Source organism: Hypanus sabinus, chromosome 25 (genome assembly GCF_030144855.1).
Source record: "Hypanus sabinus isolate sHypSab1 chromosome 25, sHypSab1.hap1, whole genome shotgun sequence".
Taxonomy (NCBI): Eukaryota; Metazoa; Chordata; class Chondrichthyes; order Myliobatiformes; family Dasyatidae; genus Hypanus; species Hypanus sabinus.
The window spans coordinates 46,418,297-46,562,475 of NC_082730.1; positions in this window are offsets into that span (position 1 = coordinate 46,418,297).

The window sequence follows — 144,179 nt, forward strand, 5'->3', positions numbered from 1 at the left end:
TTACCTGATGTTACTAAGACTCCAGCACTATCTCTCACAGTCAGGACCAATCCACCTTATCACTTGCCCAAGTTCGTCATCATCCTATTGTCATTTCCATTGTTCTCAGCCCTCTCACTTCCCTGTAACTCAAACATACCGATACTCAAAACATACTGATACTCAGAGCATAACGCACACAATCTGTTGGAGTATCTCAACAGTATCTAGTGAGAGGAATAAAGAGCCGACGTTTCGAACAAGACCCGTCATCAAGAAAATAAGTGTGTGTTTATTTTCAAAGCATGAAAAGTAGTTGATTAATAAGAAATATCATATTCCCTTCCCAAAGCTGCTGTCGAGGACTAGAGGACACATCGGCAGAGATGAAGAGCGTCCCTTTAGAACAGGGATGAGGAGGGGTGGTCTGTGAAATTGATTGCCACAAACGGCTGTGGAGGCCAAGTCATTTGGGTATATTAACCCGGAGGTTGGTAGCTCATAATCCATATGGATATCAAAGGTTATGAAGAGCATGGGGTTGAGAGGGATAATAACTCAGTTATGAGAGGCACATTAGGGTCGATGGGTCGAAATTCTGTTTCTGTATCATATGGTCGTATGGACGTAAGGTTTCTTTTTTTAATTTAAGACTCAGTCCGACATTTGCAGATCCAGAGTTACCCAGAATGGACACACGGGGATAACTTTAAAAGCTAAAAGTAAATAGAAGCATTGACGTTATTTTGAAAGTCAGGTGGAATGGATTTACTTTCCCTTTTAACTTTCTTCGTATTACTCTCTTTGTGAAGGCCCTTAAAAGGCGAGCGAAGCAACATTCGTGATTATTTCCAAAGGTTTCTAGGATAGGGTTGGTAAGAATCTGTCAAAATTATTGTCGAATTTGCAGTTGGACATACACCTTTGAGTGGGACTGCAAACTGAAAGGGTTGTTAACATATGTTAACGTTTGCTATCGATAAGAAATGATAAGCTTTGATCATCCATGTCATGATCCAAGGTTGTTTTCCTACTCGAAAGTTATTTTGCATTGAAGTGGATGGAAATCGTGCAACAGTTTTTTCACACAGTCCTTTTCACCTGCATCCTTTTCACGTAATTCTTCATCTGCAACGGGAAAACAAGCAATAATTTAAGAAAATATTTCAAATCTAATTAGGCTTGTATAAGAAGGATGTGGTAAAGGGTGCAGAGGAGATTTTCGCCTCGCCACAGCACATGAAACAGGCACATCAAACAGGCACCGACCCTGTCGTCCTTCGCCACCATCTCCCCATAATGCGATGGGTCAAGTCTTCCGATTCTACCCGCAAGGAAGGCCGTGCCCAGAAGTCCTCCATTGTCAAGTGGAAGTGGTAAATTGCGGCCCTGAAGGGGTCAGCCGCTTCCATGAACAAGTCATGGCTTTCCCCCAGTCCCGGGACCCTGCCCCAGACATCCCCGAGGTACAACCCTCCCCAGCATGTTGGGGTCAACCCTTCGATTCCCTCGACTCCGACAGCGAACTGGTTCACAGACGGATCCAGCCGCTGGAAAGGGGGTAAAAAATTTTGGAAAGCGGCAACACTTCATCCCGCCTGGGGTATAATTTTAACCATCGAGGGAGAGGGGGGTTCCAGTCAACTTGCCGAGCTGGCGGCAATAGCCCTCCCCCTCCAAAACACTACCGGACCAGTCCTCATCTATACTGACTCCTGGGCAGTAGCTAAGGGCATTGCAGTGTGGATAGCCCGGTTTCAACACATGGGGTGGGAAATACTCGGACGTCCCCTCTGGGGATAGCACCACTGGCGTTTCATTTGGGACCAGGCTACCCACAGAAAAGTTTCTGTCCACCATGTGGATTCCCATACCCGGAAAGATAATGAAGAGGCAACGTTTAACGCTCGATCAATGGAAAACCTCTGTAGATAACTGCCCCATCTGCCAGCAAGTCAAGCCACGGGACTGGCCGATAGGGCCACTGGGCCACATTTGTCGCGGCACGGGATCGGGTCAGGTATGGCAAACTGACTACATTGGACCGCTCCCGCGACAGAATAAGAAGCAGTATGTCCTCACGATGGTGGATACATACTCGGGTGTCCCGGTGGCGGGGCCCTGTGAGAGGGCCGACCAGAACGGCACCATCAGAGGATTACAGCACCTCTCTTCTCTCTATGGGGTCCCATGGGAGATACAATCCGATCCGGGCTCACACTTTGCTGGGACTAAAGCCCAGACCTGGGCGGCTGAGGTGGGGTTCTGGTGGCTGTTCCATATACCCCACCACCCCCAGGCATCGGGCTTAATTGAAAGAATGAACGGCCTGCTCAAGGAAAAAATCCGCACTCTGACACCCTCTCGCACACTGCAGGGGTGGCTAAGTTTCCTTCAGCAGGCCGTCGACCAGTTAAACACACGACCCACTAGCCAAGGGGGAGCCCCACTGGCCCGCCACCTGGCACATTCCCCAACTCCCAACCGGGAAACCACCGAATCCCCCGAGACCGAGGACTCGGGCAGAGAATGGATCCAACAGCCGCAGAGACTCCCCAGAAAGGGAGAAATTGTCGCGCGCGGTCCAGGGGACTCCCGCTGGGTTGCCATTCCGGGCAAATCTGATTTGTCCTGTATACATACCCGGCATTTAACCGGACGGGAATGAGTTTCCTCCTAAACCTACCCCCACCCCTCCACCCCCGTCTCCCTCTACAGGACAACGGTGCGACTCCAGTCATCCCTCCTGGTCGCTGCGATGCTCGGCTCCGTGACAGCTGCCAAAACCTTCCTCAGGGTCGCTTACGAGTTTGCCAGCAACACCAACAGATCGGACTGCTGGATCTGCTTGCGGGCCCCAGCACACGATGATGATGCGCTGCCACTCACGCCGAACCCGCTGGACGATATTGAGCTGAACTGTTTACACAGACTGTTTGCTCCTGCTGGTTTTGGTATATCTGTTTGGGGAGGGGGGCTGCTGGCAGTCCCCCACCGCTCTCCTCCCCACGATACAACATTCTAGTCCCTTGACCCCCGATGTGATGGGTGTTTCAGGAACTGGTATTTCCCTCCCTACAATTTGACCTCCACCCGAGTCCCCACCCTCAGAGTTATTCCACAGCCACTGAGTAGACCTAACGAATGCTGGTGACCTAACGACTCCGCAATGCGCACACTTCTAACTTTTCCGTTGGTCACAGCAACGGTCAGCGAAACTGGTACCCGGGTGCCCCAGTGACCACTGCCGACGATGCCGCTAAGCTGGCAGCTCCCTGGACTCTAAACGGGACACCCTGGATCTGCGGCCACCGCGCCTACCCGTGGCTCCCACGAGCTGGTACGGCTGCTGCTTTCCAGCATATGTGGTTCCCTAATGACCTTGGGGAGCATCCGGCGTACAGCGGCCACCGGGACAAGAGGGCCATTACAGAGGCAGAGAGGTTCTGGATGATAGCCTTTCCCAGTTAAGGCTGTCCCGGGAGGTGATCCAGATGGCCAGTGTGCTCGAGACTCTGGCCAACGAGACGGCAGTGGCACTGCAACACACGGAGGATGCCCTCACCCGAACGGCGGCAGAACTGACAGCTGTCAGGATGGTCGCTCTGCAGAACCCAGTGGACTGGACTACCTACTCGCTGCTGATGGAGGAACGTGTGCAGTGGTTGGTGAGGAATGCTGTACCTTTATCCCTGATGAGTCCAGCAACATCACTCACTTGGCCGTTCACATTCGGGACTCGGTGGCTAAAATTCAAAAATCAAGGGTCCAGCAACTCCAGCACAACACCTCATGGGGCAACTGGAGGCCGTTTGGCTCCCTAGGGGGGTGGTGGGCAACTGTCATTCACTGGTCCATCGCACTCATTCTTGTAATCATAGCCATTTCTAAACTATGTTGCGCATGCCAGCTGATTAAGAGTGACTCTGCATTTACTTAGCTGCTCAAAATTGGTTATTTCTGGTATGTGATATTGTTTCACCGTCTTATGTGTGTTGGCGATGTGGTGCGTCTTCCGAGGGGTGGAGTGTATCCAGAGATACAGGCCACGTGACAGATGCACCGCCTCCTGGCTGGTCGGAGGACACACAACATGCCAATCAACAGTTGGTCCCTCCCAACTAATCAATGCACACTTAAATTATTGGTCACCTTAATTGGATTAGCTCTCCCAGTCCCATGCTATAAAAGGTGAGACTCGGCGTTGGCTCGCCCTCTCTTACAGACCACCACATTGGAGGTAAGCGCATTGACTTATGCTTGGGAAGGTCTTTCGTTTGCCCTGGTAAGCTATCCAAGGTCAAGGGAGATAGCTGTTGTAGTGCTTTTCCCTTGTTCTTTGTCTGGAGAGAAGGAGGATGAGGTGACTTGATAAAGATATTTAACTGATACAAATAATCTCTGACTGTGTAATCGATCATCAGTACTTTTTCCCAGGGCTCATGTAGCTGACACAAGGGGGGATATTTTAATAGTGATTGGAGGAAATACTGAAGGGTGGATGTCAGAGGCATTGTAAGATCTTTACACAAAGAGGGGTGGGTGCGTGGGACTCCCTGCGAGGGGTGGTGTTAGAGGCAGGAAAATTAGTGGGATTTAAGAAACTCTTAGCCAAGCATGTGGATCATAGAAAAATGGAGGGTTATGTAGGAAGGAATGGTTAGATTGACCTCAGCGCAGGTTAAGAAATCGGCAGACTCGAGGGGCGAAGGACATAAGCTGTGGTGTGATGTTCTACTTTCTATAAATATTCTCAATATTGTCCGAGAATTTTTAACCACTGAGCTTGCGTACAGCATGAATTAATTTAAATATATATAAAATAAATATCTCCTGATATCACATCGGAGCGGATATGTGTATGCTTTTCAGGATCTCATAGCAATAGTATTTTATATCCTAGACACTTCTGTTATTCTAGTGATCGCACCTCAGACGGAAACTTACCAGGAATGGCAGGCGACGACTTCTCCGAACCTACTCAGGCATTTAATGTGCTCTAGGCAAACGTTGTAGATTCATGCCATTTCGTGCCCTTAGCCACAAAGCTTAATGTAGAAAAATCTATCGATCCTCTGAGAATCCTTCAATGTAGTGTCTTTCAGAGCATCTGCAGACGTATGGTGGGATAATGCTGGGGAGGCAGCTTTAAGAAGAGGGACGCCTCACATCTTAATAAGCTGGAAAGGAAGGTGGGCTCTGTTGTGGGCACAGAACTGGAGAGTATGACATCGGTGGCAGAGCGGAGGGCGCTGAGTAGGCTACGGTCAATCATGGAAAACCCTGAACATCCTTTGCACAGCAGCATCCAGAGACAGAGAAGCAGCTTCAGCGGCAGGTTGCTGTCAATGCAATGCTCCTCAGACAGGATGAAGAGACCATTACTCCCCAACGCCATTCGGCTATACAATTCAACCACCAGGGGCAAGACATGTTAAGTGCCGCGGTTAGGACTGAGCTTAAGTTACCACTCAATGCACTTCAGTAAACTATTTAAGAACCTTTAAAAGTTATTTGTTAATGCTTTTTGGGAGGGTGATTTTAGATGCATATCATATTTATACTGAGTTAAATACTGTATGTAATTCGTTTTGCTACAATCAGTGTACGGGTCACTAGAAAAATGTTGAATTTCCCCTTGGGGATGAATAAAGTATCTCTCTATCTATCTATCTATCTATCAAACTATCTAATCATCGCCAGCGAGTCAGTGAGTGGCAGGAGGCTCAAAACCTTATGCTTGCCTCCATTCTGATCATTGTTATTGCACGGACAATACATTGCAGTAGTATTTTAACACCTTCTGTGAAGTACCGGGGGGATTTCACACACATAGGTGCCGAAATCATGACATAATCTGGTCATAATCTTATCTGCAGTAAACACGACTAATTTTTAAGCGGAATACTATGCGATTATGACCTCAGCACGTTTGTGTGTGTGCGCGACGTCACCCTGTGATCATGTACTTTTTCCGAGATACTCTTGTTTCCTCCCTCATTCCAAACACTGTAAGTTGCTGTTAAGAAGACCAGTGGAAATTGTTCGTGTGGAGTAGGTGGTCGAGAAACAGTGTTGGCGTTGTTATGAGGAATGGGTTGATTTTTTTTCATGAGAGAATGGATAGGTTGCAGTGAAATAACGTGGGCATGCGGACGGATGCGGTTATGCTGTGAGGCGGCATAGGCTTGATGGCTTCGATTTATCTGAGAAAAAAAGTTGAGCTGTGAGACTCTACACTTCTATCCACGTAGCTCTCCAAATTTATCTTCAATGTTGAAATCGAACCCAGATCCAGCACTGCCGACGGCAGCCAGTTCCACATTCTCACCATCCGCTGAGTGAAGATGTTCCTCCTCATGATCCCCTTTAAAGATTTCACCTTCCACCGTTCATTTTGGCACTGAGTGACTCAGAAGGCCAGGAGGAAAAGTGATAAGGATTCTACAGGTAGAGGAGCAGACAGGGGATTCGTTAGATGTGAAAGAGATTGCATGTTGTATCTTCCAGGTGTCAGGGTCAAGAATGTCTTCAGCATTCTAAGGGGGTGGGGAAGTGAGCAGCGGTAAGTCGTGGTACATATAGACAACGTAGGTAAGAAAACTGACGAGGTTCTTAAGAGGGAAAATAGGGAGTTAGGTCGAACAGTGGTCACCAATCCTTTTTGCACCGCGGACCGTTTTAATATTGATCCTTGCGGACGGGCCGAAGGCATTAGTAACCCTAACCTTAACCCTAATGCGAGGTGGGGGGCGGGGGAGTGTTAATCAAGACCGGAATATAGGTGATAAGTCAACTATATGCCACTTATAAGTGGCAATTTCGTTTCTAAGAGGGTTTATCTAACGAATTTATTGTTAAATACACTGCGCATATTTTCCTCGCATGAACATATAAAATCATTGTAACATACCAATATCGCTGAATCAGTGGGAGCCCTGGCCTTGCTTTCCTGCAAGAAGGCGGTCCCATCGTGTGCTGATGGGAGACAGCAATACTGAAGAGGGTTCCTTATGTCCAGTCTGTTCTGCAATTTAGTTTTCGTGGCTCTCAGCACTTGCTTCTGTCTTGCTGCCTTACTGTTTCCGTAAGATTATTTATGTCCTCCTTGGTGAAGACAGAACCAAAGTAGTTATTCAATTGGTCTGCCATGTCTTCGTTCCCTATGATCAATTCACCTGTTTCTGACTGTAAAGGACTTACATTTGTCTTGACCAATCTGTTTCTTTTCACGTATCTATAAAAGCTTTTCCAGTCAGTTTTTATGTTCCTTGCCAACTTTCTCTCAATCTTTTTTCCCTTTTCCTCATTAAGCCCTTTGTCCTCCTCTGCTGGTCTCTGAATTGATGCCAGTCCTCAGGTGTGCCGCTTTTTTTTGCTAATTTATATGTTTCTTCTTTGGACTTGATACTATTCCTAATTTCCCTTGTCAGCCACGGGTGCACTACCCTCCCTGGTTTATTCTTTTGCTAAACCGGGATGAACAATTGTTGTCGTTCATCCATGCGATCTTTAAATGCTTGCCATTGAATATCCACCATCAACCCTTTAAATATCATTTGCCAGTCTGTCTTAGCTAATTCACGTCTCATACCTTCAAAGTTACCCTTCTTTAAGTTCAGAACCTTTGTTTCTGAATTAACTATGTCACTCTCCATCTTAATGAAGAATTCCACCATATTATGGTCACTCTTAACCAAGGGGCCTCACAGGACTAACCCTTCCTCATTGCTCAATACCCAATCTAGAATGGCTTGCTCTCTAGTTGGTTCCTCGACATGTTGGTTCAGAAAACCATCCCGCATATATTCCAAGAAATCCTCTTCCTCAGCACCCTTACCAATTTGGTTCACCCAATCTATATGTAGATTGAAGTCACCCATTATAACTACTGTTCCTTTATTGCATGCATTTCTAATTTCCTGTTTAATGCCATCTACAACCTCACTACTACTGTTAGGTGGTCTGTACACAACTCCCACCAGCGTTTTCTGCCCCTTAGTGTTATGCAGCTCTACCCATATTGATTCCACATCCTCCAGGCTAATGTCCTTCCTTTCTATTGCATTAATCTCCTCTCTAACCAGCAATGCTACCGCACCTCCTTTTCTTTCCTGTCTATCCCTCCTGAATATTGAATATTCCTGGATGTTGAGCTCCCATCCTTAGTCACCCTGGAACCATGTCTCTGTGATCCCAACTATACCATATTCATTAATAACTATCTGCACATTCAATTCATCCACCTTGTTACGAATGCTCCTCGCATTGACACACAAAGCCTTCAGGCTTGTTTTTACAACACTCTTAGCCCTTATACAATTATGTTGAAAAGTGGCTCTTTTTGCTTTTTGCCCTGGATTTGCCTGCCTGCCTGCCACTTTTGCTTTTCACCTTACTACTTTTTGCTTCTATCCTCATCTTACACCCCTCTGTCTCTCTGCACTTGTTCCCATCCCCCTGCCACATTAGTTTAAAGCCTCCTGAACAGCAGTAGCAAACATTCCCCCTATGACATTGGTTCCAGTCCAGCCCAGGTGCAGACCGTCCTGTTTATACCGGCCCCACCTCCCCCAGAACTGGTTCCAATGCCCATGAAATTTTGAATCCCTCCACCTTGCACCATTTTTCAAGCCACATATTCAACTGAAATATCCTCCTATTTCTACTCCGACTAGCACGTGGCACTGGTAGTAATCCAGATTATTACTTTTGTGGTCCTACTTTTTAGTTTATATCCTAACTCCCTAAATTCACCTTGTAGGACCTCGTCCCGTTCTTTACCTATATCGTTGGTACCGATGTACTCAGGGGTCTCCGGCACTACCTGCCTACTGCTACGCTATCTAATGGCCACCTCTTCCCTTTATGCCTGTGTAGCCTTTACCTGCGGTGTGGCCAACTCACGGAATGTGCTATTCACGACTTTCGCAGCATCGCGGATGCTTCAGTATGAATCCAATCGCAGCTCCAGACGCTCAATGCGGTCTGCCAGAAGCTGCAGTTGGACACACTTCCTGCACACATAGCCGTCAGGGAAACTGGAATTGTCCCTGATTTCCCACATTCTGCAGGATGAACAAACTGCGGGGCCGATCTCAGCTGCCATGACCTACCCAATACTTGCCTCAACTTTTGAAACTTTCTCCTTTGAAAGGAACTTATCCGGCCTTACCTCACTTGGAGTTCAAACTCGTCCTCAGCCTCCTCGTCGAAGCCTCTGGAGTCAAATCCTCAAATCTCCACTCACTCACTGACCACTTTGCTTGAGGTAACCCGCTATTTATTTGTTTGAGCTTTTCAAACTGCTTGGTCACCTGACCTCGATCGCCCAATCAGGTGCTTTCTGCTGAATCAGAATCAGCTATTCAAATCTTGATTGTCTATCCAACGGCTTACTGCTGAGTTATTCCAATCTTAATTGACTTGATTGCACAGTCCAACTGCCAAAACTGCGAGAGTCTCTCGAGTCAAAGCCTCAAATCTCCACTCCTTCACTGGCCCACTCACTCACTGGCCGATGATTGCAATGCACTTGGTGCTCACAATGTACTTTCTTCTCTTTTGGAGAAATCGATGTCATTCACTCCATCGAACATGTCCACAGACTGCATCTAGAGTCGGTTGGTTTTGCTGTCTGTCACTGTAAATCTCTATCCAAATCCCATACAGCCTTTTTGTTATTGATTTGTTGCATCATTTCAATCAAACCCATGTAAGCCTTTACAACAGCACGCCATCTTGACATCTGGAAACTTCACAACCTCTGGAATTGAACTCATCAGTTTCCTGTAAGTGGTCTTTTGGTTTTATGTCAGAATGAGGGGTCTGATATAACTGATCATTATGTTTGCCAGTCCCTTTGATGTTCCTTCATGGGTACATTTATAATGAAAATGATAGAGACAAGGGTTCAGGAACAGTTATTACCCTACAATATCAGAGTCCTGAACCAGCGTTGATAACATCACACACATTAACCCTGAATTGATTTCACAAGCACGGATGGAGTGGTTAACATAATGCTATCACAGTAATGCCAACGATCCGGTTCAGTTCCTGCCACGGAAGGTAGTTGTATGTTCTCTCTGTGATCGTCTGTGTTTCCTTTGGGTGCTTGGATTTCCTCGCAGATTTTAAAAAGATGTACGGGTTAGCAGGTTAATTGTACACATAGGTGTAAATGGGCACTGTACACTCATTATGCCAGAAATGTCTGTTACCTTCCTGCATAACGTTGCAGGGGGACATGAACTAGAGTGCCAGAACAGTTAGTGGAGAGCTTGTGTAGGCAGACGTTGGTAAGATCTCAAGCAAAGTTAGGATTCAAAAGATAGAGCATGCTGTGACCAGTGTCCTGAGCTGTGCATATTTCAATGCACAAGCTATCGTAATGAAGGCAAATGGAGATCAGGTAGCGGATTTACAATCAGAGGTAGTGTGTAGTGACGGGCGGCTATTAACAGGGCAAAATAGCAGTCAATATGATGAGTTGCAATGTAAAAGGAAGGCAAAATCAAAAAGTGTCAATACAGGACTGAAGTTGTTATACTTGAATGCGTGCAGTATACGTAATAAGGTAGATGAACTTATAGCACAGTTGCAGGTTGGCAGGTGTAATCACGAAATCATAGTGTAAGAGGTGGCTGAAGAGGTGGATGCATTTGCAATGATCTTTCAAGAGTTACTAGATTCTGGAATGGTTGCAGAAGACCAGAAAATTGCAAATATCACTCTACTGTTCAAGAGGAGAGAGGCAGAAGAAAGTAAACTATACATCTGCTGCTCTGACCTCAATGGTTGGGAAGATGTTGGAGTCGGTTGCTCAGGGTAGTTAGAGGCACATATAAAATAAGACATTAGACAATAGACAATAGACAATAGACAAAAGGTGCAGAAGTAGACCATTCAGCACTTCTGAGACACCATTCCTTAAAGATGTCCTGGGTACTTTATAGGCTAGTACCCAAGACGTAGCTGACTAAATTTACGGCATCCAGCAGCTTCTTTTGGTTCTGGGCAGTAGCCCCTCACCCCTCCCGTACCAGTAGTGATGCAGCCTGTCAGAATGCTCTCCACGGTACATCTACAGAAGCTTTTGAGTGTATTTGTTGACATAACAAATCTCTTCCAATTCCTAATGAAGTATAGTCGCTGTCTTGCCTTCTTTACAAATGCATCGATATGTTGGAACCTTAGCGATCTTGACACCCAGGAACTTGAAACTGCTCACTCTCTCCACTTGAGGTAAGTGTTCCTTTGTCTTAACCTTCCTGAAGTCCACAATCAGCTCTTTCGTCTTACTGACATTGAGTGCAAGGTTGTTGCTGCGACACCATTCCACTAGTTGGTATATCTCGCTTATATACGCCCTCTCGTCACCATCTGATTTTCCACCAACACAGCCACACTGTCATGGGTCTTGAGAGAGTAGAGCAGTGGGCTAAGCACACATCCCTGAGGTGCACCAGTGCTGATCATCAGTGAGGAGGAGATGTTTTCACCAATCGACACAGATTGTGGTCATCCAATAAAGAAATTGAGGATCCAATTGCAGAGGGAGTTACATAGGCCCAGGTTCTGTAACTTCTCAATCACAATTGTGTGAATAATGGTATTAAATGCTGAGCTATTGTTGATGAACAGCTTCCTGACAGTTGTTCGTATTGTCTAGGTGGTCTAAAGCCATGTGGAGAACCATTGAGAATGCATCTGCTGTTGTGGCCATGGACAAATTGCAATGGGTCCGGGTCTTTGCTGAGGTAGGAGCTCTGTCTAGTCATGAACAACCTCTCAAAGCATGTCATCAACTGTAGATGTGATACTACTGGCTGATAGTCATTAAGGTTGGTTTGTGGCAAAATTTGCCAAAGAATCGAAGCTAAGTGGAAGGGTAGGTAGTGCTGAGGAAGCAATGTGACTGCAGCAGGACTTAGGCAAATTGAATGGGCAAAAAAGTGTCAGATGGAATACAGTGCTGGGTAAGGTATGATAATGTATTTTGGTAAAAGGCACAATAGTACGGGCTACTATCTAAATGAAAAGGTTCAAATATCACAGGTTCACATGGACTTTGGAGTCCTTGTGCAAGACTCCCAGAAAGTTAATTTACAGGTTGCGTCTGTGGTAAAGAAAGCAGATGCAATGTTGGCTTTTATTTCAAGGGAAATAGAATACAAAAGGATGGTGATAATACTGAGCCATCATAAGAAACTAGTCAGGCTGCACTTGGAGTATTTTCAACAGTTTTGGGCTTCATATCTCAGAAAGGATGTGTTATCATTGAAGAGCGTCCAGAGGAAGTTCATGAGGATGAGTCCAGGAATGAAGGATTAGCATATAAGCTGTGTTTAGCAGTTTTGGGCCTGTACTCACTGGAATTTAGAAGATGCGGAGAGATCTAATTGAAACCTACCGAATGTTGAAAGGACAAATAGGGTGGACGTAAAGACGCTGTTTTGTATGGTGGGGATAACCAGAACTGGAGGGCACAGTCTCAAAATTGAGGGGCGAACTTTTATAACAGAGGTAAGAAAGAAATTATTTTTAGCCAGGAAGTAGTGAATCTATGCAATGCTCTGCCACAGATTGCGGTGGAGGCCACGTCCATAGGCATAATTAAAGTGGAAATTGATCATTTCCTGATTGGTCAGAGCAACAAAGGATATGGTGAGAAGGCAGGTGTATGGGTTTGAGTGGGATCCGGGAACAGCCAAGATGGAATGGCAGATCAGTCTGGATGGCTTGAATGGCCGAATTTGGCTCCTCTGTCTTATGGACACTAACCACTCTTATTAACAAGGCATTAACACTACAGAACTGCCACTCAGTTGATATTTTTGTGTTTTTTTCACCATTCATTGTAAGCTCCACAGACTACTGGGTGTGAAAATCCCAGAAGATGAGCAGTTTCTGAAATGCGCAAACCAGCCAGAATGTCACCAACAATCACCACGGTGAAAGTCACTACGATCAAACTTTTCCACTCACTGTCATTTGGTCTGAACAGCAACCAAATCTCTGCATATGTTTATCCGTTGAATTGCTGCCATAAGATTGGTTAATTGGATATTTGCATCAGTAATCAATTTTACCGGTGTACATAATAAAGTAGTCTGTCCGTATATTCTGATATTGCATTTTTAAAATTAACTCTAGCACTTTCTGAAAGATGGGTATTATGATACACTTTTGCCTCTCATCTGCTTTGGATGAGAGGCAATGTTACTCTTGAAGCTCATCGACATTGATATCAAAATGCTTCCACTATGTCTAGTGCTTCCACTTCAGCTTCGCCTCTGGAAATCTGCTCATTGTATTAAATTTGGACAATGCCTGGAGCACAGAAGTCCTGGAGAAACCAGAACTAGATTGATAGTTTATATTATGTTATCATTTATTGGTTAGTACGTGCTGATTAAAAGTTTGGACAATGATGATGGTTTTCATCACAGATGATTGCAGATACCTTGACTGGGCTATAATTAGCAGAATTAATTTTGTCATGTTTAATGTGAACAGGACATGCAAGGGAACTTTAGACATTGTTGGATGTATAGTATCGAAGCAACAGCAGTGGAACAACCAGTTTTGGAGTGCAGCTCCACAGTATCATTAAACAGTTGTTTTCTGATCCCATTGCATTTATCAGCCCTGTTTTAAACTTACATTAAATGAATTAAATTGAGTGCAATCTAGATTATGTGATGGTGACTCTCACAGGAGTTGACCTGTAATTGAATCTGTTTTGTGCAACTAACATGCACCGCCAATTTAAAAGAAAACAGAGATGAATGGCCACTTTACCTGAAAATAAATATTGGCTATTGTGAAGTGAGGAAATAAAAACGGGTGTTGCACCATTTGATTCATATAAAATACGATAAACAAAAGTGTATTAGAGTTAAATTCCAGCCCTGATGAACAATTTTGTCCTGGAACATCCGTTGTTTATTCCTTTCCATAGATGCTGCATGACCTGCTAGTTTCCCCAATATTATGTGTTAGCTTAACTACGGTGCACCAAAATGGAGTATATGATAAGGCATGTTATTCTCTGCTAAGACGGAAAGAAGAACTGAAAGTGGAAAGCAAAAAAAAAACGTGTGAATGTGACAAAATTATCATTTTCGTCCCAGTGGTTAGGACAAAGAATCATTGTAGTTCTGTTCAGTTCATTCAGTTGGACGTGCCTTGTTTCAAATTGCATAGTGAAGCAGCTATTCTGTTTCAATGAGAATCAGATTTAATTTTGCTGGCATATGTTGTGAAATCTGTTCTTTTGTTACTTTGCAATACATAGTAACAACAATTATAAATTACAATTTGATAAATATGATCCTGTACGTCCTCCTTGAATGTAGCAATGAGATGAGGCTTGTGTGTTTGGCCCTCAATTATGAATGCCACCATTTTGAGGCACCACCTTTTGAAGGTGTCCTCAGTGCTGAGGAGTTAATAGGTTTGCTGGAGCTGGCTGAGTTTCCACCCTTCTGTATCTTTTCCCCATCCTGTGCAGTTGGATCACCAGATGATGATCCAACCAATTAGAATGTTCTGTTGAAACCTGCAAGTGCCTTTGGTGACATACCAATTCTCCTCAAACTTCAAATGAAATATAGTCACTGTCGTGCCTTCTCTTTAATACGTTGGGCCCAGAATATCTCTTCAGAGATATAGACACCCAGAACTTGAAATTGCTCACCCTTTCCTCTTCTGATTCCTTGACGAATTCTGGTATGTGTTCACTTGAATTCTCTTTCCTGAAGTCCACGATCAATTCCTTGGTCTTAACTTTCAATGGATGCTGTGTTAAATCACATTGATTCGGAATTTCTCTCAATTGTCCAACTCAAATTTTTACCATGTCGCCATTCCTCTTATAATCTGTGATTTCAAAGTCTTCTTTATTAATCTAACCTCAGTTGGGCCACAAATGGAATTTCCATTCTCTAACCTCCAGACTATTAATGGTATATTTAGCACTTTACACAACATAAAATCCACCCCCTTTAGATATTGAAAATTATTGTCTCAATCTTTTCTTCATTTGCAGTAGTTCACCTACTTCATCCCTTCGTAAGTTGACTTATAGTCATAGAGCGCTACAGCACAGAGTTAGGACATTTAGCTAATTCAGTCTATGCTCTCTTCGACCCACACCAGGACCATAGCCCTCGATACCCCTCCTGTGGATTTACTTAGCCAAACTTTACTTACATGCTGCAAATGAACCAGCATTTACCACATTCTCTGACAGCTCATTCCATCTTCGCACCACCACATATTCTGAGTGAAGAGTTTCCCCTGCTCCCAGGTTCCTCTGAAATAGGCTATATAGGACCCTGGTGACCCCACTTGGAGTACTGTGCTCAGTTCTGGTCACCTCACTACAGGAAGATGTGGAAACTATAGGAAAGGTGCAGAAGAGATTTACAAGGATGTTGCCCGGATTGGGGACCATGCCTTATGAGAATCAGTTGAGTGAACTTGGCCTTTTCTCATCGGAGTGATGGAGGATGAGAGGTAACCTGATAGAGGTGTATAAGACAATGAGAGGCATTGATCATGTGGATAGTCAGTGGCTTTTTGCGAGGGCTGAAATAGTTAACATGAGAGGGTACAGTTTTAAGGTGCTTGGAAGTAGGTACTGAGATGTCAGTGTCACGAGGTGGGGACAAAGGTGCTGGGAGAGGACCCACACGCAGGACGTAAACACATCTTTCTTAGGTTCAATAAAATAACGTTTATTACTGGCTATACAGAAAACCGGGAAATCAAGGAGGACAAAGAGGAATACGAACCTCGGATCGCCTCAGACCTGGGACTTGGAAACAGGGAAGTGGGATCGCTGCGGCCATGACTTGGACAATGGGAACATGGATCATCGCGGCCATGACTGGGACCCTGTGGCCTGGGACCGCCACGGCCCTTGGAGACTGGGATCCCTGGATCGCCGCAGCCGGGAACGTGGAACCTGGATCTTTGCGGACCCTGGACTAGGAGACTAGGACCTTGATTCACCGCAGTCAGAAACGTGGACACCATGGATCGCCGCAGCCAGAAACGTGGGCACCAAAACAGAGGATAAGGAACCTTGAGCTAGTACTCCTCCTTCAGATCAGGCATCGAGCCGGGACTCTTCTTCGGGGGTAGACACAGACACTGGGCTTGAACATGGAGTCAGGACTCCACCTTCCACTCACCCCTAGCAGATTGACCTTGACTTTGCCCAGACCCACTCTGGCGAAGGAAGACTAATTGCCGGCACTCCGATGCGGGCTAGATAACTCTAGCTTGTCTTGGCGATTTGCTTAACACTCTCGCCCCGAACGGCTAAAGCCAAGGGCTTATAAGCCGCCGGTTCGGGTTGAGAGTAGATCACCTTAATTGCTAAGCTCAAGGGACACATGAAACGGATTTAGAATGGAACAAAGAGTCAATGGTCCTGATCATAACGCAACCTAACTAAATTTAAAGGGAAACCGATCCGGACCATGACAGACAGGGTTAAGATTTTTACGCAAAGAGTGGTGAGTGTGTGGAATGGGATGCCGGCGGCAGAAGTGATAGAATCTTTTATGAGACTCTGGAATAGGTATATGGGGCTTAGAAGAAAAGAGGGCTATGGGTAACCTCGGTCATTTCTAAAGTAAGTACTTGCTCTGCGCAGTTTTGTGGGCCAAAGGGCCTGTATTGTGCTGTAGGTTTTCTAGGTTTCTATGTTTCTGAATATTTCGTATTTCATGCTTTAACCTACTGTATGATTCCTAGTTCTAATTTCACCCATCTGCAGGGAAAATCACCTGTTTGCATTAGCCATATCCATATTCCTCATTATCTTGTATACATGTATTAAATCTCCTTTCATTCTCCTGTGATCCAGAGTATAAAGTCCTAGCCTATTAGATCATTATGTCATTTAAAAAATCTACGTATGTCTTCCAATCCATTTGCAGATTCACTTTTCTGGGTCTATCGAATATTTAAAAACTGAATATCTGCAACCGAGTACCACAGTACCACAGTGCTACAATACCACTTGTATCACATATTCTAAGCAACCCATCATAAATCACAACCTTTCCTCCGTCTCAGTAATGATTATGCTGACAACTCTCTCCTGTCACTGGGACAATGGATTATATCACCCTCCAATTGCTACTCACAGTTGTTTCATGTGATATGAGCATAACATTTTATTAGTCATATTCAAAGTGAGATCTGATGCAATCGACTTTGGAGAATTATGTCAATGAGAACCTTTAGAACTAATATATATCTTACCTAACTCCTTCAGATTTTTCAAACTGTCCTTTATTTCTAAATCAAAAGACAGATTATTCAGGATATAACTGAGACGTTTTGCATGAGAAACAGAGCATTTGACTTTTAAGAATGTGATATTAGTCTAAGACCGAAATGTGGAAGGTATATGGGTTTAATATTCCCCGTTCCCAATTACTGAGGAATGAATACTGGATATATCACTCATTGCGTTGACGAAAATATTACCACACCAGATATATGAAGCCACTGAGGGGTCAAACAAAGTCAACTTGAGATAAAAGTAAAGCAAATATTAAAACAAAGCTTTGGAGCCAGTATGTTGTGTAATTTATTTTATTGTTTGCCAATCAAATGAGCAGATATTGGAGAAAAGATTTGTAAAAAAAATACTGTGTATTTGTAAAACATACATTGATAATAGGAGGCATTATCTTACCAAAACTTTAATATTATCGAAGGCGAGAAGGGAGGTAAGACAAGTTATTTTATTGAGCAATTTTGCATCAATGGGGACCCATATTCGTGCTTTCCCCTCTTTGTAGTCGTGCAAATATTCTAGACATGAAAATCCTCGAAAAAATAAAAACACATTTTCAAGAGGCAAATTACAAGAGACTATTCTGTTTTTATTTACCTATCTCCTTTTGATATAATTTGTTTTCTGTTGACAAAGCATGATGTATTTTCTGTTAGTCCATTCTGACCTTCTTAACCAAAATGATAACAAGAAGGTGTTGAATATGTAATTGTCGTATAGGGAGGGCGGATATTAGGCAGAAGAACACAAGGCCAGAGAATTGCTATTCAACATAGGACCTAGAAATCTATTCAATATAGAGCAAACGGATTTATCAATGAGGAAGAGGAGACCAATCTGATTTTTAACAACTCAGAGCCGAGTAGTCTCCAAGCTGATGGCATGTACATCGATTTCTCTAACTGCCAGTAATTTCTCCCGCTCCCACTTCTCTCCCATTCTCCTTTCTGACTCCTCGCTTACCTATTCTCTTCTCCTTACCTGCCCATTAACTCCTTCCTGTATCCTTTTTTCCCTTGGTCCACTCTCCTCTACTATCAAGATGCCATCTTCATAATCTTTTTCACCCATCACCTTACAGCTTCTCATTTCATCTTTCCTTCCCCCAACCACCTATCATCCCCCTCACCTGACCTCACCTACCAACTACTACCTTGTACTCCTTTCCATCCTTCATTTTCTATTCTGCTTTCTTTTCCGTTCCTTTCCAGTCCTGAAACGTCTGGGCCCGAAACTTTGACACTTTATTCCTCACCACAGATGCCGCCTGACCTGCTGAATACTGTGTGTGTGCTTACTTCGTTTTTCCAGCAACTGCAGAACATTTTGCGTTTTTAACAATGTCTGATCTGATTGCAACTGAACTCTGGCTTTCAAAATACCTACGTCACAGCCACGGACTCTTCTGTGGGGTCTGCGCGCCCCCGCGGGCGGGCTGGTGGGTCTGCGCACTCCCGCGGGCGGGCTGGTGGGTCTGCGCACTCCCGCGGGCGGGCTGGTGGGTCTGCGCGCTCCCGCGGGCGGGCTGCTCACCGGGTACGGCAATCCTCAGCATGCACGTTACAGCAAAATACTGTTGCTGTGGGCGATCTGGAGATGATGGGTTTAGTTGTTCTTGATATCAAACGAGTTGTTTAGAATGTTGCAGGTTGCACTTTGTGCCTGAACAGCATACCATCTGATCAGGCTCATTTCTCTCAAGAAGAAATATTTACTTCCTCTGTGCCCCTCCTAATTTTGCATGCTCTGTCAGTTTCACTTTGTCCATTCCAAGAAACAGCATGATCTATCCAATATTTATCAGAACTAATATCTATCCCGGCAATATCTGAGTGAATTTCATTTGCACCCTTTCTTGCACATATCCTTTCTATAGTGCGGTGGCCAGAACATAGAACATAGAAGTTTACAGTATATTACAGGCCCTTTGGCCCACAGTGTTGTGCCGACCATGTAACCTACTCTAGAAACTGCCTAGAATTCCCCTAGTGCATAGCCCTCTATTTCCTAAGCTCCATGTATCTAAGAGACTCTTAAAAGACCCAGTTGTATCTGCTTCCATGTTTTTATGTTCCTATCACCGCCGCCGGCAGTGCATTCCACCGCTCTCTGTGTGATAAACAGACCCCTGACATCCCCTCGGTACCTATTTCCAAGCACCATAAAACTATGCCCCCTCGTGTTAGCCATTTCAGCCTTGGGAAAAAGCCTCTGGCTACCCACACGATGAAGGCCCCTCATGTGTTGCACGGAGCGACTGAGGAGAACCCAAGTGCAGGACACAGGTACGGAGACTGAGTTGGGATGCTGGCGCAGACGTGAACGTTGAACAGCAAACCGGAGGAATCTTGACACGGAGCTCTGATATGGAGTCTCGGCACGGAGACGGGGTTTTCATTGAATATCTTGAAACAGGAGCTGAAGTTAGAACTAACGATTCTAATTGGTCGAGAACCGAAGTTATCACACGGGAATAGACAACCAAACTGGCGACCAGTGGCCGTGACGTCAGAGTTCTTACACCGCAGTTATTGAAGAAGACCAGGTGTGCTGTCCTCAAGCGAATTAGCAGTAAATGGGAAATCAACGATTGGAATCAAGGCAGAATCAAACGAGATGAGGGGCAAGATAGGGAATTAACAATTCCCACGACATCATGATCTTATATACCACTATCACTTCTCATCCTCCGTCGTTCCAAGGAGATAAGGCCAAGTACACTCAACCTATTTTCAGAAGGTACACCTTTCAATCTAGGCGACATCCTCTCTCGATAGTATCTCTATACTCTCTCTATAGTATCCACATCCTTCCTGTATTGAGGTGACCAGAACGGAACACAGTACTCCAAGTGGGGTCTGAACAAGATCTTACATAGCTGTAACATGACCTCACATCTCTTGAAATCAGTTCCATGGTTGATGAATGCCAACACACCATACAACTTCTTAACAACACTGTCAACCTGCGCAGCAGCTTTGAGTGTCCTATCGACATGGACTGCAAGATTTTTCACACTGCCTAGAGTCTGACCATTTATATTATATTTTGTCTTCAAATGTGACCTACCAAAATGAAGCACTTTACACTTTACTTTAATTTATTATCACCAAACAATTGATACTAGAGCGTACAGTCATCACAACGATATTTGATTCTGTGCTTCGCGCTCCCTGAAGTACAAATCCAAGTAAATATAACAAAATAATTTAAATTATAAATCATAATTAGAAAATAGAAAAGGGAAAGTAAGGTAGTGCAAGTCAAGTCCGGATATTTTGAAGGTACGGCCCAGATCCGGGTCAGGATCTGTTCAGCAGCGTTATCACAGTTGGAAAGAAGCTGTTCCCAAACCTGGCCGTACGAATCTTCAAGCTCCTGAACCTTCTCCCGGAGGGAAGTGGGACAAAAAGTGTCTTAATGGCTTTCCGGAGTTCACCCCTGGATTCCAGGTAGCGACTGATATCTCCGGACCTAAAAGCCGCAGCTCTGGCCTTCAAAAGGGACTGGATCTCATAATTCATCCATGGTTTCTGTTTCGAGAATACCCGGATCGTCTTGCGAGACACACAGTCCTCTGTGCATTTCCAGATAAAGTCCATGACAGCTGAGGCACACTCATTGAGGTTAGCTGCCCAGTCCGTGAATACTAACCAGTCCACCGATTCAAAGCAGTAACGGAGGACCTGATCCGTTTCCTCTGTCCAACGCGACACCACTTTTTACTCCGTGACCTCCTGCTTCAGTTTCTGTTTGTAAGCCGGGAGGAGGAGTACGGCCTGATGGTCCGATTTTCCGAAGTGAGGTCGTTGGACGGAAGGGTAGGCATCCTTGACTGCTGTGTAGCAGTGGTCAAGTATATTCGGACCTCTACTGGAGCAGAAGACATGTTGGTATAACGTTGGCAGCGTTTTGCTGAGTTTGGCCTGGTTAAAGTCCCCATCCGTAATGAGAAAATCCTTGGGATACCTGGTCTCAAGTTCACTGATGTTGGCATTCAGTGTATCTGGGTTAAACTCCATCTGCCACTTCTCAGCCCAGTTCTGCATCCTATCGACGTCCTGCTGTAACTTCGGACAACCCTCCACACTATCCACAACACCCTGAACTTTGTGTCATCAGCAAACTTACTAACCCACGCTTCTACTTCTTCACCCAGGTCATTTACAAAAAATCACGAAGAGGAGGGGCCCCAGAACAGATCCCTGTGGAACATCACTGGTCACCGACCTCCATGCAGAATGCGAACTATAGCAGAATAGAACTATCCACAATATTACAATTGTGCATATTTAATATTGCTGGATAACAACCTCCTTGTTTTAATGTATTTCCTGTCTAATACAAATACCTCACATGCGACTTCAACCACTTTACTTGCCAGTGTTGCTACCTCCAGCGATTCTTGGTTTTGCTAATCAAGGCAGCCTGTCAGAAAATGCTTGATCCAAAAGCAAAGCAGTGGGGAAGATGCTGCGGTGGACGGTAACTTCATTTAACAGACCAGAAAGCGACAGGCCACGAGAGGCCATAAACTAGAGCGAACAGAAGCGAAGCACAACAAGCAGCTGGGTAAACTTCAGGCTGGGGGAGGAAAGCTAGGGGCAATAGGCCAAGGTCGGCTGGTTCGATTGGTGAACAAAGACTGTGGACGAGAGCTGGGGAGGTTACGCAGGCAGCAGGTGAATCATACTAGATGGGTGGAGACCGGGATGTGCCTGCATGTGCAGACTGAGGGGTGCCAGCGGGATCAGGCCTGATGCACTCCTATTTCCTAATAGTCTATGAACTCAAAAGTGATTGAAGGTAAAACATAAATATAAACCAACGCTGCTAGGTCAGTATTTACACGAACTTGTTTGTAGCGAAAGCGGCAGAGGACATTTTGTTTTGCTGACTTGTTTGTTCTCATAGATAGTTATTAGCTTGTGGTTTCCAACATTTTAATGCCATGTTCCTCACCTGCTATTTCCAGGGCTGTTTTAAATTTATTCACTTCTGAAAGAGTAACAAGGAAGTTGGAATAAGTACCAATTTGCTCTTTAGGCTACCGGGTATGGGGATACGGCTGTGTAACTGTTAGTGTAACGTAATTACAGCGCCAATCGTGGTTCGATTCTTGCCGCTGTCTGCAAGGATAGTTTTCCCTGCGACCTCGTGGGTTTCCTCCGGGTAGCAGCGGACATGAATGTACTGAATTCATACAGCACTGGTCTAAACTAAGAGATTACCTCATCGGTTACTGCTCTATTGACCAGCTCCTGTATTCTCATATCGGGAGAATTAATTAAAAAAGACGAAATGCTTTACTTTTACCTGGATATTCACTGGAGAATTTTTTGTCTGAAGAAAATAAAATGTTTGCAAATAAATGTAGAATTGATCCAAAACAAAACCCTCAGAAACACAGAAGGCATATTCGAAATGTACATTGTAGCAACATTTTCAGGTAAGCGTGCAACCTAGTCAGACTTTTATTGGCGAGTCAACGGTGTTTGAAGATAAAGATAGAGAAGACCAGTTCTGTTGCTTGGCGCGCTAAGCAGCTGATATTAAACCAATGATGCTATTTTCATTTCTGAGCTCTTTCCTCTTTTTGAAGACATTAGTCCAATGAGCATCTTTTCCACTACTCATTCCACCCATCCCCAGCCACCCATCTTCACCCTCACCTGGTTGTTTCGCCCATTACTTTCTAGCTTATGCTCCTTTCCCTCGTCCACCTGTTTTAATTTGGGTTCTTTTCCCTTTCCTTCCAGTCCCGAGGAAGCTTCTCGGTCCGAAGCGCCGACTCTTTCTTCCTTTCCATAGGCGCTGCCTTTGAGTTCCTTTAGCTTTCTGTGTCCGTTACTCCGGATTTGCATCGTCTGCAGAATCTCTTGTGATTATGGCTTTGCTGTTTATTGGTTACTATTTCTAAATCAGCATAATACATCCACATACCGATTCAGTTTGAATAGTTAAACTGGGAAAGCAAATGACAAGACACTTGGGAATGTTGCAAAACAGAGAGGCTTATGGGTACAAGCACATGGTTTTGAGCACGCGGAAACAAATGTAGAGAAGGTAGTGAACAAGTCGTGTGGCATTGTCGCCTTCACCAGATGGTGCACTGACTACAAGATCTGAGATATCGTGTTACAGCTGTATAGGACCTGCAGCAGACCGCACCCTAAATGCAGTCCTCTTGTGATGAAAGGATGTGATGAATCTAGAGAGAATCGGAAAATATTCGCCAAATATCGCTGGTGTTGGAGGAATTTATTTATGAGGATTGACTGCATAGCTTGAGACTGTTTTTTCAGCAGTGATGGCGACCTTATATGCACAGGAGAAGCGGAATTGTTCTACTTCACGGAACACGTTGTTCATAGGTTTTGTCACCACTACCGTGCCACAAGATGCAGAGGGCTGCGAGTGCTGTCTTCATGCACAACCCTGGTGTAGTTCAGGAAGTTTACTGCGTCAGACGGGCCTTATAATTCCAAGTCTTTGACTTTCAGAGATATATAAAACAGTTCAAAAAGTAATTACAATCATTAAAGAGATTTCTAATCAAGTATATTTACAGTTTATCAACTCATTTAACACGGCACGAAATTTCAGTTTTATGTTTCAATACACAGGTACAAAATTTCTTGTGGAAGAAATTTTATCAAATTTTATCATGAAATCGTATCAGTTGCTCTGAGAGCTCCCGTCTGCGCGTAGCAAAGTAGAATAATGCTCAATATCTGTCGGCCCTCCGTCTGTCCGGGTCAACCGAGGACGTTGCGACCCAGCTGCTCACATTGTTGGTGCAGCGACGCCAAGGAGGTATGAGAAAGTAAGCAAGCTCGGGCAGTGGGCTCCTCTTTTCCCCGCAACTGAAAAATCTAAAGGAACGGCAGAGACCACCAGGAATTGCCAGTCAGCGCTGAACTCAACGCAGGAATGCCAGCTCCAGATTTTTCCCCGGGGTTTACTCCCCAAGCTTTTCCCATGAGTGCATACAGCAGCAAGGCAGTTGAGGTTTGATATCAGAGTTTTCCTCCCCCTGGATGAGCTGTAACCACGGCCGAGGAGCCCGTTCCGGCCGAAGTGACCCGCTTCTGCTGTTTCGCTTGTCGTTAGCCGGGCGCACTAGCTCAGCCAGGAGCTGAACTTGATTCTCGGAATCTAGTTGAGACGCGAGCTTTTGGGCGCATTTAATAGGTAGTGGGAGCTTTTCCCCGCTACCCCTCCCGGCTATGTCAAATTTGAGGAACCACTCCCAAGCCACACCAGAAGCCTCCGTGCTGCACTCAAACTTATCGTTTGACCGTCAATTCAATAAGGCGAGGCTCCGTTCCGGACAATGAGCTGAAGTGGGACGATGGTAAAATGCGCTGAGTTTCTGCAGATTCCCATTGTTTCTCCGGAGGATCTCTCCTGACCCTATTTTTATCTCTTTATTCTATTTTGCTCTGGATTTCCAGCATCCAGCCGACAAGAAAATGGCGGCGCGACGGCAGCGCGCGCGGCCACTCCAGGAATGAATATCTGTTATCTGTAAGTAGGGGCCGTGCACAATCCTGATTTGATGGAGACGGACGTGAGAAGCACGGAGGAACATCTGGTGAAATTTCTGACATGCCTGTTTCGCTGCCGCTGCTACTGTGCGATCGGAAAATCTCCGGAGAGGAAGGCCCCCAATCCTTGGCTTTGCCTGTTGTTTGGCGGCCGGGGCCGGGGTCGAAGCGCTCGGCAGAGATGGTGCTCGGTGCTCGGTGTCGGAGGGCTGGTCGGAGGCTCGAAATTTTTTCGGACGGACTCAGAGTTGGCTCTGGTCGGTTGCTTCCGGAGGCTGGATAGAGAAACTTTGCGGCGCTGGAGGTTCATGGCAGGAAGAGTTTTTGTTCCTTCTACCGTGCACGTGAGATCATGGGTTATCGAGGACTTTGAGACTTTTTACCGTGTCATGGTCTGCTCTTATCAAATTACAGCATTGCTTTGCACTGTTGTAACTATAAGTTATAATTATGTGGTTTTTGTAATGTAGTCTTGGTCTGTCTTGCGTTTTTGTGATATCATACTGGAGGATCATTGTATCATTTCTTAATGCATGCATTACTAAATGACGATAAACGAGGACTGAGTGTCCTCACAATCTAATCTACCGCGGAGTGCGATCCAACTCAAAATGATCCAGCTGAATAACCCAATACTGTTGAGAACGATCACCTTTGAAGAACCGGCAAACCAATGCATTTTTAAAATATCGCTTCGAATACACTCCAATGACTGAAAATATGAACATTTCGTTTTCTCGACCTGTTTCCTGCAGCTTTCTTTTCAATGCCGTGATTTCTGAAATGGAAGAAAATACGTCATTAGGCACAAATTAGAAACAGATCAGAGTCACTTCGGTTATTAGATTATCTCCGTGTCTAATTAAACTGTACAAATTACTTGTATTCCAATTATCTGCGTTAGTTCATCAATCAACAAATGCCACCAGTGTTATTCTGGAGATATCCAATTAAACTTGCTATAGAAAACTAATGTTGAGGCACTTTTGGACTTTTATGCGAATCTTCTCCTTTTCCCCACTTACTCTATCTCCGGGATTGACGACTAGGCTCTATTTGTCCCTGTTTCTGCCTGCTAGGTGCTATCTGCTGAGATAATAATTTCGAAAGCTTTTAGGTTTTACTGTTCGGATTTGTAGCGTCCAAATGTCTTTATCTTTTAGTTTTGGGTTCAATATTGAAGTAAGTTTATTACCCCTGGCATTAACTCGGCTTCTCTGCAAGTTTCCTCAATTATCAATGTTTTCCAGGTCTTTCCTTTATTTGAGAGTTCCAGCAGGTGTTTTGTTTGTTTTTTAAAATTGCAGCACTGTTCTGTTCGTTCTTTTGCTTTATTCCCGCGTTCTCAGAAAACTCTTTTTGCTTACACCCCCTACACACAGGTTACCTGATGTTACTAAGACTCCAGCACTATCTCTCACAGTCAGAACCAATCCACCTTATCACTTGCCCAAGTTCGCCAACATCCCATTTTCATTTCCATTGTTCTCAGCCCTCTCACTTCCCTGTAACTCAAACATACCGATACTCAAAACATACTGATACTCAAAACATAACGCACACAATCTGTTGGAGTATCTCAACAGTATCTAGTGAGAGGAATAAAGAGCCGACGTTTCGAACAAGACCCTTCATCAAGAAAATAAGTGTGTGTTTATTTTCAAAGTATGAAAAGTAGTTGATTTGAAAGGAATATCATATTCCCTTCCCAAAGATGCTGTCGAGGACTAGAGGGCACATCGGCAGAGATGAAGAGCGTCCCTTTAGAACAGGGATGAGGAGGGGTGGTCTGTGAAATTCATTGCCACAGACGGCTGTGGAGGCCAAGTCATTTGGGTATATTAACCCGGAGGTTGGTAGCTCATAATCAATATGGATATCAAAGGTTATGAAGAGCATGGGGTTGAGAGGGATAATAACTCAGTTATGAGAGGCACAGTAGGGTCGATGGGTCGAAATTCTGTTTCTGTATCATATGGTCGTATGGACGTAAGGTTTCTTTTTTTAATTTAAGACTCAGTCCGACATTTGCAGATCCAGAGTTACCCAGAATGGACACACGGGGATAACTTTAAAAGCTAAAAGTAAATAGAAGCAATGACGTTATTTTGAAAGTCAGGTGGAATGGATTTACTTTCCCTTTTAACTTTCTTCGCACTACTCTCTTTGTGAAGGCCCTTAAAAGGCGAGCGAAGCAACTTTCGTGATTATTTCCAAAGGTTTCTAGGATAGGGCTGGTAAGAATCTGTCAAAATTATTGTCGAATTTGCAGTTGGACATACACCTTTGAGTGGGACTGCAAACTGAAAGGGTTGTTAACATATGTTAACGTTTGCTATCGATAAGAAATGATAAGCTTTGATCATCCATGTCATGATCCAAGGTTGTTTTCCTACTCGAAAGTTATTTTGCATTGAAGTGGATGTAAATAGTGCAAGTGTTTTTTCATACAGTCCTTTTCACCTGCATCCTTTTCACGTAATTCTTCATCTGCAACGGGAAAACAAGCAATAATTTAAGAAAATATTTCAAATCTAATTAGGCTTGTATAAGAAGGATGTGGTTAAGGGTGCAGAGGAGATTTTCGCCTCGCCACAGCACATGAAACAGGCACATCAAACAGGCACCGACCCTGTCGTCCTTCGCCACCATCTCCCCATAATGCGATGGGTCAAGTCTTCCGATTCTACCCGCAAGGAAGGCCGTGCCCAGGAGTCCTCCATTGTCAAGTGGAAGTGGTACATTGCGGCCCTGAAGTGGTCAGCCGCTTCCATGAACAAGTCATGGCTTTCCCCCAGTCCCGGGACCCTGCCCCGGACATCCCCGAGGTACAACCCTCCCCAGCATGTTGGGGTCAACCCTTCGATTCCCTCGACCCCGACAGCAAACTGGTTCACAGACGGATCCAGCCGCTGGAAAGGGGGTAAACAATTTTGGAAAGCGGCAACACTTCATCCCGCCTGGGGTGGAATTTTAACCACCGAGGGAGAGGGGGTTTCCAGTCAACTTGCCGAGCTGGCGGCAGTAGCCCTCCCCCTCCAAAACACTACCGGACCAGTCCTCATCTATACTGACTCCTGGGCAGTAGCTAAGGGCATTGCAGTGTGGATGGCCCGGTTTCAACACATGGGGTGGGAAATACTCGGACGTCCCCTGGCGTTTCATTTGGGACCAGGCTACCCACAGAAAAGTTTCTGTCCACCATGTGGATGCCCATACCCGGAAAGATAATGAAGAGGCAACGTTTAACGCGGTTGTGGACCAGGCTGCCCAAATATCATCTGCCACCACTTCCACCCCTGACACAGACCCCAGTGCTCTAGCTGCGTGGGCAAACCGCAAAGGTGGCCACTTAGGGGCCGATGTCACGCGGCGCTGCTCTGAACAATTCTTTGTCGCCTTGACACTCGATCAATGGAAAACCTCTGTAGATAACTGCCCCATCTGCCAGCAAGTCAAGCCACGGGACTGGCCGATAGGGCCACCGGGCCACATTCGTCGCGACACGGGAGCGGGTCAGGTATGGCAAATCGACTATATTGGACCGCTCCCGCGACAGAATAAGAAGCAGTATGTCCTCACGATGGTGGACACATACTCGGGTGTCCTGGTGGCGGGGCCCTGTGAGAGGGCCGACCAGAACGGCACCATCAGAGGATTACAGCACCTCTCCTCTCTCTATGGGGTCCCATGGGAGATACAATTGGATCCGGGCTCACACTTTGCTGGGACTAAAGCCCAGACCTGGGCGGCTGAGGCGGGGATCTCGTGGCTGTTCCATATACCCCACCACCCCAGGCATCGGGCTTAATTGAAAGAATGAACGGCCTGCTCAAGGAAAAAATCCGCACTCTGACACCCTCTCGCACACTGCAGGGGTGGCTAAGTGTCCTTCAGCAGGCCGTCGACCAGTTAAACACACGACCCACTAGCCAAGGGGGAGCCCCACTGGCCCGCCACCTGGCACATTCCCCATCTCCCAACCGGGAAACCACCGAACCCCCCGAGACCGAGGACTCGGGCAGAGAATGGATCCGACAGCCGCAGAGCCTCCCCAGAAAGGGAGAAATTGTCGCGCGTGGTCCAGGGGACTCCCGCTGGGTTGCCATTCCGGGCAAATCTGATTTGTCCTGTATACATACCCGGCATTTAACCGGACGGGAATGAGTTTCCTCCTAAACCTACCCCCACACCTCCACCCCCGTCTCCCTCTACAGGACAATGGTGCGACTCCAGTCATCCCTCCTGGTCGCTGCGATGCTCGGCTCCGTGACAGCTGCCAAAACCTTCCTCAGGGTCGCATACGAGTTTGCCAGCAACACCAACAGATCGGACTGCTGGATCTGCTTGCGGGCCCCAGCACACGCTGATGATGCGCTGCCACTCACGCCGATCCCGCTGGACGATATTGAGCTGAACTGTTTACACAGACTGTTTGCTTCTGCTGGTTTTGGTATATCTGTTTGGGGAGGGGGGCTGCTGGCAGACCCCCACCTCCCCACTATACAACATTCTATTCCCTTGACCCCGATGGGGTGGGTGTTTCAGGAACTGGTATTTCCCTCCCTACAATTTGACCTCCACCCGAGTCCCCACCCTCAGAGTTATTCCACAGCCACTGAGTAGACCTAACGAATGCTGGTGACCTAACGACTCCGCAATGCGCACACTTCTAACTTTTCCGTTGGTCACAGCAACTGTCAGCGAAACTGGTACCCGGGAAAAATTAGTGGCATTTAAGAAACTCTTAGCCAAGCATGTGGATCATAGAAAAATGGAGGGTTATGTAGGAAGGAATGGTTAGATTGACCTCAGCGCAGGTTAAGAAATCGGCAGACTCGAGGGGTGAAGGACATAAACTGTGGTGTGATGTTCTACGTTCTATAAATATTCTCAATATTGTCCGAGAATTTTTAACCACTGAGCTTGCGTACAGCATGAATTAATTTAAATATATATAAAATAAATATCTTCTGATATCACATCGGAGCGGATATGTGTATGCTTTTCAGGATCTCATAGCAATAGTATTTTATATCCTAGACACTTCTGTTATTCTAGTGATCGCACCTCAGACGGAAACTTACCAGGAATGGCAGGCGACGACTTCTCCGAACCGACTCAGGCATTTAATGTGCTCTAGGCAAACGTTGTAGATTCATGCCATTTCGTGCCCTTAGCCACAAAGCTTAATGTAGAAAAATCTATCGATCCTCTGAGAATCCTTCAATGTAGTGTCTTTCAGAGCATCTGCAGACGTATGGTGGGATAATGCTGGGGAGGCAGCTTTAAGAAGAGGGACGCCTTACGTCTTAATAAGCTGGTAAGGAAGGTGGGCTCTGTTGTGGGCACAGAACTGGAGAGTATGACATCGGTGGCAGAGCGGAGGGCGCTGAGTAGGCTACGGTCAATCATGGAAAACCCTGAACATCCTTTGCACAGCAGCATCCAGAGACAGAGAAGCAGCTTCAGCGGCAGGTTGCTGTCAATGCAATGCTCCTCAGACAGGATGAAGAGACCATTACTCCCCAACGCCATTCGGCTATACAATTCAACCACAGGGGCAAGACATGTTAAGTGCCGCGGTTAGGACTGAGCTTAAGTTACCACTCAATGCACTTTAGTAACTATTTAAGAACCTTTAAAAGTTATTTGTTAATGCTTTTTGGGAGGGTGATTTTAGATGCATATCATATTTATACTGAGTTAAATACTGTATGTAATTAGTTTTGCTACAATCAGTGTATGGGTCACTAGAAAAATGTTGAAATTCCCCTTGGGGATGAATAAAGTATCTATCTATCTATCTATCTATCTATCTATCTATCTATCTATCTATCTATCTATCTATCTATCTATCTATCTATCTATCTATCTATCTATCTATCTATCTATCTATCTATCTATCTATCTATCTATCTATCTATCTAATCATCGCCAGCGAGTCAGTGAGTGACAGGAGGCTCAAAACCTTATGCTTGCCTCCATTCTGATCATTGTTATTGCACGGACAATACATTGCAGTAGTATTTTAACACCTTCTGTGAAGTACCGGGGGGATTTCACACACATAGGTGCCGAAATCATGACATAATCTGGTCATAATCTTATCTGCAGTAAACACGGCTAATTTTTAAGCGGAATACTATGCTATTATGACCTCAGCACGTTTGTGTGTGTGCGCGACGTCACCCTGTGATCATGTACTGTTTCCGAGATACTCTTGTTTCCTCCCTCATTCCAAACACTGTTAGTTGCTGTTAAGAAGACCAGTGGAAATTGTTCGTGTGTAGTAGGTGGTCGAGAAACAGTGTTGGCGTTGTTATGAGGAATGGGTTGATTTTTTTTCATGAGAGAATGGATAGGTTGCAGTGAAATAACGTGAGCATGTGGACGGATGCGGTTCTGCTGAGAGGCGGCATAGGCTTGATGGCTTCGATTTATGTGATAAAAAAAGGTGAGCTGTGAGACTCTACACTTCTATCCACGGAGCTCTCCAAATTTCTCTTCAATGTTGAAATCGTACCCAGATCCAGCACTGTCGACGGCAGCCAGTTCCACATTCTCACCATCCGCTGAGTGAAGATGTTCCTCCTCATGATCCCCTTTAAAGATTTCACCTTCCACCGTTCATTTTGGCACTGAGTGACTCAGAAGGCCAGGAGGAAAAGTGATAAGGATTCTACAGGTAGAGGAGCAGACAGGGGATTCGTTAGATGTGAAAGAGATTGCATGTTGTATCTTCCAGGTGTCAGGGTCAAGAATGTCTACAGCATTCTCAGGGGGTGGGGAAGTGAGCAGCGGTAAGTCGTGGTACATATAGACAACGTAGGTAAGAAAACTGACGAGGTTCTTAAGAGGGAAAATATGGAGTTAGGTAGAACAGGGGACACCAACCCTTTTTGCACCGCGGACCGGTTTAATATTGATCCTTGCGGACGGGCAGAAGGCATTAGTAACCCTAACCTTAACCCTAATGCGAGGTGGGGGGCGGGGGAGTGTTATCAAGACCGGAATATAGGTGCTAAGTCAACTATATGTCACTTATAAGTGGCAATTTCGTTTCTTAGAGGGTTTATCTAACGAATTTAATGTTAAATACACTGCGCATATTTTCCTGGCATGAACATATAAAATAATTGTAACATACCAATATCACTGAATCAGTGGGAGCCCTGGCCTTGCTTTCCTGCAAGAAGGCGGACACATCGTGTGCTGATGGGAGACAGCAATACTCGAAGAGGGTTCCTTATGTCCAGTCTGTTCTGCAATTTAGTTTTCGTGGCTCTCAGCACTTGCTTCTGTCTTGCTGCCTCACTATTTCCGTAAGATTATTTATGTCCTCCTTGGTGAAGACAGAACCAAAGTAGTTATACAATTGGTCTGCCATGTCTTCGTTCCCTATGATCAATTCACATGTTTCTGACTGTAAAGGACTTACATTTGTCTTGACCAATCTGTTTCTTTTCACGTATCTATAAAAGCTTTTCCAGTCAGTTTTTATGTTCCTTGCCAGCTTTCTCTCAATCTTTTTTCCCTTTCCTAATTAAGCCCTTCGTCCTCCTCTGCTGGTCTCTGAATTTCTGCCAGTCCTCAGGTGTGCCGCTTTTTTTCCCTAATTTATATGTTTCTTCTTTGGACTTGATACTATTCCTAATTTCCCTTGTCAGCCACGGGTGCACTACCTTCCCTGGTTTATTCTTTAGCCAAACTGGGATGAACAATTGTTGTCGTTCATCCATGTCATCTTTAAATGCTTGCCATTGAATATCCACCATCAACCCTTTAAATATCATTTGCCAGTCTGTCTTAGCTAATTCACGTCTCATACCTTCAAAGTTACCCTTCTTTAAGTTCAGAACCTTTGTTTCTGAATTAACTATGTCACTCTCAATCTTAATGAAGAATTCCACCACATTATGGTCACTCTTTCCCAAGGGGCCTCACATGACTAACCCTTCCTCATTGCTCATTACCCAATCTAGAATGGCTTGCTCTCTGGTTGGTTCCTCGACATGTTGGTTCAGAAAACCATCCCGCATACATTCCAAGAAATCCTCTTTCTCAGCACCCTTACCAATTTGGTTCACCCAATCTATATGTAGATTGAAGTCACCCATTATAACTACTGTTCCTTTATTGCACGCATTTCTAATTTCCTGTTTAATGCCATCCACAACCTCACTACTACTGTTAGGTGGTCTGTACACAACTCCCACCAGCGTTTTCTGCCCCTTAGTGTTATGCAGCTCTACCCATATTGATTCCACATCCTCCCGGCTAATGTCCTTCCTTTCTATTGCGTTAATCTCCTCTCTTTACCAGCAATGCTACCGCACCTCCTTTTCTTTCCTGTCTATCCCTCCTGAATAATGAATATCCCTGGATGTTGAGCTCCCATCCTTAGTCACCCTGGAACCATGTCTCTGTGATCCCAACTATATCATATTCATTAATAACTATCTGCACATTCAATTCATCCACCTTGTTACGAATGCTCCTCGCATTGACACACAAAGCCTTCAGGCTTGTTTTTACAACACTCTTAGCCCTTATACAATTATGTTGAAAAGTGGCTCTTTTTGCTTTTTGCCCTGGATTTGCCTGCCTGCCTGCCACTTTTACTTTTCACCTTACTACTTTTTGCTTCTATCCCCTCTGTCTCTCTGCACTTGTTCCCATCCCCCTACCACATTCGTTTAAAGCCTCCTGAACAGCAGTAGCAAACACTCCCCCTATGACATTGGTTCCAGTCCAGCCCAGGTGCAGACCGTCCTGTTTATACCGGTCCCACCTGCCCCAGAACTGGTTCCAATGCCCATGAAATTTGAATCCTTCCCCCTTGCACCATTTTTCAAGCCACATATTCAACTGAAATATCCTCCTATTTCTACTCCGACTAGCACGTGGCACTGGTAGTAATCCAGATTATTACCTTTGTGGTCCTACTTTTTAGTTTATCTCCTAACTCCCTAAATTCACCTTGTAGGACCTCGTCCCGTTCTTTACCTATATCGTTGGTACCGATGTACTCAGGGGTCTCCAGCACTACCTGCCTACTGCTACGCTGTCTAGTGGCCACCCCTTCACTTTCTGCCTGTGTAGCCTTTACCTGCGGTGTGGCCAACTCACTGAATGTGCTATTCACGACTTTCTCAGCATCGCGAATGCTTCAGTATGAATCCAATCGCAGCTCCAGACGCTCAATGCGGTCTGCCAGAAGCTGCAGTTGGACACACTTCCTGCACACATAGCCGTCAGGGAAAATGGAAGTATCCCTGATTTCCCACATTCTGCAGGATGAACAAACTGCGGGGCCGATCTCAGCTGCCATGACCTACCCAATACTTGCCTCAACTTTTGAAACTTTCTCCTTTGAAAGGAACTTATCCGGCCTTACCTCACTTGGAGTTCAAACTCGTCCTCAGCCTCCTCGTCGAAGCCTCTGGAGTCAAATCCTCAAATCTCCACTCACTCACTGACCACTTTGCTTGAGGTAACCCGCTAATTATTTGTTTGAGCTTTTCAAACTGCTTGGTCACCTGACCTCGATTACCCAATCAGGTGCTTTCTGCTGAATCAGAATCAGCTATTCAAATCTTGATTGTCTATTCAACGGCTTACTGCTGAGTTATTCCAATCTTAATTGACTTGATTGCACAGTCCAACTGCCAAAACTGCGAGAATCTCTCGACTCAAAGCCTCAAATCTCCACTCCTTCACTGGCCCACTCACTCACTGGCCGATGATTGCAATGCACTTGGTGCTCACAATGTACTTTCTTCTCTTTTGGAGAAATCGATGTCAATCACTCCATCGAACATGTCCACAGACTGCATCTAGAGTCGGTTGGTTTTGCTGTCTGTCACTGTAATTCTCTATCCAAATCCCATACGTCCTTTTTGTTATTGATTTCTTGCATCATTTCAATCAAACCCATGTAAGCCTTTACAACAGCACGCCATCTTGACATCTGGAAACTTCACAACCTCTGGAATTGAACTCATCAGTTTCCTGTAAGTGGTCTTTTGGTTTTATGTCAGAATGAGGAGTCTGATATAACTGATCATTATGTTTGCCAGTCCCTTTGATGTTCCTTCATGGGTACATTTATAATGAAAATGATAGAGACAAGGGTTCAGGAACAGTTATTACCGAACAACATCAGAGTCCTGAAACAGTGTTGAAATCACACATTAACCCTGAAGTGATTCCACAAGCACGGATGGAGTGGTTAACATAATGCTATCACAGTAATGCCAACGATCCGGTTCAGTTCCTGCCACGGAAGGTAGTTGTATGTTCTCTCTGTGACCGTCTGTGTTTCCTTTGGGTGCTTGGATTTCCTCGCACATTTTAAAAAGATGTACGGGTTAGCAGGTTAATTGTACACATGGGTGTAAATGGGCACTGTACACTCATTATGCCAGAAATGTCTGTTACCTTCCTGCATAACGTTGCAGGGGGACATGAACTAGAGTGCCAGAACAGTTAGTGGAGAGCTTGTGTAGGCAGAGGTTGTTAAGATCTCAAGCAAAGTTAGGATTCAAAAGATAGAGCATGCTGTGACCAGTGTCCTGAGCTGTGCATATTTCAATGCACAAGCTATCGTAATGAAGGCAAATGGAGATCAGGTAGCGGATTTACAAACAGAGGTAGTGTGTAGTGACGGGCGGCTATTAAGAGGGCAAAATAGCAGTCAATATGATGAGTTGCAATGTAAAAGGAAGGCAAAATCAAAAAGTGTCAATACAGGACTGAAGTTGTTATACTTGAATGCGTGCAGTATACGTAATAAGGTAGATGAACTTATAGCACAGTTGCAGGTTGGCAGGTGTAATCACGAAATCATAATGTAAGAGGTGGCTGAAGAGGTGGATGCATTAGCAATGATCTTTCAAGAGTTACTAGATTCTGGAATGGTTGCAGAAGACCAGAAAATTGCAAATATCACTCTACTGTTCAAGAGGAGAGAGGCAGAAGAAAGTAAATTATACATCTGCTGCTCTGACCTCAATGGTTGGGAAGATGTTGGAGTCGATTGCTCAGGGTAGTTAGAGGCACATATAAAATAAGACATTAGACAATAGACAATAGACAATAGACAAAAGATGCAGAAGGAGACCATTCAGCACTTCTGAGACACCATTCCTTAAAGATGTCCTGGGTACTTTATAGGCTAGTACCCAAGACGTAGCTGACTAAATTTACGGCATCCAGCAGCTTCATTTGGTTCTGGGCAGTAGCCCCTCACCCCTCCCGTACCAGTAGTGATGCAGCCTGTCAGAATGCTCTCCACGGTACATCTACAGAAGCTTTTGAGTGTATTTGTTGACATGACAAATCTCTTCCAATTCCTAATGAAGTATAGTCGCTGTCTTGCCTTCTTTACAAATGCATCGATATGTTGGAACCTTAGCGATCTTGACACCCAGGAACTTGAAACTGCTCACTCTCTCCACTTGAGGTATGTGTTCCTTTGTCTTAACCTTCCTGAAGTCCACAATCAGCTCTTTCGTCTTACTGACATTGAGTGCAAGGTTGTTGCTGCGACACCATTCCACTAGTTGGTATATCTCGCTTATATACGCCCTCTCGTCACCATCTGATTTTCCACCAACACAGCCACACTGTCATGGGTCTTGAGAGAGTAGAGCAGTGGGCTAAGCACACATCCCTGAGGTGCACCAGTGCTGATCATCAGTGTGGAGGAGATGTTTTCACCAATCAACACAGATTGTGGTCATCCAATAAAGAAATTGAGGATCCAATTGCAGAGGGAGTTACATAGGCCCAGGTTCTGTAACTTCTCAATCACAATTGTGTGAATAATGGTATTAAATACTGAGCTATAGTTGATGAACAGCTTCCTGACAGGTGTTCGTATTGTCTAGGTGGTCTAAAGCCATGTGGAGAACCATTGAGAATGCATCTGCTGTTGTGGCCATGGACAAATTGCAATGGGTCCGGGTCTTTGCTGAGGTAGGAGCTCTGTCTAGTCATGAACAACCTCTCAAAGCATGTCATCACTGTAGATGTGACACTACCGGCTGATAGTCATTAAGGTTGGTTTGTGGCAAAATTTGCCAAAGAATCGAAGCTAAGTGGAAGGGTAGGTAGTGCTGAGGAAGCAATGTGACTGCAGCAGGACTTAGGCAAATTGAATGGGCAAAAAAGTGTCAGATGGAATACAGTGCTGGGAAAGGTATGATAATGTATTTTGCTAAAAGGCACAAAGTACGGGCTACTATCTAAATGGGAAGGTTCAAATATCACAGTTTCAGAGGGACTTTGGAGTCCTTGTGCAAGACTCCCAGAAAGTTAATTTACAGGTTGCGTCTGTGGTAAAGAAAGCAGATGCAATGTTGGCTTTTATTTCAAGGGAAATAGAATACAAAAGAAAGGTGATAATACTGAGCCATTATAAGAAACTAGTCAGGCTGCACTTGGAGTATTTTCAACAGTTTTGGGCTTCATATCTCAGAAAGGATGTGTTATCATTGGAGAGCGTCCAGAGGAAGTTCATGAGGATGAGTCCAGGAATGAAGGATTAGCATATAAGTTGTGTTTGGCAGTTTTGGGCCTGTACTCACTGGAATTTAGAAGATGCGGAGAGATCTAATTGAAACCTACCGAATGTTGAAAGGACTAATAGGGTGGATGTGAAGAGGCTGTTTTGTATGGTGGGGATATCCAGAACTGGAGGGCACAGTCTCAAAATTGAGGGGCGAACTTTTAGAACAGAGGTAAGAAAGAATTTATTTTTAGCCAGGAAGTAGTGAATCTATGCAATGCTCTGACACAGATTGCGGTGGAGGCCACGTCCATAGGCATAATTAAAGTGGAAATTGATCATTTCCTGATTGGTCAGGGCAACAAAGAATATGGTGAGAAGGCAGGTTTATGGGTTTGAGTGGGATCCGGGAACAGCCAAGATGGAATGGCAGATCAGTCTGGATGGCTTGAATGGCCTAATTTGGCTCCTCTGTCTTATGCTCATATGGTCTTATGGACACTAACCTCTCTTATTAACAAGGCATTAACACTACAGAACTGCCACTCAGTTGATATTTTTGTGTTTTTTGCACCATTCTTTGTAAGCTCCACAGACTACTGGGTGTGAAAATCCCAGAAGATGAGCAGTGTCTGAAATGCGCAAACCAGCCAGACTGTCACCAACAATCACCACGGTGAAAGTCACTTCGATCAAACTTTTCCACTCACTGTCATTTGGTCTGAACAGCAACCAAACCTCTGCATATGTTTACCCATTGAATTGCTGCCATAAGATTGGTTGATTGGATATTTGCATCAATAATCAATTTTACCGGTGTACATAATAAAGTAGTCTGTCCATATATTCTGATATTGCATTTTTAGAATTAACTCTAGCACTTTCTGAAAGATGGGTATTATGATACACTTTTGCCTCTCATCTGCGTTGGATGAGAGGCAATGTTACTCTTGAAGCTCATCGACATTGATATCAAAATGCTTCCTCTATGTCTAGTGCTTCCACTTCAGCTTCGCCTCTAGAAATCTGCTCATTGTATTAAATTTGGACAATGCTTGGAGCACAGAAGTCCTGGAGAAACCAGAACAAGATTTATAGTTTATATTAAGTTATCATTTATTGGTTAGTACGTGCTGATTAAAAGTTCGGACAATGATGATGGTTTTCATCACAGATGATTGCAGATACCTTGACTGGGCTATAATTAGAAGAATTAATTTTGTCATGTTCAATGTGAACCGGACATGCAAGGGAACTTCAGACATTGTTGGATGTATAGTATCGAAGCAACAGCAGTGGAACAACCAGTTTTGGAGTGCAGCTCCACAGTATCATTAAACCGTTGTTTTCTGATCCCATTGTATTTATCAGCCCTGTTTTAAACTTACATTAAATGAATTAAATTGAGTGCAATCTAGATTATGTGATGGTGACTCTCATAGGAGTTGACCTGCAATTGAATCTATTTTGTGCAACTAACATGCACCGCCAATGTAAAAGAAAACAGAGATGAATGGCCACTTTACCTGAAAATAAATATTGGCTGTTGTGAAGTGAGGAAATAAAAACGGGTGTTGCACCAATTTGATTCATATAAAATACGATAAATAAAAGTGTATTAGAGTTAAATTCCAGCCCTGATGAACAATTTTGTCCTGGAACATCCATTGTTTATTCCTTTCCATAGATGCTGCATGACCTGCTAGTTCCGCCAATATTTTGTGTTAGCTTAACTACGGTGCACCAGAATGGAGTATATGATAAGGCATGTTATTCTCTGCAAAGACGGAAAGAAGAACTGAAAGTAGAAAGCAAAAAAAAAACGGGTGAATATGACAAAATTATCATATTCGGCCCAGTGGTTAGGACAAAGAATCATTGTAGTTCTGTTCAGTTCATTCAGTTGGACGTGCCTTGTTTCAAATTGCATAGTGAAGCAGCTATTCTGTTTCAACGAGAATCAGATTTAATTTTGCTGGCATATGTTGTGAAATCTGTTCTTTTGTTACATTGCAATACATAGTAAAACAATTATAAATTACAATTTGATAAATATGATCCTGTACGTCCTCCTTGAATGTAGCAATGAGATGAGGGCATGGCTTGTGTGTTTGGCCCTCAATTATGAATGCCACCATTTTGAGGCACCACCTTTTGAAGGTGTCCTTAGTGCTGAGGAGTTTAATAGGTTTGATGGAGCTGGCTGAGTTTCCACCCTTCTGCATCTTTTCCCCATCCTGTGCAGTTGGATCACCAGATGATGATCCAACCAATTAGAATGTTTTGTTGAAACCTGCAAGTGCCTTTGGTGACATACCAATTCTCCTCAAACTTCAAATGAAATATAGTCACTGTCGTGTCTTCTCTGTAATTGCATCAATACGTTGGGCCCAGAATATCTCTTCAGAGATATAGACACCCAGAACTTGAAACTGCTCACCCTTTCCTCTTCTGATTCCTTGACGAATTCTGGTATGTGTTCACTTGAATTCTCTTTCCTGAAGTCTACAATCAATTCCTTGGTCTTAACTTTCAATGTATGCTGTGTTAAATCACATTGATTCGGAAGTTCTCTAAACTGTCCAATTCAAATTTTTACCATGTCGCCATTCCTCTTATAATCTGCGATGTCAAGGTTTTCTTCTTTATTAATCTGACCTCAGTTGTGCCACAAATGGAACTTCCATTCTCTAACCTCCAGACTATTAATGATATATTTAGCACTTTACACAACATAAAATCCACCCCCTTTAGATTTTGAAAATTATTGTCTCAATCGTTTCTTCATTTGCAGTAGTTCAACTACTTCATCCCTTCGTAAGTTGACTTATAGTCATGGAGCGCTACAGCACAGAGTTAGGACATTTAGCTAATTCAGTCTATGCTCTCTTCGACTCACACCTGGACCATAGCCCTCGATACCCCTCCTGTGGATTTACTTAGCCAAACTTTACTTAAATGCTGCAAATGAACCAGCATTTACCACAATCTCTGACAGCTCATTCCATCTTCGCACCACCACATATTCTGAGTGAAGAGTTTCCCCTGCTCCCAGGTTCCTCTGAAATAGGCTATATAGGACCCTGGTGACCCCACTTGGAGTACTGTGCTCAGTTCTGGTCACCTCACTACAGGAAGATGTGGAAACTATAGGAAAGGTGCAGAGGAGATTTACAAGGATGTTGCCTGGATTGGGGAGCATGCCTTATGAGAATCAGTTGAGTGAACTTGGCCTTTTCTCATTGGAGTGATGGAGGATGAGAGGCAACCTGATAGAGGTGTATAAGACAATGAGAGGCATTGATCATGTGGATAGTCAGTGGCTTTTTGCGAGGGCTGAAATAGTTAACATGAGAGGGTACAGTTCTAAGGTGCTTGGAAGTAGGTACTGAGATGTCAGTGTCACGAGGTGGGGACAAAGGTGCTTGGAGAGGACCCACACGCAGGACGTAAACACATCTTTCTTAGGTTCAATAAAATAACGTTTATTACTCGCTGCACAGAAAATCGGGAAATCAAGGAGGACAAAGAGGAATACGAACCTCGGATCGCCACAGACCTGGGGCTTGGAAACAGGGAAGTGGGATCGCTGCGGCCATGACTTGGACAATGGGAACATGGATCATCGCGGCCATGACTGGGACCCTGTGGCCTGGGACCGCCACGGCCCTTGGAGACTGGGATCCCTGGATCGCCGCAGCAGGGAACGTGGAACCTGGATCTTTGCGGACCCTGGACTAGGAGACTTAGACCTTGATTCACCGCAGCCAGAAACGTGGACACCATGGATCGCCGCAGCCAGAAACGTGGGCACCAAAACAGAGGACAAGGAACCTTGAGCTAGTACTCCTCCTTCAGATCAGGCATCGAGCCGGGACTCTTCTTCGGGGGTAGACACAGACACTGGGCTTGAACATCGAGTCAGGACTCCACCTTCCACTCACCGCTAGCAGATTGACCTTGCCCAGACCCACTCTGGCGAAGGAAGACTAATTGCCGGCACTCCGATGCGGGCTAGATAACTCTGGCTTGTCTTGGCGATTTGCTTAATACTCTCGCCCCGAACGGCTAAAGCCAGGGGCTTATGAGCCGCCGGTTCGGGTTGAGAGTAGATCACCTTAATTGCTAAGCTCAAGGGACACATGAAACGGAATTAGAATGGAACTAAGAGTCAATGGTCCGGATCATAACGCAACCTAACTAAATTTAAAGGGGAACCGATCCGGACCATTACAGACAGGGGTAAGATTTTTACGCAAAGAGTGATGAGTGTGTGGAATGGGATGCCGGCGGCAGAAGTGATAGAATCTTTTATAAGACTCTGGAATAGGTACATGGAGCTTAGAAGAAAAGAGGGCTATGGGTAACCTCGGTCATTTCTAAAGTAAGTACTTGCTCTGCGCAGTTTTGTGGGCCAAAGGGCCTGTATTGTGCTGTAGGTTTTCTAGGTTCCTATGTTTCTGAATATTTCCTATTTCATGCTTTAACCTACTGCATGATGCCTATTTCTAATTTCACCCATCTGCAGCGAAAATCACCTGTTTGCATTAGCCATATCCATATTCCTCATTATCTTGTATACATGTATTAAATCTCCTTTTCATTCTCCTGTGATCCAGAGTATAAAGTCCTAGCCTATTAGATCATTATGTCATTTAAAAAATCTACGTATGCCTTCCAATCCATTTACAGTTTCACTTCTCTGGGTCTATCGAATATTTAAAAACTGAACATCTGCAACCCAATATCACAGTACTACAATACCACTTGTATCACATATTCTAAGCAACCCATCATAAATCACAACCTTTCCTCCGTCTCAGTAATGATTATGCTGACAACTCTCTCCTGTCACTAGGACAATGGATTATATCACCCTCCAATTGCTACACACAGTTGTTTCATGTGATATGAGCATAACATTTTATTAGTCATATTCAAAGTGAGATCTGATGCAATCGACTTTGGAGAATTATGTTAATGAGAACCTTTACAACTAATATATATCTTACCTAACTCCTTCAGCTTTTTCAAACTATCCTTTATTTCTAAATCAAAAGACAGATTATTCAGGATATAACTGAGACGTTTTGTGTGAGAAACAGAGCATTTGACTTTTAAGAATGTGATATTAGTCTATGACCGAAATGTGGAAGGTATATGGGTTTAATATTCTCCGTTCCCAATTACTGAGGATTGAATACTGGGTATATAGCACATTGCGTTGACGAAAATATTACCACACCAGATATATGAAGCCACTGTGGGGTCAAACAAAATCAACTTGAGATAAAAGTAAAGCAAATATTAAAACAAAGCTTTGGAGCCAGTATGTTGTGTAATTTATTTTATTATTTGCCAATCAAATGAGCAGATATTGGAGGAAAGATTTGTAAAAAATATACTGTGTATTTGTAAAACATACATTGATAATAGGAGGCATTATCTTACCAAAACTTTAATAGTATCGAAAGCGAGAAGGGAGGTAAGACAAGTTATTTTATTGAGCAATTTTGCATCAATGGGGACCCATATTCGTGCTTTCCCCTCTTTGTAGTCGTGCAAATATTCTAGACATGAAAATCCTCGAAAAAATAAAAACACATTTTCAAGAGGCAAATTACAAGAGACTATTCTGTTTTTATTTACCTATCTCCTTTTGATATAATTTGTTTTCTGTTGACAAAGCATGATGTATTTTCTGTTAGTCCATTCTGACCTTCTTAACCAAAATGATAACAAGAAGGTGTTGAATATGTAATTGTCGTATAGGGAGGGCGGATATTGGGCAGAAGAACACAAGGCCAGAGAATTGCTATTCAACATAGGACCTAGAAATCTATTCAATATTGAGCAAACGGATTTATCAATGAGGAAGAGGAGACCAATCTGATTTTTAACAACTCAGAGCCGAGTAGTCTCCAAGCTGATGGCATGTACATCGATTTCTCTAACTGCCAGTAATTTCTCCCGCTACCACTTCTCTCCCATTCTCCGTTCTGACTCCTCGCTTACCTATTCTCTTCTCCTTACCTGCCCATTAACTCCTTCCTGTGTCCTTTTCTCCCTTGGTCCACTCTCCTCTACTATCAAGATGCCATCTTCATAATCTTTTTCACCCATCACCTTACAGCTTCTCATTTCATCTTTCCTTCCCCCAACCACCTATCAGCCCCCAACCACCTATCATCCCCCTCACCTGACCTCACCTACCAACTACTACCTTGTACTCCTTTCCATCCTTCATTTTCTATTCTGGTTTCTTTTCCGTTCCTTTCCAGTCCTGAAACGTCTGGGCCCGAAACTTTGACACTTTATTCCTCACCACAGATGCCGCCTGACCTGCTGAATACTGTGTGTGTGCTTACTTCGGTTTTCCAGCAACTGCAGAACCTTTTGCGTTTTTAACATACAATGTCTGATCTGATTGCAACTGAACTCTGGCTTTCAAAATACCTACGTCACAGCCACGGACTCTTCTGTGGGGTCTGCGCGCTCCCGCGGGCGGGCTGGTGGGTCTGCGCACTCCCGCGGGCGGGCTGGTGGGTCTGCGCGCTCCCGCGGGCGGGCTGGTGGGTCTGCGCGCTCCCGCGGGCGGGCTGCGCACCGGGTACGGCAATCCTCAGCATGCACGTTACAGCGAAATACTGTTGCTGTGGGCGATCTGGAGATGATGAGTTTAGTTGTTCTTGATACCAAACGAGTTGTTTAGAATGTTGCAGATTGCACTTTGTGCCTGAACAGCATACCATCTGATCAGGCTCACTTCTCTCAAGAAGAAATATATACTTCCTCTGTGCCCCTCCTAATTTTGCTCGCTCTATCAGTTTCACTTTGTCCATTCCAAGAAACAGCATGATCTATCCAATATTTATCTGAACTGATATCCATCCCGGCAATATCTGAGTGAATTTCATTTGCACCCTTTCTTGCACATATCCTTTCTATAGTGCGGTGGCCAGAACATAGAACATAGAAGTTTACAGTATATTACAGGCCCTTTGGCCCACAATGTTGTGCCGACCATGTAACCTACTCTAGAAACTGCCTAGAATTCCCCTAGTGCATAGCCCTCTATTTCCTAAGCTCCATGTATCTAAGAGACTCTTAAAAGACCCTGTTGTATCTGCTTCGATGTTTTTATGTTCCTATCACCGCCGCCGGCAGTGCATTCCACGCACCCACCGCTCTCTGTGTGATAAACAGACCCCTGACATCCCCTCGGTACCTATTTCCAAGCACCATAAAACTATGCCCCCTCGTGTTAGCCATTTCAGCCTTGGGAAAAAGCCTCTGGCTACCCACACGATCAAGGGCCCTCATGTGTTGCACGGAGCGACTGAGGAGAACCCAAGTGCAGGACACAGGTACGGAGACTGAGTTGGGATGCTGGCGCAGACGTGAACGTTGAACAGCAAACCGGAGGAATCTTGACACGGAACTCTGATGTGGAGTCTCGGCACGGAGACGGGGTTTTCATTGAATATCTTGAAACAGGAGCTGAAGTTAGAACTAACGGTTCTAATTGGTCGAGAACCGAAATTAGCACACGGGAATAGACCACCAAACTGGCGACCAGTGGCCGTGACGTCAGAGTTCTTATACCGCAGTTATTGAAGAAGACCAGGTGTGCTGTCATCAAGCGAATTAGCAGTAAATGGGAAATCAACGATTGGAATCAAGGCAGAATCAAAGGAGATGAGGGGCAAGATAGGGAATTAACAATCGGGGCCACGACATCATGATCTTATATACCACTATCACTTCTCATCCTCCGTCGTTCCAAGGAGATAAGGCCAAGTACACTCAACCTATTTTCATAAGGTACACCTTTCAAACTAGGCGACATCCTCTCTCTATAGTATCTCTATACTCTCTCTATAGTATGTCTATACTCTCTCTATACTCTCTCTATAGTATGTCTATACTCTCTCTATACTCTCTCTATAGTATGTCTATACTCTCTCTATAGTATGTCTATACTCTCTCTATAGTATGTCTGTACTCTCTCTATAGTATGTCTATACTCTGTCTATAGTATCTCTATACTCTCTCTATAGTATCCACATCCTTCCTGTATTGAGGTGACCAGAACGGAACACAGTACTCCAAGTGGGGTCTGAACAAGATCTTACATAGCTGTAACTATACCTCACATCTCTTGAAATCAGTTCCATGGTTGATGAATGCCATCACACCATACAACTTCTTAACAACACTGTCAACCTGCGCAGCAGCTTTGAGTGTCCTATCGACATGGACTGCAAGATTTTTCACACTGCCAAGAGTCTGACCATTTATATTATATTTTGTCTTCAAATGTGACCTACCAAAATGAAGCACTTTACACTTTACTTTATTATCACCAAACAATTGATACTAGAGCGTACAGTCATCACAACGATATTTGATTCTGTGCTTCGCGCTCCCTGAAGTACAAATCCAAGTAAATATAACAAAATAATTTAAATTATAAATCATAATTAGAAAATAGAAAAGGGAAAGTAAGGTAGTGCAAGTCAAGTCCGGATATTTTGAAGGTACGGCCCAGATCCGGGTCAGGATCTGTTCAGCAGCGTTATCACAGTTGGAAAGAAGCTGTTCCCAAACCTGGCCGTACGAATCTTCAAGCTCCTGAACCTTCTCCCGGAGGGAAGTGGGACAAAAAGTGTCTTAATGGCTTTCCGGAGTTCACCCCTGGATTCCAGGTAGCGACTGATATCTCCGGACCTAAAAGCCGCAGCTCTGGCCTTCAAAAGGGACTGGATCTCATAATTCATCCATGGTTTCCGTTTAGAGAATACCCGGATCGTCTTGCGAGACACACAGTCCTCTGTGCATTTCCAGATAAAGTCCATGACAGCTGAGGCATACTCGTTGAGGTTAGCTGCCCAGTCCGTGAATACTAACCAGTCCACCGATTCAAAGCAGTAACGGAGGACCTGATCCGTTTCCTCTGTCCAACGCGACACCACTTTTGACTCCGTGACCTCCTGCTTCAGTTTCTGTTTGGAAGCCGGGAGGAGGAGTACGGCCTGATGGTCCGATTTTCCGAAGTGAGGTCGTTGGACGGAACGGTAGGCATCCTTGACTGCTGTGTAGCAGTGGTCAAGTATATTCGGACCTCTACTGGAGCAGAAGACATGTTGGTATAACGTTGGCAGCGTTTTGCTGAGGTTGGCCTGGTTAAAGTCCCCATCTGTAATGAGCAAATCCTTGGGATACCTGGTCTCAAGTTCACTGATGTTGGCATACGGTGTATCTGGGTTGAACTCCATCTGCCACTTCTCAGCCCCGTTCTTCATCCTACCGACGTCCTGCTGTAACCTCGGACAACCCTCCACACTATCCACAACACCCTGAACTTTGTGTCATCAGCAAACTTACTAACCCACGCTTCTACTTCTTCACCCAGGTCATTTACAAAAAATCACGAAGAGGAGGGGTCCCAGAACAGATCCCTGTGGAACATCACTGGTCACCGACCTCCATGCAGAATGCGAACTATAGCAGAATAGAACTATCCACAATATTACAATTGTGCATATTTAATATTGCTGGATAACAACCTCCTTGTTTTAATATATTTCCTGTCTAATACAAATACCTCACCTGCGACTTCAACCACTTTACTTGCCAGTGTTGCTGCCTCCAGCGATTCTTGGTTTTGCTAATCAAGGCAGCCTGTCAGAAAATGCTTGATCCAAAAGCAAAGCAGTGGGGAAGATGCAGCGGTGGACGGTAACATAATTTAACAGACCAGAAAGCAACAGGCCACGAGAGGCCATAAACTAGAGCGAACAGAAGCTAAGCACAACAAGCAGCTGGGTAAACTTTAAGCTGGGGGAGGAAAGCTAGGGGCAATAGGCCAAGGTCGGCTGGTTCGATTGGTGAACAAAGACTGTGGACGAGAGCTGGGGAGGTTACGCAGGCAGCAGGTGAATCATACTAGATGGGTGGAGACCGGGATGTGCCTGCATGTGCAGACTGAGGGGTGCCAGCGGGATCAGGCCTGATGCACTCCTATTTCCTAATAGTCTATGAACTCAAAAATGATTGAAGGTAAAACATAAATATAAACCAACGCTGCTAGGTCAGTATGTACACGAACTTGTTTGTAGCGAAAGCGGCAGAGGATATTTTGTTTTGCTGACTTGTTTGTTCTCATAGATAGTTATTAGCTTGTGGTTTCCAACATTTTAATGCCATGTTCCTCACTTGCTATTTCCAGGGCTGTTTTAAATTTATTCACTTCTGAAAGAGTAACAAGGAAGTTGGAATAAGTACCAATTTGCTCTTTAGACTACCGGGTATGGGGATACGGCTGCGTAACTGTTAGTGTAACGTAATTACAGCGCCAATCGTGGTTCGATTCTTGCCGCTGTCTGCAAGGATAGTTTTCCCTGCGACCTCGTGGGTTTCCTCCGGGTACTCGGTTTCTGCCAGCATTCCAAAGACGAACATAAGCTATGTTGGTGTCGGAAGCGTGGCGACATTTACGGGCAATCCTTACTAATCCGATTTGGCGCAAATACCGTATTTCACTGCGTTTTAATGTTCACGCGCAAACAAACTCAATCCGAATTTGAAGGTTTCCGTTAGCTAAAATTTTGGAAGCCCAAGTCTTACGTTAAATAATACAAAATGACATTCAGGGTACAAGCTTAATTTTCCATTGCTTTGCCACTAATCACGGTTGTTTCAAAGCCTCGGCACGTTAAAAGGAGAAAAAACTAATTTTATGTTGGGTGTAAAGGATAGCAGCGGACATGAATGTACTGAATTCATACAGCACTGGTCTAAACTAAGAGATTACCTCATCGGTTACTGCTCTATTGACCAGCTCCTGTATTCTCATATCGGGAGAATTAATTAAAAAAGACGAAATGCTTTACTTTTACCTGGATATTCACTGGAGAATTTTTTGTCTGCAGAAAATAAAATGTTTGCAGATAAATGTAGAATTGATCCAAAACAAAACCCTCAGAAACACAGAACGCATATTCGAAATGTACATTGTAGCAACATTTTCAGGTAAGCGTGCAACCTAGTCAGACTTTTATTGGCGAGACAACGCTGTTTTAAGATAAAGATAGAGAAGACCAGTTCTGTTGCTTGGCGCGCTAAGCAGCTGATATTAAACCAGTAATGCTATTTTCATTTCTGAGCGCTTTCCTCTTTTTGAAGACATTAGTCCAATGAGCATCTTTTCCACTACTCATTCCACCCATCCCCAGCCACCTAGCCTCACCCTCACCTGGTTGTTTCGCCCATCACTTTCTAGCTTATGCTCCTTTCCCTCGTCCACCTGTTTTATTTTGGGTTCTTTTCCCTTTCCTTCCAGTCCCGAGGAAGCTTCTCGGTCCGAAGCGCCGACTCTTTCTTCCTTTCCATAGGCGCTGCCTTTGAGTTCCTTTAGCTTTCTGTGCCCGTTACTCCGGATTTGCAACGTCTGCAGAATCTCTTGTGATTATGGCTTTGCTGTTTATTGGTTACTATTTCTAAATCAGCATAATACATCCACATACCGATTCAGTTTGAATAGTTAAACTGGGAAAGCAAACGACAAGACACTGGGGAATGTTGCAAAACAGAGAGGCTTATGGGTACAAGCACATGGTTATGAGCACGCGGAAACAAATGTAGAGAAGGTAGTGAACAAGTCGTATGGCATTGTCGCCTTCACCAGATGGTGCACTGACTACAAGATCTGAGATATCGTGTTACAGCTGTATAGGACCTGCAGCAGACCGCACCCTAAATGCAGTCCTCTTGTGATGAAAGGATGTGATGAATCTAGAGAGAATCGGAAAATATTCGCCAAATATCGCTGGTGTTGGAGGAATTTATTTATGAGGATTGACTGCATAGCTTGAGACTGTTTTTTCAGCAGTGATGGCGACCTTATATGCACAGGAGAAGCGGAATTGTTCTACTTCACGGAACACGTTGTTCATAGGTCTTGTCACCACTACCGTGCCACAAGATGCAGAGGGCTGCGAGTGCTGTCTTCATGCACAACCCTGGTGTAGTTCAGGAAGTTTATTGCGTCAGACGGGCCTTATAATTCCAAGTCTTTGACTTTCAGAGATATATAAAACAGTTCAAAAAGTAATTACAATCATTAAAGAGATTTCTAATCAAGTATATTTACAGTTTATCAACTCATTTAACACGGCACGAAATTTCAGTTTTATGTTTCAATACACAGGTACAAAATTTCTTGTGGAAGAAATTTTATCAAATTTTATCAAGAAATCGTATCAGTTGCTCTGAGAGCTCCCGTCTGCGCGTAGCAAAGTAGAATAATGCTCAATAACTGTCAGCCCTCCGTCTGTCCGGGTCAACCGAGGACGTTGCGACCCAGCTGCTCACATTGTTGGTGCAGCGACGCCAAGAAGGTATGAGAAAGTAAGCTAGCTCGGGCAGTGGGCTCCTCTTTTCCCAGCAACTGAAAAATCTAAAGCAACGGCAGAGACCACCAGGAATTGCCAGTCAGCAACGCAGGAATGCCAGCTCCAGATTTTTCCCCGGGGTTTACTCCCCAAGCTTTTCCCATGAGTGCGTACAGCAGCAAGGCAGTTGAGGTTTGATATCAGAGTTTTCCTCCCCCTGGATGAGCTGTAACCACGGACGAGGAGCCCGTTCCGGCCGAAGTGACCCGCTTCTGCTGTTTCGCTTGTCGTTAGCCGGGCGCACTAGCTCAGCCAGGAGCTGAACTTGATTCTCGGAATCTAGTTGAGACGCGAGCTTTTGGGGGCATTTAATAGGTAGTAGGAGCTTTCCCCCGCTACCCCTCCCGGCTATGTCAAATTTGAGGAACCACTCCCAAGCCACACCAGAAGCCTCCGTGCTGCACTCAAACTTATCGTTTGACCGTCAATTCAATAAGGCGAGGCTCCGTTCCGGACAATGAGCGGAAGTGGGACGATGGTAAAATGCGCTGAGTTTCTGCAGATTCCCATTGTTTCTCCGGAGGATCTCTCCTGACCCTATTTTTATCTCTTTATTCTATTTTGCTCTGGATTTCCAGCATCCAGCCGACAAGAAAATGGCGGCGCGACGGCAGCGCGCGCGGCCACTCCAGGAATGAATATCTGTTTTCTGTAAGTAGGGGCCGTGCACAATCCTGATTTGATGGAGACGGACGTGAGAAGCACGGAGGAACATCTGGTGAAACTTCTGACATGCCTGTTTCGCTGCCGCTGCTACTGCGCGATCGGAAAATCTCCGGAGAGGAAGGCCCCCAATCCTCGGCTTTGCCTGTTGTTTGGCGGCCGGGGCCGGGGTCGAAGCGCTCCTCAGAGATGGTGCTCGGTTCTCGGTGTCAGAGGGCTGGTCGGAGGCTCGAAGGTTTTTCGGACGGACTCAGAGTTGGCTCTGGTCGGTTGCTTCCGAGGCTGGATAGAGAAACTTTGCGGCGCTGGAGGTTCATGGCAGGAAGAGTTTTTCTTCCTTCTACCGTGCACGTGAGATGATGGGTTATCGAGGACTTTGAGACTTTTTACCGTGTCATGGTCTGTCCTTATCAAATTACGGCATTGCTTTGCACTGTTGTAACTATAAGTTATAATTATGTGGTTTTTGTAATGTAGTCTTGGTCTTTCTTGCGTTTTTGTGATATCATACTGGGGGATCGTTGTATCATTTCTTAATGCATGCATTACTAAATGACAATAAACGAGGACTGAGTGTCCTCACAATTTAATCTACCCCGGAGTGCGATCCAACTCAAAATGATCCAGCTGAATAACGCAATACTGTTGAGAACGATCACCTTTGAAGAACCGGCAAACCAATGCATTTTTAAAATATCGCTGCGAATACACTCCAATGACTGAAAATATGAACATTTCGTTTTCTCGACCTGTTTCCTGCAGCTTTCTTTTCAATGCCGTGATTTCTGAAATGGAAGAAAATACGTCATTAGGCACAAATTAGAAACAGATCAGAGTCACTTCGGTTATTAGATTATCTCCGTGTCTAATTAAACTGTACAAATTACTTGTATTCCAATTATCTGCGTTAGTTCATCAATCAACAAATGCCACCAGTGTTATTCTGGAGATATCCAATTAAACTTGCTATAGAAAACTAATGTTGAGGCACTTTTGGACTTTTATGCGAATCTTCTCCTTTTCCCCACTTACTCTATCTCCGGGATTGACGACTTGGCTCTATTTGTCCCTGTTTCTGCCTGCTAGGTGCTATCTGCTGAGATGATAATTTCGAAAGCTTTTAGGTTTTACTGTCGGATTTGTAGCGTCCAAATGTCTTTACCTTTTAGTTTTGGGTTCAATATTGAAGTAAGTTTATTACCCCTGGCATTAACTCGGCTTCTCTGCAAGTTTCCTCAATTATCAATGTTTTACAGGTCTTTCCTTTATTTGAGAGTTCCAGCAGGTGTTTTGTTTGTATTTTAAAATTGCAGCACTGTTCTGGTCGTTCTTTTGCTTTATTCCCGAGTTCTCAGAAATCTCTTTTTGCTTACACCCCCCTTCACACAGGTTACCTGATGTTACTAAGACTCCAGCACTATCTCTCACAGTCAGGACCAATCCACCTTATCACTTGCCCAAGTTCGTCAACATCCCATTGTCATATCCATTGTTCTCAGCCCTCTCACTTCCCTGTAACTCAAACATACCGATACTCAAAACATACTGATACTCAGAGCATAACGCACACAATCTGTTGGAGTATCTCAACAGTATCTAGTGAGAGGAATAAAGAGCCGACGTTTCGAACAAAACCCTTCATCAAGAAAACAAGTGTGTGTTTATTTTCAAAGCATGAAAAGTAGTTGATTTGAAAGAAATATCATATTCCCTTCCCAAAGCTGCTGTCGAGGACTAGAGGACACATCGGCAGAGATGAAGAGCGTCCCTTTAGAACAGGGATGAGGAGGGGTGGTCTGTGAAATTGATTGCCACAAACGGCTGTGGAGGCCAAGTCATTTGGGTATATTAACCCGGAGGTTGGTAGCTCATAATCAATATGGATATCAAAGGTTATGAAGAGCATGGGGTTGAGAGGGATAATAACTCAGTTATGAGAGGCACAGTAGGGTCGATGGGTCGAAATTCTGTTTCTGTATCATATGGTCGTATGGACGTAAGGTTTCTTTTTTTAATTTAAGACTCAGTCCGACATTTGCAGATCCAGAGTTACCCAGAATGGACACACGGGGATAACTTTAAAAGCTAAAAGTAAATAGAAGCAATGACGTTATTTTGAAAGTCAGGTGGAATGGATTTACTTTCCCTTTTAACTTTCTTCGCACTACTCTCTTTGTGAAAGCCCTTAAAAGGCGAGCGAAGCAACTTTCGTGATTATTTCCAAAGGTTTCTAGGATAGGGCTGGTAAGAATCTGTCAAAATTATTGTCGAATTTGCAGTTGGACATACACCTTTGAGTGGGACTGCAAACTGAAAGGGTTGTTAACATATGTTAACGTTTGCTATCGATAAGAAATGATAAGCTTTGATCATCCATGTCATGATCCAAGGTTGTTTTCCTACTCGAAAGTTATTTTGCATTGAAGTGGATGGAAATAGTGCAACTGTTTTTTCACACAGTCCTTTTCACCTGCATCCTTTTCACGTAATTCTTCATCTGCAACGGGAAAACAAGCAATAATTTAAGAAAATATTTCAAATCTAATTAGGCTTGTATAAGAAGGATGTGGTAAAGGGTGCAGAGGAGATTTCCGCCTCGCCACAGCACATGAAACAGGCACATCAAACAGGCACCGACCCTGTCGTCCTTCACCACCATCTCCCTTAATGCGATGGGTCAAGTCTTCCGATTCTACCCGCAAGGAAGGCCGTGCCCAGAAGTCCTCCAGTGTAAAGTGGAAGTGGTAAATTGCGGCCCTGAAGGGGTCAGCCGCTTCCATGAACCAGTCATGGATTTCCCCCAGTCCCGGGACCCTGCCCCAGACATCCCCGAGGTACAACCCTCCCCAGCATGTTGGGGTCAACCCTTCGATTCCCTCGACCCCGACAGCAAACTGGTTCACAGACGGATACAGCCGCTGGAAAGGGGGTAAACAATTTTGGAAAGCGGCAACACTTCATCCCGCCTGGGGTGGAATTTTAACCACCGAGGGAGAGGGGGTTTCCAGTCAACTTGCCGAGCTGGCGGCAGTAGCCATCCCCCTCCAAAACACTACCGGACCAGTCCTCATCTATACTGACTCCTGGGCAGTAGCTAAGGGCATTGCAGTGTGGATAGCCCGGTTTCACATGGGGTGGGAAATACTCGGACGTCCCCTCTGGGGACAGCACCACTGGCGTTTCATTTGGGACCAGGCTACCCACAGAAAAGTTTCTGTCCACCATGTGGATTCCCATACCCGGAAAGATAATGAAGAGGCAACGTTTAACGCTCGATCAATGGAAAACCTCTGTAGATAACTGCCCCATCTGCCAGCAAGTCAAGCCACGGGACTGGCCGATAGGGCCACTGGGCCACATTTGTCGCGGCACGGGAGCGGGTCAGGTATGGCAAATTGACTATATTGGACCGCTCCCGCGACAGAATAAGAAGCAGTATGTCCTCAGGATGGTGGACACATACTCGGGTGTCCCGGTGGCGGGGCCCTGTGAGAGGCCCGACTAGAACGGCACCATCAGAGGATTACAACACCTCTCCTCTCTCTATGGGGTCCCATGGGAGATACAATCCGATCCGGGCTCACACTTTGCTGGGACTAAAGCCCAGACCTGGGCGGCTGAGGTGGGGTTCTGGTGGCTGTTCCATATACCCCACCACCCCCAGGCATCGGGCTTAATTGAAAGAATGAACGGCCTGCTCAAGGAAAAAATCCGCACTCTGACACCCTCTCGCACACTGCAGGGGTGGCTAAGTTTCCTTCAGCAGGCCGTCGACCAGTTAAACACACGACCCACTAGCCAAGGGGGAGCCCCACTGGCCCGCCACCTGGCACATTCCCCAACTCCCAACCGAGAAACCACCGAATCCCCCGAGACCGAGGACTCGGGCAGAGAATGGATCGGACGGCCGCAGAGCCTCCCCAGAAAGGGAGAAATTGTCGCGCGTGGTCCAGGGGACTCCCGCTGGGTTGCCATTCCGGGCAAATCTGATTTGTCCTGTATACATACCCGGTATTTAACCGGACGGGAATGAGTTTCCTCCTAAACCTACCCCCACCCCTCCACCCCCGTCCCCCTCTACAGGACAACGGTGCGACTGCAGTCATCCATCCTGGTCGCTGCGATGCTCGGCTCCGTGACAGCTGCCAACACCTTCCTCAGGGTCGCTTACGAGTTTGCCAGCAACACCAACAGATCGGACTGCTGGATCTGCTTGCGGACCCCAGCACACGCTGATGATGCGCTGCCACTCACGCCGAACCCGCTGGACGATATTGAGCTGAACTGTTTACACAGACTGTTTGCTCCTGCTGGTTTTGGTATATCTGTTTGGGGAGGGGGGCTGCTGGCAGTCCCCCACCACTCTCCTCCCCACGATACAACATTCTAGTCCCTTGACCCCCGATGTGGTGGGTGTTTCAGGAACTGGTATTTCCCTCCCTAAAATTTGACCTCCACCCGAGTCCCCACCCTCAGAGTTATTCCACAGCCACTGAGTAGACCTAACGAATGCTGGTGACCTAACGACTCCGCAATGCGCACACTTCTAACTTTTCCGTTGGTCACAGCAACTGTCAGCGAAACTGGTACCCGTGTGCCCCAGTGACCACTGCCGACGATGCCGCTAAGCTGGGAGCTCCCTGGACTCTAAACGGGACACCCTGGATCTGCGGCCACCGCGCCTACCCGTGGCTCCCCACGAGCTGGTACGGCTGCTGCTTTCCAGCATATGTGGTTCCCTAATGACCTTGGGGAGCATCCGGCGTACAGCGGCCACCGGGACAAGAGGGCCATTACAGAGGCAGAGAGGTTCTGGATGATAGCCTTTCCCAGTTAAGGCTGTCCCGGGAGGTGATCCAGATGGCCAGTGTGCTCGAGACTCTGGCCAACGAGACGGCAGTGGCACTGCAACACACGGAGGATGCCCTCACCCGAACGGCGGCAGAACTGACAGCTGTCAGGATGGTCGCTCTGCAGAACCCAGTGGACTGGACTACCTACTCGCTGCTGATGGAGGAACGTGTGCAGTGGTTGGTGAGGAATGCTGTACCTTTATCCCTGATGAGTCCAGCAACATCACTCACTTGGCCGTTCACATTCGGGACTCGGTGGCTAAAATTCAAAAATCAAGGGTCCAGCAACTCCAGCACAACACCTCATGGGGCAACTGGTGGCCGTTTGGCTCCCAAGGGGGGTGGTGGGCAACTGTCATTCACTGGTCCATCGCACTCATTCTTGTAATCATAGCCATTTCTATACTATGTTGCGCATGCCAGCTGATTAAGAGTGACTCTGCATTTACTTAGCTGCTCAAAATTGGTTATTTCTGGTATGTGATATTGTTTCACCGTCTTATGTGTGTTGGCGATGTGGTGCGTCTTCCGAGGGGTGGAGTGTATCCAGAGATACAGGCCACGTGACAGATGCACCGCCTCCTGGCTGGTCGGAGGACACACAACATGCCAATCAACAGTTGGTCCCTCCCAACTAATCAATGCACACTTAAATTATTGGTCACCTTAATTGGATTATCTCGCCCAGTCCCATGCTTTAAAAGGTGAGACTCGGCGTTGGCTCGCCCTCTCTTACAGACCACCACATTGAAGGTAAGTGCATTGACTTATGCTTGGGAAGGTCTTTCGTTTGCCCTGGTAAGGGAGCCGCAGCTATCCAAGGTCAAGGGAGATAGCTGTTGTAGTGCTTTTCCCTTGTTCTTTGTCTTTGGAGAGAAGGAGGATGAAGTGACTTGATAAAGGTATTTAACTGATAGAAATAATCTCTGACTGTGTAATCGATCATCAGTACTTTTTCCCAGGGCTCATGTAGCTGACACAAGGGGGGATATTTTAATAGTGATTGGAGGAAATACTGAAGGGTGGATGTCAGAGGCATTGTAAGATCTTTACACAAAGAGGGGTGGGTGCGTGGGACTCCCTGCGAGGGGTTGTGTTAGAGGCAGGAAAATTAGTGGCATTTAAGAAACTCTTAGCCAAGCATGTGGATCATAGAAAAATGGAGGGTTATGTAGGAAGGAATGGTTAGATTGACCTCAGCGCAGGTTAAGAAATCGGCAGACTCGAGGGGCGAAGGACATAAGCTGTGGTGTGATGTCCTACGTTCTATAAATATTCTCAATATTGTCCGAGAATTTTTAACCACTGAGCTTGCGTACAGCATGAATTAATTTAAATATATATAAAATAAATATCTCCTGATATCACATCGGAGCGGATATGTGTATGCTTTTCAGGATCTCATAGCAATAGTATTTTATATCCTAGACACTTCTGTTATTCTAGTGATCGCACCTCAGACGGAAACTTACCAGGAATGGCAGGCGACGACTTCTCCGAACCTGCTCAGGCATTTAATGTGCTCTAGGCAAACGTTGTAGATTCATGCCATTTCGTGCCCTTAGCCACAAAGCTTAATGTAGAAAAATCTATCGATCCTCTGAGAATCCTTCAATGTAGTGTCTTTCAGAGCATCCGCAGACGTATGGTGGGATAATGCTGGTGAGGCAGCTTTAAGAAGAGGGACGCCTCATGTCTTAATAAGCTGGAAAGGAAGGTGGGCTCTGTTGTGGGCACAGAACTGGAGAGTATGACATCGGTGGCAGAGCGGAGGGCGCTGAGTAGGCTACGGTCAATCATGGAAAACCCTGAACATCCTTTGCACAGCAGCATCCAGAGACAGAGAAGCAGCTTCAGCGGCAGGTTGCTGTCAATGCAATGCTCCTCAGACAGGATGAAGAGACCATTACTCCCCAACGCCATTCGTCTATACAATTCAACCACCAGGGGCAAGACATGTTAAGTGCCGCGGTTAGGACTGAGCTTAAGTTACCACTCAATGCACTTTAGTAAACTATTTAAGAACCTTTAAAAGTTATTTGTTAATGCTTTTTGGGAGGGTGATTTTAGATGCATATCATATTTATACTGAGTTAAATACTGTATGTAATTAGTTTTGCTACAATCAGTGTATGGGTCACTAGAAAAATGTTGAATTTCCCCTTGGGGATGAATGAAGTATCTATCTATCTCTCTATCTATCTAATCATCGCCAGCGAGTCAGTGAGTGACAGGAGGCTCAAAACCTTATGCTTGCCTCCATTCTGATCATTGTTATTGCACGGACAATACATTGCAGTAGTATTTTAACACCTTCTATGAAGTAACGGGGTGGATTTCACACACATAGGTGCCGAAATCATGACATAATCTGGTCATAATCTTATCTGCAGTAAACACGGCTAATTTTTAAGCGGAATACTATGCGATTATGACCTCAGCACGTTTGTGTGTGTGCGCGACGTCACCCTGTGATCATGTACTGTTTCCGAGATACTCTTGTGTCCTCCCTCATTCCAAACACTGTTAGTTGCTGTTAAGAAGACCAGTGGAAATTGTTCGTGTGGAGTAGGTGGTCGAGAAACAGTGTTGGCGTTGTTATGAGGAATGGGTTGATTTTTTTTTTCATGAGAGAATGGATAGGTTGCAGTGAAATAACGTGGGCATGCGGACGGATGCGGTTATGCTGAGAGGCGGCATAGGCTTGATGGCTTCGATTTATCTTGAGAAAAAAAGGTGAACTGTGAGACTCTACACTTCTATCCACGTAGCTCTTCAAATTTCTCTTCAATGTTGAAATCGAACCCAGATCCAGCACTGCCGACGGCAGCCAGTTCCACATTCTCACCATCCGCTGAGTGAAGATGTTCCTCCTCATGATCCCCTTTAAAGATTTCACCTTCCACCGTTCATTTTGGCACTGAGTGACTCAGAAGGCCAGGAGGAAAAGTGATAAGGATTCTACAGGTAGAGGAGCAGGCAGGGGATTCGTTAGATGTGAAAGAGATTGCATGTTGTATCTTCCAGGTGTCAGGGTCAAGAATGTCTTCAGCATTCTAAAGTGGTGGGGAAGTGAGCAGCGGTAAGTCGTGGTACATATAGACAACGGAGGTAAGAAAACTGACGAGGTTCTTAAGAGGGAAAATAGGGAGTTAGGTAGAACAGGGGTCACCAACCCTTTTTGCACCGCGGACCGGTTTAATATTGATCCTTGCGGACGGGCCGAAGGCATTAGTAACCCTAACCTTAACCCTAATGCGAGGTGGGGGGCGGGGGAGTGTTAATCAAGACCGGAATATAGGTGATAAGTCAACTATATGTCACTTATAAGTGGCAATTTCTTTTCTAAGAGGGTTTATCTAACGAATTTAGTGTTAAATACACTGCGCATATTTTCCTCGCATGAACATATAAAATCATTGTAACATACCAATATCACTGAATCAGTGGGAGCCCTGGCCTTGCTTTCCTGCAAGAAGGCGGTCCCATCGTGTGCTGATGGGAGACAGCAATACTGAAGAGGGTTCCTTATGTCCAGTCTGTTCTGCAATTTAGTTTTCGTGGCTCTCAGCACTAGCTTCTGTCTTGCTGCCTTACTGTTTCCGTAAGATTATTTATGTCCTCCTTGGTGAAGACAGAACCAAAGTAGTTATTCAATTGGTCTGCCATGTCTTCGTTCCCTATGATCAATTCACCTGTTTCTGACTGTAAAGGACTTACATTTGTCTTGACCAATCTGTTTCTTTTCACGTAGCTATAAAAGCTTTTCCAGTCAGTTTTTATGTTCCTTGCCAGCTTTCTCTCAATCTTTTTTCCCTTTTCCTCATTAAGCCCTTTGTGCTCCTCTGCTGGTCTCTGAATTGATGCCAGTCCTCAGGTGTGCCGCTTTTTTTTTTTGGTAATTTATATGTTTCTTCTTTGGACTTGATACTATTCCTAATTTCCCTTGTCAGCCACGGGTGCACTACCCTCCCTGGTTTATTCTTTTGCCAAACCGGGATGAACAATTGTTGTCGTTCATCCATGCGATCTTTAAATGCTTGCCATTGAATATCCACCATCAACCCTTTAAATATCATTTGCCAGTCTGTCTTAGCTAATTCACGTCTCATACCTTCAAAGTTACCCTTCTTTAAGTTCAGAACCTTTGTTTCTGAATTAACTATGTCACTCTCCATCTTAATGAAGAATTCCACCATATTATGGTCACTCTTAACCAAGGGGCCTCACATGACTAACCCTTCCTCATTGCTCAATACCCAATCTAGAATGGCTTGCTCTCTAGTTGGTTCCTCGACATGTTGGTTCAGAAAACCATCCCGCATACATTCCAAGAAATCCTCTTCCTCAGCACCCTTACCAATTTGGTTCACCCAATCTATATGTAGATTGAAGTCACCCATTATAACTACTGTTCCTTTATTGCACGCATTTCTAATTTCCTGTTTAATGCCATCCACAACCTCACTACTACTGTTAGGTGGTCTGTACACAACTCCCACCAGCGTTTTCTGCCCCTTAGTGTTATGCAGCTCTACCCATATTGATTCCACATCCTCCAGGCTAATGTCCTTCCTTTCTATTGCATTAATCTCCTCTCTAACCAGCAATGCTACCGCACCTCCTTTTCTTTCCTGTCTATCCCTCCTGAATATTGAATATCCCTGGATGTTGAGCTCCCATCCTTAGTCAACTTGGAACCATGTCTCTGTGATCCCAACTATACCATATTCATTAATAACTATCTGCACATTCAATTCATCCACCTTGTTACGAATGCTCCTCGCATTGACACACAAAGCCTTCAGGCTTGTTTTTACAACACTCTTAGCCCTTATACAATTATGTTGAAAAGTGGCTCTTTTTGCTTTTTGCCCTGGATTTGCCTGCCTGCCTGCCACTTTTGCTTTTCACCTTACTACTTTTTGCTTCTATCCTCATCTTACACCCCTCTGTCTCTCTGCACTTGTTCCCATCCCCCTGCCACATTAGTTTAAAGCCTCCTGAACAGCAGTAGCAAACACTCCCCCTATGACATTGGTTCCAGTCCAGCCCAGGTGCAGACCGTCTTGTTTATACGGGCGCCACCTCTCCCAGAACTGGTTCCAATGCCCATGAAATTTGAATCCCTCCACCTTGCACCATTTTTCAAGCCACATATTCAACTGAAATATCCTCCTATTTCTACTCCGACTAGCACGTGGCACTGGTAGTAATCCAGATTATTACTTTTGTGGTCCTACTTTTTAGTTTATATCCTAACTCCCTAAATTCACCTTGTAGGACCTCGTCCCGTTCTTTACCTATATCGTTGGTACCGATGTACTCAGGGGTCTCCGGCACTACCTGCCTACAGCTACGCTATCTAATGGCCACCTCTTCCCTTTATGCCTGTGTAGCCTTTACCTGCGGTGTGGCCAACTCACTGAATGTGCTATTCACGACTTTCGCAGCATCGCGGATGCTTCAGTATGAATCCAATCGCAGCTCCAGACGCTCAATGCGGTCTGCCAGAAGCTGCAGTTGGACACACTTCCTGCACACATAGCCGTCAGGGAAACTGGAATTGTCCCTGATTTCCCACATTCTGCAGGATGAACAAACTGCGGGGCCGATCTCAGCTGCCATGACCTACCCAATACTTGCCTCAACTTTTGAAACTTTCTCCTTTGAAAGGAACTTATCCGGCCTTACCTCACTTGGAGTTCAAACTCGTCCTCAGCCTCCTCGTCGAAGCCTCTGGAGTCAAATCCTCAAATCTCCACTCACTCACTGACCACTTTGCTTGAGGTAACCCGCTATTTATTTGTTTGAGCTTTTCAAACTGCTTGGTCACCTGACCTCGATCGCCCAATCAGGTGCTTTCTGCTGAATCAGAATCAGCTATTCAAATCTTGATTGTCTTTCCAACGGCTTACTGCTGAGTTATTCCAATCTTAATTGACTTGATTGCACAGTCCAACTGCCAAAACTGCGAGAGTCTCTCGAGTCAAAGCCTCAAATCTCCACTCCTTCACTGGCCCACTCACTCACTGGCCGATGATTGCAATGCACTTGGTGCTCAAAATGTACTTTCTTCTCTTTTGGAGAAATCGATGTCAATCACTCCATCGAACATGTCCACAGACTGCTTCTAGAGTCGGTTGGTTTTGCTGTCTGTCACTGTAAATCTCTATCCAAATCCCATACAGCCTTTTTGTTATTGATTTCTTGCATCATTTCAATCAAACCCATGTAAGCCTTTACAACAGCACGCCATCTTGACATCTGGAAACTTCACAACCTCTGGAATTGAACTCATCAGTTTCCTGTAAGTGGTCTTTTGGTTTTATGTCAGAATGAGGGGTCTGATCATTCTGTTTGCCAGTCCCTTTGATGTTCCTTCATGGGTACATTTATAATGAAAATGATAGAGACAAGGGTTCAGGAACAGTTATTACCGAACAACATCAGAGTCCTGAAACAGTGTTGACATCACACATTAACCCTGAATTGATTTCACAAGCACGGATGGAGTGGTTAACATAATGCTATCACAGTAATGCCAACGATCCGGTTCAGTTCCTGCCACGGAAGGTAGTTGTATGTTCTCTCTGTGATCGTCTGTGTTTCCTTTGGGTGCTTGGATTTCCTCGCACATTTTAAAAAGATGTACGGGTTAGCAGGTTAATTGTACACATGGGTGTAAATGGGCACTGTACACTCATTATGCCAGAAATGTCTATTACCTTCCTGCATAACGTTGCAGGGGGACATGAACTAGAGTGCCAGAACAGTTAGTGGAGAGCTTGTGTAGGCAGACGTTGGTAAGATCTCAAGCAAAGTTAGGATTCAAAAGATAGAGCATGCTGTGACCAGTGTCCTGAGCTGTGCATATTTCAATGCACAAGCTATCGTAATGAAGGCAAATGGAGATCAGGTAGCGGATTTACAAACAGTGGTAGTGTTTAGTGACGGGCGGCTATTAATAGGGCAAAATAGCAGTCAATATGATGAGTTGCAATGTAAAAGGAAGGCAAAATCAAAAAGTGTCAATACAGGACTGAAGTTGTTATACTTGAATGCGTGCAGTATACGTAATAAGGTAGATGAACATAGCACAGTTGCAGGTTGGCAGGTGTAATCACGAAATCATAGTGTAAGAGGTGGCTGAAGAAGTGGATGCATTTGCAATGATCTTTCAAGAGTTACTAGATTCTGGAATGGTTGCAGAAGACCAGAAAATTGCAAATATCACTCTACTGTTCAAGAGGAGAGAGGCAGAAGAAAGTAAACTATACATCTGCTGCTCTGACCTCAATGGTTGGGAAGATGTTGGAGTCGGTTGCTCAGGGTAGTTAGAGGCACATATAAAATAAGACATTAGACAATAGACAAAAGGTGCAGAAGTAGACCATTCAGCACTTCTGAGACACCATTCCTTAAAGATGTCCTGGGTACTTTATAGGCTGGTACCCAAGACGTAGCTGACTAAATTTACGGCATCCAGCAGCTTCTTTTGGTTCTGGGCAGTAGCCCCTCACCCCTCCCGTACCAGCAGTGATGCAGCCTGTCAGAATGCTCTCCACGGTAGATCTACAGAAGCTTTTGAGTGTATTTGTGACATAACAAATCTCTTCCAATTCCTAATGAAGTATAGTCGCTGTCTTGCCTTCTTTACAAATGCATCGATATGTTGGAACCTTAGCGATCTTGACACCCAGGAACTTGAAACTGCTCACTCTCTCCACTTGAGGTATGTGTTCCTTTGTCTTAACCTTCCTGAAGTCCACAATCAGCTCTTTCGTCTTACTGACATTGAGTGCAAGGTTGTTGCTGCGACACCATTCCACTAGTTGGTATATCTCGCTTATATACGCCCTCTCGTCACCATCTGATTTTCCACCAACACAGCCACACTGTCATGGGTCTTGAGAGAGTAGAGCAGTGGGCTAAGCACACATCCCTGAGGTGCACCAGTGCTGATCATCAGTGAGGAGGAGATGTTTTCACCAATCGACACAGATTGTGGTCATCCAATAAAGAAATTGAGGATCCAATTGCAGAGGGAGTTACATAGGCCCAGGTTCTGTAACTTCTCAATCACAACTGTGTGAATAATGGTATTGAATGCTGAGCTATAGTTGATGAACAGCTTCCTGACAGGTGTTCGTATTGTCTAGGTGGTCTAAAGCCATGTGGAGAACCATTGAGAATGCATCTGCTGTTGTGGCCATGGACAAATTGCAATGGGTCCGGGTCTTTGCTGAGGTAGGAGCTCTGTCTAGTCATGAACAACCTCTCAAAGCATGTCATCAACTGTAGATGTGATACTACTGGCTGATAGTCATTAAGGTTGGTTTGTGGCAAAATTTGCCAAAGAATCGAAGCTAAGTGGAAGGGTAGGTAGTGCTGAGGAAGCAATGTGACTGCAGCAGGACTTAGGCAAATTGAATGGGCAAAAAAGTGTCAGATGAAATACAGTGCTGGGAAAGGTATGATAATGTATTTTGGTAAAAGGCACAATAGTACGGGCTACTATCTAAATGGGAAGGTTCAAATATCACAGGTTCACATGGACTTTGGAGTCCTTGTGCAAGACTTCCAGAAAGTTAATTTACAGGTTGCGTCTGTGGTAAAGAAAGCAGATGCAATGTTGGCTTTTATTTCAAGGGAAATAGAATACAAAAGGATGGTGATAATACTGAGCCATTATAAGAAACTAGTCAGGCTGCACTTGGAGTATTTTCAACAGTTCTGGGCTTCATATCTCAGTAAGGATGTGTTATCATTGGAGAGCGTCCAGAAGAAGTTCATGAGGATGAGTCCAGGAATGAAGGATTAGCATATAAGGTGTGTTTAGCAGTTTTGGGCCTGTACTCACTGGAATTTAGAAGATGCGGAGAGATCTAATTGAAACCTACCGAACGTTGTAAGGACTAATAGGGTAGATGTGAAGAGGCTTTTTTGTATGGTGGGGATAACCAGAACTGGAGGGCACAGTCTCAAAATTGAGGGGCGAACTTTTAGAACAGAGGTAAGAAAGAAATTATTTTTAGCCAGGAAGTAGTGAATCTATGCAATGCTCTGCCACAGATTGCGGTGGAGGCCACGTCCATAGGCATAATTAAAGTGGAAATTGATCATTTCCTGATTGGTCAGGGCAACAAAGGATATGGTGAGAAGGCAGGTGTATGGGTTTGAGTGGGATCCGGGAACAGCCAAGATGGAATGGCAGATCAGTCTGGATGGCTTGAATGGCCTAATTTGGCTCCTCTGTCTTATGGTCATAGTGTCTTATGGACACTAACCACTCTTATTAACAAGGCATTAACACTACAGAACTGCCACTCAGTTGATATTTTTGTGTTTTTTGCACCATTCTTTGTAAGCTCCACAGACTACTGGGTGTGAAAATCCCAGAAGATGAGCAGTTTCTGAAATGCGCAAACCAGCCAGAATGTCACCAACAATCACCACGGTGAAAGTCACTTCGATCAAACTTTTCCACTCACTGTCATTTGGTCTGAACAGCAACCAAACCTCTGCATATGTTTATCCATTGAATTGCTGCCATAAGATTGGTTGATTGGATATTTGCATGAATAATCAATTTTACCGGTGTACTTAATAAAGTAGTCTGTCCGTATATTCTGATATTGCATTTTTAGAATTAACTCTAGCACTTTCTGAAAGATGGGTATTATGATACACTTTTGCCTCTCATCTGCTTTGGATGAGAGGCAATGTTACTCTTGAAGCTCATCGACATTGATATCAAAATGCTTCCTCTATGTCTAGTGCTTCCACTTCAGCTTCGCCTCTAGAAATCTGCTCATTGTATTAAATTTGGACAATGCCTGGAGCACAGAAGTCCTGGAGAAACCAGAACTAGATTTATAGTTTATATTACGTTATCATTTATTGGTTAGTACGTGCTGATTAAAAGTTTGGACAATGATGATGGTTTTCATCACAGATGATTGCAGATACCTTGACTGGGCTATAATTAGCAGAATTAATTTTGTCATGTTTAATTTGAACAGGACATGCAAGGGAACTTTAGACATTGTTGGATGTATAGTATCGAAGCAACAGCAGTGGAACAACCAATTTTGGAGTGCAGCTCCACAGTATCATTAAACAGTTGTTTTCTGATCCCATTGTATTTATCAGCCCTGTTTTAAACTTACATTAAATGAATTAAATTGAGTGCAATCTAGATTATGTGATGGTGACTCTCACAGGAGTTGACCTGTAATTGAATCTGTTTTGTGCAACTAACATGCACCGCCAATTTAAAAGAAAACAGAGATGAATGGCCACTTTACCTGAAAATAAATATTGGCTGTTGTGAAGTGAGGAAATAAAAACGGGTGTTGCACCATTTGATTCATATAAAATACGATAAACAAAAGTGTATTAGAGTTAAATTTAAAAAAAACGGGTGAATGTGACAAAATTATCATTTTCGGCCCAGTGGTTAGGACAAAGAATCATTGTAGTTCTGTTCAGTTCATTCAGTTGGACGTGCCTTGTTTCAAATTGCATAGTGAAGCAGCTATTCTGTTTCAATGAGAATCAGATTTAATTTTGCTGGCATATGTTGTGAAATCTGTTCTTTTGTTACTTTGCAATACATAGTAACAACAATTATAAATTACAATTTGATAAATATGATCATGTACGTCCTTCTTGAATGTAGCAATGAGATGAGGCTTGTATGTTTGGCCCTCAATTATGAATGCCACCATTTTGAGGCACCACCTTTTGAAGGTGTCCTCAGTGCTGAGGAGTTTAATAGGTTTGATGGAGCTGGCTGAGTTTCCACCCTTCTGCATCTTTTCCCCATCCTGTGCAGTTGGATCACCAGATGATGATCCAACCAATTAGAATGTTCTGTTGAAACCTGCAAGTGCCTTTGGTGACATACCAATTCTCCTCAAACTTCAAATGAAATATAGTCACTGTCGTGCCTTCTCTGTAATTGCATCAATACGTTGGGCCCAGAATATCTCTTCAGAGATATAGACAACCAGAACTTGAAATTGCTCACCCTCTCCTCTTCTGATTCCTTGACGAATTCTGGTATGTGTTCACTTGAATTCTCTTTCCTGAAGTCCACAATCAATTCCTTGGTCTTAACTTTCAATGTATGCTGTGTTAAATCACATTGATTCGGAAGTTCTCTCAATTGTCCAACTCAAATTTTTACCATGTCGACATTCCTCTTATAATCTGTGATGTCAAAGTCTTCTTTATTAATCTAACCTCAGTTGGGCCACAAATGGAATTTCCATTCTCTAACCTCCAGACTATTAATGGTATATTTAGCACTTTACACAACATAAAATCCACCCCCTTTAGATATTGAAAATTATTGTCTCAATCTTTTCTTCATTTGCAGTAGTTCACCTACTTCATCCCTTCGTAAGTTGACTTATAGTCATAGAGCGCTACAGCACAGAGTTAGGACATTTAGCTAATTCAGTCTATGCTCTCTTCGACCCACACCTGGACCATAGCCCTCGATACCCCTCCTGTGGATTTACTTAGCCAAACTTTACTTAAATGCTGCAAATGAACCAGCATTTACCACATTCTCTGACAGCTCATTCTATCTTCGCAACACCACATATTCTGAGTGAAGAGTTTCCCCTGCTCCCAGGTTCCTCTGAAATAGGCTATATAGGACCCTGGTGACCCCACTTGGAGTACTGTGCTCAGTTCTGGTCACCTCACTACAGGAAGATGTGGAAATTATAGGAAAGGTGCAGAAGAGATTTACAAGGATGTTGCCCGGATTGGGGACCATGCCTTATGAGAATCAGTTGAGTGAACTTGGCCTTTTCTCATTGGAGTGATGGAGGATGAGAAGTAACCTGATAGAGGTGTATAAGACAATGAGAGGCATTGATCATGTGGATAGTCAGTGGCTTTTTGCGAGGGCTGAAATAGTTAACATGAGAGGGTACAGTTTTAAGGTGCTTGGAAGTAGGTACTGAGATGTCAGTGTCACGAGGTGGGGACAAAGGTGCTGGGAGAGGACCCACACGCAGGACGTAAACACATCTTTCTTAGGTTCAATAAAATAACGTTTATTACTCGCTATTCAGAAAATCGGGAAATCAAGGAGGACAAAGAGGAATACGAACCTCGGATCGCCTCAGACCTGGGACTTGGAAACAGGGAAGTGGGATCGCTGTGGCCATGACTTGGACAATGGGAACATGGATCATCGCGGCCATGACTGGGACCCTGTGGCCTGGGACCGCCACGGCCCTTGGAGACTGGGATCCATGGATCGCCACAGCCGGGAACGTGGAACCTGGATCGTTGCGGACCCTGGACTAGGAGACTTAGACCTTGATTCACCGCAGCCAGAAACGTGGACACCATGGATCGCCGCAGCCAGAAACGTGGGCACCAAAACAGAGGATAAGGAACCTTGAGCTAGTACTCCTCCTTCAGATCAGGCATCGAGCCGGGACTCTTCTTCGGGGGTAGACACAGACACTGGGCTTGAACATCGAGTCAGGACTCCGCCTTCCACTCACCCCTAGCAGATTGACCTTGCCCAGACCCACTCTGGCGAAGGAAGACTAATTGCCGGCACTCCGATGCGGGCTAGATAACTCTGGCTTGTCTTGGCGACTTGCTTAACACTCTCGCCCCGAACGGCTAAAGCCAGGGGCTTATAAGCCGCCGGTTCGGGTTGAGAGTAGATCACCTTAATTGCTAAGCTCAAGGGATACATGAAACGGAATTAGAATGGAACAAAGAGTCAATGGTCCGGATCATAACGCAACCTAACTAAATTTAAAGGGGAACCGATCCGGACCATGACAGACAGGGGTAAGATTTTTACGCAAAGAGTGATGAGTGTGTGGAATGGGATGCCGGCGGCAGAAGTGATAGAATCTTTTATGAGACTCTGGAATAGGTACATGGAGCTTAGAAGAAAAGAGGGCTATGGGTAACCTCGGTCATTTCTAAAGTAAGTACTTGCTCTGCGCAGTTTTGTGGGCCAAAGGGCCTGTATTGTGCTGTAGGTTTTCTAGGTTTCTATGTTTCTGAATACTTCCTATTTCATGCTTTAACCTACTGCATGATTCCTAGTTCTAATTTCACCCATCTGCAGGGAAAATCACCTGTTTGCATTAGCCACATCCATATTCCTCATTATCTTGTATACATGTATTAAATCTCCTTTCATTCTCCTGTGATCCAGAGTATAAAGTCCTAGCCTATTAGATCATTATGTCATTTAAAAAATCTACGTATGTCTTCCAATCCATTTGCAGTTTCACTTTTCTGGGTCTATCGAATATATAAAAACTGAATATCTGCAACCGAGTACCACAGTACCACAGTGCTACAATACCACTTGTATCACATATTCTAAGCAACCCATCTTAAATCACAACCTTTCCTCCGTTTCAGTAATGATTATGCTGACAACTCTCTCCTGTCACTGGGACAATGGATTATATCACCCTCCAATTGCTACTCACAGTTGTTTCATGTGATATGAGCATAACATTTTATTAGTCATATTCAAAGTGAGATCTGATGCAATCGACTTTGGAGAATTATGTCAATGAGAACCTTTACAACTAATATATATCTTACCTAACTCCTTCAGATTTTTCAAACTGTCCTTTATTTCTAAATCAAAAGACAGATTATTCAGGATATAACTGAGACGTTTTGCATGAGAAACAGAGCATTTGACTTTTAAGAATGTGATATTAGTCTAAGACCGAAATGTGGAAGGTATATGGGTTTAATATTCTCCGTTCCCAATTACTGAGGAATGAATACTGGATATATCACTCATTGCGTTGACGAAAATATTACCACACCAGATATATGAAGCCACTGTGGGGTCAAACAAAGTCAACTTGAGATAAAAGTAAAGCAAATATTAAAACAAAGCTTTGGAGCCAGTATGTTGTGTAATTTATTTTATTGTTTGCCAATCAAATGAGCAGATATTGGAGAAAAGATTTGTAAAAAAAAAATACTGTATATTTGTAAAACATACATTGATAATAGAAGGCATTATCTTACCAAAACTTTAATAGTATCGAAGGCGAGAAGGGAGGTAAGACAAGTTATTTTATTGAGCAATTTTGCATCAATGGGGACCCATATTCGTGCTTTCCCCTCTTTGTAGTCGTGCAAATATTCTAGACATGAAAATCCTCGAAAAAATAAAAACACGTTTTCAAGAGGCAAATTACAAGAGACTATTCTGTTTTTACTTACCTATCTCCTTTTGATATAATTTGTTTTCTGTTGACAAAGCATGATGTATTTTCTGTTAGTCCATTCTGACCTTCTTAACCAAAATGATAACAAGAAGGTGTTGAATATGTAATTGTCGTATAGGGAGGGCGGATATTAGGCAGAAGAACACAAGGCCAGAGAATTGCTATTCAACATAGGACCTAGAAATCTATTCAATATTGAGCAAACGGATTTATCAATGAGGAAGAGGAGACCAATCTGATTTTTAACAACTCAGAGCCGTGTAGTCTCCAAGCTGATGGCATGTACATCGATTTCTCTAACTGCCAGTAATTTCTCCCGCTCCCACTTCTCTCCCATTCTCCTTTCTGACTCCTCGCTTACCTATTCTCTTCTCCTTACCTGCCCATTAACTCCTTCCTGTATCCTTTTTTCCCTTGGTCCACTCTCCTCTACTATCAAGATGCCATCTTCATAATCTTTTTCACCCATCACCTTACAGCTTCTCATTTCATCTTTCCTTCCCCCAACCACCTATCAACCCCCTCACCTGACCTCACCTACCAACTACTACCTTGTACTCCTTTCCATCCTTCATTTTCTATTCTGGTTTCTTTTCCGTTCCTTTCCAGTCCTGAAACGTCTGGGCCCGAAACTTTGACACTTTATTCCTCACCACAGATGCCGCCTGACCTGCTGAATACTGTGTGTGTGCTTACTTCGGTTTTCCAGCAACTGCAGAACCTTTTGCGTTTTTAACATACAATGTCTGATCTGATTGCAACTGAACTCTGGCTTTCAAAATACCTACGTCACAGCCACGGACTCTTCTGTGGGGTCTGCGCGCTCCCGCGGGCGGGCTGGTGGGTCTGCGCGCTGCCGCGGGCGGGCTGCGCACCGGGTACGGCAATCCTCAGCATGCACGATACAGCGAAATACTGTTGCTGTGGGCGATCTGGAGATGATGGGTTTAGTTGTTCTTGATATCAAACGAGTTGTTTAGAATGTTGCAGGTTGCACTTTGTGCCTGAACAGCATACCATCTGATCAGGCTCACTTCTCTCAAGAAGAAATATTTACTTCCTCTGTGCCCCTCCTAATTTTGCTCGCTCTATCAGTTTCACTTTGTCCATTCCAAGAAACAGCATGATCTATCCAATATTTATCAGAACTAATATCTATCCCGGCAATATCTGAGTGAATTTCATTTGCACCCTTTCTTGCACACATCCTTTCTATAGAGCGGTGGCCAGAACATAGAACATAGAAGTTTACAGTATATTACAGGCCCTTTGGCCCACAATGTTGTGCCGACCATGTAACCTACTCTAGAAACTGCCTAGAATTCCCCTAGTGCATAGCCCTCTATTTCCTAAGCTCCATGTATCTAAGAGACTCCTAAAAGACCCAGTTGTATCTGCTTCCATGTTTATATGTTCCTATCACCGCCGCCGGCAGTGCATTCCACGCACCCACCGCTCTCTGTGTGATAAACAGACCCCTGACATCCCCTCGGTACCTATTTCCAAGCACCATAAAACTATGCCCCCTCGTGTTAGCCATTTCAGCCTTGGGAAAAAGCCTCTGGCTACCCACACGATCAAGGGCCCTCATGTGTTGCACGGAGCGACTGAGGAGAACCCAAGTGCAGGACACAGGTACGGAGACTGAGTTGGGATGCTGGCGCAGACGTGAACGTTGAACAGCAAACCGGAGGAATCTTGACACGGAGCTCTGATATGGAGTCTCGGCACGGAGACGGGGTTTTCATTGAATATCTTGAAACAGGAGCTGAAGTTAGAACTAACGGTTCTAATTGGTCGAGAACCGAAGTTATCACACGGGAATAGACCACCAAACTGGCGACCAGTGGCCGTGACGTCAGAGTTCTTATACCGCAGTTATTGAAGAAGACCAGGTGTGCTGTCATGAAGCGAATTAGCAGTAAATGGGAAATCAACGATTGGAATCAAGGCAGAATCAAAGGAGATGAGGGGCAAGATAGGGAATTAACAATTCCCACGACATCATGATCTTATATACCACTATCACTTCTCATCCTCCGTCGTTCCAAGGAGATAAGGCCAAGTACACTCAACCTATTTTCATAAGGTACACCTTTCAAACTAGGCGACATCCTCTCTCTATAGTATCTCTATACTCTCTCTATAGTATGTCTATACTCTCTCTAAACTCTCTCTATACTCTCTCTATACTCTCTCTATACTCTCTCTATACTCTCTCTATACTCTCTCTATAGTATGTCTATACTCTCTCTATAGTATGTCTATACTCTCTCTATAGTATGTCTATACTCTCTCTATAGTATCCACATCCTTCCTGTATTGAGGTGACCAGAACGGAACACAGTACTCCAAGTGGGGTCTGAACAAGATCTTACATAGCTGTAACTATACCTCACATCTCTTGAAATCAGTTCCATGGTTGATGAATGCCATCACACCATACAACTTCTTAACAACACTGTCAACCTGCGCAGCAGCTTTGAGTGTCCTATCGACATGGACTGCAAGATCTTTCACACTGCCAAGAGTCTGACCATTTATATTATATTTTGTCTTCAAATGTGACCTACCAAAATGAAGCACTTTACACTTTACTTTATTATCACCAAACAATTGATACTAGAGCGTACAGTCATCACAACGATATTTGATTCTGTGCTTCGCGCTCCCTGAAGTACAAATCCAAGTAAATATAACAAAATAATTTAAATTATAAATCATAATTAGAAAATAGAAAAGGGAAAGTAAGGTAGTGCAAGTCAAGTCCGGATATTTTGAAGGTACGGCCCAGATCCGGGTCAGGATCTGTTCAGCAGCGTTATCACAGTTGGAAAGAAGCTGTTCCCAAACCTGGCCGTACGAATCTTCAAGCTCCTGAATCTTCTCCCGGAGGGAAGTGGGACAAAAAGTGTCTTAATGGCTTTCCGGAGTTCACCCCTGGATTCCAGGTAGCGACTGATATCTCCGGACCTAAAAGCCGCAGCTCTGGCCTTCAAAAGGGACTGGATCTCATAATTCATCCATGGTTTCCGGTTAGGGAATACCCGGATCGTCTTGCGAGACACACAGTCCTCTGTGCATTTCCAGATAAAGTCCGTGACAGCTGAGGCATACTCATTGAGGTTAGCTGCCCAGTCCGTGAATACTAACCAGTCCACCGATTCAAAGCAGTAACGGAGGACCTGATCCGTTTCCTCTGTCCAACGCGACACCACTTTTGACTCCGTGACCTCCTGCTTCAGTTCCTGTTTGGAAGCCGGGAGGAGGAGTACGGCCTGATGGTCCGATTTTCCGAAGTGAGGTCGTTGGACGGAACGGTAGGCATCCTTGTGTAGCAGTGGTCAAGTATATTCGGACCTCTACTGGAGCAGAAGACATGTTGGTATAACTTTGGCAGCGTTTTGCTGAGGTTGGCCTGGTTAAAGTCCCCATCTGTAATGAGCAAATCCTTGGGATACCTGGTCTCAAGTTCACTGATGTTGGCATACGGTGTATCTGGGTTGAACTCCATCTGCCACTTCTCAGCCCCGTTCTGCATCTATCGACGTCCAGCTGTAACCTCGGACAACCCTCCACACTATCCACAACACCCTGAACTTTGTGTCATCAGCAAACTTACTAACCCACGCTTCTACTTCTTCACCCAGGTCATTTACAAAAAATCACGAAGAGGAGGGGTCCCAGAACAGATCCCTGTGGAACATCACTGGTCACCGACCTCCATGCAGAATGCGAACTATAGCAGAATAGAACTATCCACAATATTACAATTGTGCATATTTAATATTGCTGGATAACAACCTCCTTGTTTTAATGTAATTCCTGTCTAATACAAATACCTCACATGCGACTTCAACCACTTTACTTGCCAGTGTTGCTACCTCCAGCGATTCTTGGTTTTGCTAATCAAGGCAGCCTGTCAGAAAATGCTTGATCCAAAAGCAAAGCAGTGGGGAAGATGCAGCGGTGGACGGTAACATAATTTAACAGACCAGAAAGCAACAGGCCACGAGAGGCCATAAACTAGAGCGAACAGAAGCTAAGCACAACAAGCAGCTGGGTAAACTTTAAGCTGGGGGAGGAAAGCTAGGGGCAATAGGCCAAGGTCGGCTGGTTCGATTGGTGAACAAAGACTGTGGACGAGAGCTGGGGAGGTTACGCAGGCAGCAGGTGAATCATAGTAGATGGGTGGAGACCGGGATGTGCCTGCACATGCAGACTGAGGGGTGCCAGCGGGATCAGGCCTGATGCACTCCTATTTCCTAATAGTCTATGAACTCAAAAGTGATTGAAGGTAAAACATAAATATAAACCAACGCTGCTAGGTCAGTATGTACACGAACTTGTTTGTAGCGAAAGCGGCAGAGGACATTTTGTTTTGCTGACTTGTTTGCTCTCATAGACAGTTATTAGCTTGTGGTTTCCAACATTTTAATGCCATGTTCCTCACCTGCTATTTCCAGGGCTGTTTTAAATTTATTCACTTCTGAAAGAGTAACAAGGAAGTTGGGATAAGTACCAATTTGCTCTTTAGGCTACCGGGTATGGGGATACGGCTGCGTAACTGTTAGTGTAACGTAATTACAGCGCCAATCGTGGTTCGATTCTTGCCGCTGTCTGCAAGGATAGTTTTCCCTGCGACCTCGTGGGTTTCCTCCGGGTACTCGGTTTCTGCCAGCATTCCAAAGACGAACATAAGCTATGTTGGTGTCGGAAGCGTGGCGACATTTACGGGCAATCCTTACTGATCCGATTTGGCGAAAACACCGTATTTGACTGTGTTTTAATGTTCACGCGCAAACAAACTCAATCCGAATTTGAAGGTTTCCGTTGGCTAAAATTTTGGAAGCCCAAGTCTTACGTTAAATAATACAAAATGACATTCAGGGTACAAGCTTAATTTTCCATTGCTTTGCCATTAATCACGGTTGATTCAAAGCCTCGGCACGTTAAAAGGAGAAAAAAACTAATTTTATGTTAGGTTAAAGGATAGCAGCGGACATGAATGTATTGAATTCATACAACACTGGTCTAAACTAAGAGATTACCTCATCGGTTACTGCTCTATTGACCAGCTCCTGTATTCTCATATCGGCAGAATTAATTAAAAAAGACGAAATGCGTTACTTTTACCTGGATATTCACTGGAGAATTTTCTGTCTGCAGAAAATAAAATGTTTCCAAATAAATGTAGAATTGATCCAGAACGAAACCCTCAGAAACACAGAACGCATATTCGAAATGTACATTGTAGCAACATTTTCAGGTAAGCGTGCAACCTAGTCAGACTTTTATTGGCGAGACAACGCTGTTTTAAGATAAAGATAGAGAAGACCAGTTCTGTTGCTTGGCGCGCTAAGCAGCTGATATTAAACCAGTAATGCTATTTTCATTTCTGAGCGCTTTCCTCTTTTTGAAGACATTAGTCCAATGAGCATCTTTTCCACTACTCATTCCACCCATCCCCAGCCACCTAGCCTCACCCTCACCTGGTTGTTTCGCCCATCACTTTCTAGCTTATGCTCCTTTCCCTCGTCCACCTGTTTTATTTTGGGTTCTTTTCCCTTTCCTTCCAGTCCCGAGGAAGCTTCTCGGTCCGAAGCGCCGACTCTTTCTTCCTTTCCATAGGCGCTGCCTTTGAGTTCCTTTAGTTTTCTGTGCCCGTTACTCCGGATTTGCAGCGTCCGCATAATCTCTTGTGAATATGGCTTTGCTGTTTATTGGTTACTATTTCTAAATCAGCATAATACATCCACATACCGATTCAGTTTGAATAGTTAAACTGGGAAAGCAAATGACAAGACACTGGGGAATGTTGCAAAACAGAGAGGCTTATGGGTACAAGCACATGGTTATGAGCACGCGGAAACAAATGTAGAGAAGGTAGTGAACAAGTCGTGTGGCATTGTCGCCTTCACCAGATGGTGCACTGACTACAAGATCTGAGATATGGTGTTACAGCTGTATAGGACCTGCAGCAGACCGCACCCTAAATGCAGTCCTCTTGTGATGAAAGGATGTGATGAATCTAGAGAGAATCGGAAAATATTCACCAAATATCGCTGGTGTTGGAGGAATTTATTTATAAGGATTGACTGCATAGCTTGAGACTGTTTTTTCAGCAGTGATGGCGACCTTATATGCACAGGAGTAGCGGAATTGTTCTACTTCACGGAACACGTTGTTCATAGGTTTTGTCACCACTACCGTGCCACAAGATGCAGAGGGCTGCGAGTGCTGTCTTCATGCACAGCCCTGGTGTAGTTCAGGAAGTTTACTGCGTCAGACGGGCCTTATAATTCCAAGTCTTTGACTTTCAGAGATATATAAAACAGTTCAAAAAGTAATTACAATCATTAAAGAGATTTCTAATCAAGTATATTTACAGTTTATCAACTCATTTAACACGGCACGAAATTTCAGTTTTATGTTTCAATACACAGGTACAAAATTTCTTGTGGAAGAAATTTTATCAAATTTTATCAAGAAATCGTATCAGTTGCTCTGAGAGCTCCCGTCTGCGCGTAGCAAAGTAGAATAATGCTCAATAACTGTCGGCCGTCCGTCTGTCCGGGTCAACCGAGGACGTTGCGACCCAGCTGCTCACATTGTTGGTGCAGCGACGCCAAGAAGGTATGAGAAAGTAAGCTAGCTCGGGCAGTGGGCTCCTCTTTTCCCCGCAGCTGAAAAATCGAAAGCAACGGCAGAGACCACCAGGAATTGCCAGTCAGCGCTGAACTCAACGCAGGAATGCCAGCTGCAGATTTTTCCCCGGGGTTTACTCCCCAAGCTTTTCCCATGAGTGCGTACAGCAGCAAGGCAGTTGAGGTTTGATATCAGAGTTTTCCTTCCCCTGGATGAGCTGTAACCACGGCCGAGGAGCCCGTTCCGGCCGAAGTGACCCGCTTCTGCTGTTTCGCTTGTCGTTAGCCGGGCGCAGTAGCTATGCCAGGAGCTGAACTTGATTCTCAGAATCTAGTTGAGACGCGAGCTTTTGGGCGCATTTAATAGGTAGTGGGAGCTTTTCCCCGCTACCCCTCCCGGCTATGTCAAATTTGAGGAACCACTCCCAAGCCACACCAGAAGCTTCCGTGCTGCACTCAAACTTATCGTTTGACCGTCAATTCAATAAGGGGAGGCTCTGTTCCGGACAATGAGCGGAAGTGGGACGATGGTAAAATGCGCTGAATTTCTGCAGATTCCCATTGTTTCCCCGGAGGATCTCTCCTGACCCTATTTTTATCTCTTTATTCTATTTTGCTCTGGATTTCCATCATCCAGCCGACAATAAAATGGCGGCGCGACGGCAGCGCGTGCGGCCACTCCAGGAATGAATATCTGTTTTCTGTAAGTAGGGGCCGTGCACAATCCTGATTTGATGGAGACGGACGTGAGAAGCACGGAGGAACATCTGGTGAAATTTCTGACATGCCTGTTTCGCTGCCGCTGCTACTGTGTGATCGGAAAATCTCCGAAGAGGAAGGCCCCCAATCCTCGGCTTTGCCTGTTGTTTGGCGGCCGGTGCCGGGGTCGAAGCGGTCGCAGAGATGGTGCTCGGTGCTCGGTGTCGGAGGGCTGGTTGGAGGCTCGAGGTTTTTTCGGACGGACTCAGAGTTGGCTCTGGTCGGTTGCTTCCGAGGCTGGATAGAGAAACTTTGCGGCGCTGGAGGTTCATGGCAGGAAGAGTTTTTCTTCCTTCTACCGTGCACGTGAGATGATGGGTTATCGAGGACTTTGAGACTTTTTACCGTGTCATGGTCTGCTCTTATCAAATTACAGCATTGCTTTGCACTGTTGTAACTATAAGTTATAATTATGTGGTTTTTGTAATGTAGTCTTGGTCTTTCTTACGTTTTTGTGATATCATACTGGAGGATCATTGTATCATTTCTTAATGCATGCATTACTAAATGACGATAAACGAGGACTGAGTGTCCTCACAATCTAATCTACCGCGGAGTGCGATCCAACTCAAAATGATCCAGCTGAATAACGCAATACTGTTGAGAACGATCACCTTTGAAGAACCGGCAAACCAATGCATTTTTAAAATATCGCTGCGAATACACTCCAATGACTGAAAATATGAACGTTTCGTTTTCTCGACCTGTTTCCTGCAGCTTTCTTTTCAATGCCGTGATTTCTGAAATGGAAGAAAATACGTCATTAGGCACAAATTAGAAACAGATCAGAGTCACTTTGGTCATTAGATTATCTCCGTGTCTAATTAAACTGTACAAATTACTTGTATTCCAATTATCTGCGTTAGTTCATCAATCAACAAATGCCACCAGTGTTATTCTGGAGATATCCAATTAAACTTGCTATAGAAAACTAATGTTGAGGCACTTTTGGACTGTTATGCGAATCTTCTCCTTTTCCCCACTTACTCTATCTCCGGGATTGACGACTTGGCTCTATTTGTCCCTGTTTCTGCCTGCTAGGTGCTATCTGCTGAGATAATAATTTCGAAAGCTTTTAGGTTTTACTGTCGGATTTGTAGCGTCCAAATGTCTTTATCTTTTAGTTTTGGGTTCAATATTGAAGTAAGTTTATTACCCCTGGCATTAACTCGGCTTCTCTGCAAGTTTCCTCAATTATCAATGTTTTCCAGGTCTTTCCTTTATTTGAGAGTTCCAGCAGGTGTTTTGTTTGTATTTTAAAATTGCAGCACTGTTCTGTTCGTTCTTTTGCTTTATTCCCGTGTTCTCAGAAATCTCTTTTTGCTTACACCCCCTTCACACAGGTTACCTGATGTTACTAAGACTCCAGCACTATCTCTCACAGTCAGAACCAATCCACCTTATCACTTGCCCAAGTTCGCCAACATCCCATTTTCATTTCCATTGTTCTCAGCCCTCTCACTTCCCTGTAACTCAAACATACCGATACTCAAAACATACTGATACTCAAAACATAACGCACACAATCTGTTGGAGTATCTCAACAGTATCTAGTGAGAGGAATAAAGAGCCGACGTTTCGAACAAGACCCTTCATCAAGAAAATAAGTGTGTGTTTATTTTCAAAGTATGAAAAGTAGTTGATCTGAAAGGAATATCATATTCCCTTCCCAAAGATGCTATCGAGGACTAGAGGGCACATCGGCAGAGATGAAGAGCGTCCCTTTAGAACAGGGATGAGGAGGGGTGGTCTGTGAAATTCATTGGCACAAACGGCTGTGGAGGCCAAGTCATTTGGGTATATTAACACGGTGGTTGGTAGCTCATAATCAATATGGATATCAAAGGTTATGAAGAGCATGGGGTTGAGAGGGATAATAACTCAGTTATGAGAGGCACAGTAGGGTCGATGGGTCGAAATTCTGTTTCTGTATCATATGGTCGTATGGACGTAAGGTTTCTTTTTTTAATTTAAGACTCAGTCCGACATTTGCAGATCCAGAGTTACCCAGAATGGACACACGGGGATAACTTTAAAAGCTAAAAGTAAATAGAAGCAATGACGTTATTTTGAAAGTCAGGTGGAATGGATTTACTTTCCCTTTTAACTTTCTTCGCACTACTCTCTTTGTGAAGGCCCTTAAAAGGCGAGCGAAGCAACTTTCGTGATTATTTCCAAAGGTTTCTAGGATAGGGCTGGTAAGAATCTGTCAAAATTATTGTCGAATTTGCAGTTGGACATACACCTTTGAGTGGGACTGCAAACTGAAAGGGTTGTTAACATATGTTAACGTTTGCTATCGATAAGAAATGATAAGCTTTGATCATCCATGTCATGATCCAAGGTTGTTTTCCTACTCGAAAGTTATTTTGCATTGAAGTGGATGGAAATAGTGCAACTGTTTTTTCACACAGTCCTTTTCACCTGCATCCTTTTCACGTAATTCTTCATCTGCAACGGGAAAACAAGCAATAATTTAAGAAAATATTTCAAATCTAATTAGGCTTTTATAAGAAGGATGTGGTAAAGGGTGCAGAGGAGATTTTCGCCTCGCCACAGCACATGAAACAGGCACATCAAACAGGCACCGACCCTGTCGTCCTTCGCCACCATCTCCCCATAATGCGATGGGTCAAGTCTTCCGATTCTACCCGCAAGGAAGGCCGTGCCCAGGAGTCCTCCATTGTCAAGTGGAAGTGGTACATTGCGGCCCTGAAGTGGTCAGCCGCTTCCATGAACAAGTCATGGCTTTCCCCCAGTCCCGGGACCCTGCCCCGGACATCCCCGAGGTACAACCCTCCCCAGCATGTTGGGGTCAACCCTTCGATTCCCTCGACCCCGACAGCAAACTGGTTCACAGACGGATCCAGCCGCTGGAAAGGGGGTAAACAATTTTGGAAAGCGGCAACACTTCATCCCGCCTGGGGTAGAATTTTAACCACCGAGGGAGAGGGTGGTTCCAGCCAACTTGCCGAGCTGGCGGCAGTAGCCCTCCCCCTCCAAAACACTACCTGACCAGTCCTCATCCATACTGACTCATGGGCAGTAGCTAAGGGCATTGCAGTGTGGATAGCCCGGTTTCAACACATGGGGTGGAAAATACTCGGACGTCCCCTCTGGGGACAGCACCACTGGTGTTTCATTTGGGACCAGGCTACCCACAGAAAAGTTTCTGTCCACCATGTGGATGCCCATACCCGGAAAGATAATGAAGACGCAACGTTTAACGCGGTTGTGGACCAGGCTGCCCAAATATCATCTGCCACCACTTCCACCCCGACACACACGGCAGTGCTCTAGCTGCGTGGGCACACCGCAAAGGTGGCCACTTAGGGGCCGATGTCACGCGGCGCTGCTCTGAACAATTCGGTGTCGCCTTGACACTCGATCAATGGAAAACCTCTGTAGATAACTGCCCCATCTGCCAGCAAGTCAAGCCACGGGACTGGCCGATAGGGCCACCGGGCCACATTCGTCGCGACACGGGAGCGGGTCAGGTATTTCAAATTGACTATATTGGACCGCTCCCGCGACAGAATAAGAAGCAGTATGTCCTCACGATGGTGGACACATACTCGGGTGTCCTGGTGGCGGGGCCCTGTGAGAGGGCCGACCAGAACGGCACCATCAGAGGATTACAGCACCTCTCCTCTCTCTATGGGGTCCCATGGGAGATACAATTCGATCAGGGCTCACACTTTGCTGGGACCAAAGCCCAGACATGGGCGGCTGAGGCGGGGATCTCGTGGCTGTTCCATATACCCCACCACCCCAGGCATCGGGCTTAATTGAAAGAATGAACGGCCTGCTCAAGGAAAAAATCCGCACTCTGACACCCTCTCGCACACTGCCGGGGTGGCTAAGTGTCCTTCAGCAGGCCGTCGACCAGTTAAACACACGACCCACTAGCCAAGGGGGAGCCCCACTGGCCCGCCACCTGGCACATTCCCCAACTCCCAACCGGGAAACCACCGAACCCCCCGAGACCGAGGACTCGGGCAGAGAATGGATCCGACAGCCGCAGAGCCTCCCCAGAAAGGGAGAAATTGTCGCGCGTGGTCCAGGGGACTCCCGCTGGGTTGCCATTCCGGGCAAATCTGATTTGTCCTGTATACATACCCGGCATTTAACCGGACGGGAATGAGTTTCCTCCTAAACCTACCCCCACCCCTCCACCCCCGTCTCCCTCTACAGGACAATGGTGCGACTCCAGTCATCCCTCCTGGTCGCTGCGATGCTCGGCTCCGTGACAGCTGCCAACACCTTCCTCAGGGTCGCATACGAGTTTGCCAGCAACACCAACAGATCGGACTGCTGGATCTGCTTGCGGACCCCAGCACACGCTGATGATGCGCTGCCACTCACGCCGATCCCGCTGGACGATATTGAGCTGAACTGTTTACACAGACTGTTTGCTCCTGCTGGTTTTGGTATATCTGTTTGGGGAGGGGGGCTGCTGGCAGTCCCTCACCACTCTCCTCCCCACTATACAACATTCTATTCCCTTGACCCCGATGGGGTGGGTGTTTCAGGAACTGGTATTTCCCTCCCTACAATTTGACCTCCACCCGAGTCCCCACCCTCAGAGTTATTCCACAGCCACTGAGTAGACCTAACGAATGCTGGTGACCGAACGACTCCGCAATGCGCACACTTCTAACTTTTCCGTTGGTCACAGCAACTGTCAGCGAAACTGGTACCCGGGAAAAATTAGTGGCATTTAAGAAACTCTTAGCCAAGCATGTGGATCATAGAAAAATGGAGGGTTATGTAGGAAGGAATGGTTAGATTGACCTCAGCGCAGGTTAAGAGATCGGCAGACTCGAGGGGCGAAGGACATAAACTGTGGTGTGATGTTCTACGTTCTATAAATATTCTCAATATTGTCCGAGAATTTTTAACCACTGAGCTTGCGTACAGCATGAATTATTTAAATATATATAAAATAAATATCTTCTGATATCACATCGGAGCGGATATGTGTATGCTTTTCAGGATCTCATAGCAATAGTATTTTATATCCTAGACACTTCTGTTATTCTAGTGATCGCACCTCAGACGGAAACTTACCAGGAATGGCAGGCGACGACTTCTCCGAACCTACTCAGGAATTTAATGTGCTCTAGGCAAACGTTGTAGATTCATGCCATTTCGTGCCCTTAGCCACAAAGCTTAATGTAGAAAAATCTATCGATCCTCTGAGAATCCTTCAATGTAGTGTCTTTCAGAGCATCTGCAGACGTATGGTGGGATAATGCTGGGGAGGCAGCTTTAAGAAGAGGGACGCCTCATGTCTTAATAAGCTGGTAAGGAAGGTGGGCTCTGTTGTGGGCACAGAACTGGAGAGTATGACATCGGTGGCAGAGCGGAGGGCGCTGAGTAGGCTACGGTCAATCATGGAAAACCCTGAACATCCTTTGCACAGCAGCATCCAGAGACAGAGAAGCAGCTTCAGCGGCAGGTTGCTGTCAATGCAATGCTCCTCAGACAGGATGAAGAGACCATTACTCCCCAACGCCATTCGGCTCTACAATTCAACCACCAGGGGCAAGACATGTTAAGTGCCGCGGTTAGGACTGAGCTTAAGTTACCACTCAATGCACTTCAGTAAAGTATTTAAGAACCTTTAAAAGTTATTTGTTAATGCTTTTTGGGAGGGTGATTTTAGATGCATATCATATTTATACTGAGTTAAATACTGTATGTAATTCGTTTTGCTACAATCAGTGTATGGGTCACTAGAAAAATGTTGAATTTCCCCTTGGGGATGAATAAAGTATCTATCTATCTATCTATCTATCTATCTATCTATCTATCTATCTATCTATCTATCTATCTATCTATCTATCTATCTATCTATCTATCTATCTATCTAATCATCGCCAGCGAGTCAGTGAGTGACAGGAGGCTCAAAACCTTATGCTTGCCTCCATTCTGATCATTGTTATTGCACGGACAATACTTTGCAGTAGTATTTTAACACCTTCTGTGAAGTACCGGGGGGATTTCACACACATAGGTGCCGAAATCATGACATAATCTGGTCATAATCTTATCTGCAGTAAACACGGCTAATTTTTAAGCGGAATACTATGCTATTATGACCTCAGCACGTTTGTGTGCGTGCGCGACGTCACCCTGTGATCATGTACTGTTTCCGAGATACTCTTGTTTCCTCCCTCATTCCAAACACTGTTAGTTGCTGTTAAGAAGACCAGTGGAAATTGTTCGTGTGTAGTAGGTGGTCGAGGAACAGTGTTGGCGTTGTTATGAGGAATGGGTTGATTTTTTTTCATGAGAGAATGGATAGGTTGCAGTGAAATAACGTGAGCATGCGGACGGATGCGGTTCTGCTGAGAGGCGGCATAGGCTTGATGGCTTCGATTTATGTGATAAAAAAAGGTGAGCTGTGAGACTCTACACTTCTATCCACGGAGCTCTCCAAATTTCTCTTCAATGTTGAAATCGTACCCAGATCCAGCACTGCCGACGGCAGCCAGTTCCACATTCTCACCATCCGCTGAGTGAAGATGTTCCTCCTCATGATCCCCTTTAAAGATTTCACCTTCCACCGTTCATTTTGGCACTGAGTGACTCAGAAGGCCAGGAGGAAAAGTGATAAGGATTCTACAGGTAGAGGAGCAGACAGGGGATTCGTTAGATGTGAAAGAGATTGCATGTTGTATCTTCCAGGTGTCAGGGTCAAGAATGTCTACAGCATTCTCAGGGGGTGGGGAAGTGAGCAGCGGTAAGTCGTGGTACATATAGACAACGTAGGTAAGAAAACTGACGAGGTTCTTAAGAGGGAAAATATGGAGTTAGGTAGAACAACCCTTTTTGCACCGCGGACCGGTTTAATATTGATCCTTGCGGACGGGCAGAAGGCATTAGTAACCCTAACCTTAACCCTAATGCGAGGTGGGGGGCGGGGGAGTGTTAATCAAGACCGGAATATAGGTGCTAAGTCAACTATATGTCCCTTATAAGTGGCAATTTCGTTTCTAAGAGGGTTTATCTAACGAATTTAATGTTAAATACACTGCGCATATTTTCCTGGCATGAACATATAAAATAATTGTAACATACCAATATCACTGAATCAGTGGGAGCCCTGGCCTTGCTTTCCTGCAAGAAGGCGGACCCATCGTGTGCTGATGGGAGACAGCAATACTGAAGAGGGTTCCTTATGTCCAGTCTGTTCTGCAATTTAGTTTTCGTGGCTCTCAGCACTTGCTTCTGTCTTGCTGCCTCACTATTTCCGTAAGATTATTTATGTCCTCCTTGGTGAAGACAGAACCAAAGTAGTTATTCAATTGGTCTGCCATGTCTTCGTTCCCTATGATCAATTCACCTGTTTCTGACTGTAAAGGACTTACATTTGTCTTGACCAATCTGTTTCTTTTCACGTATCTATAAAAGCTTTTCCAGTCAGTTTTTATGTTCCTTGCCAGCTTTCTCTCAATCTTTTTTCCCTTTCCTAATTAAGCCCTTTGTCCTCCTCTGCTGGTCTCTGAATTTCTGCCAGTCCTCAGGTGTGCCGCTTTTTTTTGCTAATTTATATGTTTCTTCTTTGGACCTGATACTATTCCTAATTTCCCTTGTCAGCCACGGGTGCACTACCTTCCCTGGTTTATTCTTTTGCCAAACTGGGATGAACAATTGTTGTCGTTCATCCATGTCATCTTTAAATGCTTGCCATTGAATATCCACCATCAACCCTTTAAATATCATTTGCCAGTCTGTCTTAGCTAATTCACGTCTCATACCTTCAAAGTTACCCTTCTTTAAGTTCAGAACCTTTGTTTCTGAATTAACTATGTCACTCTCCATCTTAATGAAGAATTCCACCACATTATGGTCACTCTTTCCCAAGGGGCCTCACATGACTAACCCTTCCTCATTGCTCAATACCCAATCTAGAATGGCCTGCTCTCTAGTTGGTTCCTCGACATGTTGGTTCAGAAAACCATCCCGCATACATTCCAAGAAATCCTCTTTCTCAGCACCCTTACCAATTTGGTTCACCCAATCTATATGTAGATTGAAGTCACCCATTATAACAACTGTTCCTTTATTGCACGCATTTCTAATTTCCTGTTTAATGCCATCCACAACCTCACTACTACTGTTAGGTGGTCTGTACACAACTCCCACCAGCGTTTTCTGCCCCTTAGTGTTATGCAGCTCTACCCATATTGATTCCACATCCTCCAGGCTAATGTCCTTCCTTTCTATTGCGTTAATCTCCTCTCTAACCAGCAATGCTACCGCACCTCCTTTTCTTTCCTGTCTATCCCTCCTGAATAATGAATATCCCTGGATGTTGAGCTCCCATCCTTAGTCACCCTGGAACCATGTCTCTGTGATCCCAACTATATCATATTCATTAATAACTATCTGCACATTCAATTCATCCACCTTGTTACGAATGCTCCTCGCATTGACACACAAAGCCTTCAGGCTTGTTTTTACAACACTCTTAGCCCTTATACAATTATGTTGAAAAGTGGCTCTTTTTGCTTTTTGCCCTGGATTTGCCTGCCTGCCTGCCACTTTTACTTTTCACCTTACTACTTTTTGCTTCTATCCTCATCTTACACCCCTCTGTCTCTCTGTACTTGTTCCCATCCCCCTACCACATTCGTTTAAAGCCTCCTGAACAGCAGTAGCAAACACTCCCCCTATGACATTGGTTCCAGTCCAGCCCAGGTGCAGACCGTCCTGTTTATACCGGTCCCACCTGCCCCAGAACTGGTTCCAATGCCCATGAAATTTGAATCCTTCCCCCTTGCACCATTTTTCAAGCCACATATTCAACTGAAATATCCACCTATTTCTACTCCGACTAGCACGTGGCACTGGAAGTAATCCAGATTATTACCTTTGTGGTCCTACTTTTTAGTTTATCTCCTAACTCCCTAAATTCACCTTGTAGGACCTCGTCCCGTTCTTTACCTATATCGTTGGTACCGATGTACTCAGGGGTCTCCGGCACTACCTGCCTACTGCTACGCTGTCTAGTGGCCACCCCTTCCCTTTCTGCCTGTGTAGCCTTTACCTGCGGTGTGGCCAACTCACTGAATGTGCTATTCACGACTTTCTCAGCATCGCGGATGCTTCAGTATGAATCCAATCGCAGCTCCAGACGCTCAATGCGTTCTGCCAGAAGCTGCAGTTGGACACACTTCCTGCACACATAGCCGTCAGGGAAACTGGAAGTATCCGTGATTTCCCACATTCTGCAGGATGAACAAACTGCGGGGCCGATCTCAGCTGCCATGACCTACCCAATACTTGCCTCAACTTTTGAAACTTTCTGCTTTGAAAGGAACTTATCCGGCCTTACCTCACTTGGAGTTCAAACTCGTCCTCAGCCTCCTCGTCGAAGCCTCTGGAGTCAAATCTCCACTCACTCACTGACCACTTTGCTTGAGGTAACCCGCTATTTATTTGTTTGAGCTTTTCAAACTGCTTGGTCACCTGACCTCGATCGCCCAATCAGGTGCTTTCTGCTGAATCAGAATCAGCTATTCAAATCTTGATTGTCTGTCCAACGGCTTACTGCTGAGTTATTCCAATCTTAATTGACTTGATTAAACAGTCCAACTGCCAAAACTGCGAGAGTCTCTCGAATCAAAGCCTCAAATCTCCACTCCTTCACTGGCCCACTCACTCACTGGCCGATGATTGCAATGCACTTGGTGCTCACAATGTACTTTCTTCTCTTTTGGAGAAATCGATGTCAATCACTCCATCGAACATGTCCACAGACTGCATCTAGAGTCGGTTGGTTTTGCTGTCTGTCACTGTAAATCTCTATCCAAATCCCATACATCCTTTTTGTTATTGATTTCTTGCATCATTTCAATCAAACCCATGTGAGCCTTTACAACAGCACGCCATCTTGACATCTGGAAACTTCACAACCTCTGGAATTGAACTCATCAGTTTCCTGTAAGTGGTCTTTTGGTTTTATGTCAGAATGAGGAGTCTGATATAACTGATCATTATGTTTGCCAGTCCCTTTGATGTTCCTTCATGGGTACATTTATAATGAAATGATAGAGACAAGGGTTCAGGAACAGTTATTACCGAACAACATCAGAGACCTGAAACAGTGTTGACATCACACATTAACCCTGAAGAGATTTCACAAGCACGGATGGAGTGGTTAACATAATGCTATCACAGTAATGCCAACGATCCGGTTCAGTTCCTGCCACGGAAGGTAGTTGTATGTTCTCTCTGTGATCGTCTGTGTTTCCTTTGGGTGCTTGGATTTCCTCGCAGATTTTAAAAAGATGTACGGGTTAGCAGGTTAATTGTACACATGGGTGTAAATGGGCACTGTACACTCATTATGCCAGAAATGTCTGTTACCTTCCTGCATAACGTTGCAGGGGGACATGAACTAGAGTGCCAGAACAGTTAGTGGAGAGCTTGTGTAGGCAGACGTTGGTAAGATCTCAAGCAAAGTTAGGATTCAAAAGATAGAGCATGCTGTGACCAGTGTCCTGAGCTGTGCATATTTCAATGCACAAGCTATCGTAATGAAGGCAAATGGAGATCAGGTAGCGGATTTACAAACAGTGGTAGTGTGTAGTGACGGGCGGCTATTAATAGGGCAAAATAGCAGTCAATATGATGAGTTGCAATGTAAAAGGAAGGCAAAATCAAAAAGTGTCAATACAGGACTGAAGTTGTTATACTTGAATGCGTGCAGTATACGTAATAAGGTAGATGAACTTATAGCACAGTTGCAGGTTGGCAGGTGTAATCACGAAATCATAATGTAAGAGGTGGCTGAAGAGGTGGATGCATTAGCAATGATCTTTCAAGAGTTACTAGATTCTGGAATGGTTGCAGAAGACCAGAAAATTGCAAATATCACTCTACTGTTCAAGAGGAGAGAGGCAGAAGAAAGTAAACTATACATCTGCTGCTCTGACCTCAATGGTTGGGAAGATGTTGGAGTCGATTGCTCAGGGTAGTTAGAGGCACATATAAAATAAGACATTAGACAATAGACAATAGACAAAAGATGCAGAAGTAGACCATTCAGCACTTCTGAGACACCATTCCTTAAAGATGTCCTGGGTACTTTATAGGCTAGTACCCAAGACGTAGCTGACTAAATTTACGGCATCCAGCAGCTTCATTTGGTTCTGGGCAGTAGCCCCTCACCCCTCCCGTACCAGTAGTGATGCAGCCTGTCAGAATGCTCTCCACGGTACATCTACAGAAGCTTTTGAGTGTATTTGTTGACATGACAAATCTCTTCCAATTCCTAATGAAGTATAGTCGCTGTCTTGCCTTCTTTACAAATGCATCGATATGTTGGAACCTTAGCGATCTTGACACCCAGGAACTTGAAACTGCTCACTCTCTCCACTTGAGGTATGTGTTCCTTTGTCTTAACCTTCCTGAAGTCCACAATCAGCTCTTTCGTCTTACTGACATTGAGTGCAAGGTTGTTGCTGCGACACCATTCCACTAGTTGGTATATCTCGCTTATATACGCCCTCTCGTCACCATCTGATTTTCCACCAACACAGCCACACTGTCATGGGTCTTGAGAGAGTAGAGCAGTGGGCTAAGCACACATCCCTGAGGTGCACCAGTGCTGATCATCAGTGAGGAGGAGATGTTTTCACCAATCGACACAGATTGTGGTCATCCAATAAAGAAATTGAGGATCCAATTGCAGAGGGAGTTACATAGGCCCAGGTTCTGTAACTTCTCAATTACAATTACAATTGTGTGAATAATGCTGAGCTATAGTTGATGAACAGCTTCCTGACAGGTGTTCGTATTGTCTAGGTGGTCTAAAGCCATGTGGAGAACCATTGAGAATGCATCTGCTGTTGTGGCCATGGACAAATTGCAATGGGTCCGGGTCTTTGCTGAGGTAGGAGCTCTGTCTAGTCATGAACAACCTCTCAAAGCATGTCATCAACTGTAGATGTGATACTACTGGCTGATAGTCATTAAGGTTGGTTTGTGGCAAAATTTGCCAAAGAATCGAAGCTAAGTGGAAGGGTAGGTAGTGCTGAGGAAGCAATGTGACTGCAGCAGGACTTAGGCAAATTGAATGGGCAAAAAAGTGTCAGATGGAATACAGTGCTGGGAAAGGTATGATAATGTATTTTGGTAAAAGGCACAATAGTACGGGCTACTATCTAAATGGGAAGGATCAAATATCACAGGTTCACATGGACTTTGGAGTCCTTGTGCAAGACTCCCAGAAAGTTAATTTACAGGTTGCGTCTGTGGTAAAGAAAGCAGATGCAATGTTGGCTTTTATTTCAAGGGAAATAGAATACAAAAGGATGGTGATAATACTGAGCCATTATAAGAAACTAGTCAGGCTGCACTTGGAGTATTTTCAACAGTTTTGGGCTTCATATCTCAGTAAGGATGTGTTATCATTGGAGAGCGTCCAGAAGAAGTTCATGAGGATGAGTCCAGGAATGAAGGATTAGCATATAAGGTGTGTTTAGCAGTTTTGGGCCTGTACTCACTGGAATTTAGAAGATGCGGAGAGATCTAATTGAAACCTACCGAACGTTGTAAGGACTAATAGGGTAGATGTGAAGAGGCTTTTTTGTATGGTGGGGATAACCAGAACTGGAGGGCACAGTCTCAAAATTGAGGGGCGAACTTTTAGAACAGAGGTAAGAAAGAAATTATTTTTAGCCAGGAAGTAGTGAATCTATGCAATGCTCTGCCACAGATTGCGGTGGAGGCCACGTCCATAGGCATAATTAAAGTGGAAATTGATCATTTCCTGATTGGTCAGGGCAACAAAGGATATGGTGAGAAGGCAGGTGTATGGGTTTGAGTGGGATCCGGGAACAGCCAAGATGGAATGGCAGATCAGTCTGGATGGCTTGAATGGCCTAATTTGGCTCCTCTGTCTTATGGTCATAGTGTCTTATGGACACTAACCACTCTTATTAACAAGGCATTAACACTACAGAACTGCCACTCAGTTGATATTTTTGTGTTTTTTGCACCATTCTTTGTAAGCTCCACAGACTACTGGGTGTGAAAATCCCAGAAGATGAGCAGTTTCTGAAATGTGCAAACCAGCCAGAATGTCACCAACAATCACCACGGTGAAAGTCACTTCGATCAAACTTTTCCACTCACTGTCATTTGGTCTGAACAGCAACCAAACCTCTGCATTTGTTTATCCATTGAATTGCTGCCATAAGATTGGTTGATTGGATATTTGCATGAATAATCAATTTTACCGGTGTACTTAATAAAGTAGTCTGTCCGTATATTCTGATATTGCATTTTTAGAATTAACTCTAGCACTTTCTGAAAGATGGGTATTATGATACACTTTTGCCTCTCATCTGCGTTGGATGAGAGGCAATGTTACTCTTGAAGCTCATCGACATTGATATCAAAATGCTTCCTCTATGTCTAGTGCTTCCACTTCAGCTTCGCCTCTAGAAATCTGCTCATTGTATTAAATTTGGACAATGCCTGGAGCACAGAAGTCCTGGAGAAACCAGAACTAGATTTATAGTTTATATTACGTTATCATTTATTGGTTAGTACGTGCTGATTAAAAGTTTGGACAATGATGATGGTTTTCATCACAGATGATTGCAGATACCTTGACTGGGCTATAATTAGCAGAATTAATTTTGTCATGTTTAATGTGAACAGGACATGCAAGGGAACTTTAGACATTGTTGGATGTATAGTATCGAAGCAACAGCAGTGGAACAACCAGTTTTGGAGTGCAGCTCCACAGTATCATTAAACCGTCGTTTTCTGATCCCATTGTATTTATCAGCCCTGTTTTAAACTTACATTAAATGAATTAAATTGAGTGCAATCCAGATTATGTGATGGTGAACCGATCCGGACCATTACAGACAGGGGTAAGATTTTTACGCAAAGAGTGATGTGTGTGTGGAATGGGTTGCCGGCGGCAGAAGTGATAGAATCTTTTATGAGACTCTGGAATAGGTACATGGAGCTTAGAAGAAAAGAGGGCTATGGGTAACCTCGGTCATTTCTAAAGTAAGTACTTGCTCTGCGCAGTTTTGTGGGCCAAAGGGCCTGTATTGTGCTATAGGTTTTCTAGGTTCCTATGTTTCTGAATATTTCGTATTTCATGCTTTGACCTACTGCATGATTCCTATTTCTAGGTTCACCCATCTGCAGCGAAAATCACCTGTTTGCATTAGCCATATCCATTTTCCTCATTATCTTGTATACATGTATTAAATCTCCTTTCATTCTCCTGTGATCCAGAGTATAAAGTCCTAGCCTATTAGATCATTATGTCATTTAAAAAATCTACGTATGTCTTCCAATCCATTTGCAGTTTCACTTTTCTGGGTCTATCGAATATATAAAAACTGAATATCTGCAACCGAGTACCACAGTACCACAGTACTACAATACCACTTGTATCACATATTCTAAGCAACCCATCATAAATCACAACCTTTCCTCCGTTTCAGTAATGATTATGCTGACAACTCTCTCCTGTCACTAGGACAATGGATTATATCACCCTCCAATTGCTACCCACAGTTGTTTCATGTGATATGAGCATAACATTTTATTAGTCATATTCAAAGTGAGATCTGATGCAATCGACTTTGGAGAATTATGTCAATGAGAACCTTTACAACTGATATATATCTTACCTAACTCCTTCAGATTTTTCAAACTGTCCTTTATTTCTAAATCAAAAGACAGATTATTCAGGATATAACTGAGACGTTTTGCATGAGAAACAGAGCATTTGACTTTTAAGAATGTGATATTAGTCTAAGACCGAAATGTGGAAGGTATATGGGTTTAATATTCTCCGTTCCCAATTACTGAGGAATGAATACTGGGTATATCACTCATTGCGTTGACGAAAATATTACCACACCAGATATATGAAGCCACTGTGGGGTCAAACAAAGTCAACTTGAGATAAAAGTAAAGCAAATATTAAAACAAATCTTTGGAGCCAGTATGTTGTGTAATTTATTTTATTGTTTGCCAATCAAATGAGCAGATATTGGAGAAAAGATTTGTAAAAAATATACTGTGTATTTGTAAAACATACATTGATAATAGGAGGCATTATCTTACCAAAACTTTAATAGTATCGAAGGCGAGAAGGGAGGTAAGACAGGTTATTTTATTGAGCAATTTTGCATCAATGGGGACCCATATTCGTGCTTTCCCCTCTTTGTAGTCGTGCAAATATTCTAGACATGAAAATCCTCGAAAAAATAAAAACACATTTTCAAGAGGCAAATTACAAGAGACTATTCTGTTTTTACTTACCTATCTCCTTTTGATATAATTTGTTTTCTGTTGACAAAGCATGATGTATTTTCTATTAGTCCATTCTGACCTTCTTAACCAAAATGATAACAAGAAGGTGTTGAATATGTAATTGTCGTATAGGGAGGGCGGATATTAGGCAGAAGAACACAAGGCCAGAGAATTGCTATTCAACATAGGACCTAGAAATCTGTTCAATATTGAGCAAACGGATTTATCAATGAGGAAGAGGAGACCAATCTGATTTTTAACAACTCAGAGCCGAGTAGTCTCCAAGCTGATGGCATGTACATCGATTTCTCTAACTGCCAGTAATTTCTCCTGCTCCCACTTCTCTCCCATTCTCCTTTCTGACCCCTCGCTTACCTATTCTCTTCTCCTTACCTGCCCATTAACTCCTTCCTGTATCCTTTTCTCCCTTGGTCCACCCTCCTCTACTATCAAGATGCCATCTTCATAATCTTTTTCACCCATCACCTTACAGCTTCTCATTTCATCTTTCCTTCCCCCAACCACCTATCATCCCCCTCACCTGACCTCACCTACCAACTACTACCTTGTACTCCTTTCCATCCTTCATTTTCTATTCTGGTTTCTTTTCCGTTCCTTTCCAGTCCTGAAACGTCTGGGCCCGAAACTTTGACACTTTATTCCTCACCACAGATGCCGCCTGACCTGCTGAATACTGTGTGTGTGCTTACTTCGGTTTTCCAGCAACTGCAGAACCTTTTGCGTTTTTAACATACAATGTCTGATCTGATTGCAACTGAACTCTGGCTTTCAAAATACCTACGTCACAGCCACGGACTCTTCTGTGGTGTCTGCGCGCTCCCGCGGGCGGGCTGGTGGGTCTGCGCGCTCCCGCGGGCGGGCTGCGCACCGGGTACGGCAATCCTCAGCATGCACGTTACAGCGAAATACTGTTGCTGTGGGCGATCTGGAGATGATGGGTTTAGTTGTTCTTGATATCAAACGAGTTGTTTAGAATGTTGCAGGTTGCACTTTGTGCCTGAACAGCATACCATCTGATCAGGCTCACTTCTCTCAAGAAGAAATATTTACTTCCTCTGTGCACCTCCTAATTTTGCTCGCTCTATCAGTTTCACTTTGTCCATTCCAAGAAACAGCATGATCTATCCAATATTTATCTGAACTGATATCCATCCCGGCAATATCTGAGTGAATTTCATTTGCACCCTTTCTTGCACATATCCTTTCTATAGTGCGGTGGCCAGAACATAGAACATAGAAGTTTACAGTATATTACAGGCCCTTTGGCCGACCATGTAACCTACTCTAGAAACTGCCTAGAATTCCCCTAGTGCATAGCCCTCTATTTCCTAAGCTCCATGTATCTAAGAGACTCTTAAAAGACCCAGTTGTATCTGCTTCCATGATTTTATGTTCCTATCACCGCCGCCGGCAGTGCATTCCACGCACCCACCGCTCTCTGTGTGATAAACAGACCCCTGACATCCCCTCGGTACCTATTTCCAAGCACCATAAAACTATGCCCCCTCGTGTTAGCCATTTCAGCCTTGGGTAAAAGCCTCTGGCTACCCACACGATCAAGGGCCCTCATGTGTTGCACGGAGCGACTGAGGAGAAGCCAAGTGCAGGACACAGGTACGGAGACTGAGTTGGGATGCTGGCGCAGACGTGAACGTTGAACAGCAAACCGGAGGAATCTTGACACGGAGCTCTGATATGGAGTCTCGGCACGGAGACGGGGTTTTCATTGAATATCTTGAAACAGGAGCTGAAGTTAGAACTAACGGTTCTAATTGGTCGAGAACCGAAGTTATCACACGGGAATAGACCACCAAACTGGCGACCAGTGGCCGTGACGTCAGAGTTCTTATACCGCAGTTATTGAAGAAGACCAGGTGTGCTGTCTTCAAGCGAATTAGCAGTAAATGGGAAATCAACGATTGGAATCAAGGCAGAATCAAAGGAGATGAGGGGCAAGATAGGGAATTAACAATCGGGGCCACGACATCATGATCTTATATACCACTATCACTTCTCATCCTCCGTCGTTCCAAGGAGATAAGGCCAAGTACACTCAACCTATTTTCATAAGGTACACCTTTCAAACTAGGCGACATCCTCTCTCTATACTCTCTCTATAGTATGTCTATACTCTCTCTATACTCTCTCTATAGTATGTCTATACTCTCTCTATAGTATGTCTATACTCTCTCTATAGTATGTCTATACTCTCTCTATAGTATGTCTATACTCTCTCTATAGTATGTCTATACTCTCTCTATACTCTCTCTATAGTATGTCTATACTCTCTCTATAGTATCCACATCCTTCCTGTATTGAGGTGACCAGAACGGAACACAGTACTCCAAGTGGGGTCTGAACAAGATCTTACATAGCTGTAACTATACCTCACATCTCTTGAAATCAGTTCCATGGTTGATGAATGCCATCACACCATACAACTTCTTAACAACACTGTCAACCTGCGCAGCAGCTTTGAGTGTCCTATCGACATGGACTGCAAGATCTTTCACACTGCCAAGAGTCTGACCATTTATATTATATTTTGTCTTCAAATGTGACCTACCAAAATGAAGCACTTTACACTTTACTTTATTATCACCAAACAATTGATACTAGAGCGTACAGTCATCACAACGATATTTGATTCTGTGCTTCGCGCTCCCTGAAGTACAAATCCAAGTAAATATAACAAAATAATTTAAATTATAAATCATAATTAGAAAATAGAAAAGGGAAAGTAAGGTAGTGCAAGTCAAGTCCGGATATTTTGAAGGTACGGCCCAGATCCGTGTCAGGATCTGTTCAGCAGCGTTATCACAGTTGGAAAGAAGCTGTTCCCAAACCTGGCCGTACGAATCTTCAAGCTCCTGAATCTTCTCCCGGAGGGAAGTGGGACAAAAAGTGTCTTAATGGCTTTCCGGAGTTCACCCCTGGATTCCAGGTAGCGACTGATATCTCCGGACCTAAAAGCCGCAGCTCTGGCCTTCAAAAGGGACTGGATCTCATAATTCATCCATGGTTTCCGGTTAGGGAATACCCGGATCGTCTTGCGAGACACACAGTCCTCTGTGCATTTCCAGATAAAGTCCGTGACAGCTGAGGCATACTCATTGAGGTTAGCTGCCCAGTCCGTGAATACTAACCAGTCCACCGATTCAAAGCAGTAACGGAGGACCTGATCCGTTTCCTCTGTCCAACGCGACACCACTTTTGACTCCGTGACCTCCTGCTTCAGTTCCTGTTTGGAAGCCGGGAGGAGGAGTACGGCCTGATGGTCCGATTTTCCGAAGTGAGGTCGTTGGACGGAACGGTAGGCATCCTTGTGTAGCAGTGGTCAAGTATATTCGGACCTCTACTGGAGCAGAAGACATGTTGGTATAACTTTGGCAGCGTTTTGCTGAGGTTGGCCTGGTTAAAGTCCCCATCTGTAATGAGCAAATCCTTGGGATACCTGGTCTCAAGTTCACTGATGTTGGCATACGGTGTATCTGGGTTGAACTCCATCTGCCACTTCTCAGCCCCGTTCTGCATCTATCGACGTCCAGCTGTAACCTCGGACAACCCTCCACACTATCCACAACACCCTGAACTTTGTGTCATCAGCAAACTTACTAACCCACGCTTCTACTTCTTCACCCAGGTCATTTACAAAAAATCACGAAGAGGAGGGGTCCCAGAACAGATCCCTGTGGAACATCACTGGTCACCGACCTCCATGCAGAATGCGAACTATAGCAGAATAGAACTATCCACAATATTACAATTGTGCATATTTAATATTGCTGGATAACAACCTCCTTGTTTTAATGTAATTCCTGTCTAATACAAATACCTCACATGCGACTTCAACCACTTTACTTGCCAGTGTTGCTACCTCCAGCGATTCTTGGTTTGCTAATCAAGGCAGCCTGTCAGAAAATGCTTGATCCAAAAGCAAAGCAGTGGGGAAGATGCGGCGGTGGACGGTAACTTTATTTAACAGACCACAAAGTAACAGGCCACGAGAGGCCATAAACTAGAGCGAACAGAAGCGAAGCACAACAAGCAGCTGGGTAAACTTCAGGCTGGGGGAGGAAAGCTAGGGGTAATAGGCGAAGGTCGGCTGGTTCGATTGGTGAACAAAGACTGTGGACGAGAGCTGGGGAGGTTACGCAGGCAGCAGGTGAATCATACTAGATGGGTGGAGACCGGGATGTGCCTGCATGTGCAGACTGAGGGGTGCCAGCGGGATCAGGCCTGATGCACTCCTATTTCCTAATAGTCTATGAACTCAAAAGTGATTGAAGGTAAAAGATAAATATAAACCAACGCTGCTAGGTCAGTATGTACACGAATTTGTTTGTAGCGAAAGCGGCAGAGGACATTTTGTTTTGCTGACTTGTTTGCTCTCATAGACAGTTATTAGCTTGTGGTTTCCAACATTTTAATGTCATGTTCCTCACCTGCTATTTCCAGGGCTGTTTTAAATTTATTCACTTCTGAAAGAGTAACAAGGAAGTTGGAATAAGTACCAATTTGCTCTTTAGACTACCGGGTATGGGGATACGGCTGCGTAACTGTTAGCGTAACGTAATTACAGCGCCAATCGTGGTTCGATTTTTGCCGCTGTCTGCAAGGATAGTTTTCCCTGCGACCTCGTGGGTTTCCTCCGGGTACTCGGTTTCTGCCAGCATTCCAAAGACGAACATAAGCTATGTTGGTGTCGGAAGCGTGGCGACGTTTACGGGCAATCCTTACTGATCCGATTTGGCGCAAACACCGTATTTCACTGTGTTTTAATGTTCACGCGCAAACAACCTCAATCCGAATTTGAAGGTTTACGTTGGCTAAAATTTTGGAAGCCCAAGTCTTACGTTAAATAATACAAAATGACATTCAGGGTACAAGCTTAATTTTCCATTGCTTTGCCATTAATCACGGTTGATTCAAAGACTCGGCACGTTAAGAGGAGGAAAAACTAATTTTATGTTAGGTGTAAAGGATAGCAGCGGACATGAATGTATTGAATTCATACAGCACTGGTCTAAACTAAGAGATTACCTCATCGGTTACTGCTCTATTGACCAGCTCCTGTATTCTCATATCGGGAGAATTAATTAAAAAAGACGAAATGCTTTACTTTTACCTGGATATTCACTGGAGAATTTTTTGTCTGCAGAAAATAAAATGTTTGCAAATAAATGTAGAATTGATCCAAAACAAAACCCTCAGAAACACAGAACGCATATTCGAAATGTACATTGTAGCAACATTTTCAGGTAAGCGTGCAACCTAGTCAGACTTTTATTGGCGAGTCAACGCTGTTTTAAGATAAAGATAGAGAAGACCAGTTCTGTTGCTTGGCGCGCTAAGCAGCTGATATTAAACCAGTAATGCTATTTTCATTTCTGAGCTCTTTCCTCTTTTTGAAGACATTAGTCCAATGAGCATCTTTTCCACTACTCATTCCACCCATCCCCAGCCACCAATCTTCACCCTCACCTGGTTGTTTCGCCCATTACTTTCTAGCTTATGCTCCTTTCCCTCGTCCACCTGTTTTATTTTGGGTTCTTTTCCCTTTCCTTCCAGTCCCGAGGAAGCTTCTCGGTCCGAAGCGCCGACTCTTTCTTCCTTTCCATAGGCGCTGCCTTTGAGTTCCTTTAGCTTTCTGTGCCCGTTACTCCGGATTTGCATCGTCTGCAGAATCTCTTGTGATTATGGCTTTGCTGTTTATTGGTTACTATTTCTAAATCAGCATAATACATCCACATACCGATTCAGTTTGAATAGTTAAACTGGGAAAGCAAATGACAAGACACTGGGGAATGTTGCAAAACAGAGAGGCTTATGGGTACAAGCACATGGTTATGAGCACGCGGAAACAAATGTAGAGAAGGTAGTGAACAAGTCGTATGGCATTGTCGCCTTCACCAGATGGTGCACTGACTACAAGATCTGAGATATCGTGTTACAGCTGTATAGGACCTGCAGCAGACCGCACCCTAAATGCAGTCCTCTTGTGATGAAAGGATGTGATGAATCTAGAGAGAATCGGAAAATATTCACCAAATATCGCTGGTGTTGGAGGAATTTATTTATAAGGATTGACTGCATAGCTTGAGACTGTTTTTTCAGCAGTGATGGCGACCTTATATGCACAGGAGAAGCAGAATTGTTCTACTTCACGGAACACGTTGTTCATCGGTCTTGTCACCACTACCGTGCCACAAGATGCAGAGGGCTGCGAGTGCTGTCTTCATGCACAGCCCTGGTGCAGTTTAGGAAGTTTATTGCGTCAGACGGGCCTTATAATTCCAAGTCTTTGACTTTCAGAGATATATAAAACAGTTCAAAAAGTAATTACAATCATTAAAGAGATTTCTAATCAAGTATATTTACAGTTTATCAACTCATTTAACACGGCACGAAATTTCAGTTTTATGTTTCAATACACAGGTACAAAATTTCTTGTGGAAGAAATTTTATCAAATTTTATCAAGAAATCGTATCAGTTGCTCTGAGAGCTCCCGTCTGCGCGTAGCAAAGTATAATAATGCTCAATAACTGTCGGCCCTCCGTCTGTCCGGGTCAACCGAGGACGTTGCGACCCAGCTGCTCACATTGTTGGTGCAGCGACGCCAAGAAGGTATGAGAAAGTAAGCTAGCTCGGGCAGTGGGCTCCTCTTTTCCCCGCAGCTGAAAAATCTAAAGCAACGGCAGAGACCACCAGGAATTGCCAGTCAGCGCTGAACTCAACGCAGGAATGCCAGCTGCAGATTTTTCCCCGGGGTTTACTCCCCAAGCTTTTCCCATGAGTGCGTACAGCAGCAAGGCAGTTGAGGTTTGATATCAGAGTTTTCCTTCCCCTGGATGAGCTGTAACCACGGCCGAGGAGCCCGTTCCGGCCGAAGTGACCCGCTTCTGTTGTTTCGCTTGTCGTTAGCCGGGCGCACTTGCTCAGCCAGGAGCTGAACTTGATTCTCGGAATCTAGTTGAGACGCGAGCTTTTGGGGGCATTTAATAGGTAGTGGGAGCTTTTCCCCGCTACCCCTCCCGGCTATGTCAAATTTGAGGAACCACTCCCAAGCCACACCAGAAGCCTCCGTGCTGCACTCAAACTTATCGTTTGACCGTCAATTCAATAAGGGGAGGCTCTGTTCCGGACAATGAGCGGAAGTGGGACGATGGTAAAATGCGCTGAGTTTCTGCAGATTCCCATTGTTTCTCCGGAGGATCTCTCCTGACCCTATTTTTATCTCTTTATTCTATTTAGCTCTCGATTTCCATCTTCCAGCCGACAATAAAATGGCGGCGCGACGGCAGCGCGCGCGGCCACTCCAGGAATGAATATCTGTTATCTGTAAGTAGGGGCCGTGCACAATCCTGATTTGATGGAGACGGACGTGAGAAGCACGGAGGAACATCTGGTGATACTTCTGACATGCCTGTTTCGCTGTCGCTGCTACTGTGCGATCGGAAAATCTCCGGAGAGGAAGGCCCCCAATCCTCGGCTTTGCCTGTTGTTTGGCGGCCGGGGCCGGGGTCGAAGCGCTCGCAGAGATGGTGCTCGGTGCTCGGTGTCGGAGGGCTGGTCGGAGGCTCGAGGGTTTTTCGGACGGACTCAGAGTTGGCTCTGGTCGGTTGCTTCCGAGGCTGGATCGAGAAACTTTGCGGCGCTGGAGGTTCATGGTAGGAAGAGTTTTTCTTCCTTCTACCGTGCACGTGAGATGATGGGTTATCGAGGACTTTGAGACTTTTTACCGTGTCATGGTCTGCTCTTATCAAATTACAGCATTGCTTTGCACTGTTGTAACTATAAGTTATAATTATGTGGTTTTTGTAATGTAGTCTTGGTCTGTCTTGCGTTTTTGTGATATCATACTGGAGGATCATTGTATAATTTCTTAATGCATGCATTACTAAATGACGATAAACGAGGACTGAGTGTCCTCACAATCTAATCTACCGCGGAGTGCGATCCAACTCAAAATAATCCAGCTGAATAACGCAATACTGTTGAGAACGATCACCTTTGAAGAACCGGCAAACCAATGCATTTTTAAAATATCGCTGCGAATACACTCCAATGACTGAAAATATGAACATTTCGTTTTCTCGACCTGTTTCCTGCAGCTTTCTTTTCAATGCCGTGATTTCTGAAATGGAAGAAAATACGTCATTAGGCACAAATTAGAAACAGATCAGAGTCACTTCGGTTATTAGATTATCTCCGTGTCTAATTAAACTGTACAAATTACTTGTATTCCAATTATCTGCGTTAGTTCATCAATCAACAAATGCCACCAGTGTTATTCTGGAGATATCCAATTAAACTTGCTATAGAAAACTAATGTTGAGGCACTTTTGGACTTTTATGCGAATCTTCTCCTTTTCCCCACTTACTCTATCTCCGGGATTGACGACTTGGCTCTATTTGTCCCTGTTTCTGCCTGCTAGGTGCTATCTGCTGAGATAATAATTTCGAAAGCTTTTAGGTTTTACTGTCGGATTTGTAGCGTCCAAATGTCTTTATCTTTTAGTTTTGGGTTCAATATTGAAGTAAGTTTATTACCCCTGGCATTAACTCGGCTTCTCTGCAAGTTTCCTCAATTATCAATGTTTTCCAGGTCTTTCCTTTATTTGAGAGTTCCAGCAGGTGTTTTGTTTGTATTTTAAAATTGCAGCACTGTTCTGTTCGTTCTTTTGCTTTATTCCCGTGTTCTCAGAAATCTCTTTTTGCTTACACCCCCTTCACACAGGTTACCTGATGTTACTAAGACTCCAGCACTATCTCTCACAGTCAGAACCAATCCACCTTATCACTTGCCCAAGTTCGCCAACATCCCATTTTCATTTCCATTGTTCTCAGCCCTCTCACTTCCCTGTAACTCAAACATACCGATACTCAAAACATACTGATACTCAAAACATAACGCACACAATCTGTTGGAGAATCTCAGCAGTATCTAGTGAGAGGAATAAAGAGCCGACGTTTCGAACAAGACCCTTCATCAAGAAAATAAGTGTGTGTTTATTTTCAAAGTATGAAAAGTAGTTGATTTGAAAGGAATATCATATTCCCTTCCCAAAGATGCTGTCGAGGACTAGAGGGCACATCGGCAGAGATGAAGAGCGTCCCTTTAGAACAGGGATGAGGAGGGGTGGTCTGTGAAATTGATTGCCACAGACGGCTGTGGAGGCCAAGTCATTTGGGTATATTAACCCGGAGGTTGGTAGCTCATAATCAATATGGATATCAAAGGTTATGAAGAGCATGGGGTTGAGAGGGATAATAACTCAGTTATGAGAGGCACAGTAGGGTCGATGGGTCGAAATTCTGTTTCTGTATCATATGGTCGTATGGACGTAAGGTTTCTTTTTTTAATTTAAGACTCAGTCCGACATTTGCAGATCCAGAGTTACCCAGAATGGACACACGGGGATAACTTTAAAAGGTAAAAGTAAATAGAAGCAATGACGTTATTTTGAAAGTCAGGTGGAATGGATTTACTTTCCCTTTTAACTTTCTTCTTACTACTCTCTTTGTGAAGGCCCTTAAAAGGCGAGCGAAGCAACTTTCGTGATTATTTCCAAATGTTTCTAGGATAGGGTTGGTAAGAATCTGTCAAAATTATTGTCGAATTTGCAGTTGGACATACACCTTTGAGTGGGACTGCAAACTGAAAGGGTTGTTAAAATATGTTAACGTTTGCTATCGATAAGAAATGATAAGCTTTGATCATACATGTCATGATCCAAGGTTGTTTTCCTACTCGAAAGTTATTTTGCATTGAAGTGGATGGAAATAGTGCAACTGTTTTTTCACACAGTCCTTTTCACCTGCATCCTTTTCACGTAATTCTTTATCTGCAACGGGAAAACAAGCAATAATTTAAGAAAATATTTCAAATCTAATTAGGCTTTTATAAGAAGGATGTGGTAAAGGGTGCAGAGGAGATATTCGCCTCGCCACAGCACATCAAACAGGCACCGACCCTGTTGTCCTTCGCCACCATCTCCCTATAATGCGATGGGTCAAGTCTTCCGATTCTACCCGCAAGGAAGGCGGTGCCCAGAAGTTCTCCACTGTCAAGTGGAAGTGGTACGTTGCGGCCCTGAAGGGGTCAGCCGCTTCCATGAACAAGTCATGGCTTTCCCCCTGTCCCGGGACCCTGCCGCGGACATCCCCGAGGTACAACCCTCCCCAGCAAGTTGGGGTCAACCCTTCGATTCCCTCGACCCCGACAGCAAACTGGTTCACAGACGGATCCAGCCGCTGGAAAGGGGGTAAACAATTTTGGAAAGCGGCAACACTTCATCCAACCTGGGGTAGAATTTTAACCACCGAGGGAGAGGGTGGTTCCAGCCAACTTGCCGAGCTGGCGGCAATAGCCCTCCCCCTCCAAAACACTACCGGACCAGTCCTCATCTATACTGACTCCTGGGCAGTAGCTAAGGGCATTGCAGTGTGGATAGCCCGGTTTCAACACATGGGGTGGGAAATACTCGGACGTCCCCTCTGGGGACAGCACCACTGGCGTTTCATTTGGGACCAGGCTACCCACAGAAAAGTTTCTGTCCACCATGTGGATTCCCATACCCGGAAAGATAATGAAGAGGCAACGTTTAACGCGGTTGTGGACCAGGCTGCCCAAATATCATCTGCCACCACTTCCACCCCTGACACAGACCCCAGTGCTCTAGTTGCGTGGGCACACCGCAAAGGTGGCCACTTAGGGGCCGATGTCACGCGGCGCTGCTCTGAACAATTCTTTGTCGCCTTGACACTCGATCAATGGAAAACCTCTGTAGATAACTGCCCCATCTGCCTGCAAGTCAAGCCACGGGACTGGCCGATAGGGCCACCGGGCCACATTTGTCGCGGCACGGGAGCGGGTCAGGTATTTCAAATTGACTATATTGGACCGTTCCCGCGACAGAATAAGAAGCAGTATGTCCTCACGATGGTGGACACATACTCGGGTGTCCTGGTGGCGGGGCCCTGTGAGAGGGCCGACCAGAACGGCATCATCAGAGGATTACAGCACCTCTCCTCTCTCTATGGGGTCCCATGGGAGATACAATCCGATCCGGGCTCACACTTTGCTGGGACTAAAGCCCAGACCTGGGCGGCTGAGGTGGGGTTCTGGTGGCTGTTCCATATACCCCACCACCCCCAGGCATCGGGCTTAATTGAAAGAATGAACGGCCTGCTCAAGGAAAAAACCGCACTCTGACACCCTCTGGCACACTGCAGGGGTGGCTAAGTGTCCTTCAGCAGGCCGTCGACCAGTTAAACACACGACCCACTAGCCAAGGGGGAGCCCCACTGGCCCGCCACCTGGCACATTCCCCATCTCCCAACCGGGAAACCACCGAACCCCCCGAGACCGAGGACTCGGGCAGAGAATGGATCCGACAGCCGCAGAGCCTCCCCAGAAAGGGAGAAATTGTCGCGCGTGGTCCAGGGGACTCCCGCTGGGTTGCCATTCCGGGCAAATCTGATTTGTCCTGTATACATACCCGGCATTTAACCGGACGGGAATGAGTTTCCTCCTAAACCTACCCCCACCCCTCCACCCCCGTCTCCCTCTACAGGACAACGGTGCGACTCCAGTCATCCCTCCTGGTCGCTGCGATGCTCGTCTCCGTGACAGCTGCCAACACCTTCCTCAGGGTCGCTTACGAGTTTGCCAGCAACACCAACAGATCGGACTGCTGGATCTGCTTGCGGGCCCCAGCACACGCTGATGATGCGCTGCCACTCACGCCGATCCCGCTGGACGATATTGAGCTGAACTGTTTACACAGACCTGTTTGCTCCTGCTGGTTTTGGTATATCTGTTTGGGGAGGGGGGCTGCTGGCAGACCCCCACCACTCTCCTCCCCACTATACAACATTCTAGTCCCTTGACCCCCGATGTGGTGGGTGTTTCAGGAACTGGTATTTTCCTCCCTACAATTTGACCTCCACCCCAGTCCCCACCCTCAGAGTTATTCCACAGCCACTGAGTAGACCTAACGAATGCTGGTGACCTAACGACTCCGCAATGCGCACGCTTCTAACTTTTCCGTTGGTCACAGCAACTGTCAGCGAAACTGGTACCCGGGTGCCCCAGTGACCACTGCCGACGATGCCGCTAAGCTGGGAGCTCCCTGGACTCTAAACGGGACCCGCTGGATCTGCGGCCACCGCGCCTACCCGTGGCTCCCCACGAGCTGGTACGGCTGCTGCTTTCCAGCATATGTGGTTCCCTAATGACCTTGGGGAGCATCCGGCGTACAGCGGCCACCGGGACAAGAGGGCCATTACAGAGGCAGAGAGGTTCTGGATGATAGCCTTTCCCAGTTAAGGCTGTCCCGGGAGGTGATCCAGATGGCCAGTGTGCTCGAGACTCTGGCCAACGAGACGGCAGTGGCACTGCAACACACGGAGGATGCCCTCACCCGAACGGCGGCAGAACTGACAGCTGTCAGGATGGTCGCTCTGCAGAACCCAGTGGACTGGACTACCTGCTCGCTGCTGATGGAGGAACGTGTGCAGTGGTTGGTGAGGAATGCTGTACCTTTATCCCTGATGAGTCCAGCAACATCACTCACTTGGCCGTTCACATTCGGGACTCGGTGGCTAAAATACAAAAATCAAGGGTCCAGCAACTCCAGCACAACACCTCATGGGGCAATTGGTGGCCGTTTGGCTCCCTAGGGGGGTGGTGGGCAACTGTCATTCACTGGTCCATCGCACTCATTCTTGTAATCATAGCCATTTCTATACTATGTTGCGCATGCCAGCTGATTAAGAATGTCTCTGCATTTACTTAGCTGCTCAAAATTGGTTATTTCTGGTATGTGATATTGTTTCACCGTCTTATGTGTGTTGGCGATGTGGTGCGTCTTCCGAGGGGTGGAGTGTATCCAGAGATACCGGCCACGTGACAGATGCACCGCCTCCTGGCTGGTCGGAGGACACACAACATGCCAATCAACAGTTGGTCCCTCCCAACTAATCAATGCACACTTAAATTATTGGTCACCTTAATTGGATTAGCTCTCCCAGTCCCATGCTATAAAAGGTGAGACTCGGCGTTGGCTCGCCCTCTCTTACAGACCACCACATTGGAGGTAAGCGCATTGACTTATGCTTGGGAAGGTCTTTCGTTTGCCCTGGTAAGCTATCCAAGGTCAAGGGAGATAGCTGTTGTAGTGCTTTTCCCTTGTTCTTTGTCTGGAGAGAAGGAGGATGAGGTGACTTGATAAAGATATTTAACTGATACAAATAATCTCTGACTGTGTAATCGATCATCAGTACTTTTTCCCAGGGCTCATGTAGCTGACACAAGGGGGGATATTTTAATAGTGATTGGAGGAAATACTGAAGGGTGGATGTCAGAGGCATTGTAAGATCTTTACACAAAGAGGGGTGGGTGCGTGGGACTCCCTGCGAGGGGTGGTGTTAGAGGCAGGAAAATTAGTGGGATTTAAGAAACTCTTAGCCAAGCATGTGGATCATAGAAAAATGGAGGGTTATGTAGGAAGGAATGGTTAGATTGACCTCAGCGCAGGTTAAGAAATCGGCAGACTCGAGGGGCGAAGGACATAAGCTGTGGTGTGATGTTCTACTTTCTATAAATATTCTCAATATTGTCCGAGAATTTTTAACCACTGAGCTTGCGTACAGCATGAATTAATTTAAATATATATAAAATAAATATCTCCTGATATCACATCGGAGCGGATATGTGTATGCTTTTCAGGATCTCATAGCAATAGTATTTTATATCCTAGACACTTCTGTTATTCTAGTGATCGCACCTCAGACGGAAACTTACCAGGAATGGCAGGCGACGACTTCTCCGAACCTACTCAGGCATTTAATGTGCTCTAGGCAAACGTTGTAGATTCATGCCATTTCACTGCGCATATTTTCCTCGCATGAACATATAAAATCATTGTAACACATCAATATCGCTGAATCAGTGGGAGCCCTGGCCTTGTTTTCCTGCACCAAGGCGGTCCCATCGTGTGCTGATTGGTCTGCCATGTCCTTGTTCCCTATGATCAAATCACCTGTTTCTGACTGTAAAGGACTTACATTTGTCTTGACCAATCTGTTTCTTTTCACGTATCTATAAAAGCTTTTCCAGTCAGTTTTCATGTTCCTTGCCAGCTTTCTCTCAATCTTTTTTCCCTTTCCTAATTAAGCCCTTTGTCCTCCTCTGCTGGTCTCTGAATTGATGCCAGTCCTCAGGTGTACCTCTTTTTTTTCTAATTTATCTGTTTCTTCTTTGGACTTGATACTATTCCTAATTTCCCTTGTCAGCCACGGGTAAACTACCTTCCCTGGTTTATTCTTCTGCCAAACTGGGATGAACAATTGTTGTCGTTCATCCATGCGATCTTTAAATGCTTGCCATTGAATATCCACCGTCAACACTTTAAATATGATTTGCCAGCTAATTCACGTTTCATACCTTGAAAATTACCCTTCTATAAGTTCAGAACCTTTGTTTCTGAATTAACTATGTCACTCTCCATCTTAATGAAGAATTCCACCATGTTATGGTCACTCTTACCCAAGGGGCCTCACATGACTAACCCTTCCTCATTGCTCAATACCCAATCTAGAATGGCCTGCTCTCTAGTTGGTTCCTCGACATGTTGGTTCAGAAAACCATCCCGCATACATTCCAATAAATCCTCTTCCTCAGCACCCTTACCAATTTGGTTCACCCAATCTATATGTAGATTGAAGTCACCCATTATAACTACTGTTCCTTTATTGCACGCATTTCTAATTTCCTGTTTAATGCCATCCCCAACCTCACTACTACTGTTAGGTGGTCTGTACACAGCTCCCACCAGCGTTTTCTGCCCCTTAGTGTTATACAGCTCTGCCCATATCGATTTCACATCCTCCAGGCTAATGTCCTTCCTTTCTATTGCGATAATCTCCTCTCTAACCAGCAATGCTACCCCACCTCCTTTTCTTTCCTGTCTATCTCTCCTGAATATTGAATATCCCTGGATGTTGAGCTCCCATCCTTGATCACCCTGGAGACATGTCTCTGTGATCCCAACTATATCATATTCATTAATAACTATCTGCACATTCAATTCATCCACCTTGTTACGAATGCTCCTCGCATTGTCACATAAAGCCCTCAGGCCTGTTTTTACAACATTCTTATCCCTTATACAATTATGTTGAAAAGTGGCCATTTTTGCTTGTTGCCCTGGATTGGGCTGCCCGCCACTTTTACTTTTCAGCTTACTACTTTTTGCTTCTACCCTTATTTTACACCCCTCTGTCTCTCTGCACTTGCTCCCAGCCCCCTGCCACATTAGTTTAAAGCCTCCTGATCAGCAGTAGCAAACACTCCCCCAGGACATTGGTTCCAGTCCAGCCCAGGTGCAGACCGTCCTGTTTATACCGGTCCCACATCCCCCAGAACTGTTTCCAATGCCCCAGAAATTTGAATCCCTCCCCCTTGCCCCATTTTTCAAGCCACATATTCATTTGAAATATCCTCCAATTTCTACTCCGACTAGCACGTGGCGCTGGAAGTAATCCAGAGATTATTACCTATGTGGTCCTACTTTTTAGTTTATCTCCTAACTCCCTAAATTCACCTTGTAGGTCCTCGTCCCGTTCTTTACCTATATCGTTGGTACCTATGTGCACGACGACCACTGGCTGTTCACCCTCACATTCCAGAATGTCCTGCAGCCGCTCAGAGACATCCTTGACCCTTGCACCAGGGAGGCTACATACCATCCCGCAGTCCCGTTTCCGGCCGCAGAAACGCCTATCCATTCCCCTTACAATCGAATCCCCATCACTATACCTTTCCCAAACCTTTTCCTTCCCTCCTGTGCCGTAGACCCACCGATGGTGCAATGAACTTGGCTGGTGCTTCCTTCCCCTGATGAGACAACTCCCCCAACAGTATCCAAAAGAGTATATCTGTTTAGGAGGGCGATGGCCTCAAGGGTACTCCTGCACTACCTGCCTATTGCTTCGCTATCTAATGGCCACCTCTTCCCTTTCTGCCTGTGTACCTGCGGTGTGGCCAACTCACTGAATGTGCTATTCACGACTTTCGCAGCATCGCGGATGCTTCAGTATGAATCCAATCGCAGCTCCAGACGCTCAATGCAGTCTGCCAGAAGCTGCAGTTGGACACACTTCCTGCACACATAGCCGTCAGGGAAACTGGAATTATCCCTGATTTCCCACATTCTGCAGGATGAACAAACCACGAGGCCGATCTCAGCTGCCATGACCTACCCAATACTTGCCTCAACTTTTGAAACTTTCTCCTTTGAAAGGAACTTACCCGGCCTTACCTCACTTGGAGTGAAGCTCGTCCTCAGCCTCCTCGTCGAAGCCTCTCGAGTCAAAGCCTCAAACCTCCACTCCTTCACTGACCACTTTGCTTGAGGTAACCCTATGTTTATTTGTTTGAGCTTTTGAAACTGCTTGGTCACCTGACCTTGATTACCCAATCAGCTGCTTTCTGCTAAGTCAGAATCAGCTATTCAAATCTTGATTGTCTAATCAACGGCTTTCTGCTGAGTTAGTCAAATCTTAATTGACTTGATTGCACAGTCCAACTGCCAAAACTGCGAGAATCTCTCGACTCAAAGCCTCAAATCTCCACTCCTACACTGGCCCACTCACTCACTGGCCGATGATTGCAATGCACTTGGTGCTCACAATGTACTTTCTTCTCTTTTGGAGAAATCGATGTCAATCACTCCATCGAACATGTCCACAGACTGCATCTAGAGTTGGTTGGTTTTGCTGTCTGTCACTGTAAATCTCTATCCAAATTCCATACATCCTTTTTGTTATTGATTTCTTGCATCATTACAATCAAACCCATGTAAGCCTTTACAACAGCATGCCATCTTGACATCTGGAAACTTCACAACCTCTGGAATTGAACTCATCAGTTTCCTGTAAGTGGTCTTTTGGTTTTATGTCAGAATGAGGAGTCTGATATAACTGATCATTATGTTTGCCAGTCCCTTTGATGTTCCTTCATGGGTACATTTATAATGAAAATGTTAGAGACAAGGGTTCAGGAACAGTTATTACCGAACAACATCAGAGTCCTGAAACAGTGTTGTTAACATCACACATTAACCCTAAAGTGATTTCACAAGCACGGATGGAGTGGTTAACATAATGCTATCACAGTAATGCCAACGATCCGGTTCAGTTCCTGCCACGGAAGGTAGTTGTATGTTCTCTCTGTGACCGTCTGTGTTTCCTTTGGGTGCTTGGATTTCCTCGCACATTTTAAAAAGATGTACGGGTTAACAGGTTAATTGTACACATGGGTGTAAATGGGCACTGTACACTCATTATGCCAGAAAGGTCTGTTATCTTCCTGCATAATGTTGCAGGGGGACATGAACTGGAGTGCCAGAACAGTTAGTGGAGAGCTTGTGTAGGCAGATGTTGGTAAGACGTCAAGCAAAGTTAGGATTCAAAAGATAGAGCATGCTGTGACCAGTGTCCTGAGCTGTGCATATTTCAATGCACGAGCTGTCGCAATGAAGGCGGATGGAGATCAGGTAGCAGATTTACAAACAGAGGTAATGTGTAGTGATGGGGGCTATTAATAGGGCAAAATAGCAGTCAATATGATGAGTTGCAATGTAAACGGCAGGCAAAATCAGAAAGTGTGAATACAGGACTGAAGTTGTTATACTTGAATGCGTGCAACATACGTAATAAGGGAGATGAACTTATAGCACAGTTGCAGGTTGGCAGCTAGATGTTGTAGGCATCACCAAATCATAGTGTAAGAGGTGGCTGAAGAGGTGGATGCATTTGCAATGATCTTTCAAGAGTTACTAGATTCTGGAATGGTTGCAGAAGACCAGAAAATTGCAAATATCACTGTACTCTTCAAGAAGAGAGAGCGGCAGAAGAAAGTAAACTATACATCAGCTCGTCTGACCTGAATGGTTGGGAAGATGTTGGAGTCGATTATTAAGGATGTGGTCTCAGTGTAGTTGGAGGCATGTATAAAATAAGACAATATACAATAGGTGCAGAAGTAGACCATTCGGCCCTTCAAGCCTGCACCACCATACTGAGATCATGGCTGATCATCTACTATCAATACCCAGTTCCTGCCTTGTCCCCATATCCCTTGATTTTCCTATCCATAAGATACCTATCTAGCACCTTCTTGAAAGCATCCAGAGAATTGGTCTGCACAGCCTTCCGAGGCAGTGCATTCCAGACCCCCACAACTCTCTGGGAGAAGAAGTTTTTCTTTAACTCTGCCCTAAATGACCTACCCCTTATTCGCAAACCATGCCCTCTGGTACTGGACTCTCCCAGCTTCTGGAACACATTTCCTGTGTCTATCTTGTCCAATCGCTTAATAATCTTATAAGTTGAAATCAGATCCCCTCTCAATCTCCTTAATTCCATCATGTACAAGCCCAGTCTCTCTATCCTCTCTGCGGAAGGCAGTCCGGACATCCCAAGAATTAACCTTGTGAATCTACGCTGCACTTCCTCTATAGCCAGGATGTCCTTCCTTAACCTTGGAGACCGAAACTGTACACAATAATCCAGGTGTGGTCTCAGCAGGGCCCTGTACAATTGCAAAAGGATTTCTTTGCTCTTGCACTCAATTCCCTTTGTAATAAAGACCAACATTCCATTAGCCTTCTTCACTGCCTGCTGAACTTGCTCATTCACCTTCAGTGACTGATGAACAAGGACTCTTAGATCTCTTTGTATTTCTCCCTTACCTAACTCTGCACCGTAGTGGTAGTCAGCATGGTTTCCTCAAGGGAAAATCTTGCCTGACAAATCTGTTGGAATTCTTTGAATAAATAACAAGCAGGAGAGTCAGTTGATGTTGTATATGTGGATTTTAGGAAGGCTTTTGACAAGGTGCCAAACATGAGGCTGCTTAGAAAGATAAAATCCCATGGTATTACAGGAAAGATTCTTTCATGGGTAAAGCAGTGGCTGATTGACAGGTGGCAAAGAGGGAATAGGAATAAAGGGAACCTGTACTGGTTGGCTGCTCGTGATGAGTGGTATTCCACAAGGGTCTGTGTTGACACTGCTTCTTTTTATGTTATATACCAATGATTTAGATGAAGGAATTGATGGCTTTCTTACCGAGGTTGCAGATGATATGAAGGTAGGTGGAGAGGCATGTAGTACTGAGGAAGTATAAAGACTACAGGAGGATGTAGACAGATTAAGAGAATGGGCAAGAACTAGCAGATGGAATAGAGTGTTGAGAAATGTATGGTCATCCACTTTGATAGAAAAAAAAAATAAAGCATTGACTATTTTCTAAATAGAGAGAAAGTTCAAAAACAACTGAGTTTCAAAGGGACTGGGGAGTCCTTGTGTAGGATTCCTTAAAAGTTAATTTCAGGTTGAATCTGCAGTTAGGAAGGCAAATGTGATGGTGTCACTTATTTCAAGAGAACTGGAATATAAAAGCAAGGATGTTATGTTGGGCCTCTATGAAGCACTGGTGAGCACTTGAGTATTGTAAGCATTTTTAGGCCACTTATCTTCGAAAGGATGTGCTAAAACTGGAGAGGATTCAAAGGATTCACAAAAATGATTCCAGGATTGAATGGCTTGTCATATGAAGAGTGCTTAATGGCTCTGGGCCTGTATTCACCAGAATTCAGAAGAATGAGGGGTGACCTAATTGAATATTATCGAATGGTGAAAGGCCTTGATATGGTGGATGTGGAGAGGATATCTCCTCTGCTGGGAGAGTCACAGACTCTCTGGAAGGCCAGAGGACACAGCCTCAGAAAAGAATGGTGTCCTTTTGGAATGGAGATGTGGTTGAATTTCTTTAGCCAGTGTGTGGTGTATCTGTCAAATCTGTTGCTGCAGGCAATTGTGGAGGCCAGGTCATTATGTATGTTTAAGGCAAAGGTTGATAGATTCTTGATTGGTCAGGGCATGAAGTGATACATGGAGAAGGCATGAAACTCGGGCAGAGAGGAAAATTGGATCAGCCATGATGAAATGGTGGAGCATACTCAATGGGCGAAATGGCCTAAATCTCATGGTTTTATGCTCCTATTTATCTCTAAAAATACACACTGAACTTCAGGGATTCTACAACTGAAGCTCAGTATTATTTATTTACTTATTTTTTTATTTGCACAGTTTGCCTTTTGCATGTTGGTTGTTGGCCTTTGTGTAATCTTTTATTGATTATAAGGTTATAAGATCAGAGCAACTGCGTGTGGAGAAGGGCATGCCATTTTCTCTTCTGCTCTATGTTTTATATTCTATAATCTTAATGTCCTGGACCTGGGGCAACCCATCATCAACCGGCATAAGACATCCCATGCCTGGCTGATTAGATATTTGCAATAATGAGCTGGTGGACAGGTGTACCTAAAAGTGGACACTGGGTGTATTTTTTATAATGTCATCTCTCAGCTTTCTAAACTCTAGCAAAAACGATCCAAAATTTCTGAGCCTCCCTAATAGCAAGTACTTCCCAATTCAGGCATTGTCAAAATAATTTTTCCCTGCACCCTCTGCCAAACCTCTGCATCCTTTATGTAATGTTGCATCCAGAACTTCACGAAAAACTCCAAGCAACACACATAAAAGGCTAGAGGAACTCAGCAGCCAAGTAACATCTATGGAGAAGAGTATAGTTGCTGTTTCAAGCTGCGATCCTTCAGCAGGACTGGAAAAAAATGCTGAGTAGAGCTAAAAGGTGGGGGGAGGGGGGAGAACACAAAGTGATGGGTAAAACTGGGAGAGGGGGAGTGTGTGAAATAAAGAGCTGGGAAGTTGATTGGTGAAAGAGCTACAGGGCTGGAGAAGGGTGAGTCTAATAGGAGAGGACAGAAGGCAATGGAAGAAAGAAAAGGGAGGCGGATCACCAGAGGGAGGCAATGGGCAGGCAAGGAGATATGATGGGAGAGGGAATAGGGGATGGGGATTGGTGAAGGATTCTTTACTTCATCCCACCCCCTCCCGATTTCACCCTCCCCTCCCCCACCTTTTAACTCTACTCCTCATCATCTTTTTCCCTCCTGTACTGCCGAAAGGTCTTGGCACAAAACGTTGCCTGTACATTTTTTCCATAGGTGGCGAGTTCCTCGAGTATTTTGTATGTGTTGCTTGGATTTCCAGCATCTGCAGATATTCTGTTGTTTGTGAAAAATCTCCAAGTGTCGCTTACTCAAAACTGCAGATAACTGTAAGACACTTTCCTAATTTTCATATCTTTGCTCAATGCCAATGTCACAGATGAGGCCACCGCCTAATGGTTCCAAAGTAACCCACAGACTTAGTGGACAGGTAGCGACTGAGCTCTTCTTGATAGCATTGTGAATAACAGAGGAACATAAAAAACCTACAGCACAATACAGGCCCTTTGGCCCTAAAAGTTGTGCCGAACATGTCCCTACCTTAGAAATTACTAGGCTTACCCAGAGCCCTCTATTTTTCTAAGCTCCATGTACCTATCCAAAAGTCTTTTAGAAGACCCTATTGTATCTGCCTCCATCACCGTTGCCAACAGCCCATTCCACGTACTTGCCACTTTCTGAGTAAAAAAACTTACCCCTGATATGTCCTCTGTACCTACTCCCCAATACCTTAAACCTGTGTCCTCTTGTGGCAGCCATTTCAGCCCTGGGGAGAAAGCCTCTTATCTTATACACCCTATAATAATTTTGATAATGATTGAGGATAGGCTGACCTCCCAGCTTTTTACTTCAATCACCCTCCGCCACCCACCCACCTGTTCTCACCTGCCAGCTTGTACTCCTCTTCCTCCTCCACCTTTTTATTCTAGCTTCCCAGTTCCTTTATAGCACTTGGCCCAAACTGCTGACATTTTACTGCTCCTCATAGACGCTGCCTAGTCTGCTGAGTCATTTCAATATTTTGTGTGTGTTGTTCTGTATTTCCAGCATCTGCAGAATCTCCCATGTTCATGATGCATAAAGGAAATATCTGCAGTGTCAGGGCAGTCTATTATCATATTATTATTTCTCTTTTTACCATAGCTCCTATCTGCAAATTATTGTTTATTTGCCACGTACAAGCCATTAATACTGTATAACAGAAAGAACAATTTTTGCTGGGGTCACTGTCATCCTACGTTTCTCTGCCCTGATAAAAGTTACCATGATCATCAGCTTTCTGTAATTAAACTATTTTCCAAAATTCATTATGGAAGTGTATTTTGTTCCATCATTTTAAATATTGAAAACCAATATATAATACAGAACAATGTACAATTCCTTCATAAACAGTATCTCATACATTCTCCCACAAACCTTGGAAAATGCATCGTATTCTACCAAATCAATCAAGAACGGTTAATATTAAATCTGTAATTTGGAATGGTTACCCTTATCAATCCAGGAGGCTATGAGTTTTTCAGAAATGATTGTTTGCTTGCCAACAGCCAAAGTTAAACAGACAATCCAGTAGTTGTTTTTCCACACCTTCTGAACAAGTGTATCAAAATTGCCCTTTTTAGTTCCACACCGAACAGTAAACTTTATCTATGGATGAAATAAGGGAAACACATTTTCTACCCGCAGTCCAAATGTCTCAGTAAATACTGTACCGCCCATCTGAAGCTTATTTAACTGTAACACATGCCAACTTCTCAAACATATTCACCTGAACAATATTTCGTCCTGCTCTGATCTTTACCATGATCCTCTTAATGGTATTTTGGCAACAGCCGTTGTCAAGGATAGGTCTACGGGTATAGTTAAATGATATACCTGCACCCTTTGCTTCTGCTAATCAATTGTCACTCTTAAAACATAGGTGGTAAGCGTGATGATTAGACACACAGAAGATTCTATATTTTGATCAGATCTTTCAGCCCACTAAGGAACCAGATATCAACTTTCTTATCTCTACAGGGCTGTCTCTGATTCCTTAGTGCTCTGCCAACATCTCTAAAGTGGCATCAGACTTCCACCACACCCGGATCCTGAACCCACAAATGTTAACCAGCGGAGGATTGTGGCAATTAAGGAGCAGTTCCACAGAAAAGGTGACTGAGGACGTTACGTGGATTTAGAAAACGCAAATCTGCAAATACTTCCATCTGGCTCATATAAACAATTAGGGCAGGCTGATCAAGTCATCCACCCATTAATCCAGTTCTCCAACCCCACCATCGCTATATCCACATCACCTGTGTCAATTTATGTATATCAATCAGTCTGTGTATTGTGTTTTGTAGGATCGATTTTATATTAGCATTTATTGTGTTTATTTTTGTGTTTTATTGTGTTGTTTATACTTCCTGAGTTTTTTAATGTCACATCAGATCCAGAGTACAAATCATTTCATCCACCTTTGCACTTGTGTACTGAAGTATGAGAATAACCAATCTTGAATCTTATATCACTTTCCACCTGCTTTGGTTCACAGTTCTGGAGAAATAGTGAACTGTGATTAACTGATACTGGATAAGGAACTATATCGAAGCAAACACCAGGCCTATGAACAAAGGCTGAACTTTCATTGGTGAATTATTTTCTTTGTGTTGCTGTATTTGTCAGCTGGACAACATCACACTTGCTACTGTGGGATTAGAGGACACGGTGAATTAGCTGTGTGTGACAAGTCATCAATTGAAAGAGTTATCTGCGGTTCTCCCTTTAGGCCCTTTGTGTTGCATTTTTACACTAGCACTGAAACTAAGTAACTTTGAGCAAACAGCAATTAAGATATGTAATATTTCATATTTCAGAAATGCTGTTTTACACTGAGTGTGGCTTTTGATAAGAGTTTCCTTCATATACATAAACCAGAGCCTTTGCTGAGCTCAATGTACTGTACATTTAACAAATCAGGCCACTTCCCACATGTGTGCTAGTGATGCCTTGCTCCTTGTATCTCTTCACCTGTTCTTACCATTGGTGCAGAACACGAGTCTATTTAAGAAAGGAAGGACAGTAGTAAAATAATACAGCCAACCTGCGGGCATAATGCCAGTATCAGGGAAAATGATAGGACCATAATGAAAGATGGACTAACAGGTCACATTGGTTCATGACAAGAAAATTGAGTTGCAATAATCTACTGAAGTGGCTAGGAAAATAGAAAAGGAGATATCAGTGGATATGATATATTTAGATTCTAGTTAGGTTTCCAAAGTGACACAGATAGGAGGTTGGTTAACAATGTTGGAACACAACAGATTGAAGTAAGGATTATCAGACTGACAGAGATCTAGAATGGTTTATTGAGCATGAAGCAGGAAGCAGATTGGCCTACCCACTTCTGCATGCTGAAATTCGTGCTGCACTGAGACAGAACTCAGTGATGCATGTATTCTCCCTGTACCCCTCATGTTTAATGGTAACCTAAACACTACCAGCAGACGCACTGCTTCTACATGAAGCCATTAAATGAAATACCCTACAACATCAGCAGTAAAATCTTAACCAGAGCATTACGTATGTAATTATGTTATTCTGACATTTCATTATTCCACATGCAGTTGGATAGACAGGTGATCTACTTTCAGGTGTTGTACAGATAGAAACATTGAAAACCTACAGCACAATACAGGCCCTTTAGCCCACAGAACTGTACCGACATGTCCTTACCTTAGAAATTACCTAAAAGTATCTACTTCCAAGCACCTTAAAACTGTTCCCTCTTGTGATAGCCATTTCAGCCTTGGGAAACAGCCTCTGATTATCCACATGACCAATGCCTCTCAGCATCTTATACACCTCTATCGTCACCTTTGATCCTCTGTCACTCCAAGGAGTAAAGGCCAAGTTCACTCAACCTATTCTCCTAAGGCATGCTTCCCAATCCAGGCCAAGTCCTTGTAAATCTCCCTTTCTATGGTTTCCACGTCCTTCCTGTTGTGAGGCGACCAGAACTGAGCACTGTACCCCAAGTGGGGTCTGACCAGGGTTCTAGAATACGTACACAATGCTGGAAGAACTCAGCAGGTCAGGAGGCATCCGTGAGAAAAGAATAGCCAACGTTTCGGGCCGAGACCCTTCATCAGGAATTGGGGGTGGGGGGATGGGTGGAGAGAGGGCCGAAGCCCAGTAATAGAGATAGGGGAGGGGGTAGGGCCTAGAGGTGCCAGGTGGAAATCCAATCAGAGGAAAGATAAAGGGGGGAGGGGATAAGCATGAAAGAACTGCAGAGATAAAGAAGCAGAAAGTTGAAAGGGGAGAGAGGCAGAGAGGGACCTGGGATAGGGGAAGAGGGAGGGGGAGGGACTGACCGGAAATTGGAGAATTCAATGTTCATACCACCAGTCTTGAGGCTACCCAGACGGTAGATGAGGTGTTGCTCCTCCAACCTGAGTTTGGCCTCATCATGTCAGTAGAGGAGGCCATGTATGGACATATCTAGATGGGAATGAGAGGCAGAGTTGAAGAGAGTGGCAACCGGGAGGTCCTGTCTATTGTGATGGTGCTCGAAGAAGCGGTCCCCCAATCTGTGTCAGGTCTCGCTGATGTAGAGGAGGCCGTACCAGGATCACCGGATGCAGTAGACAACTCCAGCAGACTCGCAGGTGAAGTGTTGCCTTACCTGGAAGGACTGTCTGGGGCCCAGAATGATGGTAAGGGGGGAGGTGTGGGGACAGGTGTAGCATTTGCACTTGCAGGGATAAGTGCCACATGGGAGTTCTGTGGGGAGGGACGTGTGGACCAGGTAGTCGTGGAGGGAACGATCCCTGCGAGAAGCTGAGAGGGGTACGGAGGGAAAGATGTGCTGGGTGGTGGGGTCCTGTTGAAGGTGGCGGATGTTACGGAGGATAATATGCTGGATCCGGAGGCTGGTGGGATGGTAGGTGAGGACAAGGGGAACCCTGTCCCTGTTGTGGTGATGGGAGGATGGGTTAAGGGCTGAAGTGCGGGAAGTGGAGGAGATGCGTGTGAGGGCATCTTTGATGATGACAGAAGGGAAACCACGATCCTGAAAGAAAGAGGATATTTGGGAAGTCCTGGAATGGAAAGCCTCATCCTGGCAGCAGATGCAGCGGAGACGGAGGAACTGGGAATAGGGAATGGCATTTTTGCATTGGGCAGGGTGGGAAGAGGTATAGTCAAGATAGTTATGGGAGTCAGTGTGTTTGTAGAAGATGTCAGTGGATAGTCTGTCTCCAGCAATGGAGACCGAGAGATCAAGAAAGGGGAGAGAAGTGTCCAAGATGGACCAATTGAATTTAAGGGCTAGGTGAAAGTTAGAAGCAAAGTTGATGAAATTCACGATCTCAGGAAGGGTGCAGGAAGCAGCACCAATGTAGCGGAGGAAAAGTTGGGGAGTGGTGCCAGTATAGATTTGGAACATAGGCTGTTCCATATATCCCACAAAGAGGCACATGTCCATCCCCACAGAACTCCCACCTGGCACTTATCCCTGCAAGCACAAATGCTACACCTGTCCCCACACCTCCCCCCTTACCACCATTCCGGGCCCCAGACAGTCCTTCCAGGTGAGGCAACACTTCACCTGCAAGTCTGCTGGTGTTGTCTATTGCATCCGGTGCTCCTGGTGCGGCCTCCTCTACATTGGCGAGACCTGACACAGATTGGGGGACTGCTTCGTCGAGCACCTATGTCGAGGTCCGTCACAAAAGACAGGGCCTCCCGGTTGCCACCCACTTCAATTTTGCCTCTCATTCCCATCTAGATATGTCCATACATGGCCTCCTCTACTGCCAAGATGAGGCCAATCTCAGGTTGGAGGAGCAACACCTCATCAACCGCTGGGTAGCCTCCAGCCTGGTGGTATGAACATGAAATTTTCCAATTTCCGGTCATTCCCTCTCCCTCTCTCTCCCCTTTCCCCTATTCCAGGTCCCTCTCTGCCTCTCTCCCCTTTCAACTTTCTGCTTCTTTATCTCTACAGTTCTTTCATGCTTATCCCCTCCTCCTCCCCCCTTTATCTTTCCTCTGATTGGTTTTCCACCTGGCACCTCTAGGCCCTATCCCCTCCCCTATCTCTATTACTGGGCTTTGGCCCTCTCTTCCCCCCATTCCTGATGAAGGGTCTTGGCCTGAAATGTTGTCTACTCTTTTCTCACGGATGCTGCCTGACCTGCTAAGTTCTTCCAGCACTGTGTACATATTCTTTGATCCACAGCATCTGCAGTTGTATTTTTGTATTTTGACCACGGTCCTATATAGCTGCAACATTAACTATAAATGGATAACTGAAGGATTGTCACTGAATAATATATGGATAGAACAATATGTGGAATATTGATATAGTAATCAGATTGCAATGGTGGACTGACATGTTTTTAGACAAAATCAATACAGATGTCTCTCTCACTGTCTGCCACTTAGGATGAAAGCTTTAGAAATCCTTGGAGCTGGATGTTAGCAAGCATGGATCAATATTTCTGTGTAAAACTAAACCTATTTAACAACATTGTGTGAACTTGTATTTTTGCGCTGCTTGCAGACACGTAATAAACTCCCAAAAGTAATTATTTAGTAATATCGCGCTTCAGATCATGGAATTCATTGCGGCTAGGTTTACCCATCTTTCAAGGTACACTGTGTGGAAAATGAAAATGTTTCTCTCTGAAACATTTCATGTATTTGTCTTTTATTGATGCCCGCCACCAAAAAATAAGTTATCATAACAACCTTCCTGTTTATTTCAATATGCTAATGTTTTGCGTGAGATTTCTAATGACGAATCTCTATATTTTACATGACCACATTTCAGCACACCTGTTCCTTCGCACTTTTTCTTCAAACTTCTTAACTCTGCAGTAGAAAAATCAGAATAGGTACATGTTTTGCCTTTAAATCATAACTAGATTGTACTCCGAAACGTACTGAATATTGCGTTACTTTACCTGAGATTTTTTCACGCAGCTCTTCATCTATTAATTATCAGTAAATGCAAATAATAATCAGCTATCAGATGGGCTGTATTTCAAATTCACTAGTGTCTACCCAGAGATGACCCATTTTAAAGCAAATGTGCACAAGTTTTATCTGTAGTTACCGTTGGAATGCAACAAATGCCACAAAACTAATTATTCTATTCACAACTTATCACACCAAAATGCTGTGTGATAATTACAGGATTACTTCAATAGATTTTTGCTTGCTCATATCATACAGAATGGCAGCAACTATATCTTATTTTCATATATCTTATCCTACAGGACATACATCAAAATATCTGAAAAATAATGGATTGCACATGGAGCTAATAATGGTAAATAATATTAAGCAAAGCTCCGATCTTTTATACTGACCATGCCAAAATTATTGTTTTAGGAAGCTAGTGGCCACTAGACTATGTGAGTTCTAGTCCAGTCTCATAAAGTGTCTGTTACAATATACAGTCTGAGGAAAGGCATCAAAGTATGTACTGATTGTTCCTTACCAATTTGTAGTATCAGTTATAAGTAAACTGGTATCATATTTTAGGATGCAGCAATTCAGCAATAAAGAGTGACTGAATATTTCTGTTTGGATTGGCGATGATAAGGAAGAAATGGTAGAATGTTTTCATATTATCAGGGGCAGTGACTGGGGAGAATCCAGGGAACCTCCTTGTTTTTGCCACATCAGAGGTAAGTAAAACAAAAAGACATATGTTTAGGTTAAAGAGGAAGGAATTCAAAGTGTATAGGACAGGCCTGTCTCCCCTCAGAGAATGGCAAATATTTGAAACACACTATCTGAGAGAACAGTTGAAGCGAGGTCACTGACAACAATTAAGAAGTGTCTGGAGGAAGACTTGAATTGCTTCGAAATTGAGCTCTATATGACAAAAAATTGGCTAATGTGCCTAATACGGAAGGGTGCCCACATTTCATCATGCCCGAATTGGGGCAAGCAGACGATTTTGTGTGATGTGTTTAGAAGACTAGGATGTAACATTAAATGCAACATTTCCAATTGAAGGAAAAGTACAGTGCCAATTGCACTGCAGCTGCCACAAATCTTAAAAGATTTTATTCATTCTCACTTTGACTATTTTATCAATTAAGCATTTTAATCATCTTTTGACAGATGCAGCGTAGAACTCCAGACTGAACTGTCGAGTAGCAAAGTATAAATGACTAAAAGAACATTGCTGTCTGTCCAGAGCTGACAGAAATTCTAGACTTTTTTTTCCTCGTCTGGAATGATGGTCTGTGTGTTCTCGAAATTCTCAATGCAGTACAGCGATGAGACCATAAGACTATTGAATTGAATTGACTTTATTCCTTACATCCTTCACATGCACAAAGAGTAAAGATCTTAGTTATGTCTCTGTCTAAATGTGCAATGTGCAATTTATAGTAATTTGTAATAAATAGTATATACAACATGACAGTCAATATAGCATAGAAATACAATTGTATCAGCATGAATTAAGTAGTCTGATGGTCTGGTGGAAGAAACTGTCCCGGAGCCTGTTGGGCCTGGCTTTTATGCTGTGGCCCCGTTTCCCAGATGGTAGCAGCTGGAACAATTTGTAGTTTATAATAGTTTAGTTTAGATAAGTACTGTAGATCTGTCTTCACTAGGGAAGACACAAGCAATCTCCCAGATGTATGGATGGGTCAAGGACATAGGGTAACAGAGGAAATGAAACAGATTGACATTAGGAAGGAAACAGTGATGAGTAGACTGATGGGACCAAAGGTTGACAAATCCCCAGGTGCAGATGGTCTGCATCCTCGGGTACTAAAGGAGGTGGCCCTGGAAATTGCGGATGCATTGGTAATCATTTTCCAATGTTCCTTTGATTCAGGATCAGTTCTTGAGGATTTGAGAATGGCTAATGTTATCCCACTTTTTAAGAAAGGAGGGAGGGAGAAAACAGAACTATCGACCTGTCAGCCTAACATCAGTAGTGGGGAAAATGCTAGAGTCCATTATTAAAGATGAAATAGTGGCATATCTAGATAGCAGTGATAGGATTTGGCCGAGCCAGCATGGATTTACCAAGGGTAAATCATGCTTGATTAATCTATTGGAGTTTTTCGAGGATGTAACCAGGAAGTTAGACAAGGGAGATCCAGTGGTTGTATTGTACCTCGATTTTTGATTTGATAATGTCCCACATAGGAGATTGGTGGGTAAAATCAAAGCTCATGGGATTGGGGGGAAGACATTGACATAGATAGAAAACTGGTTGGCAGATAGAAAACAAAGGGTAGTGGTGAATGGATGTTTCTCGGAATGGCAGGTGGTGACTAGTGGGGTGCCACAGGGCTCGGTATTGGGACCACAGCTGTTTACGATTTACGTCAACGATTTAGATGAAGGCATTGAGAATAACGTCAGCAAGCTTGCTGATGATACTAAGCTGGGTGGCAGTGTGACATGTGATGAGGATGTTAGGAGAATTCAGGGTGACTTGCATAGGCTAGGTGAGTGGGCAGATACCTGGCAGATGATGATTAATGTGAATAAGTGTGAGGTTATTCACTTTGGGAGTAAGAACAGGAAGGCAGATTATTATCTGAATGGTGTAGAGTTAGGTAAGGGAGAAATACAAAGAGATCTAGGAGTCCTTGTTCATCAGTCACTGAAGGTGAATGCTCAAGTGCAGCAGGTAGTGAAGAAGGCTAATGGAATGTTGGCCTTTATTACAAAGGGAATTGAGTACAAGAGCAAGGAAATCCTCTTGCATGTGTACAGGGCCCTGGTGAGACCACACCTGGAGTATTGTGTACAGTTTTGGTCTCCAGGGTTAAGGAAGGACATCCTGGCTGTAGAGGAAGTGCAGCGTAGATTCACGAGGTTAATTCCTGGGATGTCTGGACTGTCTTACACAGAGAGGTTAGAGAGACTGGGCTTATACTAGCTGGAATTAAGGAGATTGAGAGGGGATCTGATTGCAACATATAAGATTAATAAGGGATTGGAAAAGATAGAGACAGGAAATATGTTCCAGATGCTGGGAGAGTCCAGTACCAGAGGGCATGGTTTGAGAATAAGGGGTAGTTCAGTTAGGACAGAGTTAAGGAAAAATTTCTTCTCCAGGAGAGTTGTGGGGGTCTGGAATGCACTGCCTTAGAAGTCAGTGGAGGCCAGTTCTCTGGATGCTTTCAAGAAGGAGCTAGATAGGTATCTTGTGGATAGGGGAATCAAGGGATATGGGGACGGCAGGAACTGGGTATTAATAGTAGATGATTATTAGTAGATGATAGCCATTATCTTCTAAAAGGCGGTACAGGCTCGAAGGCCCGAATGGTCTACTTCTGCACCTATTGTCTATTGTCTATAGTTGGGGTGACTCAGGTCCCCAATAATTCTTCAGGCCTTTTTTACACATCTGTCACTATAAAGATCCTGTCTAGTGGGAAGTTCACATCTACAGAGGTGCTGGCCTGTCTGCACTGTTCTCTGCAGAGTCCTATGATTGAGGGAGGTACGGTTCCCATACTAAACAGTGATGCAGCCAGTCAGGACAGACTCAATTGTGCCCCTGTAGAAAGTCCTTAGGATTTGGGGACTCATGCTAAACCTCTTCAACCATCTGAGGTGAAAGAGGCGCTGTTGTGCCTGTTTTACACGACACTGCTGGTATGTACAGACCATGTGAGATCCTCAGTGATGTTTATGCTGAGGAACTTAAAGCTGTTCACCCTCTCAACCCCAGATCCATTGATGTAAAAAGGAGTTAGCCTGTCCCCATTCCTCCTGTAGTCTACAACCAGCTCCTTTGTTTTTGTGAAATTGAGGGAGAGATTGTTTTCTTGACACCACTGTGTCAGGGTGATGACTTCCTCTCCGTAGGCTGCCTCATTATTATTTGAGATTAGGCCAATCAGCATAGTATCCTCAACAAATTTGATAAGCAGATTGGAGCTGTGGGTGGCAACAGAGTCATGGGTATACAGAGAGTAAAGGAGGGGGCTTCGGACACAGCCCTGAGGGGCTCCTGTGTTGAGGGTCAGAGGGGCAGAGATGAGGGAGCCCACTCTTACGAGCTGCCAGCAATTGGACAGGAAGTCCAGGATCCAGCTGGACAAGGCAGGGTGAAAGCCAAGGTCTCTGAGCTTCTTGTCGAGTTGGGATGCAATTGTGGTGTTGAATGCTGAACTGTAGTCCAAGAACAGCAATCTCACATCAGCATCGTTCTTCTCCAGATGCATAGGATGGTGAGTAGAGCTGTGGATATTGCGTGATCTGTCGATTGGTTGTGTTGGTATGTGAATTGTAGGGATCCAGTGTGGCTTGTAGCATGCTGCAGATGTAATCTTTGACCAGTCTCTCAAAGCATTTGCTTAGTATTGAGGTGAGTGTGACAGGACACCAGTCGTTCAGACATGTTATCTTGGTCTTTTTAGTTACAGAGACAATGGTGGATAATTTGAAGCAGGAGGGCACTCTACACGGAGAGATGGAGAGATTAGAGATGTTTGTAAACACACCTGCCAGTTGTGCCGCGCTCACTCTGAGTACCCGCCCTGGAATGCCGTCCGGTCCCGCAGCCTTGCGACTGTCCACTCATTGGAAACACCTGTGCATTTCAGCCTCAGCGATGACCAAGGTGCAGGTCTCTTCGGCGGCTGTCTTCGGGGGCTCAGTGTTGGCCACATCGAACTGAGTGTAAAAAAGATTTAGCTCATCTGGGAGAGAGGCAGCGATGTTGGCAGCACCATTATGCTTAGTTTTGAAGTCTGCGATGGTGTGCAGACCTTGCCATAAGCTGCACGTGTTGTTGGCGGAAAGTTGTGTCTGGATCTTGTCCCTGTATTTTCATTTCACTGCCTTGATGACTTTGCACAGATCATAGTTATATCGCTTGAGTTCTGCTGATTGCCAGCAATGTAAGCTCTGTCTCACATAGTTAGTGCTGCTCACACAGAACTGTTGATTTGGATAAACCCTGACTGATTTTTGGGGGACAACATCATCAATGCACTTCCAGATGAAGCTCGTGACCCCATCAGTGAACTTGGAGACATCCTCATCACAAAATACATTCTAGTTGACGTTATCAATCAGTTCTCTAGCATGGAGACTGATTGGTCAGACCAACAGTAATGGTTTTAACTATGGCCAGCTCTTGTTTCAGCTTCTGCCCGTACATGAGCAGAAGCAAGATGGAGGAGTGATCCGACTTCCCAATTGGGGGGGTGAAGGAGCGCTTTTTAAGCATGGTGGAAGGGAGAGTAGCAGTGTTTGAGAATTCTATCTCCACGTGTGCTCACCTGGATTTGTTGGCAAAACTTTAGTTAGCAACACTCTATTAAAGTCACCAGTGATGATGAAGGCAGCCTCTGGGTGTGCGGTCTCCAGGGTGCTGATGGTCTGGTACAGTTCCTTGAGAGCCAGGCCAGTGTCAGCCTGTGGCAAAATATACACAGCCGAGGATAACAGCCTTGAACTCCCTGGGCATCCAGCAAGGTCTACACAGCTCACAAGGTACTCCAGATCTGGGGAATGAAAGGATTTGAGGGTGTGCACATTCCGGGGTTCGCACCAAGCATTATTGACCAGGAAGCATACCTCACCTCCTTTAGTCTTCCAAGAGAGATTTTTCGACCTGTCCACCCGGAACAGGGAGAACCCAGAGGGCTCGATGCCATGATCCGGTATCTCATCCATCAGCCAGGTCTCCATGAAGAACAAAACGTTACATTCGTTTCCCTCTGGTAGGAGATTCTGGGTCCCAGTTCGCACAGCTTATTGTCCAGAGAATGGACATTTTTTTAGGTGTATGCTGGAGAGTGGCAGCTGATTTGCATGCCATCTCAACCTCACCAGGATGCCGGCCCTTCTCCTTCACCTCTGGCACTGCTCCCGAGGTAGCGACGCAGTAATAAATGAGCCTCCCGTGGATTGCGTAAGCAGTGGATCCCAGGGTAGAAAAGGCCCACGTTGCGGATAAATGCCGTCTTCGCGATGTTCCGAAGAGTCAGTCTATCATACCTGATATGAATATCAGCTTCCTGAACAAGCAAGACCAGGGAAATTGCAGAAATTAGCAGTGCAGTATAAAACTGGTACGTTGCTCGCAAAATGGTCACCGTACACGGTTCCATCTTGGCCATTTAAGATATAGGGGAAGTGTTAACCCAGTCAGCATATCTGCTCCACCATTCCATCATGGCTGAGTCAGTATCTGTCTAAAACCCCGTTCTCCTGCTTTCTTCCCGTATCCTTTGACGCACTGACTAACCAAGAACCCATAAAAGTCTATTTTAAATAATCGCAATGACTTGGCTTCCACAGCTGACTAAAGCAAAGAATTTCACAGATTCACTATCCTCTAACGAAATTCAAATTTCATATCAGCAGTAAACTCCATCTACTCTGACATTGTGCCCTCTGTTCTTCCATTCAATCACTACAGGAAACATTCTCTCCACGTCCACTCTGTTCAGGCCTTTCAATATTTGAAGTGTTTCAATCAGCTTCCCCCCTCATTCTCCTGAACTCCAGCAAGTACAGGCCCAGAGTCATCAAACACTCCTCATACATCAGCCCTTCAATTCTCAGAATCACTCTCCTGAACTTCTGGACCCTCTCCAAAGCCAGCACATTTTTTATGTAGTTCAGATGCCCAGATCTGCTCACAACATGCCAAATGTGGTCTTACCGATACCATATAAAGTCTCAGCATTATATCCTTGCTCTTATATTCTAGACCTCCTGAAATGAATGCTAACATTGCATTTTCCCCTTTTCCACTGTTTCAACCTGCAAGTTAACAATTAAGGAAACCTGAATCCCAAGTCTCCATGCACCTTTAATCTTTGAATTTTCTCCCATTTATAAAATAGTCTATGCCTTTACTCCTTCCATTGAAGTGCATGACTATGCACTTCCCTACTCTACATTCCATCTGCCACTTCCTTTCCTATTCCCCCAATCTGTCCAAGTCATTTTGCGACACTACCTGCTCCTCCACCAATCTTTGTATAATCTTTAAACCGGCCACAAAGTAATCTATTCCATTATCAGAATAGTTGGCAGAATCAGTCAAAAAAGAAAAAAAAAATAGAAGCAGTCCCAATATTGACCACTGGGGAAGATCACTGGTAACCCGTAGCTAACCATTATAGGCACCCTTTATTCCACCTGCCAATCAGCCAATCTTCTATCCATGCTGGATTCCAGCACCTTCCTAACCACCAGTGTCAGGCTAAATATCCTGTAATTTATTTCCTACTGTCTCCTTCTATTCTTTTTTAAAAATATTATTTATTTATTAAATTCTAGAAATTACAAAGATTAAATGTGTTAATAAAATAGTAAGAAAAATAATATTAACCCTCCCCCCTCGCCTTAACCCTTATCTAAAGAAAGAAAAAAAAGGAAAGAAGAGAAAGATTGCCTGGATATCGGAGGATCCCCACATGCTCCATGGCGTTCAAAATAATTTTGATATTTATTTTTACTTTCCCCAATTACTATAATTTTATCTTCAAAGAACCTATGTATTTAATCCTATTTTTGTAAGTATGGGAACCAAATTTTCAAAAATATATCATATTCATTTCTTAGATTATATGTAATTTTTTCAAGTGGAATACAACTATGTATTTTATTATTCATAGTTAAATATAAATCAGATTTCCAAGTAACTGCGATAACTTTTTTGGCTACTGCCAATGCAATTTTTATAAATTTTTTCTGATACTTATGCAATTTAAATTTCATTATTGTCCCTTCAATATCTCCTAATAAAAATAATAATGGACTATGTGGGAGTTGTACTGCAATAATTTGTTCCAATAAAAGTCTTAAATTTATCCAAAATGGTTGAATTTTAAAACAAGACCAAGTAGAATGTAAAAAAGTACCAATTTCTTGTTTACATCGAAAACATTGGTCAGACATATTTAAATTTAATCTATTTATTTTCGGTGGCGTTATATATAATTGATGTAAAAATTATATTGTATTAATCAAAGTCGAACAATACACCAAGTGGAAAGAATGCATAAACTCCCACAATCTTTTTTTAACAGCGATCATAACTGTATTGCCAAAAAAAGATAGAGATCCTATAAAACCAACATCATATAGGCCTATTTCTTTGTTGAATACAGATTATAAAATACTAGCAAAAATTTTATCTAATAGAATATCTAAATATTTAGCCAAATTAATACATATAGATCAAACAGATTTTTATTAAAAATAGACAATCAATGGATAATATAACCCGGTTACTTAGTATAATTCATTTGGCACAAAAAAGAGAGGAAATGAGTGTGGCAGTTGCTTTGGATGCAGAAAAAGCATTTGATAGATTGGAATGGGATTTTTTATTTAAAGTATTGGGAAAATATCAGTTAGAAAAATCTTTTATACAATGGATTAAAATTTTAAATACTAATCCTCAAGCTAAAGTAGTTACAAATGGTCAGATTTCAACACCATTTTGCTTAACGAGGTCAACCAGACAAGGCTGCCCATTATCATCTGCTTTATTTGTATTGGCAATGGAACCATTAGCTGAATTAATTAGAATAGATTCAGATATTGGGGGCTTTAGAGTTAATCAAGAAGTATATAAGATTAATTTATTTGTTGATGACGTTTCGATTTATTTAACAAACCCATTGCTATCTTTGCAAAGATTATCTTTTAGATTGGAAGAATATGGGAAAGTATCAGGCTATAAAGTAAATTGAGATAAAAGTGAAATTTTACCCCTTACCAAAGGAAATTATAATCAATGTCGATTAGCAACTCAATTTCGATGGTCAATAAATGGGATAAAATATTTAGGTATTAGATTTGATAATGATGCAAAAAATCTATACAAACAAAATTATTTGCCATTATTAAAAAAAATAAAAGAGGATCTTGATAAATGGATGATGTTACCATTAACATTAGTAGGTAGAGTTAATGCTATAAAAATGAATATATTTCCTAGATTGCAATATTTATTTCAAACTTTACCAATACAATTACTTCAGAAGTTTTTTCAAGAACTGAATAAATATGTAAGGAAATTTCTTTGGAAAGGAAAGATGTCAAGAATATCATTGGAAAAATTGACATGTAAATTTGATTTAGGAGGGTTACAACTTCCAAATTTTAAGAATTATTATAAAGCAAATCAACTTAGATTTATTGCGTCTTTTTTGATGAAGAAAAAAACAATTAGAATTTGGATTAGAATAGAATTAGATAAGATAGGAGAAAATATACCAGAAGATTTTATATATAAATGGGCATCCAAATGGATATGGGAAATAAAAGAATCTCCTATATTAAGACACTTGATTGATTTATGGAATAAGATAAATATGGATGATGAGATAAAGAAATCTTTGTTAGCAAAAAGAACTTTAATTCAAAATAGGCTTATTCCTTTTACAATGGATAATAAACTGTTACATAATTGGTTTCAAAAGGGTGAAAATATATAGGTGATTGTTTGGAAGGAGATATATTGATGTCGTTTGATCAATTAAAAATAAATATAAAATATCAAATAACACTCTTTTCTGTTATTTTCAATTAAAAGCCTATTTACGAGAAAGGTTGGGACAAACAATGTTGATGCCAGAACCTAGTGACATAGAAATATCAATTCAGAAAGGAAAAATTAAAAAAATTACATCTTGTATGTATAATTTGATTCAAAAGCAGACAACTAAATTAGGAATTCATAAATCAAGACATAAATGGCAATCTGATCTGAATGTTAAATTTGATGAAAAAAACTGGTCAAGATTATGGTCTCATAGTTTGAGAAATACAATAAATGTTCGACTTAGATTAATACCATATAATTTTTTCTCCTTCTATTCTTAAAGAGCAGTGTGACTTTAGCAACTTCCAGTCCTCTGTAACCATTCCAGAATCTGGTGAGTCTTCAAAGCTCATTACTAATGCCTCCACAGACTCTTCATCAACATCTTTGAGAACCCTGTGGGGTAGCCAATCTGGTCTAGCTGACTTATCTAACTTCAGACCTTTCAACTTCCCAGCGACCTTCCGCACAGTAATAGCAACAACACACTTCTGCCCCCCTGACACTCCTGCATTTTTTGACTACTGGTAGTTTCCACAGTGAAGACTGACACAGAATACTTAAGTTAATCCAGCATTCTTTTGTCCCCTTTACTACCTCTCCAGAGTCATTTTCCAGCAGTCCAATATCCACTTTCGCCTCTCTTCTACTCTTTATGGATCTGAATAATACGTTTGTTTTCCTCTAGGATATTTTTCTGGAATATATATTTTTGATTTTATAAAACATTAAAAAAGATATGTATTTGTTTGAAAGTAGCTAGTTTAATATGTATTTAGGGCAGGCATACCTAAAAGCATAGAATCTATGACTAGAGGCACCACGACAGGGCATGGTCTTAATGCGGGTAAATTGGATTACTGTAACGCAAATGTGGAGAAAGGTGTACATGTATGTGTTTGGCCAAAACACCCATTTCTGTGCTGTACAACTCTAGCACTACTTTATGTTTATCCTGCAGATGTTGTGTCATATTTTGTTGACAATTCCTCTAGTTTGGGAATACATGAAGTACAATGGTGGATGTGCGTGCATGTATCTGCCCAGGGGCACTGTAGATTCATACTATGCACTCAGTGGCCATGTTATTAGGTATATCCTGTACCTAACAAAGTGGCTACTGAGTGCATGTTGGTGGCCTTCTGCTCCTGCAGACCAGCCACTTGACGGTTTGATGTGTTGTGTGTTCCAAGATTTTATTAGAAGTTATTTTATTAGAAATAAAAAGAAAATCATTGTTATAACTCACCGTCAGCTTGGCATTTGTTTTCAAGCTCTAAATAGATGTAAAAAATATAATTACCTGGTATATTTTCCACCTACCTCAAACGAGGCTATTTGAGGGTAAACAGAACGTGCGCCTGTTTAATGGTTCGAAAATAGCAGACACAAAAAGGACGATAGACTTCAAATCGACCACATCATTCACCATATTTCATGAGTCCATGTACCTAGGAGAGGCGGTGAGTTGGACTAGCTGTCATTGCAGTTAATCCAGTTAGAATGGAAGTTAAAATTCCATAAAGGCATAAATTCACATTGATGGGAATGGCTTAACTATGTCCCACACAGGGTGTCATAGATCCAGAGTACTTGGCTGAATAGGTCTGAGAAGATGTCGGCAATTTGTGCTAGCAACAATACAGGTTATATGCACATTACAGATGTATGAATTCTGAGAATCTGACTTCCCACAACAACTGCAGAGGCAGGTTGCCCTTTGTAATATACTGGGTTGAGAGAGCAAAATATGCACGCTGGTGCACTGAACTTTACAACTTTCTTTCGAATAGAATCCCCATCTTCATTAAGGATTGAGGTGAAGATGATATCTTGCTTTTACTTCATCTACTTCAATCACTGTTTGCCTGCACATTGGGTGTGGGCATGGAAGTCAGAAAGCTAAAGAGATAAGATGGTCCACGATAACTCTTCAAAATTTCCTCCACCCACCAAACATGCGAGATAGATTACATTACATAGAACCAAAAAGTGAATGAAATTTCCCTTCATGCCATGGCTTATCATTGACGAAAGCTTTAAAAAAAGGTCACATGAATAACAGCTGGTCACACGAAATGAATATTTGTTTGAAATGTTTCTTGTAGTTAATCGATTATTGCCAAGCCAAAGACAAGAGATTTGCCTAATAGCTTTATGAAAGCAGGTATGGCACTTGGGAGGAACTGTATAAGAAATTTGAGCAGGAATTATTTTTCCAGAGGAATATACCAGAAACAAGTACATCAAGACATCAGCATCAAGGTTTATATCTTGTACAGGAAAGAAATTTGCTCTCTCTAGTTTATTTGTTGCTCCAAAATTACACAGAGATGCACAGCAGCAATACAGACCCATTAGACCATCTGGATTGTTTGTCAATCAAACTTTACAACAAGATAACACTATCACATGTTATTCTCTTCACACATTCTCATCAACTCGATCCAGATTGTAACTCTCACCTACAGACCCCCCACCAGCTCATGTCTGAGACAAGGGAAGAAAGCAGGGCACCCAGGGCAACTCGAGGTTAGGAGTGAATTTGGGTCTCTTGCTCCTCACAGCAGCAGCTCTACCCAGTGTGCTACACATCAATCTGAGTGCTTACACTTACCCCCGTGTTTGCTAATTAATTGACTTTCTGCAAAAATGGAAAAGGTAATCACAGACCATTATTACAGGAACAACAGAAACAACGATTTGTCTTTTTAGCTAACAGCGATGGCACAACAACACACACAAAATGCTGGGCAAACTTCAAAGGTCACATATCACCCATGGAAATTAAAAACAGTTGATGTTTTGGGCATGACCCTTTATCGATAGAACGCTCAAGAGTCAATTGAAAATGCATTATTAAATGTGTAGCTGGTTGATAATGATTTCCAGTGATTAGAATGTTGGGAGCTGATCGTAGGATCCATTAATTTCAGCCCAGCCCAAGAGGTCAGAGTTGTAAGGGAGCCATGTCCTGAAATGCTGTCGGGCAGAAGAGGAAACAGATATGGAGATAATCCTGATGAGCTCAAGGAGTTTTATAAACCTTGAAAAGTTGTAGAGATTTTTAAAAAGTAGGAAACCATTCACGTCAAGAAGAAAACTTGAAGAATGCACACTGTTATGATGTAGATGGCATGTGCAGGAAAGATTCCAAAGGTCGGTGAGGGTTAGCGAATAATTTGTGCCTTGGGATTCAGGTAAATAATGTCAGTGATTAAATAATTAGATTCAAATGAGTATGTTCAGAAATAGGTTTAGGTGGCAGTATATTAATTTTATGGAAACAGTAAAATACCGTTGGGGCATAACTTATAAGGTGTGCAAAACTGAACTCTTCGCCAAAAATGACATTAATATTTTGAACAAGCTAGCTCAGTTTAGTAGAGCAATTACACTCAGTAGACATTTTATTAGGCACTGGTAATGATGTGGCCACTGCAGGCATTTCTGTGCATTTCAGTTATTGTAACCCATCTGCCTCAAGGTTCAAGTTGTGCATTCAGAGATGGCCTTGTGCACACCACTGTTGCAATGCGTGGTTATTTGAACTACTGTTATGTATCTTCAGCTTGAACCCATCTGGTGGGAAATAAAAGGTACCTTTTCTGGTTGACTGCCAGTGACTAGTGGTGTTCCTCAGGGATCAGAATTGGGACTGCTGTGTTTCACGTTGTTTGTCAATGATTTGGATCATAGAATTAAGTCCGAATCAGAATCAGGTTTATTATCACTGATGTGTCGAGAAATTTGTTAACTTAGCAGCAGTAGCTCATGCAATACATAATATAGAAGAAGGAGGAAAAATAAAATATTAATAGTAAATATGTAAGTAAATCAATTATAGTATACATGTAGTGAATAGATTAAAAATTGTGCAAAAAACAGAAATGATATATATTAAAAAGTGAGGTAGTATTTATGGGTTCAATGTCCATTTTGAAACCAGATGGCAGAGGGGAAGAAGCTGTTCCTGAATCACTGAGTGTGTGCCTTTAGGCTTCTGTACCTCCTGCCTGATGGTAACAGTGAGGAAAGAGCATGCCTGTGTGCTGGAGGTCCTTAATAATGGACGTTGCCTTTCTGAGACACCATTCCTTAAAGATGTCCTGGGTACTTTATAGGCTAGTACCCAAGATGGAGCTGACTAAATTTACAGCCCTCTGCAGCTTCCTTTGGTACTGGGCAGTAGCCCCTCACCCCTCCCGTACCAGTAGTGATGCAGCCTGTCAGAATGCTCTCCACGGTACATCTACAGAAGCTTTTGAGTGTATTTGTTGACATAACAAACCTCTTCCAATTCCTAATGAAGTATAGTCGCTGTCTTGCCTTCGTTACAAATGCATCGATATGTTGGAACCTTAGCGAACTTGACACCCAGGAACTTGAAACTGCTCACTCTCTCCACTTCTGATTGCTTATGAGGTATGTGTTCCTTTGTCTTAACCTTCCTGAAGTCCACGATCAGTTCTTCATCTTACTGATATTGAGTACAAGGTTGTTGCTGCGACACCATTCCACTAGTTGGTATATCTCGCTCATGTACGCCCTCTCGTCACCATCTGATTTTCCACCAACACAGCCACACTGTCATGGGTCTTGAGAGAGTAGAGCAGTGGGCTAAGCACACATCTCTGAGGTGCATTAGTGCTGCTCGTCAGTGAGGAGGAGATATTATCACCAATCGACACAGATTGTGGTCATCTGATAAAGAAATTAAGGATCTAATTGCATAGGCCCAGGTTCTGTAACTTCTCAGTCACGATTGTGGGAATAATGGTATTAAATGCTGTGCTATGGTTGATGTACAGCTTCCTGACAGGTGTTTGTCCAGGTGGTCTAAAGCCATGAGGGAGAACCATTGAGAATAGATCTACTGTTGTGGCCATGGACAAATTGCAATGGGTCCAGGTCGTTGCTGAGGTAGGAGCTCTGTCTAGTCATGAACAACCTCTCAAAGCATGCCATCACTGTAGATGTGAGTACTACTGGCTGATAGTCATTAAGGTTGGTTTGTGGCAAAATTTGCCAAGGAATTGAAGCTAAGTGGAAGGGTAGGTAGTGCTGAGGAAGCAATGTGATTGCAGCAGGACTTAGGCAAATTGAATGGGCAAAAAAGTGTCAGATCGAATACAGTGCTGGGAAATGTATGATAACGTATTTTGGTAAAAGGCACAATAGTGCGAGCTACTATCTAAATGGGAAGGTTCAAATATCACAGGTTCAGAGGGACTTCGGAGTTCTTGTGCAAGACTCCCAGAAGGTTAATTTACAGGTTGCGTCTGTGGTAAAGAAAGCAGATGCAATGTTGTCATTTATTTCAAGGGAAATAGAATACAAAAGAAGGTGATACTGAGCCTTTATAAGAAACCAGTCAGGGTGCACTTGGAGTATTTTCAACAGTTTTGGGCCTCATATCTCAGAAAGGATGTGTTATCATTGGAGAGCGTCCAGAGGAAGTTCACGAGGATGATTCCAGGAATGAAGGATTAGGATATGAGGTGTGTTTGGCAGTTTTGGGCCTGTACTCACTGGAATTTAGAAGAATGAAGAGAGATCTAATTGAAACCTACTGAATGTTGAAAGGACTAATAGGGTGGATGTGAAGAGGCTGTTTTGTATGGTCGGGATATCCAGAACTGGAAGGCACAGCCTCAAAATTGAGGGGCAAACTTTTAGAACAGAGGTAAGAAAGAATTTATTTTTAGCCAGGAAGTCGTGAATCTATGCAATGCTCTGCCACAGATTGCGGTGGAGGCCAAGTCCATGGGCATAATTAAAGTGGAAGTTGATTATTTTCTGATTGGTTAGGGCAACAAAGGATATTGTGGGAAGGGAGGTGTATGGGTTTGAGTGGGGTCCGGGAACAGCCAAGGTGGAATGGCAGATCAGTCTGGCTGACTTGAATGGCCTAATTCATCTCCTCTGTCTTATGGTCATATGGTCTTATGGCCACTAACCTCTCTTATTAACAAGGCATTAACACTACAGAACTGCCACTCAGTTGATTTTTTTTTGTGTTTTTTGCACCATTCTTTGTAAGCTCCGCAGACTACTTGGTGTGAAAATCCCAGGAGATGAGCAGTTTCTGAAATACGCAAACCACCCAGACTGTCACCAAAAATCACCATGGTGAAAGTCACTTCGATCGAACTTTTCCACTCACTGTCATTTGGTCTGAACAGCAACCAAACCTCTGCATATGTTTATCCATTGAATTGCTGCCATAAGATTGGTTGATTGGATATTTACATTAATAAGCAATTGCACCGGTGTACTTAATATAGTAGTCTTTTCATACATTCTGATATTGCATTTTTAGAATTAACTCTAGCACTTTCCGAAAGATGGGTATTATGATACACTTTTGCCTCTCATCTGCTTTGGATACAAGGATACAGGAAATGTTACTCTTGAAGCTCATTGACATTGATATCAAAATGCTTCCTCTATGTCTAGTACTTCCACCCCAGCTTCGCCTCTAGAAATCTGCTCATTGTATTAAATTTAACAATGCCTGGAGCACAGAAGTCCTGGAGAAACAAGAACTAGATTTATAGCTTATATTATGTTATCATTTATTGGTTAGTACCTGCTGATTAAAAGCTTGGACAATTATGATGGTATTCATCACAGATGATTGCAGATACCATGATGGGCTTTAATTAGCAGGATTAATTTTGTCATGTTTAATGTGAACAGGACATGCCAGGGAATTTTAGACATTGTTGGATGTATAGTATCGAAGCAACAGCAGTGGAACAACCAGTTTGGGAGTGCAGCTCCACAGTATCATTAAACAGTTGTTTTCTGATCTCATTGCATTCATCAGCCCTGTTTTAAACTTACGTTAAATGAATTAAATTGAGTGCAATCTAGATTCTGAGATGGTGAGTCTCACAGGAGTTGACCTGTAATTGAACCTGTTTTGTGCAACTAACATGCACCGCCAATTTAAAAGAAAACACAGATGAATTTTCACTTTACCTGAAAATAAATATTGGCTATTGTGGTGAGGAAATAAAAATGGGTGTTGCACCATTTGATTCACATAAAATACGATAAACAAATGTGTATTAGAGTTAAGTTCCAGCTCTGATGAACAATTTTGTCCTGGAACATCCATTCTTTATTCCTTTTCATAGATGCTGCATGACCTGCTAGTTCCTCCAATATTTTGTGTTAGCTTAACTACGGTGCACCAGAATGGAGTATATGATAAGGCATGTGATTCTCTGCAAAGAAGGAAAGAAGAACTGAAAGTGGAAAGCAAAAAAAAATCTGGTGAATGTGACAAAATTATCATTTTCGGCCCAGTGGTTAGGACAAAGAATCATTGTAGATCTGTTCAGTTCATTCAGTTGGACGTGCCTTGTTTCAAATTGCATAGTGAAGCAGCTATTCGGTTTCAATGAGAATCAGATTTAATTTTGCTGGCAGATGTTGTGAAATCTGTTCTTTTGTTACATTGCAATACATAGTAATAACAATTATAAATTACAATTTGATAAATATGATCCTGTACGTCCTCCTTGAATGTAGCAATGAGATGAGGGCATGGCTTGTGTGTTTGGCTCTCAATTATGAATGCCACCATTTTGAGGCACCACCTTTTGAAGGTGTCCTCAGTGCTGAGGAGTTTAATAGGTTTGATGGAGCTGGCTGAGTTTCCACCCTTCTGCATCTTTTCCCCATCCTGTGCAGTTGGATCACCAGATGATGATCCAACCAATTTAAATGTTCTGTTGAAACCTGCAAGTGTCTTTGGTGACATACCAATTCTCCTCAAACTTCAAATGAAATATACTCACTGTCGAGCCCTCTCTTTAATTGCATCAATACGTTGGGCTCAGAAGACCTCTTCAGAGATACAGACACCCAGAGTTTGAAACTGCTCACCATTTGCTCTTCTGATTCCTTGACAAATTCTGGTGTGTGTTCACTTGAATTCTCTTTCCTGAAGTCCACAATCAATTCCTTGGTCTTAACTTTCAATGTATGCTGTGTTAAATCACATTGATTCGGAAGTTCTCTCAATTCTCCAATTCAAATTTTTACCATGTCGCCATTCCTCTTATAATCTGTGATGTCAAAGTCTTCTTTATTAATGTAACCTCAGTTGTGCCACAAATGGAATTTCCATTCTCTGTAACCTCCAGACTATTAATGATATATTTAGCACTTTACACAACATAAAATCCACCCCCTTTAGATTTTGAAAATTATTGTCTCAATCTTTTCTTCATTTGCAGTAGTTCAGCTACTTCATCCCTTCGTAAGTTGACTTATAGTCATAGAGCGCTACAGTACAGAATTAGGACATTTAGCTCATTCAGTCTATGCTCTCTTCGACCCACACCTGGACCATAGCCCTCGATACTCCTCCTGTCGATTTACTTAGCCAAACTTCACTTAAATGCTGCAAATGAACCAGCATTTACCACATTCTCTGACAGCTCATTCCATGTTTACACCACCACATATTCTGAGTGAAGAGGTTCCACTCCCCCAGGTTCCTCTGAAATAGGCTATATAGGACCCCGGTGACCCCACTTGGAGTACTGTGCTCAGGTCTGGTCACCTCACTACAGAAAGATGCGGAAACTATAGGAAAGGTGCAGAGGTGATTTATAAGGATGTTGCCTGGATTGGGAAACATGCCTTATGAGAATCAGTTGAGTGAACTTCGCCTTTTCTCATTGGCGTGATGGAGGAAGAGAGGTAACCTGATAGTGGTGTACAAGACAATGAGAGGCATTGATCATGTGGATAGTCAGTGGCTTTTTGCCAGGGCTGAAATAGTTAACACTAGAGGGTACAGTTTTAAGGTGCTTGGAAGCAGGTACTGAGATGTCAGTGTCACGAGGTGGGGACAAAGGTGCTGGGAGAGGACCCACACGCAGGACATAAATACATCTTTCTTAGGTTCAATAAAATAACGATTATTACTCGCTTCACAGAAAATCGGGAAATCAAGGAGGACAAAGAGGAATATGAACCTCGGATCGCCTCAGACCTGGGACTTGGAAACAGGGAAGTGGGATCGCTGTGGCCATGACTTGGACAATGGGAACATGGATCATCGCGGCCATGAATGGGGCCCTGTGGCCTGGGACCGCCTTGACCCTTGGACTTGGAGACTGGGATCCCTGGATCGCCGCAGCTGGGAACGTGAAACCTGGATCGTTGCGGACCCTGGACTAGGAGACTAGGACCTTGATTCACCGCAGCCAGAAACGTGGACACCATGGATCGCCGCAGCCAGAAACGTGGGCACCAAAACAGAGGATAAGGAACCTTGAGCTAGTACTCCTCCTTCAGATCAGGCATCGAGCCGGGACTCTTGTTCAAGGGAACAGACGCGGACACAGGGCATGGACATCGAGCCGGAACTCTACCTTCAACTCACCCCTAGCAGATTGACCTTACCCAGACCCACCCTGGCGAAGAAAGTCTAATTGCCGGCACTCCGATGCGGGCTAGATAACTCTGGCTTGTCTTGGCGACTTGCTTAACACTCTCGCCCCGAACGGCTAAAGCCAGGGGCTTATAAGCCGCCGGTTCGGGTTGAGAGTAGATCACCTTAATTGCTAAGCTCAAGGGACACATGAAACGGAATTAGAATGGAACAAAGAGTCAATGGTCCGGATCATAACGCAACCTAACTAAATTTAAAGGGGAACCGATCCGGACCATGACTGACAGGGGTAAGATTTTTACGCAAAGAGTGGTGAGAGTGTGGAATGGGTTGCCGGCGGCAGAAGTGATAGAGTCTTTTATGAGACTCTGGAATAGGTACATGGAGCTTAGAAGAAAAGAGGGCTATGGGTAAACTCGGTCATTTCTAAAGTAAGTACTTGCTCTGCGCAGTTTTGTGGGCCAAAGGGCCTGTATTGTGCTGTAGGTTTTCTAGGTTTCCATGTTTCTGAATATTTCGTATTTCATGCTTTGACCTACTGCATGATTCCTATTTCTAGGTTCACCCATCTGCAGCGAAAATCACCTGTTTGCATTAGCCATATCCATATTCCTCATTATCTTGTATACATGTATTAAATCTCCTTTCATTCTCTTGTGATCCAGAGTATAAAGTTGAAGCCTATTAGTTCATTACGTAATTTTAAAAATCTACGTATGTCTTCCAATCCATTTACAGTTTCACTTCTCTGGGTCTATCGAATATTTAAAAACTGTGAACATCTGCAACCCAATACCACAGTTTCCTTGCATCACATATTCAAAGCAACCCATCATAAATCACAACCTTTCCTCTGTCTTGGTAATGATTATGTTGACAACTCTCTCCTGTCACTAGGTCAATGGATTATATCACCCTCCAATTGCTACCCACAGTTGTTTCATGTCATATGAGCATAACATTTTATTAGTGAGATCTGATGCAATCGACTTTGGAGAATTATGTTAATGAGAACCTTTACAACTAATATATATCTTACCTAACTCCTTCAGCTTTTTCAAACTATCCTTTATTTCTAAATCAAAAGACAGATTATTCAGGATATAACTGAGAAGTTTCGCTTGAGCAACAGAGCATTTGACTTTTAAGAATGTGATATTAAGCTATGACCGAAATGTGGAAGGTATATGGGTTTAATATTCTCCGTTACCAATTACGGAATGAATACTGCATATATAACACATTGCGTTGACAAAAACATTACCACACTAGATATTTTAAGCCACTGTGGGGTCAAACAAAGTCAACTGGAGATAAAAGTGAAGCAAATATTAAAACAAATCTTTGGAGCCAGTACGTTGTGTAATTTATTTTATTGGTTGCCAATCAGATGAGAAGATATTGGAGGAAAGCTTTGTAAAAAAAAAATACTGTATATTTGTAAAACATACATTGATAATAGGAGGCATTATCTTACCAAAACTTTAATAGTATCGAAGGCGAGAAGGGAGGTAAGACAACAGTTATTTTATTGAGCAATTTTGCATCAATGTGGACCCATAATTCGTGCTTTCCCCTCTTTGTAGTCGTGCAAATATTCTAGACATGAAGATCCTCGGAAAAATAAAAACATATTTTCAAGAGGCAAACTACAAGAGATTATTCTGTTTTTATTTACCTATCTCCTTTTGATACAATTTGTTTTCTGTTGACAAAGCATGATCTATTTTCTGTTAGTCCATTCTGACTTTCTTAACCAAAATGATAACAATAAGGTGTTGAATATGTAATTGTCGTATAGGGAGGGCGGATATTAGGCAGAAGAACACAAGGCCAGAGAATTACTATTCAACATAGGACCTAGAAATCAACATCGAGCATACTAATTTATCAATGAGAAAGAGGAGACCAATCCGATTTTTAACAACTCAGAGCCGAGTAGTCTCCAAGCTGATGGCATGTACATCGATTTCTCTAACTGCCAGTAATTTCTCCCGCTCCCACTTCTCTCCCATTCTCCTTTCTGACTCCTCGCTTACCTATTCTCTTCTCCTTACCTGCCCATTAACTCCTTCCTGTGTCCTTTTCTCCCTTGGTCCACTCTCCTCTACTATCAAGATGCCATCTTCATAACCTTTTTCAACCATCACCTTACAGCTTCTCATTTCATCTTTCCTTCCCCCAACCACCTATCATCCCCCTCACCTGACCTCACCTACCAACTGCTAGCTTGTACTCCTTTCCATCCTTCATTTTCTATTCTGGTTTCTTTTCCGTTCCTTTCCAGTCCTGAAACTTCTGGGCCCGAAACCTTGACACTTTATTCCTCACCACAGATGCCGCCTGACCTGCTGAATACTGTGTGTGTGCTTTCTTCGGATTTCCAGCATCTGCAGAATCTTTTGCGTTTTTAACATACAATGACTGATCTGATTGCAACTGAACTCTGGCTTTCAAAATACCTACGTCACAGCCACGGACTCTTCTGCGGGGTCTGCGCGCCCCCGCGGGCGGGCTGGGGGGTCTGTGCGCTCCCGCGGGCGGGCTGGGCACCGGGTTGGACAGTCCTCAGTATGCACGTTCCAGCGAAATGCTGTTTCATTATAGCAGTATTTAACTTGTTGAGACGACCAAAACCACAGCAACATTGTGCTCCCTGAGTACGCTGGTCTTTGTCAGGTGAATAGGACTATTGTTTCGAATGACGCTGGAAAGAAGCCTAATCCTTTAGTATTTAGTAATTGTTTTCAACCTCTTTTTGGCATTTAACGTTCATTTTGAGAGCTTCAGTTAAAAACCCTAGCATTTATTGTTTGCCTTTTCCTTTAAATTCTGCAACAGTTCTCGTTAAAGTCAGTGAACTGTCGACCCGCTTCCATGTCTCTCTCCGCACTAGAGCCATATCCGAACGTGTAACAATCAGTGTATTGTCTCTTGTCTTCTCCTTGGTTAGTATCAATCTATTTTTCTCTTAAGTAAATACAAATATTTTACTTCCAGCGCTATTTGAAGAAGAATTGTTGAATGACTCAATGCCCCCTGAGAGCCATAATTTCGCTTCATCTCCTTTATAAATTTTGATTTGCAACAATGACCACTATTTCGAGAGTTTCTCACGAGCAAATAACAGTCGCCATTAGTTTAATGCACAATTCATTTCTTTATTGAAGTAATTCAGAGCTCAATGTGCATACTAAATTAGCCAAGAAACCCTTTTGGTAGAAGCAACCGTGCCACATTTGTTAAATTTATTGCAGCTTAATGGGTCCCTGCTAGTATTCAAAGATCTGCGCTGGCAAGACGCTTTCAATACAGGTGCCTGGTTCCTACGATTTTCACTCTTCCTCTTAGCGTTAGTTTACTTTTCAATAGAAAGAGTCTTCTGTTGAAATTTAAGGCATTGATGGAATGAAAGAAATAAAAATAGTGCAGAAGAATACGCGTGACCTCCTGCATGTCCGAAGATCCTCCAAAGAACCATGGCTGGTTCAGTAAGCTGATTAAAATAAATGGACGCTTTTAGCCTTTACTCAAGTCATAGCAGTCAATGCCATAGCATTTCAATTCTTTATCGAAATGCTTTGTAGAATACTGTGAGGCTACCTGTCTCTGTTAGAACAAATATGTGTTCCATACTTCAATCAAGCTTCTTCGAATTTTTCTGCAATTACTACATATACACCAGTTGTTTCTCCTCAACATGAATTACCCAACCACATAGTCTGTATTGTAGATCTCACATAATCTTCATTTCTCCCAATCAAAGCTTAACTTTAAACCGAATAATGTTAGCATTGAAAAAAGAAGCTAACTGCGCGGTAAAGAGTGGAAATTGTAGGGACCGCATCCCCGTGGAACATAAAGGGTGTCGCAGCAGTCCAGAATCCGTCCTAAGAGTGCTAGCAGGATCTGCTATGCTGCAATACGTTCAACAAAAAAGCAGGATATCCTTCTTTCAACTGCCATGGACGGTCGTAAGCCCGGCTGCAAAAGGAATAGGGTTGGACATGGGGCTAGCAACCATATTCTATAACAAACCAAGAGCTTCGAAACGCCAACAGAAAATCCGAAGACCTCATCGTGGGAGAGCGATGACCCTGGAAGATGAACTCCACCCGGAGAGGACTCTGGCGAGTTGCTGTGGGCGATCTGCAGGTTATGCGTTTAATTGTTCTTGATACTAAATGAGTTGTTTAGACTGTTGTAGGTTGCACTTTGTGCCTGAACAGCATACCATCTGATTAGGCTCACTTCTCTCAAGAAGAAATATTTACTTTCTCTGTGCCCCTCCTAATTTTGAGCGCTCTATTAATTGCACTTTGTCCATTCCAAGAAACAGCATGATCTATCCAATATTTATCAGAACTAATATCCATCCCGGCAATATCTGAGTGAATTTCATTTGCACCCTCTCTAGCACACATCCTTTCTATAGTGCGGTGGCCAGAACATAGAACATAGAAGTTTACAGTATATTACAGGCCCTTTGGCCCACAATGTTGTGCCGACCATGTAACCTACTCTAGAAACTGCCTAGAATACCCCTTCGTGCATAGCCCTCTATTTTTCTAAGCTCCATGTATCTAAAGGGCTCTTAAAAGACCCTATTGTATCTGCTTACATGTTTCTATGTTCCAATCACCGCCGCCGGCAGTGCATTCCACATGCCCACCGCTCTCTGTGATAAACATACCCCTGACATCCCGTCGGTACCTATTTCCAAGCACCATAAAACTATGCCCCCTCGTGTTAGCCATTTCTGCCTTGGGAAAAAGCCTCTGGCTACCCACACGATCAAGGCCCCTCATGTGTTGCACGGAGCGACTGAGGAGAACCCAAGCGCAGGACACAGGTACGGGGACTGAGTTGGGATGCTGGCGCAGACGTGAACGTTGAACAGCAAACCGGAGGAATCTTGACACGGAGCTCTGATATGGAGTCTCGGCACGGAGACGGGGTTTTCATTGAATATCTTGAAACAGGAGC